Source organism: Myotis myotis, unplaced genomic scaffold, assembly GCF_014108235.1.
Source record: "Myotis myotis isolate mMyoMyo1 unplaced genomic scaffold, mMyoMyo1.p scaffold_m19_p_6, whole genome shotgun sequence".
Taxonomy (NCBI): domain Eukaryota; kingdom Metazoa; phylum Chordata; class Mammalia; order Chiroptera; family Vespertilionidae; genus Myotis; species Myotis myotis.
In genome coordinates, this window is record NW_023416368.1 from 20,252,189 (window position 1) to 20,394,790 (window position 142,602).

The 142,602-nt window shown below is 46.0% G+C and overlaps 5 protein-coding genes across 8 annotated transcripts in view; 3 read left to right on the forward strand and 2 right to left on the reverse strand.

Annotated features, from left to right (window-relative positions):
* The first annotated feature begins 27,946 nt into the window (after positions 1–27,946).
* On the forward strand, positions 27,947–50,127 carry LOC118658386 (proton-coupled amino acid transporter 2-like). Its single transcript, XM_036313876.1, has 10 exons — positions 27,947–28,101; positions 31,273–31,363; positions 32,133–32,221; positions 32,720–32,815; positions 36,343–36,427; positions 39,946–40,164; positions 41,729–41,827; positions 44,407–44,573; positions 47,237–47,406; positions 49,856–50,127. Exons 1-10 carry the CDS (start codon positions 27,947–27,949, stop codon positions 50,125–50,127), a joined length of 1,443 nt encoding a protein of 480 aa, XP_036169769.1.
* Positions 50,128–55,505: 5,378 nt separating this feature from the next.
* Positions 55,506–76,837, forward strand: SLC36A3 (solute carrier family 36 member 3). The gene is made up of 10 exons (XM_036314088.1): positions 55,506–55,642; positions 57,950–58,040; positions 60,669–60,757; positions 63,173–63,268; positions 67,576–67,660; positions 68,571–68,789; positions 69,693–69,791; positions 70,197–70,363; positions 73,199–73,368; positions 76,339–76,837. Exons 1-10 carry the CDS (start codon positions 55,506–55,508, stop codon positions 76,626–76,628), a joined length of 1,443 nt encoding a protein of 480 aa, XP_036169981.1. The 3' UTR covers positions 76,629–76,837.
* Positions 76,838–78,150: 1,313 nt separating this feature from the next.
* On the reverse strand, positions 78,151–87,151 carry GM2A (GM2 ganglioside activator). 2 transcript variants are annotated; one of them, XM_036314087.1, is made up of 4 exons: positions 86,792–87,151; positions 81,041–81,202; positions 79,080–79,262; positions 78,151–78,539 (listed from the first exon to the last, which is right to left on the reverse strand). In XM_036314087.1, the coding sequence occupies exons 1-4, from the start codon at positions 86,879–86,881 to the stop codon at positions 78,387–78,389; spliced, it is 588 nt and encodes a 195-aa protein (XP_036169980.1). In that variant the 5' UTR covers positions 86,882–87,151; the 3' UTR covers positions 78,151–78,386. The 2 variants fall into 2 exon arrangements, with proteins under 2 accessions (XP_036169980.1, XP_036169979.1); XM_036314086.1 differs by having other exon boundaries at positions 78,151–78,730; positions 86,792–87,147.
* Positions 87,152–105,828: 18,677 nt separating this feature from the next.
* Positions 105,829–137,577, forward strand: CCDC69 (coiled-coil domain containing 69). 3 transcript variants are annotated; one of them, XR_004968298.1, is made up of 10 exons: positions 105,831–106,035; positions 120,617–120,686; positions 123,110–123,216; positions 123,717–123,804; positions 131,125–131,198; positions 132,256–132,357; positions 132,834–132,953; positions 134,645–134,742; positions 135,435–135,748; positions 136,558–137,577. XR_004968298.1 is itself a non-coding variant. In XM_036313874.1 (9 exons), exons 1-9 carry the CDS (start codon positions 105,988–105,990, stop codon positions 135,610–135,612), a joined length of 885 nt encoding a protein of 294 aa, XP_036169767.1. In that variant the 5' UTR covers positions 105,831–105,987; the 3' UTR covers positions 135,613–137,577. The 3 variants fall into 3 exon arrangements, 2 of the variants coding, with proteins under 2 accessions (XP_036169768.1, XP_036169767.1); XM_036313874.1 differs by having other exon boundaries at positions 135,435–137,577; XM_036313875.1 differs by lacking the exon at positions 132,834–132,953 and having other exon boundaries at positions 105,829–106,035; positions 135,435–137,577.
* Positions 137,578–137,982: 405 nt separating this feature from the next.
* Positions 137,983–142,602, reverse strand: part of LOC118657865 (platelet-derived growth factor receptor-like protein) — a 13,794-nt gene continuing 9,174 nt past the window's right edge. Inside the window, exons 5-7 of the mRNA XM_036312546.1 lie at positions 141,972–142,265; positions 141,348–141,487; positions 137,983–138,198 (exon numbers count right to left, since the gene is read on the reverse strand). Of these exons, the coding sequence (XP_036168439.1) occupies positions 137,983–138,198; positions 141,348–141,487; positions 141,972–142,265 (650 nt within the window). The remainder of the gene's footprint in view (positions 138,199–141,347; positions 141,488–141,971; positions 142,266–142,602) is intronic.

Consider the following 142,602-nt stretch of genomic DNA (forward strand, 5'->3'; position numbering starts at 1 on the left):
ATCTTTTAAAAAACCATCTGGCCATAATTTTAGAAGTTGACACAAACTCATTTGTAGTTGCTACTGGAAATGGGACTGTGAGGTAAGGCAACGTTATCTTTTTAATATATTTAAAAGTGTTCAGCCGAAACCGGTTTGGCTCAGTGGATAGAGCGTCGGCCTGCGGACTGAAAGGTCCTAGCTTCGATTCTGGTCAAGGGCATGTACCTGGGTTGCGGGCACATCCCCAGTAGATGTGCAGGAGGCAGCTGGTCAATGTTTCTCTCTCATCGATGTTTCTAACTATCTCTCTCCCTTCCTCTCTGTAAAAAATCAATAAAATATATTAAATAAATAAATAAAAGTGTTCAGCAACATTTTTCAATGAATGGCAACATGTCAGTATGTTTGAGGTTTGTGTGTTATCTGTGCTTCTCTTTCCTCCTTTTCCTTCACAGATTTTACTTTTAAAAATTATGAAACTATTGAGCCAAAAAAACTATTTGGAGCAGCTGTAAAATAGACAAATATGAAAATAATGATGCTGAGTGAGAGAAATCAGAGAAAACACATTCCATTTATATAATGTTCTAGAAAACTTAAAATAATCTATGGTGACAAAGAGCACCTCAGTGGTAGTTTGGCAAGGAGATTAGAGTGATTATAAAGGGGCATAACGAAACTTTCCAGGCAAGAAATATGCTCACTATCTTGATTGTGGTGATGGTTTCACAGGTAAATATATATGTTGAAACTTATCCAATTTATACACTTTACATATGTGCAACTTATTATATACAGTGTCCCCCAGAAATGTATACATACTTTACAGCTGATAGCTCAACTGATGTTTCTTTTTTTTCAGATGTAACCCATTGGAATTAATAATTATTCAAATTTTGTATACATTTTTCGGGATAACCTGTATAAATTATATTCAATAGGCTTTTAAAGTATCTAGCAAAATTATATAAGCAATACATGACATATTCTTATTAGAAACATTAGACAATATATAAGTATATTAATAGTGGAAATTCCCCTTCTCCCAAATTCACTCTCCTCTCCAAAGATAAAGTTACTACCATGTGAGTATTGTTCACCAAACCTTCCACTGTGTATTGATGGAAATACCTATATATTGTTTTGCTTAGGACTTGTACTCTTCACTGTCTATACTGTTTAAATTCTTTCATAAACATATATTACTTTACATATGTTTAAAACCTAGTTGACTTTTAAAAAAAATAAATCTACTGCAGTTGGTTCATCTTTCCAAGGAGAGAGAAAAAAAAAATGGAGATCCATGCTCAAATCAAAATGTGAAGGCCAATGAGTTTATCCCATCCTTGGAAGAATCCACCTGATAATTGACTGCTCAGTACCAGGGGTAACTCTTGGAATACTGCTGAGCGGAGTCAATGAATGCACCCTTTACATTTTCCCCAGGCCTCGAATATCACTGATGCTATGGCTCTTCCTAACGTCTTACCCAAAGAAGCCAGATCTTGTGAGAACCACACAGTTAGACTTACTGATGCAAGTGGGAATTTGCCCCCTTTAATTCATTCCTGGGATGCATTGACTATAAATAAGGATTCTTTCATGTATCTGACCATCACACCCTGATTGGAGAGACCCTGGGAAAAAAGTTGCAGCATTTTCAGGTGCTGTTAGGATTCTTACCAGCCTTGTCAGTATGCAGTCCTAATTAGCATTCAATAACATCTTATGGTTCCTCCATAACATGTCCCAAGTACCCAGATCTCCACCTCTGCTCCCATCATTTACTCAGAAATATAAATAAAAATTCCAGTTCAAAATGGATGCATACATAAGCATTTTGACTCTTTTACTCCTGGAAACTATGCAAAAGCAAAAAGGAAAAAACTCTGCAAATTCTATATTCAGCAAAGTCAGGAAATACCAAAATATGTGTTAGGCCAACAGAAGCAGCTGAGATCAGACAGAAGCTGTGAAGGAGAATGAGAAAGAAATCCAGGGAATAGTTATGCGACCCAGTGGGGGCAGATCACAGAAAAGCACCGGTTAAAGACTTCCTGAGGTGAAGAGCTCACCCAGAGTTGCACAGCTCTATCCCTTTTATTTGCAACAGTGGGCGTGGAAGCAGTTCAGCAAGACTAGCAACAAAAGCTCTCCTGAGTCTGGTTTGGATCAGGGAAGCCAAACTAGATGACAGAGGGGGAAATCACACAGACAAACCATATTTACAGGAAGCAGTCCGTTGGTGGCAACAGAGAAGAAAAGACTGGAAATACACATGTTGGTGAAAATGTGGAACAACTGGAAGTTTCATCCATTGATATTGGGAGGATACCAATGATACAACCACTTCGGAAAATTGGCAGGTTTTGTTTTGCTTTTATAAAGTTACACGCATAATTATTCTATGATCCAGCAATTCCACTCCTAGGTATTTACCCAAGAAAAATCAAAACATGTATTCATACCAGGGCCCGGACTAGGATAAGGACCCAGGTGAAAAGCTTAAGGAGGTGCTCACTCTTGGGGTTGTGCAAGTGCAGGATTGGCACTAATATGAACAAGAGAGTGGGTGCCTCCTTAAATTCTGTGACCTGAGCTTCCTAGCTTGCCTCGCCCTAGTCCTGCCTATAATCCACACAAGGAATTGTTCTCAGCAGACAGGTTAATAAAGACAAACTAGCAACCTGGACTTTGGGGTTGACATCGGCGTTGGCAGGGAGGCCAGCTGGGAGGCAGTTGCAGTCCAGAATCCAGGGTAAGATTATGAGACTTACACAAGAGTGATGGCAGTGAAGGTGACAAGAAGGGATCAGTTTCTGAAAATAGATTTATGGTAGATTGGAAAGTTTCAGCCCTGCCCTCCCTTAATCTGGTCACAGCTTCCACCCCACCCCCAGACCCTCCCTTAACTGCTTACTCAGCCAACAGCTTCCTTGCTCTCAGCCTTGGCACAAGACAGGACCAACTCGTAGATCCCCTGAAAGGAGGCAGAAGAATGCACCATTGAATGAGGAATATTCCCAGAACTGGGTCCAGGCACTTCATGCGATCTGGAGCAAACCCACAAAGGCCATCTGTAGGGAAGGCAGGCCTTGGGGTTACCTCACAATGCTAACAAAGGGCCTGGGAGCGCTTTAAAGAGAGAAGGGGCTCCTGTTGCCACTGAAAAAGCCCTGAGCAGGCACCTAGAGGTAAGGGCTGTGGCCAGCTCTGCCGCTTACTAGCAAGTCCTTTTTAATGTGCACTTCAGCTTCTTGCCCATGAAGGAGGCAAGGACTCGGGGGAGGAAGTTCATCTCTCAAATCTTTTAGCACCGAGTCCTTCTTTTTCCCACTTCTGCTACATTCCTGCTTCCGAGGATGACTGGGTGGGTCCTAGGTCAGTCAGAGAATCATTGTAGCTCACACTTTAGAGCAGCGGTTCTCAACCTGTGGGTCGCAACCCCTTTGGGGTTCGAACGACCCTTTCACAGGGGTCACCTAGGACCATCGGAAAACATATGTAATTACATATTGTTTTTGTGATTAATCACTATGCTTTAATTATGTTCAATTTGTAGCAATGAAAATACATCCTGCATATCAGATATTTACATTACGATTCATAACAGTAGCAAAATTACAGTTATGAAGTAGCAACGAAAATAACTTTATGGTTGAGGGTCACCACAACAGGAGGAACTGTATTAAAGGGTCGCGGCATTAGGAAGGTTGAGAACCACTGCTTTAGAGCTTCTTTGAGATGATCTGCTGCAACCCATTCCTTTTACACATGGGAAACTGAGCCTCAGAGAGACAAAGGGTTTTGTTCAAGGTCACACTTGGTAACAAATGTGGGAACCTTTGGGTTCTCCTCTGAGGCCTCCCTTAGACCCCAGTGGTCACAATTTCCCATATGAAGGTACAGAGTGGTACCTGTTTAATATGTAAATAAATTGTGTCTGAGTTTTCAAAAAATATAAGATGCTATTGTGGAAAAAAACATTATAGGCACCATATAAAAAAGATGAGTGATTATATTAGGTTTATATTGCAGTGTAATAAATTGCTACAAACTTAATGGCTTAAAATGGCATGCATTTATTGTCTCCCAGTTCCTGTGGGTTAGGAGTTCAGGCTTGGCTTAACTGGGTCCTCTGCTTCGAGTTGGCCAACTAGTAGATGTGAGATGGACCAATAGGAGTTGACGAGCCACCCAGAGAATGGGATGCATGAAATAGAGATGGAAAGTGCTGCCATTTGGGGTAATGACAAGGTCTAGGCCTAGGGTATGATGGTGGGAATGGGTGACTCAGGTAGGGTGGAGGACAAACTATTTGAAAGCAAAGGTGATCAAGGGTATAAGAGGCTGGAGTACAGATGACTCATTTATGGTGGCTGAAATTATCGTCAATGATCATAGTGAAATGGTGGAGGGAGGGAAAGAGAGACAGGGTGCCAAAGGAGCCAGCATTTTTAGAGAGGAGGGAGTAAAGCAACAAGAAGCAAGGTTCCTAGCCATGTGGTATGAGAGGTATGGGGAAAAGCAGCCCCCTCTTAGAGGCCTGCAGAGGAAGCAGTGGCCTCAGAGGGAACCACATTTAGTCAGACAAGAAGGTGAAGCAATCATGGCCATTCAGGAAGCTTCCCTCTTCCTGGAGGAAAACCTTTGCTGGCCCCCTTCGCAAGAGTAACTGCTTTTGCTATACACATGCAAGCCTCTTTTCATTCTCCTTCGGAGTGATTATCACAGTTGAAATTTTTTACTTATGTTTGGGAAACTCTGAATAACATTCATGGCTTCCAGCCAAGCTCCTGGAGGGCAGGGGCTGCACTGCCTGCCACCAGTGGGTCCCCAGCACCCAGCAGAGTGCCAGCATAAGGCTATTCAATCAGTATTTGTGGCAAGAAGGAAGAGGGGGGAAAAACAGATGGTTAGAGCAACTGTGAGGAGTCTGTGTGGGTGGAGAAGCCCATATTTCCACCCATTCATGTTTTTGGCCATTTATTCTTCTTACCGTCCAGGTGAGGGAGGTAGAACTATATTTTAACTCCTGAGCCATTAGGGCTCAAGCAGCTGCGAGCTGTGTCTTGCAGCTCCTCGTGCCAAAGTCATTTCTGCTCACGTTCCTGCCAAAGCCATGGCCACTCCCAACCCCTCATCCACCCAGTGCATGGAGCTGAAGAGCAAGGTATCTCCCTACCTAGAGCTGGGGCACCTCCATCAGCTACTAGTCCCTGGATGGTGCACCCCACGTAATGCCCCAGACGCCCCCAGGAAGGGCCAGCAACTCCTCCACCTGGGCTTCTGCTGCCTGGGGGAGGCTGATGGGATCTTGTAAATGTCCTTTCCTCCCAAGAGCTCCTAGGCCTGACATCTTGTACTTGGACACTGTTGTAGAAGTTTTTTCCTTCTTCCTTCCAGTAACTCAAGGGGATAAATCTGTGCTCTCCTCAATTCTGGACAAACAGGCAAAGAGAGGTGTAGAGAAGTTGTATTAGTGGCAAAGATAATGCTCCCTGAAGATACTGCTTTGAATCTTAAGTGTAACTCTTTAGGAGTGCATTCATTCCATTACCGAATGCCTGGACATTGTGAGGCCATAGCAATGAACATGAGTCACCGTTATGTCCTGGCCTCCAAGGGTCAGCCTAGAGAGGAAGAGATGTACACATATAACTAAAATTCCATAAGGAACGGCACCAGTGTCAGGTGTTCTAGATGGTTCAGAAGAGGAAGGTGTTCTTCCTAGATGGTGACAACAGGGAAGGCCTGTGTTAGAGGTGGCATCTGAGCTAGTCCTTGGAGAAATGATGTTGCTAGCAAGAACATCCATAGAGTATTTTCTGCCTCCACTCAAGAAGGTAGATCAAAGTTTCACCAGCAAAATCAAAGAATCCAGGTTTCACATTGACCCAGTTCAGTCAAACATTGTAGAAATGAGCACTGGTCTTGGAGTGAGTCAGAATTGAGCTCAAATCCCAGCTCTGTCACTTTCTAGCTATGTAACCTGGGACAAGTTACTGGACCTGTCTTATTTTCCATTTTCTCCTCTGTAAATGGAGATAATAATAGCACCTACCTCTGACATTGTTAAGAATCAGTTGAGCCCAGCTGGTATGGCTCGGTGGTTGAGCATTAACCTATGAACCAGGAGGTCACGGTTTAATTCCCGATTAGGGCACATGCTTGGGTTGTGGGCTGGATCCCCAGTGGGGGACATGTGGGGGGCATGTAGGAGGCAGCTGATCAATGATTCTCTCTCATTTTAATGCTTCTATTCCCCCTCTCTCTTCCTTTCTGAAATCAATAAAAATATTTTTTTTATTTCAAAAAAAGAATCAATTGAGATAATCCATGCAAAGCACTTCAAACAATGCCTAGCATATAATAATTGTTCAGTAAAAGGTCAACTAATTCTAGCATGGAACAATGTAGCTGCTCAGACTGTGAGCAGCCTGAGGTCAATGGCCAGGCCTCATTTACTTCCATATCCTCCCAAACTTAGCACAGAGCCTGGGCACAAGGAGCTCAGTAAGGCTTGCAAAATGAAGAAAGGAGAAATCCTCTTTATCAACCTCTCAAATGCACCAGGGAAGATTGGCGGGGGGGGGGGGGGGGGGGGGGCATGAGTTTGATCAAATCTTGAAGGAGGGGTTCTAAAGAAGGCCAAAGGTCTTTTTAGAAGGTAAACTATCATCTGTCCTTAAATGTTTAAGGGGCCAGTCTGCTTGAGGTTTATAAAATAAATAAGTCTATGAAATATATTTCTGGCATATATTTTTGGGTCGAAAATACTAAGTTTCATACCCAAAACCCTGACTGAGAGAAGGCAGGGATGAATAGGACAAGATGACCTCCACAGCGGTTTATATACCTCTGAACCCAACAAAGTCCAATTTCCTGTGCTCTCTCCCGAAGGTTCAACAAGCCCGTTATGGACTGTGGGGACACTGTCTCTAGAAGTGTTGGAACACTGTCTGTAGTAAGAAAAATTCAAGCATTTTATAGGAGGAAAGGCAATGTTGAACTTAATAGCTTCTGGGTTTTCAGGACAACCTGTGGTTAAGACCCCAGAGAAACACATTCATTCCCAACCCAAATTTACTACTCCCATAGGTGACCTTAGGCAAAGCTCTCCCATCTCTGAGCCATAGGTAAAATAGTGAGAATAAACCCTATTGCTTAGAGTTGTTGAGAGGGTTAAAAGAGGTGTGGGTATTAAGACTCATGCAGGCAGCACTTCTATCCAGCATTTCTCCTCAGATCCTGTGCAGGGCAGGGTCTGAATCTGCTGTTGGCAGCCATGGATTTTTTGTCACAACTTTATCCATTCCACGAGCAGCTTTCCCCTTAAGAGCTCACAAGGCAGCGAAGGGAGGAAATGTTTGTTCTTTACCATTTGTCCCCAGAACACCCCCAAGATAAGGTCAGACCTCCTGTTCTGGAACCCTGAGTACAACTGAATCCAGAGTTGGTGTCAGTGCCAAGGGAACAAGAAAGAACAATGGATCTTGAAGAACCACTATGACATGTCAAACTCAATTCTGCTCCAGCCAGCCAGGGCCTGGAGACACAGCCAGGGGGGTGAGATGGGAGCTGGGCCACCCCTTGCTCCTCCCAACACCCCCTCTTCCCCCAGTAAAAACACCCAGTTTTTGTGGACTACTTTTCTGCTGTGGGACAGTATCATGCAGTCATAGAAATTGAGAGTAGGAAACCGCTGTGGAGGTCATCTTGTCCTATTCATTCCTGCCCTCTCTCAGTCAGGGTTTAGGGTACGAAACTTAGTGTTTTAGACCAAAAAATATATGCCAGAAATATATTTCATAGATTTAGGGGCTTACACAGCCATTAGAAGGGACTCATTAATCCACTTGGCTGATAGCTCCAGGAGAATGAGGCCCTGCCTATCTTATTCACTGATATGGATCCTTGAGCCTTGCACAGCTCCTGACACTCAGTAGCCACTCACTAAATATCTAAAATGAATTAGTGAGTTTTCAGAGCTCTTCAGGGAAATGAGGCACAGTGTTACCCATTATTTCTTCCAGGGCTCCCAACATATATTTTTCTATCCAGCCTTGTGTAGAGAAAGTCCTGTCTTGCTCTCTCCCCAGAATATACCTCTGAACCCAACAAAGTCCAATTTCCTGTGCTCTCTCCCGAAGGTTCAACAAGCCCGTTATGGACTGTGGGGATACAGTGATGCAGCAGAGAAGGCCAGCCCTGCACCTGGCTTCAGGACCACACCCACTAGGAGAGCTACTTTGTTCTCTCTTTGCCTGAAATGAGATAGGATGGTGGGTCCGATTGAAGTCCCAGGGAGGCTGTGTTGATATCTGTCCTGCTGGAAATAAACCCTAATTAATACCAGTATTTTTGGATGTCCTAAGAAAATTGTTAGAAATGCAAGCTCTTCAGCCCCATCCCAGGCCTACTAAATTAGAAACTCCAGGGATACATCTTCATCTGTATTTTAACAAGCTATCCAGATGGTTCTGATGCATATGAAAGTTTGAGAAACACTGTCCTAAAGAAATAACTGTGCATTGTTATGCAATGCAGCTACTAGGAGCAAATTAGTGTGTGGTGTGTTTTTTTTAAAGACATTTCCTGGGCTTAACTAGAGCATTTTCTTTAATCATAAAAGGAAGTTAGCAATGACCAGACTCAGGACTTGCACATGGGCCCAGTTGCACTATCACTGAGTCAGAGCTAGGTGCTTCTAGATCCACCCCCTAGAGTGCAGATGGGGAAAGTAAGTCTTTAAAACGAGCAACTTGCCCAAAGGTACACAGTGAGTCATGACAGGCTGAAAACCACAACTCTGAGTAAAAGTGTTATGTAAATGTGGTGGTCAGCTCCTAGTTATCCTGGGAAAGGATAACTCCTAGTGACTGTGAGTGTAGATTAACTGATTCTGGTGGCTGGAGTTTGGAGCCACCTCTCTCAGTGGTCAGGAGACACTCTGACAGCTGAGCTGTATTGTTTTCTTCACCAGCTATCCCCAAACCCTCCTACCCCAGCCTCACCCCACTGCCCACTAGTCTGTAGTCGTTGGAAGTCAAAATGTTACACAATGGGACTATATTCATACTGCTCTCACGGTGTGAAATAAGTCATTCTCAATTCAACAGATGTCCTTTCCTGGAAAAAATGTACAAGGAGTTCATTTTGATGCCACTTTTTGTTGTTAACTTGGAGTACACTGTAAACACCTTTACTCACCCCTACTGACTCTCTTCATTGTAGACCTGCCTAAACAGAACGAGTATAGGTCCACGGCAAGCTGGGACCAAGCTGTAAGACATGGGTGGTGGAGACCCTCACACTCCAAGCGCTGTAGCAGCCAGGGCCAAGAAGCTAGGAGGTACATGTAAGCAAAAACGGACCCGACTAAGGAGGCCCTAGGCCAGTCTGCAATGGTTCAGGACCCTGAACATCAGGGGATGCCAGCCTGCATGCGGTGACTCAAAAGTCAGATGGATTCTGTACTTTCTAGAAGATCAGTCCATTCACTGAGAAACCCGAGTTCTATTCACTTTTAATTCACTCACCCACTCATTGGACTAGTATCAGTTGAGTACCTACAATGGCACCATGCTAGGTGCTAGGGAGATAGGGGTAAATAAGTATGATCCCCACATTGATGGAGTTTCACAACCTAGAAGTGGAGATGGAAAATAAATAAGAGAAGAAGTAAATGCATAATTATGAATTAGGGTAAGAGCTACAGGGAGACAGGGAAAACCTCTCTGAGGAGGTGAAGTTTAAGCCAAGATCTGTAAGAGTTAACCAGTTGAAGAGGTGTGGGGAGAACTATCTTAATTAAAGAAGGTATCAGCGAAAGGCTGCAAAGTGGAAGAGCTCAGAGTCCTCTGGAGACTGGAGAAGCATAATGAGTTGAAGAGGAGGAGATGTAAAAGGGAAGGATGGAAAGGTAGCAGGACCCAAATCATCGCTTAGAATGTTTTTCCAAGAGCGGAGGAAAGTCCCTTATGGGTTTTAAGCAGAGGAAGGGCATGATCTATAATAATAAAAGCATAATATGCTAATTAGACTGGACAGCCTTCTGGACGAAGCCAAAGCTTCGAGGGAAGCCTGGGTCCTGGGTGCCAGAGGGAAGCCAGTGCTGGCAGCCTGGGGAAGGAAGGCCTACTCTTGCACGAATTTCGTGCATCAGTCCTCTAGTATAAGCAATAATTTTAAAAAGATCACTGGCTGCTATGTGGAACATAGATTAGAGGGTCAAGGGTGGAGGCAGATTCATTCCATGGGGGAAGGGATAGTCATTTCTGAGCAGGGTATTGAGTGTCCAAGTCAAATCAGTTGGAATTTGCAGGCAGACAGAGTCTTCCTTCTCCAAGCAGATGAGATTGGGTAGCAGGTAAAGGGACAGGGAGGCCGAGGCAGGCCCTCTTGACTCCATAAATACCTGGACACAAAGGTTTTGCCTGGAGAGATACCTGGACATAGGTGTAATGAGCCTGCAAGCGTGTTCCTGTCCCTTCTGGGCCTGGAGGAGATCTGAGGCTGCGACGAGGCTTCCTACCTGCAGCTGTGGGTAGCAAAGGCACCCAGGTCAGAGAAACAAGTCAGTAGCCAGTAATACCAGCACATCGGGAGGGCCCATCTTCTCTCTGCCTTCCTTTTTTTTTTTTTTTTTTTAAATAACAAATCATCTTCTCCCAATGCCCAGGTACATGGTGTTCTTCTTCCTGACTGTGGGCCAGCTGGACTTCTGCTGTGCATTTCATATGTTTCTGGCAAATAACTGTGAACAGGTAGGCCAGAGCGTTAGCACAGACATACAAGATGGCAAAGATAGCCCAGCTTGAGCTCGAGCAGCTCCTTCCAAAGCAGCCAAGTTAGCAAAACCCAAATAATCCAACCTTTGCATTGGAACCTCCAGGTCCTCATCTCAGAGCAACGGAGAAAACTGAGCACACCTTTTCCACTTGAGAATCTTCAAGATCTTCCTATTGTTGAACAAGGTACATTCCAAACACCTTACTCTGGCTCAAAAGACTCAGTAGACAGGCCTCCATCTACCCTCCAGCCCAGTGTTCCACTTCTCTTCTGTATGTGTCCTGTGCTCCAACCCATCTGAGCCATCTCCCATTCTCAAAGCTATCCAGTCCTTTCCCACCACTGAGCCTCTACTTCTGCTGTTCTTTCCACACGCGATTTCCTCCCTCCACTCTGTCATCTCCAATGATCCAAATCAGCCCCATCATGAATGCTCATCTTCTTGGGTATTGTTCCCTGATACACACAGTGGAATCACCACCGTGTTTTTCCTTTCTCAAGTCAATACTCAGTTTTCCTTGAGTATTGTTATATGTGCATATTTGCTCTCTATAATTAGCCTGTGAGCTCACTGAGGCTATAAAAGTTTCTCTGCAACTATTAAAGTAACTGCTCAATAAATAGGTGTGTATTTTCAGCAAATAGATCTTCAAACCCTAATGCTGGAAGAAACTCAAGTAGTTTACATATGTACAAATATAATGTCTACTCTAAAAGGTTAACAGCAGTTGCCTCTCTGAAATGAATCTACAGGTGTGTATCTTCATTTTTTAATCTTTATAGTTGACTAGAGGCCCGGTGCATGTATTCGTGCACCGGTGGGGTCCCTCGGCCTGGCTGGCAATCGAGACTGAATGGGCCGGCCGGCGAGGGGGAGGGACCATAGGAAGTTGGCCAGCCAAGGGAGATTGGCTTTGGGAGCGCACTGACCACCAGGAGCAGCTCCTGCATTGAGCATCTGCCCCCTGATGGTCAGTGCACGTCCTAGTAACCAATCGACCGGTTGTTCAGTCAACCGGTCTTAACGGTTACTTAGACTTTATATATAAATAGATTATTTCCCCTTCAGAACACAAAAGCAGCACAGCTCGCTCTTAGAGAAAATCAAACTAATATAGACATTATCAAGTTAAAAGTCCCCATAAATCTCTCTTCCTGCAAAAACATACCACTAAAAGTTATGTGAATAGTTTTTCCATTTTTTCATGTATATGTGAATATGCACATATAAGTTAGTTTCAAACTATGATATTGATCTGCCCTTTCACTTTTTTTCTTGCTTAATGATAAGTCATGGACTTGTTGTCCATGATGTATTTACCAGCTCCTTATTGACAGACATTTAATGAGTTATTTCTATTTTTTTATGTTATTACTATCATAAACTGCTAAAAGGAGAATCTCCAGAGATAATTTTGCTTTCTTTATATTTTCTCTTTGCTCCTTTAGTTTTTCTAAATTTTTAACCATAAATATTTTCTATCATCATAGAACAAAATTTTCATTTAAAAAAAATGAAGTGTCTAGCCATCTTTCTGTCTCTGTTCAGAGTTTCATTAAATGCTCTCTTTCAATTAATGACTTCATTCATTTATTCATTCATTCCACAAATAGAGTCATGTACCGCATAATGACATTTCTGTCAATGATGGACCACAAATACTACAGTGGTCCCAATGGAGCTGAAAAATTCCTACCACTTAGTCACTTCATAGTGCACCACATTACTCACCTGTTTGTGGTGATGTGGTGTAAACAAACCTGCCTGCGGTGGTATAAAAGTATAGTACATACAGGTATGGAAAGTGCATAATACTTGATAATGATAAACAACTCTTACTGGTTTGTATATTTACATATGTGTTATCATTACTTTAGAGTGTACCCGTTCTACTTATAAAATAAAGTTTGCCTCATCTCCTGTTTACATCTCTTGATTGCATAATTTTCTCTTGAGTTTGATTTAATCTTGTGTAGTTTTGTTCCTCATGGTCCCTAAGCATACAAAAGCAACTACAAATGTTGCCAGTTAAAGGCCAAGCTAAGTGCCCTAGCTGGTTTGGCTCAGTGGATAGAGAGTTTTGGCCCGAAGACTAATGGGTTGCAGTTTGATTTCGGTACCTTGGTTGCAGGCTGGATCCCCAGCCCTGGTTGGAGCATGTGCTGAAGGCAACCAATCAATGTCTCTCACATTGATGTTTCTCTCTGTCTCTCCCCCTCCCTTCCACTCTCTCTAAAAATTAATGGAAAAAAGACCCTCGAATGAGAATTAACAAAACGAAATTTTAAAAAGGCCAAGCTATACTTGAACTGGAAATGGAATTAATGTGGTTAAGGATTACAAAGTGGAAAATCTGTGATGGTTACTGCTCACCAGTCAGGCTTGTCCCATTCCACTACAGCTGCAATCTCGAAGAACAAGAACATAGTGACAAAACTTGTTAAAGAATCGGCTTCACTGAAGGCAATGAGACTGACAAAAAGTTGAGGAGGACCTGTATCAGACATTGAGAAACTTCTGATGACCTGAATTGAAGTCCAGACACAGCATAGCCCTTTCTCGGCACCATGACAATCATGGCAAAAGCAAAAAGCTTGTGATGTTGAAAGAAAAGGCTGGGCCCAACTACAGGATTCAATTTACTGCTGGCTGTGGATGATTTAAAAGGTTCAAGAATCATTATTCATTATATAACGTGAAAGTGAATGGTGAGTCTGTGAGTGCTAATGTGAAAGCAGCTCAAGAATTTTTGGAAACTCTAGATTAGCTGACTGGGGAGGAAAACTATTTGCCAGAGCAAATATTCAGGATAGCTGAAACCTCCCTATTCTGGAAATGGATGCCTCCTGAAAGGACTTTCACCCACAAGGAGGCCAAGTCAATGCCAGTGTTCAAGGCTTTTAAGGACAGGAAGACAGTTTTGCTTGGGGGCAATGTTGCAGGCTACACATTGAAACCCTTTGTGGTCTGGCATGATGAGAACCCCAGGACCTTCAAGCATATCACTAAGCACACACTGCCAGTGTCCTACAGGAGCAATAAGAAGTCATGGATGACCCTGCTCCCCTTCCAATATGCCCTTCTGAATTGCTATGCCAGAAACATGGAGAAGTGCTGTTTGGAGAATAATACACCATTTATGATTTTGCTTATTGTTGATCATGCTCCTGAACATCCTCATTTTATTGGTGATCTTTATCCCAATATCAAAGTGGTTTTTCTCCCTCTAAATCAGCGGTTCTCAACCTCTGGGTCGCGACCCCTTTGGCAGTTGAACCACCCTTTCACAGGGGTCGCCTAAGACCATCCTGCATATCAGATATTTACATTACAATTCATAACAGTAGCAACATTACAGTTATGAAGTAGCAATGAGAATAATTTTATGGTTGGGTCACAACATGAGGAACTGTATTTAAAGGGCCAGGAGGTTGAGAACCACTGCACTACCTCTTTGATCTTACTAGGAGTTACAGTAGCTTTTAAGGCCTCCTACCTGAGGAGGACTGATACCCAGACTATTGCTGCACCTGAATGCAATTCTGGAAGGATCACACCTATGACTGCGTGAAGAATCTTGCTTGGGCTTGGGGTGATGTCACCAAGGAGTGTATGAGTGGCATCTGGAAGAAGACACTCAAAAGGCTCCATCACGAATTCAAAGGATTTGCCAAGGATGAGGAGGTTGCAAAAATCAACAAGACAGATGTTGAGATAGCAAACAACTTCAACTTGGGTGTGGATGAAGATGACATTGAGGAGCTCCTGAGGTTGTTCCTAAGGAATTGAGTTATGAGGAGTTGTTAGAGGAATTAGAACAGGACTGTGCAACTGAAGAAGAGGCAAGAGGCAAGGAAACTGCAGGAAGAGAAAAAGAAGAACCCACAAGAAAATTCATGATGAAAGGTTTAGCAGAATCTTTTGCAGACCACATCAAGCTCCTTAAAAAGTTTGATAACATGGACCCCAATGCCAAAAGGTTTTCATCAATAGAGAGGAATGTTCACTGTGCATTATCTGCTTACAAGCAAATCCATAATGAAAGAAGCAAACCACCATGGACATATTTTTGAAAAGAGTGACACCTCCTCAAGAAGAGCCTCAGGCAGGTCCTTCTGGAGGTGTCCCAGAAGGCATTGTTGTCATAGGAGATGATGGCTCCATGCGTGTTATTGCACCTAAAGACCTTCAGTGAGGCAAGATGTGGAGGTGGAAGAGAGTGATATGGATGATCCTGACCCTGTTCAGGCCTATGTTAATATGTGTGTTTATAGCTTAGTTTTTTAACACAAGTTTAAAAAGTAAAATAATAATAATTAATAACAAAATAAAAAACAGTCAATAGAAAAAAGTAACTTATAGAATCTATAAATATAAAAGCCTAAGTGACCAGCTGACTGTTCGACCGTTCAACTATTAGCCGCACTGACCACCGGGGGGCAGATGCTCAACGCACACGCATGGAAACATGGAACAGACTGATGAATCTCAGAGGGAAGGTGGAGGGGGGGGGGAAGGGTGGGAAGAGATTAACCAAAAATTTTATATGCATACTAGAGGCCCGGTGCACAGGTTCATGCACTGGTGGGGTCCCTCAGCCTGGCCTGCGGGGATTGGGCTGAAACTGGCAAGCTGACATCCCCTGAAGGGTCCCAGATTGCAAGAGGGCGCAGGCCAGGCCAAGGGACGCCACCAGTGCACAAATCCATGCACTGTGCCTCTAGTAAAGATATAAAGAAATATTTTGTACAGCTGTACAATGTGTTTGTGTTTTAAGCTAAGTGTTGCTACTAAAGAGCCAAAAAGTTATAAATTTTAAAGTTTATAAAGTAAAAAAGTTGCATAAGATAAAGTTAATTATGATTGAAGAAAATTTTTTTAAATAAATTTAGTATAGCCTGAGTGTTTGTCTGAACCATTATTCGGAGGTGATGTCCCACAGGGCTGGTTCAGAAATGAAGAATCGCAGATCACACAGAGCTGGAACTGGAATAAAAGATGAGCTCATAGAGATTTTCTAGACTACTAAGTCAAACCACAAATAAGGAAATAGGTTTCTTCATCCTGGTGCCAGTACAGTTTATATTCCTATTCCATATTCCAGTGTGTAAGAAAGACACTTTCCCCTCTAGTCCCCTCCCTACCCCACAAGCAGGAGGGATCCAAAATTACAATGCAGCCCTGCACACGTCCATTATGGGGGAAGGTCACCTTCCAGACCTGAAATCAGCAATGGAGCGCCCCCTGGTGGTCTGAGCGCAGAAGCACAACTCCTTTAGGGACACCAGCCTGTATATTTTAACCGTGATTTTCTGTAACATCAATAATCACCGTTAGCATCATCATCACCATCCGTGGACCACAAAACTGCCCAGAGAAAGCCTTTCCTGAGCGTGGAATAGGATACTCAGGTATGGATGGCTGGACTGGAGGCCTTTCAAGTCTTTTCAGTAACTGATATTGTTATAATTCCTATTGATATACAGTATATTTATATTAACGATATAATTCATATTATTAATATACTGATAGTGGTATAATTCCTTATACCTAGAGTGCTATCTTTTAGAGTTTCTTTCCTCTCTCAAGCTTTGTGACGGATGAGATGAGTGAATTTAGAATAATAGACAATGGGATCTCCACATAAATGGGAACCACTGTGTAATTATGGCCCCTCCATTCACAAGTTTTGCGTCTGGAAAACAAGATGCAGGACCCTGCCCAGTTTCCACTCATCCTATGCAGAGGGTTGTTTGTGATCACCACCCTGTACATAAGCCCTGGGACTTGGGGCTACCTTAAGTTTTTGGTGCCACCACCTACACATGCATCATCTGAAACCTCTCTGATGGCTAGTGAGTGAGTTCAGGACTCAGAGTCAGAAGGATGACATGCAGGTGGAGCTGACTTAAGTTTAAGGTCCTAAAGAACAGAAAATCATATTTTAATCTTATGTATAAACAATAAGTATTTTGAAAAAATATAATATGATAACTTAGATTTATTAGTAGTTGTCTGAGTAACTCACACATCATTAAGAAGGAGAAGAAAAAATAGCAAGTATTTATTGAATATTTCCCCTGCACGAAGTGGTTTCCAGACATATCTAATTCGCCCCATCTACCACATAGGAGATAGAGTCCCAGGTCAAGGAATCCTGACATGATCTGGCCACATTCCTTAGCCTCATACACCACCAATTCATATTCCACCTGAGAGGCCCTCTAACCTGGTGATGACTAAGTGTTATGGGAACTCAAAAGGAGAATTAATCCTGACCAGGGAACAGAGAGGCATCACAGAAGCCTCTGAGACTTGAACGATGAGCAGGAATGTGAGGGATTACGACTAGAGGGAAAGAATATTCTTGCCCTAACCGGTTTGGCTCAATGGATAGAGCGTCAGCCTTTGGACTCAAGGGTCCCAGGTTCGATTCTAGTCAAGGGCATGTACCTTGGTTGCAGGCACACCCCCAGTGGGGAGTGTGCAGGAGGCAGCTGATCGATGTTTCTCTCTCATTGATGTTTCTAACTCTCTGTCCGTCTCCCTTCCTCTCTGTAGAAAAATCAACAAAATAATATATATTTTTTTAAAAAAGAATATTCTTGGCAGAGGGAACAGCACATGCAAAAGGCACCAATTGTGAAGGTGTATTGCATGATCGGGGAATGGCTCTGTCTGATATGGTTGCAATGTTGAGCACATGGAGTGGGACTCTTGTGAGGTGAGATGGTGGGAAATTGGACTTGAAATATGATGGGCTTTGAATCCCAGCTCAAGTTTGGAACTCTTTCCTGTAGGCAATGAGATGCCACTAAAGGCTCTTTGAGCATTACATTGGCATAATTACTAATCTTTTCTCTGTGTTATGTCAGCTGGAAAGCATTTTTATTTTTCCTATTTTTTTTTTTAATGAGTCCTATATGATCAGCATGTCATGAGCATAGATTTTCCAAGGCCATCAGATGCAGCCCCTGCCTTTTAGCAGATGCAGAGGATATCCCCATTTTACAGGTAGGCAAAGGAGGTTCAACAAAATAAAGCGACCTAGGTAATTAGTGGTAGAGGCTGAGTTAGGGTTCAGATCTCTTGAAACGCAGGCCAGTTTTTCCAATACACACATCATGCACTCTATGACCTCAAATTCAGTTATGAAAGAGAGAGCATACTATTTTTAAAGTGCAGGCAGTTTCACCCATCACCCACTCTTTTTTTTTTAATTGATTTGAGAGAAAGAGAAAGAGAGGGAGAGAGAGAGAGAGAGAGAGAGAGAGAGAGAGAGAGAAGAGAGAGAGAGAGAGAGAGAGAGAGAGAGAGAGAGAGAGAGAGAGATTTGTTGTTTCGCTTATTTATTCATTCATTGGTTGATTCTTGTGGGACAACACAGACAGGGCTCCCCCAACTCATTGAATAGATGTCCCTGAAGGAGTTGAGATGGGAAACCTGACTCCACCACCTTCTCTGTAGGACTTGGTGCTTTTCACGCCCTTCCTGGAGCGAGGCTCTCATTGCTCTTAAGTGAGATTCTAGTGCCTGGAGATATGTGTATAATTTTCCCTACTATATGGCCTCTAAACACATTCCTGTATTTTAGGGCAAACCCCAATTTCCGTCTTGTGCCCTGGTATGACTGGTCTCCCTGCTGTTCCTCAGCAGGTCCTCGGGAGGCCGCTGATCCTGCAGATGGGTCTAATGTGGAGGCAGTGCTAGGCACCGCTGCACGAATAGGAGGCCCTACCCTACTTAGTTCTCTATAATCTACTGTCATCCTCCCAGGGGCATCTGGCTTGTTACTGGCCACAGTGAGCTGTGTATAAGGTATACAGGGCCCACACAGTGGAGTTCTTGGGCAGTTTCCTCTATTTCCTGTGTCCGTCTGGTAGTTGGTATTGTTTGACCATCACCACTCTCTACAGTTGCAGTAAACTAACAGCTTCCTGGTTGACATTGCTTCTCAGTACTGATTTAATTACTTGTACTCGAAGGCAGACTTCTCCAATAGAGGTTTGTAAAGTCTGGCCTTGCAAGTGGTAAATGCCAGATATGTTCTCTGGGGACTGGGGAAATGAAGACCTCATACTCTCAGAGGGGTGGGAGGTAGAACACCCAATTTACAGAATTAGGGGGACTTTCCTGACCATTATAGTCTGGCCTCTATAGCTGTCTATAGCACTAAGGGGGCGGGGGGGAGGCAGGTAATTCTGAGGATTTCCATGTATTAGGGTCCATTCAGAGCCAGTGTCCATCAAAGCAGTTACCCTCTGTTTATTTCTGGGAGACCAATGACTACTGAGTTCCTATTAAAGTTTCACTATGGCCCTCACCTGAGGATGAACTTGGTCTTCATCCTATACTCCTAGGGAGTGGGAAATCCCAGAGGGCCCCCTATGGCAGTGTTAGTAGGATTATGGAAGACTTTAAAACCTGAACAATAGTTCCATCTGACACTGTTGGCTCCCTTCTGGGCGCCCCTACACTAGACATTCTGCTACTCTGAGAATTTGTTGCACTTCCTCTGTAGATTCTCCTGGTCCCCCATGCCCACAAAGATCTCCCTCATTTGGCCAAGTCTCCCTACATGATAGCATGACCCAATCTGTGAGAGGAGGTGTGCCATGAATTCTGGGGCACCATGCAGTCACTGTTGGAGAGTGGAGTGTATAGTAATCTTATTCATTTTCTCCGATTCTCACTGGTTAGAGAAATACCATCACCCCCTGTGTTCCATGGCCACACTGGCTAAGTGGGTATATGTTACCTGTGCTTTTGCTGAAACATCCATTAGTTCAGCAGATGTGTATTCCCTCATCATTAAAGTCTCTTGCTTGGAAGGTTGTCTTGCCTGTGGAGGTGATCGCTACTGCTGTGCTTTTGCTTTCCTCAGAATCAAAGGTCAGGTGGCATGAGGTATGTCATCTGTCTTACCATCTATTACTGCAGTATCCACTTTCTCACTGTCTTCACTTTCTTATGGGTTCCATTGCTTTGCATCCTAACCTGGCTTAGGCACAAGTGCTATGACCTGAGGTCATGACAGCTTGTAGCCTCCCAGGTATGCAAAGTGACAAGCTTTCTAGTTTATTATCATGTTCCCCAACTCTTATTAGCTAGTCCCAATGCTAGAACATGTGTAAGAGTCTTACATCCTTTTCTAGTTTTAATTCATCCTTCAATTTCCTGACCCTGGCTTCTGCCTCTAGCTGGGTGTCCATGGCCAGCTGAAATGCCCATAAGAGAGGCCAGCCCATAGCTACAGCCGTGCACTTTGCTTCTTGCCACAGTGTGCAATGCATAATTCCTTAAACAAGCGCATGAGACCAGCTGGTGTTTTTAGAGTGTCTCCATACTCTCCCAGCGGCCCACATGCCTCTAAACTCACAGGCACTGCTCCCCACATAGAAGTAGATGGCCAACCCAGGATTTCCACACTGATGTCTCTTTCCCAAGACCCATTTCATAGGTCTCCTGGCTGGCTCACCAATTATTACAATGCACAGACACAGGGAAAAGCCCTCAGACTGAAAATCTACCTTCCTAAGTGAAGGGCAGGGAAAGACTGAAGAAAGAGGCTGTCTATTCCAATCTGGTAATTAGTAGCTTAGTAAGGGAAACTAACAAATGAGTTGTGTCTTGGACTACTGCAAGATGAAATGGGTCCCGGAACCCCTTAGCGGCTGCCAGAGAATGATATAGGGCAACAAGGGAGGAATACTCAACGTGTACGAGTATGTGACTGCTACCAAGTATGGGAAATTGCTTTACATGCTTGACCAGGCCAGGACAACAAAAATGTTTTCCACACCCAGGCTGTACCTGGAGGCAGGGAAGGAGTGTGGTTTGTGTCAGAACACAAGGTGATTAAGATCAAAAGTCTCCCAGGGAGGTCTTTGGGAAACAACCTCCCTTCTGGCCAAGGTCGGTCAATAGTCACAGCATGGAGCAGTCTCTCCTCCACACTCATCTGTAAAATGGGTGAGAGAATAGTGCCTTTCTTATTGCAATATTGTGATTTAGAACAAATGTAATCTTCTGATGGATGCGTAGTCAGACAAGTTATTCATGGCACCACTAGCCCATTATAAGAAATCTATTGTTTGACCATTCAGGTGACCAAAACATTAATTTGGTCTTTGTCAACGATTTTTAACTTCCAGCTTTCAAAACTCTTGGCGTTTCCTAAGGGCTAAGAGTATCTTTTATGTTAATGGGTGACTTTGGGGACACACCTAAGGATGGGAGTTGGTTGTTGGTTGCCAATGGAACCAACCATGTGACTAGAGAAGTGGAACTTTCATCCCCATCCCTGACCTCTGGGGAGGAGAGAGGGGCTGGAGGTTGAATCAATCACTAGTGGCCTATGATTTAATCAATCATGATTATGTAATGAAGCCTTCATAAAAACCCAAGAGGACAGGATCAGGAGAGGGTCTGGAATGGTGAACAGCTGGAGATGCAAGGAGATAACTTGCCCTACGTTTCTCTTCCATCTGACTGTTCCTGAGTTATATCTTTTTGTAATGAACCAGTGATTTAGTAAGTAATATGTTTCTCTGAGTTCTGTGGGCTGGTCTAGCAAATTAATCGAACCCAAGGAGGGGGTTTATGAACCTCTGACTGATAGCCAGTTCGTCAGAAGTACAGGTAACAACCTGGCCTTGTGATTGGCATTCTGAGTTGGAGGATCATTGGAACCTCCAATCTGTAGCTGATTGGGCAGAAACACAGGTAAGAGTCTGCACTTTCCGCTGGCATCGGAAGTGGTGTGGGGGGAGGGTGGGGATGAAGGAGGGGAAAGAGGTACTGGTCTTGTAGGACTTGTTAAGGAGAACCACAGGCCCAAATTGGCATCTCTTGTGCTAAATCCCATGATATCAATCATAGATTTTACAACTGACCTAATTGCTGTTTTACTGTCTCCTAAAAATATAATCTTAATCAACCAGTCTGGAATTTTCTGGTCAACACCAAACAGATAATCTGTCACATGGGCCTCTACATCCCCCATAGAAAGAAACTATAAGCATAAAAACCATTGCCTTTCCCTTCCCCCAAAGGATGTCCTGGTCTAAAATAATCCTTTCTTTTATTTTGCTAATAGCTCTCTTGTCCCCAACGTTCTTTTTATAAAAACCTTAAGTTTTGTACAACCCCTCCAATCACCCTTCTAGTTGCTAGATGAGATGCTGCCCAGTTCATGAATCACTTCATAAATCCAATGAGATCTTCACATTTACTCTGTTGAATTTTATTCTTTAACAGACTAACCCTTAACCTCTGGAATCTGATGCTACCTCTGGGTAGATAGTGTCAGAAATGAGTTGCATTCTTGGACTCACTGCTGGTGTCTGAGAATGTTTGGTCGTGATGGGGGGTGGATTCCCCACCCACCCCACCATCGTGGAATTGGCTCAGGAAATCCAATTTAGTTAGTGTAGTGAAGTGGGATTTGCTGTAACAGTCCTGGCTCACTGAATGATATAGTTTTTGAAGAGAAAGGATAAAAGGGTGAGGATGAGGAACCTTTGATTTCTGGGTGGCCATATGGTCATCCATGATATGAGGCAGCAGCTGTCTACAATCAGTTAGCAAAGGTAAAAGTTACCAATGGGACTCAGAGATGGATCCAACTCTTGAGGATTTGGTTCGCTTGATGAGTAAGGAAATGCAAACTAACAGGAAAAAAGGCAAAATATACAATTCTGTGGTGGTTGTTATCTGTAATAGCCAAAATGACCTTGATGCCAGACCACATTCAGATTGCAGTGGATCTGAAGCTCAGGCATTTGCCTTAAAGCCACCCCGAAGGGGGGGGGGGGGGGGGGGAGTGGAAATACATATATGCAGAGACAACAGAATACCTCTAATATCTCTAGCTACCAAGAAGGTAATCAACATGGAGGAAGGGCAAAAGCAAGAAATTATTGAAGCCAGGTGGTATATTGTGAAGGAATTATTTCATTTTGTGGACCAGGTTTCTGAAGAACCTTTATTTAAATGAATTGTGAGAGTAATCAGTTTGGGGAGCTGTGTGTTTGGTTTTGAATGCTAGAGAGTGGAAAGACATGTTTGGGTTGACTCAGGACTCACAGTTCCCTAAGAAATAATCACAGATGGCTATACATGATCCAGAAAACAGGAGGTTATTCCCGAGGGAACAGCAAGCCTAGTGGACTGGTTAAAAGCCACTGTAAAGGGTTTATCCTGAGAATGGGGACTTCCCAACTCCCCCCTAAATTCCAAGTGGAACATCCCAGAGGAAGCAGCTGATACGCTTCGTTTGCAAGCCATGTGGACTTTATGATAACCGGGATATTCGCCTGCCGAATATACCCATTTCCCAGGTGACGGTAAATGCTGTGGTTAAGGGGACTCCTTTCTCATGGGCAACCCAGCTAACCTCATTGTTGCAGAATAGAAAACAGTTCAGGAAGCCTTATCAAACTTGGTGTCTCAGCTCCCCCTGATGGATTTTACAGATGTTCATAAAAACAGGTTACTTAACAAGAGAGTGGGAAGAGGGGAGAGTTAAGAGACTTCCCAACAAGATGGATAATGCTTAAAGGTTATTAAGAAATAAGGGGAATAAAGAAAATATTGAAAAGGGAGGAACAAATTGGAAACCGAAGAGGGAGAGTCTTAGGACTCGTCCCAGTCGGGCAGAAATCTTTACATGGTTACTGATGAGGTTAAAACACAGGTTTTGATATAGCACTACCTAAGGTTGGGCAGACCAAAGGGAACCCCTGCTGGTAAAGGGCTTCAAATAAGTCTGCTCAATATACCTTAATTTGTAGAAATTTTAAAGCCTTGAGGCAAAAACGGCAATGAGAGACCTGACCAGAAATCACCTGGGGTAGCAGTTAGGCAATTAAAGTAAAGATCTTCAAAAGGGCCCAGGTTCCTTGGCTCAGCCCCTTGCAGGGGACCCAAAGCCTTTTTGCACAGAGTGGGAAAAATCCGGGGGTAGAAAAGAGGCCTCCTTAATATGGAATTCCCATGAACTGTGAAATCCAAACTTGTTCATTAAGTCCTAAGAGAGGCTACAGTTAGGAACGTAAGAGTTGACGGAATGAAGGTGAAAGTTTGTTGAGTTGGTAAGTTTGAAATAGACATTATGTGAAATGGTTGCAGAGCTTTGGTATAGATTTCCTACAGGGTTCTCATGTATAAGGTTCTCGAGATTACAGAATGCAAGAACTTCCATAAGCCCTAGCTCCTCCCAGAGACCCCTCCCCCCCCCAACTGATTTTTTGCTTAAAGTTCCAGTTAGTCTTTATCATAACTGATTGGGGGACACTGCCCCTATCTAGGTATTATAAAAACAAAAGGCCTGTAAATCCATCCTTCGAGCAATATTAGTGGGCCATGCTGATAAGATGGATAGGAGGATAAGGAGCTGGAGTGCTAGTAGGACAGATTCTCTGTGCTATAGCCCTTTATTGGGCATAGACCAGGGTTTATGGCAACAGCCTGGAGTGCCTCCTAGTGACAGCTATTGGGATTTTGGACTAGGGAATTGAGACTCTAATGGGTGGGGACGGCAGTGCCCAGAAGAGTTCCATAGTAATGAGTTATATAAAGCATAGAAGTGGTTTATGCAGGCTCATGCTGCCTGGGGAATGCAAAAAAGGATACTCACGAGCAGGGAGCGTCTTTTTGTCTTTTCCTCAGGACTGACTCTGGAATTGCAGGAGGCGATGCTGGATTCTATCGTCACGTGGGGAGTGTCCTGTAAACAGCTCTCATCATCTAAGCTGGTTGACTTATGGATGGCAGTTCCTGGGTGAATGAGCAACATCCTGTTTGGTAAGCTACTGTATTAAGACCAAGGGATGCAGCCCTGGCCGGGTAGCTCAGTTGGTGTAAGCAACCAAGGTTGCGGATTCCATCTCCAGTCAGGGCACATGCAAGAAGCAACCAAGAGTCCTGGCAGGAAGGTGGGGGGCGTTCAGTTGGTTGAAGCATCATCCCAGGCACCAAAGGATTTCGGGTTTGATTCCTGGTCAGGGCACATACCTAGGTTGTGGATACTATACCCAGTTGGGACACGTACGGGAGGCAACTGATTGGTGTTTCTCTTTCACATTGATGTTCCTCTCTCCCTCTTTGCCTCTGTAGATGCCAAACAGTTTGCAGCCATCCAGTAAATCTTACGTTCCCTAAACCAGGGACACTTAAGAGTAAATGGTTTGTACTTCTCCTCTCCAAACAGAGGGTAAATAACTTTAATCACCCTACTCAGGGAGACAGACAGCAGAAATCCAATTAGGACCATTTGCCAACCATACCCAATGACAGATGAAGTTGAGAATAAACCTAATTTTGGCACATCAGCATAAAACTGATGAATATTCTATTGAGCTCCTCCCCTACAAACTCCCCTAAAACGCCCAGCCTTTAAAACCCCTCAAAACGAAGGTCTGGCACATGCTCTCCCTCCCAGGAGTATGCCTGTGCCTCCCCCCTCCTCTTCCCCACAGGCATGGGTCTCCTAAACTCTAAGGGACCCCATGAGGCTTGCAGCCAGGGCAGCACTGGGCAGTGGCAGCTCATCCCAGGCAAACCCCCTGAGCCTGTCCCCAGGTTCTCTTCACTCTGACTTTCAGTGAGCCAGAGCAGCCCAGCCTAGGCTCATTTCCCCAGCCCTTCCTTGTTTCACTGTCCCCAGCTTTCATAACATCCTCTAAAAATCTCCTGGACTCACGTTGTGAAAATTTTCCTGCACGAAGTCAAGAACCCACACACCGCCGGCCGGCCCTTGACAGGTCCCATTTCCGGTAACATCGTGATTGGCATTCTGAGCTGGTGGAACCTTATTCTATAGCCAGTTGGTCAGAAGCACAGGTAAGAGCCTGGAGTGGGAGGGGAGGCCTTGTAGGACTGAATCCTTAACCTGTAGACTCTGATGCTATCTCTGGAATGTCAGAATAGAGTAAAGCACCTAGAATAGACTCAGTACACTTGAGTTATTATTATCTAAGGGGGGGGGGGGCGGGGGGAGGGGGCGAGTGGTCGGAATCAACCCCAGGCTATAAAGTACTACCTGGGAGAACAAGATGGGTGATGAATTCCCATTTGGGAAGGGCTTTCATTGTTACTAAAGTTGCCAACTTCCAGCCCAAGGGAGCACTTCTGTTCATTTCCCCCACATTACACAACCTCAGGCAAAGCACTTCCCGGCTCTCTGCCTTGGTTCTCTGATTAAAGAGGGGCAACGCTTCCCGTAGAACAGTGGAGCCCAAACTCTAGCCAATATCGGATCCACCTGGAGGACTTGGTAAAACTATAGAGGCCCAGATTCTCCTGCTTCACTGAGTTTGGGTCTCTGTGTGCTCTTCCTCCCCAGTAGATTCTGATACACATCGGCTTTCCAAACTGCCATGAAAGAACAAAGGAAACAAGGCCTCTGTTTAAAGGAACCTGTTTAAAAGGTCACAGGTTTGGTTGGGCACATACCTTGGTTGCAGGCTCAATCCCAGCCTGGGTTGGGGCGCATGCAGGAGGCAACCAATCAACAATGTGTGTGTCTCTCTCTCCCACTCTCCTTTCCACTCTCTCTAAAAATCAATGGAAAAATACCCTCAGGTGAGGATTAATCACAAAAGAAAGCAAGCTCTGTCCAGCTGCCATGACTCAGTGGTTGAGTGTCGACCCATGAATCAGGAGGTCAGGGTTTGATTCCCAATCAGGGCACATGCCCAGGTTGCCGGCTGGATCCCCAATAGGGGGCATGCAAAAGGCAGCCAATTGATGATTCTCTAATCTATTAAAGAGGAGCAACGCTTCTATGGCGTTCATTGACGTTTCTATGTCTCTCTCCCTTCCTCTCTCTGAAATCAATAAAAACATTTTTTTTTTTTTAAGTTCTGGCTAGGGAGTTCAGGATCTGCTGAGAATTAGCTTGAACAAGCTATTCTTTACTTGAGCCTTAGTGTCCACATCTGCAAAAGCAAAATCACAGTGCTGCCCAGAGAAGCAGCCAGGCTTTGTGGAGCCTGAAGCTTACACCATTGGGGAGGAGGTTGGGGTAAAGGTAAGGGGTAGAGAGGGCCTCTTTACGGAAGAGAATACAAAATTACAAATCTGGACCTTGGAAAGGGTCCCATGTAAGGAAGGGAACCAGACAAACCTCTCGGATGCTACCAGTTAGCTGTGAAATATTTAAACAGAGCTGTTGGCCACATGAGATGGTGGCACCGGGAGGGGTATGGTTCCAGTAAAATGCTATAATTTTGAGGGAGGAGAACATTTTGGCCCGCTGGTCCCGGTCCGTTACTGAAGCAGGAATGATGATGACAGGGTGTAACACCAGAGAAACCCCCAGGGTCTTCTTTGTTGGCAGTGTTCTAGTGAGAATGACATGTGTGACCTTAGGCAAATCACACCCTCTCCCGGCCCAGGGCCCAGCGTCCTGCCCAGTGAAATTAGACTGGGGGTTGTACAACCTCTGCCTCTACCCACTTTTCCACAAAGAATTTCTGCTACTCTCTCCCTGGAGCCTCACAGGAGCTAAGACACAGACGTGAGTGAGTGATTACTTTTTTCCCCAACTATTTTCGCAGAAAGGGGAGCTTCCCAAAGGACACCTTACGGCAGCCTGCAGCCCTGCCCCGGGGTGACTGCGGAGGCGGGGAGTGTGGGGGCGTTCTCTCAGAATGCCGGAAATGGCCCACCGGTTAGAAGGCTTGGGGAGTTGGGCTCTGGTCCCTACTCTTTCACTCTCTAGGTTTCTGAACTTAGGCAGGTTCATTTAATTCAGAGCCTGCTTTCATTATTTAATTTATAGGGTTAATTGAGAAAATACAGTATAGGTAAAGCACTTAGAAGAGTATCTATCCCCTAGTGAAGTGCTTAATAAATAATAGTTATTGAAATGATCAATCACTGTTGCCATTATTATTTATTGTTAGGTAAGGGTGGATGACAACTCCCATCCCCAACCCCTCCCTTCTCCTCCTCCTCCTCCCCGTTGGCTTCTCCTCCACTGCTTCTTGGGCCAGGAGCGCTCTCTGGGGGAGGGGGGTGGAGCCTCACTCCAGCTTGGCCAGAGCCTGCTAAGAAGGGACCAGCCACTGAGTCCGGCTTTGCACCTGACTAGACACCTCCCTGCTTGCCTCCTTCAAACGCAGCCCTCCTCACCACCCAGGGCCCTCTCTTTTTGAAGCAGCCATGCCTGGAACAAAGAGTGCCAGGGGTCCCCAGGGAGCTGTTGACCTCAAACTGGACCTCAGGTCACCTCTCAAAAGTGCCAAGAACAAGGACTCCGGTTTCTTGGATGGGCGCCCATCGGAGTTGCCGGTCTTGGAGAAGACCAACGGCATAACGTGAGTGCTCTCTCCTCCCATCCCATGTCCGCCCTCCTGCCTGGAAGCTTGCGTTGGCAAAGACCCCGGGGTCAGGGTGGGCGGGTGGGCTGTCTGACCAGGTTGCAAAAGGGGCAGTTGTAGGCTGCATTGGGCTGAGAGCTTAACAGGGGCAGGAGTGGAGACGGTCACAAAGCCCTTACAGTATGGCGAACTAGCCTCCAACACGTGCAGGTGGGGAAACTGAGGCTCAGTTATCCCAGGCCATCCACTGGATCGTTGGCAGGGTGGGGGCTGGAATCCGGTGCTGGCCCTCAAGTCAGTTTTGCTCCTGGCCCGTTTTGACCATGTTGGGGAGTGGGACAGAATCCCCCACTTCTTGGAGGAGAAGATGACACCTGCCTGCAGCGATGACATCCAAAGCCCAGTTTGTGGAAGAGTCCTGTTTCTCCCACTTCCCTGGGGTGTGATTTGGGAGGGGGTGGGGGAGAGGATCACTCATGAGGCTTTCAAACCTTGACAAGGAGGGGCCTACTGAAGGTTTAGGCTGGAAAGCCAAGCTATGGGGCTCCAGCTCCATAGGCCTCCACCACTCAAGCAGAGCAGCTAGTTCACTTAGAAGAAATGGGTGTGGGGGAGGCGGGAAGGGCACAGTGGTGGACAGCTCTGCTGCTTTAAGAAGGTTTTGACACCATTGGTGTAGTAGAAACAACACCTGCTCCTTGACTTCTCTAAGCCTCGGTTTCCCCGTATGCAAAACAAAGAAATCGGTGGCAGTGTGAATGTAAGGAGGCTGCCTTGGAAATTCAATCTGAAGGGGTGATGGTGAGGGGGCGGGTTGCAAAAGGAGGGAGAAGTTACTATAAGGAGCAGGCAAAGCCCCTTTCCACTGCCCTCTCTGCAGGGCAATGGAGGGATGAGGGATGGACACAATAACCTTGACATCTGTCTTAAAGAAAGAGCCTGAGGGTTCTATTGCCCCCGGGCTAGTTCTGAAGGTTGCTGAGAATGCCTGACACTGAGCATGAGCTCTCTAGACTTGGGGGGGGGGGGGGGGGCGGCGGGGGCAATCCATGCTGAGTGAGGATATTTCTCAATCAGAGGTCCTGAGGGAACCAACTAGCTCTTGTGTCCTGAATTGACAGTGGTTTGGTGGCAATTTCAGCACTTAAGGATCCATGTGAAAACTAGAGGACCCCTCTGGCTTGGAGGGAAGTGGTAAAATTAGTCTGGTGAGCATGGTACCGGTGGGGTCAGCCGACTTGACTTCCAATTCCCACTCAGCTGCTTACCAGCTCGAGCAAGTGACAGAGCTCCGTGGCCCAGCTTCTCCTCTGTGAGGTGACAGCTTGCTCCTCCCGGGAAGGCTGTGCAGGTGAATGGCACATAAAGCCCCCAAGTGCAGTGTCCAGAAGTGTTGGCTGCTGTGAATAGGGTGCCGGTCCAAGGCGACCAAAGGAGTTAGGGCTAAAACCTAGGTTTCCTGCCTTCCAACCCACCGCTTTGCACAAGTCACCACACTGTGTTTTTAAACTGGCTGAATTGCCCAAAGTTAGATCTTGATTTCCTAAGTCCTCTGGTGAGAAATTTCCAAAGTGACCCCTTGACTTTTTTCTAGTTGCAAAACAGGACCTCACTGGAGGGTCACAGGGCACTGTGCTCTGTCAGCGATGCTGACACCCAGAGGGAGAGAGGAAGCCATGCAGAGACTCTCACTCTCTTTCTCCTCCAGTTGTTCTCTTCAACCCTTAACAAATTGATGGGCAGATCTTTAGAAAGCTAGAGAAGTTGGAGATTAACATCAGGTGTGGGTGTTTGAAGCAGTTATTCCAAAATATCCTTCCTCCAAACATTTACAGTGTCGGCAATGTGGACACATCGTCGTCCAAGATGACACAGCTAGTTAAGTAGTAGCCTTGGGTTTTAATCCCTGGTTTGTCCAACCTCAGAGGCCAAGCTCCTTCCAGAATACCTCTGCTACTCATTTTATAAGTCTCCTCTCTGGAAAGCTCTCCTGGGGGGGTGGGGTGGGGGGCGGAGGTTCTAAGATTTCTAAGTTGTGGATGTAAATTCAATACTCACCTTGGTTTAAACCTGGTCCAGGTGCAAAGAGGTACCAAAGTAGGTTGCTGTGTAATTCATCAACAGAAAGGGTACTTCCCTGGAACTTTTATCTCTAGAGGTGTAGATCTTGTCCTCTGGTCTTCAAGAAAGGGCCTTGAAGGGCTCGATCCCCAGTGGAGGGTGTGCAGGAGGCAGCTGATCAATGATTCTCTCTCATCATTGATGTTTATCTTTCTCCCTCTCTGAAATGAATAGGAAGAAAGAAAAGAATGAAAGAAAGAAAGAGAAAAAGAAAGAAAGAGAAAAAGGAAAGAAAGGGAAAGAAAGAGAAAAAGAAAGGGTCTGAGTGTCGGTGTTTGGGTTTGTGTTTGTGTTGGGATGGGAGGAGTCATGCCATTCCTCAGCTTGATGTCCTGGCCTGAGGGGAAGTACCCTTCTGGAGCTCAATCCCCAGATGACCCTGTCCTAACAGACTGCACCTGGGGACCCACATCATCTGACCTATTTATTCAGAAGTCACAATGATTTCTTTGCTGCCTGCCCCTTTCTCCTTTCTCCGCATTCAATCCTGTCTCTGCTACTAGTTTTATGACCTTGGGCTGTTTGCTTCCCACTCTAAACCTCAGTGTCCATGGCTGTGAAGTGGGGGTGCCCCTTTACTCATCTGTCTGGGCCTGTTTCCAGGAAGCAGTCCAGTAGAAGTGGGGTGAAGAATAGGGACTCAGAAGCAGTCCTGAGTTCAAATCCTGGCTCCCCAGTATATCCTCAGACACGTCATTAAAAAGAAACCTCTATCATCAGTTTCCTCATCTGCTTCCTCACCTTGACAAGAGGATTAAATAGGAAAATACATGTAAAACACCCAGCATAATGTCTGTTATATAGTAAGTGTTATAATGGCATAGATTGAATATCAGCTGCTAAAACCAGGACTGTTCTGGACAAACCAGAATGGCTGGTCACTCTCCAGGAGACTCAGAGGTGCCAGGCAAGGCCATGGGGACGGAGAGATGGCCAGGAGCTCACCTGCCCACCTTAACTCAGTGTTGGTATGCTGCAGGGCAGTGTCTGTTGGATCTCCTCACCTCCACACACCCAGACCATCATGTTTTTTTCACTCTCCTTTAGAGCATTCCAGGCCTTGATTCACATGGTGAAATGCAACATGGGCACTGGGATCCTGGGACTACCCCTGGCTGTGAAAAACGCAGGCCTCCTGGTAAGGAGGGCGGCCGTAGGTGGGGCCAATATGACTGGGTTATAGCAGGGAGGTGGGGGGAGAGGCTCTAAGGCAGCGATTCTCAACCTGTGGGTCGCGGCCCCTTTGGCGGTCGAACGACCCTTTCACAGGGGTCGCCAAAGACCATCCTGCATATCAGATATTTACATTACGATTCATAACAGTAGCAACATTACAGTTATGAAGTAGCAACGAAAATAATTTTATGGTTGGGTCACAACATGAGGAACTGTATTTAAAGGGCCAGAAGGTTGAGAACCACTGCAAGGGTTTATAACGGTTTGCAATGAGCAGTCTTTCTGGGAGGCAGCTTGGTCCAGACTTGGAGTCTAGACATCTAATCTGGGTATGAGTTCTGGCTCTGCCACAGACTTTGAGTGGCCTTTGCAAGTTATTTGTCCACTCTCTGGGCCTCAGTTTCCTCCCTTGTAGAACGCAGGGATTGGACTACACCTCTCCAGTTGTGCTTTACAGAGCACTCATTCTCGGGGACACCTCGGAGGCCACTAAAGGTCAGAATCCTGGGTCCCCTATTCCCCATTGTCATTGCTTTCTGTACTTCATTGGAATACTCCATGAGATTATCTTTGAAAGAATAGCTGTTGCTGCTAAAATAGGCTTGCAAACCAGCATTGCTACGAAGTTCGTTGAGTCCTGAATATCTGCACTACCAAATGCCTCCCCGCAGCGTTGTTCACAATTCATTCTCCTCTCTCTTCCCCCGTCCCTTCGCTCCCCCTTTCTTCAGATAGGCCCGCTGAGTTTGCTGGCCATGGGCCTCATCACCTGGCACTGTATGCACATCCTGGTCAGGTGTGCCCAGCGCTTCTGCCACAGGTGAGGAAAGCAGCGCCCTCGTGTCAATTCCTTTGGTACTTGGTTCTCAGGGACATCCTCCACATAATAAGAGTTGATTGCTTCCAACAAGGCCAAGAAAAAGAAAAGCATTGAGGGCAGGGAGGTAAGGTGAGGCTCTGCCATGTGACTCACTAGGTGCTGTCAATCAGGCCATTGTATCTTCTTGACTCACCTGTAAATTGAGTCTAAACAATCCATGCCTAACTCTGCCTCAGAGAATTGTCATGAGGATCCAATGGGATCATGGATATAAAAACTCTGTACCCATACAACGTGTGTATTGTATAGTAACTACTGCCCTTGACAGGTAAAGAAAACAAGCCACCAAGGAAGTACCACCAGGTGGCAAAGTCTGAACTGCCCCAGTGTCCTTTCCACTCCAGCTGGTCCTGCCTTGCTGTGTGTCTCCTGACTTTTCAGTGTATGATCTCAGATTAAATTGCTTCTCAGTAACTGTGTATGCACTTTCTCCTGCAGGCTTAACAAACCCTTTATGGATTATGGGGATACAGTGATGCACGGACTAGAGGCCAGCCCCAATACCTGGCTCCGGGACCACGCTCACTGGGGAAGGTAACTTGTCCTTGCTTTGCTAGAAGTGTGGCCATCAGCCATGCCTTCTTCCCTGGAAAGCTGGCTCTTACAGCACAGAATGTTGGACTCTCCACGTGGAAGGGATTCATTGGCAACCTTCCTGATCCAGCCCCCTCTTTGTATACCTCCATTGACAGGGTGTTCACCCTTTGCTATACAGCTTTAATAGTATCCACTTTTTTATTGATTTTTTTAGAGAGAAAAAGGGAGAAAGAGAAACATGAATTTGCTGTTATAATTATTTATGCTTTCATTGGTTGCTTCTTGTATGTGACCTGACCAGAGATCGAACTCACAACCTTAGTGTATTGGAACGATGCTCTAACCAATTGAGCGGCCTGGCCAGGGCTTCAGTTTTTTTATTAAATCACATTTATCCAGTTGCTACTATGTACCAGGCCCTGGAAATACTGTGAGGAGCAAGATACACAAGGCTTTGCCTCACAGAACTCATAGTCCAGTGGGGAAGAAGACAGGTGTTAAACAGTTTAGGACACAGTTACTTAATAACCACTGGGGTAAGTACAATGAAGGAAAGAAGTAGCTAAGAGATGTGTGTGGGCTTGGGTGGAATTCCTGGGCCAAAACAGTGGTGATGAGTTCTGAAGGAAGTTCTTAAGTGTGAGGAATTACCTGTGGGAAAATGAGCAGGAGCCTAGAGGGCCTTCCAGGAAGAAGGAAAAGCAACATCTGAAGGTTCTGAAGCAGGAAGTGGCAGTTTCAAGGTATAGAAAGACCGGGTAACTTGAGGGCTGAGAGTCAGGGAAATGAAGCTAAAGAAGGATCCAGGGACTGATTTGGCTGTACATTTTAGACATTCTTAAAGGTTTTGTTCTTTTCTTTTTTTAAGCAACCAGGACACCATTGGTTTTAAGAAAGGGAAGTAATTTAAGATTTTGATCAAGGAAGTAATTATATTTGCATTGTTTAAAGGTCTGTCTGGCTTCGGCAAGGAGAATAGATTGCAAAGGAGCAAGAAGTGATTAGTCAAACCCATGAGGACACGATGGTCAAAGTCCAGGCAGCTGGTAGTGATGGCTGGGACCAAGCTGACAGCAGTGGGAATGGAGAAAAATGAATTTGGTCACGATTTGGGTCCTGGGGTTGTGAGAAAAGGAGAAAGTCCAAGTTGACTTAGATTTCTGATGACTTCTGTTCTGGACAGGTTGTGTCTGAGGTGCCTGGGAGATATTCAAGTGGGTAGTTGTATGTATAGGTTTGTACCTATCTTCATGCAGGAGATGCAGAATCAAAGTGATCAGCCCAGAAGCCAGGGAGCAGAAGAGGTCTCTTAGAAAGTTTATAGTGAGAAGAAAAGAGAGAGACAGACCAATAGGTTAATGACCCTTCAGTGAGCTGAAGTGTTCCTCTTGCAGGGCCCACCTTTTAGCTTTCAGGGATAACAGAGAACAAGGCAACACCCTCTGTCCTCTGGTACTCAGGACTAAACTCACCCTTTTGTCTTTGATTTCAGGCCTGTACCCACCCTATAGGTCTACTTTTTTTCTGAGCACCATCTCAATTGTCAAAGTCTAGCTCCCTTGAATTGTGATACCTCAAACCCCAAACTGCAGTACCTGAGGTGTGCCCTGCTCATTTAATGTGGTCTAAAAGCATCACAGGTCTGGCATCTCCCTTGGCCCAAAGCCCATTCATGTATTGAACTAATAAATTCCGCTGTGAGCAGACTAGGAAGGCTGTGGGATGATAACCAGAATTTTCCCAATTGTTTCACCAAGAGGAGGTTTTTGCCTGTCACAACCCCTCAAATCCTTCTGCTCACTGGGCATATAAAGTAGCTTTTCCTGCTCTCTTTTCGAAATCTTGCTTCACAAATCATCTCTCATGTAACTTGAGAACTTTTTTGAACTACGGGCTCCTCCTCTCAACACTTGAATGTGTTCGTGTATCTCCATCTCAAAAATAATAAAATAAGTTAATAGAGTTTCCTGAACCTTACACCATCCTCTAGCCACCATCCTATCTCATATTCAGCATCTGGTTGTTTGACAGATATCTGTTGAACGCCTACAATGTGCCAGGAAGTGCTTCAGGCAGTAGATCGGAAACAATGAGCAAAATGGAGCTCACAGTCTAGCTTCCATAAAGGACAGCCTACCCCCTGACCTCACTTCTGAACACCCCATTCATGCCTCTTTCGTGGGTCACCTGGCCTTTTTTGTCCTTAAATGTCTACAGAAGTTCTTCCCACTAAAATCCTGAAAGACCTCCTTGTTGCACCTTCTTCACCCTAGAGGACCTCTCAGCAGCACTGGGTCCAGTTGGCTATTCTCTTCTTCAAACATTCTCTCTCCTCTCTTGGCGTCTATTAAACTATTTTTGTCCTCGTTTCCTGCCCACCTCTCTGGCCATTCCTTTGCATTTCTTCTGGAATTTTTTGCTTCTATCCTTCCTTTTAATGCTGGTGTTCTCTAAGGGTTGAATGCTGCCTTCTCCTTTTCTCACTTTGCACACTCTTGGTTGCTAATCTGTCTTCTCAAGGCTTTATCTATTATTGACAAATCAATAGTTCCAGACCTTAATACACAGTTGTCTCCTGTAGGAACCTCAAGCTCAGCAATTCAAATACTGAATGTGTCATTTCTTCCCTTTCCCCCTAAAAAACTCCTCTTTCTTCTGAGCATCCCACTTCATTTTGTTGCCCGAGCTAAAAACCCATCATCACCTTCGGCCGTTTCCTTTCCCCAACTGGGTTCTGTAAGTTCTAGCTTCCTAGTATCTCTTAAAATGTTTCAGTGTTCTCATCCTAATGGTCACATCTTTGTCCAGGCTGCTGCCATCTTTCACCTCCATTATTGTAAGAATCTCCTGCCCAACCTTCCCATCCTCAGCTTTGCTCCCTCAGTGTGCTCTCCACATGGCAGCTAGAGAAATGTCTAATCCTTCTGCTGAAATGCTTTCCTCACTTCTTTCTCTCCATCTGCCCTCCGCCTTCTTTCTTCTTTTATCGCTTCCCTTTCACAAGAAACTCTCACTTGGGTATTGGTGTTTCTAAGAAGGCTATCTGCTCTGTAATTTGGGTAAAATGCCCTTTTGACCATGGCCCTTAGAGCCATATTATTTTTGGTCCATCTTGCCCACTAGTCTATAAACCACTAGAGGAAGGGACCATGTGTTATTTTTCTGTGTATTTTCAATGCCCACATAGAAAAAAATTTAAATATTAATAATAGCTAATAAGAACATTGTGCCTACTGCCCTACATTAATTAGTATCAGTTACAAGACATGCCTCAGAGCCAGGTGGGGAGAGGTTCCTGACTGTGAAGAATTTTACCACTTGCTGAGCTGAGAATGTGAGGGTGGTTGAGAGACATATTTATAAAAGAACTATTGTTACCTCACGTCTTACTGCTGCCCCATTGTTGATTGTGGTGGCATGACCAAGGGTGCTGGTACAAGGCCACCAACCCCTGGGGCAAGAAATGGATATGACAAGCCAACTCTTTTAACAAGTGTTCTTTCTCTCTCTCTCCTCTCTTCCAGGCATATGGTGAGCTTCTTCCTTATAGTCACCCAGATGGGCTTCTGCTGTGTGTACATTGTGTTTCTGGCCGATAATTTAAAGCAGGTAGAGTCTTCTAGAGAAGGTGGGAGGGTAAAAGACTTGGAAAAGGAGGATCCTCTACTAGTTGTTCAACAAATGGCTGCTTCTTTTGGGGGTCCTAGTGTCCTCATTAATATAAAAAGAAAGTTAAACTAGATGCTATCAAAAAATCCAGACTTCTCCGAGTTCACTCATCTGCAGATTTCTGGAAGTGGTTACTTTCCCCACAGTACTCCTGGACTTTTCCTTAAGGTTGGTCTCTAAAATTAGACTGGAAGCCCAGCCAGGTGTAGCTCAGCGGTAGGGTGTAGCTCAGCTGACCTAGGAACCAAGAGGTCACCGGTTTGATTCCCCATCAGGGCATATGCCCAGGTTGTGGGCTCGATCCCCAGTGGGGGGTGTGCAGGAGGCAGCCAATCAATGATTCTCTCTCATCATTGATGTTTCTATCTCTCCCTCCCTCTCCCTTTTTCTCTGAAATCAATAAAAAATATATTTAAAAAAATAAATTAAATTAGACTAGAAGAAATCTTGCTTTAGAGCTTAATCATCCTTAACCCCCTCCTAAAATTGATATGGGTCTTTTCCATTAACACCTAATTTTCTTTGGGCCATCTTTATCTACTGTTAGTTCAATCTTTACAGTTCTTGTCCCCAGTAAGTTCTTTTAATCTAAACCAGAAATTTATCTTGAGCAATTTGATCAAAATAATATGAGCAATAACAGAGGCCATCCATAGTCAGTCATTCTTTAGGGGTCTTTTTCTGTTTATGGTAATATCAGAAGTAGAAAAATGTAAAAAATTTAGAAAGGAAAAATATAGTAAGCATTCAAAGTTAGTTTCTATTATGTGTCAGGTACAGTGCTGAACATTTTATATGCTTTCATTTAATTCTCTCTATGACCTTATCTGAATAGGTATTGATGAGAAAACTGGTACTATACACTCTATTAATGTATATAAGGTCACAGAGACACAGTTAAAAAGGTAGGCCTTTTGCCCTGGCTGGTGTGGCTCAGCTGGTTGGAGTGTCATCCTATACACTAGAAGGTGGTGGGTTTGATTCCCAGTCAGGGCACATACCCAAGTTGTAGGTTCAATCCCCAGTCATGGGGCATGTAGGAGGCAACTGATCAATGATTCTCACATCTGTATCTCTCTCTCTCTCTCTCTCTTTCTCTCTCTCTCTCTCTCTTTCTCTCTCAAATCAATAAAAGAAATTGCAGGCCTTTTGATATCCGAGCTCAAGTTCTTAAACGCTATGTTATATTGCTTCTGAAAACAAAGCAAAATTAGTCTAGTGCAACTACTCACAATTATTGTTTTAATTTATTGTTAACTGGTTAGCAATTTGCAATTTCCTTACAGTTTTAAATGTAATTTTTAATAGGTTACTAGTATTTCACACAGATTGACCATGACTTAGTCTTCTATTGTTAGATATTTTGTTTCCCTTTATTTATACTCTATTATATTCCATACAAGTCTTAGTACACCCCTTTATTTCCTTAGTATGTATTTCTTAAAGGATAAAAGAGTTTGTTTTGAAGGCTTTCAAAACACATTGCCAGATTGCTGCTTGGAAATCAATCTGATATCAGCAGAACTTTATTTATCATCTGTCCAGAGACAAGGCAAGCATTGTCTTGAGTTTGCAGGCTCGGTGGAATGTGTTCTAAAGCATATAAAAAGTTAAATATCAATATGATATTTTGGTGCCAGGTCAGGACACTACTAACAACACCCTGAGGTTGGGATACTTAATTGTGAACTACAGGGTAGAAATGTGCGGGGGGAGGGGAAGCTCGTTGGAGCAAGGTAAGGCTCCCTTGGGAGGTGCATCTGAGCAGGGTGTTGAAGAGCACTGGTGGCAGCCAAGGTGGGAGAAAGGAGGAGTGAACACCTGGGGACAGGAACGCAGGGGACTTGCTCAGGAGAGGCAATACAATGGTTGTAGAAGAGCCTTCAAGGCTGAATGGAGCCCATTTATGGAGAGCCTTGAATGCCTGGCCAGTGTTCCAAGTATTCTTCCTACTGTAGTGAAGAATCAGAAAAAAAAACCAAGACAATGATTTATTTCAGTATTCATGATATGCTGTTAAATGAAAAGGACATTTCAAAATAAGAGTGTATGCTATGATCGCAGTCTTGTAAAATAGAAAGGATTCATATTATACATGTCATTGTTGTACTGTATGGAAAATGTGTAGATGCGTATATTCCAAGGCATTACTGCGGCTACCCACAGGTACTGAGGTGATCACTGCTTTACATTTTCTTCTTGCCTAACTCTAGTTTCTAATTGTTCTGCAGTGGATTGTGTGGCTTGCACAGTAAGACATTATCAGTGAAGTAATGCTAATTCTAAATGAGGATGGTACCATCCCTCCCCTGCCCCTGACTTTGCCAGTGGGTGTTTATACTATGTGTAGGAAGGTATTTTTTGTTTGTCTCAATAATCAGGGGATGCTAATCGATTTCATTGGGTGGGATCCAGGGATGCTAAATGTCCTGCAATGAATGGTCCAATCCTCACAAGAAGAGTTCTCTCACTCAAAATGCCAGTATTAGTCTATTTAAGAAACAGTTAAGCGATGATATTTTTGTTTCTTTGTTTGTTTTAAGCAAAAGAAACAGATGCTGGGGAACTCAAGTAAGCAAAAAAATAAGTGTAGTAGAAGAATATTGGCAAACTTCCAAAATGAGAAAGACAGCGAAAAAAATAAAATAAATGGGTCTCAGAAAAGAACAGGAACCAGGGCAGTTAGGGAGATATACATAGAACTGACGTGGTCTCCTCAGGGATTTCTTGTCAGAATTAATTTTTACCCGTTCTTTTTCTGTCCCCGTGTCATTTTGTCATTTTGCTAGTTGTTTAGATTCAGGTTGCAGAGAGAGATGGTGAATGCCCTCACTTGAGTCAAAGGCCTGTCCTTTAGTTCTGCCCTATGATTGTGACCTACAGTTCTCGCAAGTTGTGTCTGGGTGAGAGAGAGTGCACAAAAAAATAAATCAAAATCAGGAGGAATGGATGCTGAGTTTCCAAGAGCTGATAAATAGCCAATATAAATACAGTTATTTTGTATTAATTTTACTTTTTCTTCTTCTTTTTTGTTTGTTTATTAGTCCTCACCTGAGGATATTTTTCCACTGATTTTTTAGAGAGAGTGAAAGGGAAGGAGGGGGAGAGAGAAACATCGATGTGAGAGACACACATATATTGGTTGCCTCCCACACGAGCCCTGACAAGGGCTGAGGATCGCGCCTGCAACTGCGGTACATGGCCTTGACTGGAATTGAACCCGGGACCCCTCCATCTGAGGGCTGATGCTCTATCCAGTGAACCACATCGGCTAGGGCTAGTAATTTTATTAAAGTTATTTGTGCTGCGTCTTTTGCAGAAGTATGGTGCAGAAGATTTACAATAAGAAGTTCCTAAGTTCACCCTAATTCAAGTGAGACATTCCAGCCCTGTGGGAGGGAGTTTGACTGTGGACCAGCTATTGACTCTTCCACTCGCTTTTCCCATTTTTTCCTCAGGTGGTAGAAGTTGTTAATAGCACCTCCAGCAATTGCCATTATAATGAGACGGTGATTCTCACACCCACCATAGACTCTCGACTCTACATGCTCGCCTTCCTGCCCATCCTGATGCTGCTGGTCCTCTTCAGGAACCTCAGGGTCCTGTCCATCTTCTCCATGTTGGCCAACATCAGCATGCTGGTCAGCTTGATCATCACCGCCCAGTACATTGCCAAGGTTAGTGCACACCACACATCTGACTCCTGCCGGGGGCAGAGCCTTTAATCAATAATAGACTGATACCTGACACCAACACTGTGAGGGTAGGTAAGTGTTTACCTCATTATTCAGCCTGGTACCCGCCTCAGTGTAACATGTCTTCCACAAAGATGTCTCTGTGAAATCTCATTTTTCTGGATATCTCCTCTTGCATGTTGCTTCTCCAATCATTGTTTTGTGTCAAATTCTGGCTTAAAAAAATGCTTTGCCAGGAAAGCATCTTAATTGGTGAATGATAGATTATTCCTGTAATGGCTGGAGTAGCAGCAAAAGGCAGAAAGAAAGCAGCATCTTCCTATCTGATTGCATCTGTTTGGTCTTACATACTCTAGGCTACAATTCCAGGCACTCAAAATCACCCCCTCAGGCACTCAAGAGGAAAAAACCCTCATATTTTATCACAGAGATATAGAGTCTTGAAAGGCCAAAAGCCAATCTATCACAATGTAAATTGTAACATCTTTGAAGTTGACTTACACATACTGATTTTCCCTCAATTTCCTACTTTTCTATCCTTTCTAATTTTTATTTTACAATGGACAAGACTGCACAGAAATTTAAATCCCAGAAGCCCCTTATCATACCTAATACCTTTCAGATGTTTTTCTCTTTCAGAAGTCGCAAGGAATTTAGTAATAATAACAAATTAGGCAAATATTTTGGGGTAACTATAAGTGAGTTTTATATTCCTTAAGGCAATATTGATAAATTCCACAAAACTGAATTTTCTAATGAGATAGTTACCTTTGGTTCTTGTTTGGACAATCCCAAAGGTTGCTCAATGAGAGGAATGGTTCTGTAATGATTTTCACATTCTAGGTCACAAGGTACATAACATATTTATTTCATACATTTTCCTCCTCTTCTATTTGTGTTATATGTATTATTGATTTCAGAGAGGAAGGGAGAGGGAGAGAGAGAAACATCAATGAGAGAGAATCATTGATTGGCTGCCTCCTGCATGCCCCCTACTGGGGACCGAGCCCACAAGCTGGACATGTGTGCCCTTGATTGGAATTGAACCCAGGACCCTTCAGTCCGTAAGCTGACACTCTGTCCACTGAGCCAAACCAGCTAGGGCCTCCTCTTCAATTTGTAGCTCATTGAAAAAGAAGAGATTTTTATATTTAACTAATTCCTTTGGGCTCCCTGGACTATCGCTATAACTTAGTAATTGCCAATACCCATAACCACTGTACAAAGTGTTCTTGAGCACTTTAGGCTGGCACTAACCTAGGTGTGCAAGACTTTCTTTTGTTGGATTCTGATAAACCAAACTCCCTTGTGAAATATCGATTCTTCAATACTTTGACAATACCTTGGTATTTCCCACCCCCCTGGCTCTTTGTTCTTGTGCAGTGTTAAAATCAACTTGGATTGTTGCCTACTTCCTTTTGAAGTTTTCTAAATTACTTGACATTTAATTTTTTTAAAAATTCAGGTCTACTTTCAGAATGCCCTCTTAAAAGAACCCAAACATGCTTTGAGGGTTAATGTCTTACCTCATATCTCTTTCCTATAGGATATTCCAGACCCCAGCCAGTTGCCACTGGTAACAAGTTGGAAGACCTACTCTCTCTTCTTCGGAACAGCCATTTTTTCATTTGAAAGCATTGGCTTTGTAAGGTTTGAATCAGGGTGGAATTTCCCTGGTGCTGTGGGTGACCTCCTGAGCGGGTGCTGGGTGCTCTGGGTTTTTGGGTTTCTGTGCACACGGGAGAAAGTAACCTCTGGCTTCAATAGGGTCAGTTGTCACCAGCAGGAGAAAAGCAGGTTACAACAGAGAGGCAGTCAGGAGAGAGATCCATTCTTGTCCCAGTACACCTATGAAACATGTATCTTCATGTCAACATGTGTTTCCTAACCTTTTAAAATCAAGGCAGATGGAGGTGTACCATTTAAATGACAGGATCTGATGAAACGTAAAGGAGTTTTAAACAAGAAAGTACTGTATCCTTACGATGGATTATTACATAGTCTCTACTTCCACACTTGAGGAAGGACAGTGCTGTGTATATAACTTTTTAATTTATATACAATGCAATTCACTTTTGGGGAGTTGGAGGGGAGTTGTACATTTCTGTAAGTTTTGAGAAATGCATGGAATCATAGATACACCACAATTGGGATACAGAACAATTCCCTCACCACAAAAAACTCCCCCACCTCTATTAATCCCTAACAACTACCACCTGTTCACTGTCTCTACTGCCTTATCTTTCCCAGAATATGCAGGGGATCATACAGTATGGAACCCTTTCAGACTGGCTTCTTTCACTTAGCTGCATTTAGGATCAACCATAGTGTTGCATGTGTCAGTAGCTGGTTGCTTTCTATCTCTTGAGCATCCACTGTAGCAGCAACACTACAATTTACCAATTCACCTGTAAAAGGATATTAGGGTTGTGTCTAGGTATTGACAATGATGAGTAATGCTGCTATAAGCATTGCGTCCAGGTTTTGTGGGAACATGTTTTTATTTCTCTCTCTCTAGGAGTAGGCTTGCTAGTTCACAGACAGAATATACTTCAGCCTTGTTTCTGTGGGCCGTGGTTCCTTGGTTCTGGCCTAAGGAAAAGATTATTTTTAGCCGGGAGAACTTATGCAGCTAAAATGCATTACAGAGTGGGAAAGCTCAGGGTGGATTGTCTGCTCTCCACATAACCCCCAGGATGTTTTTCTGAATACCTGCTGCAACTGCGAACCTGCCCCTCACCCAGAAGGAAGTGGAAAGGCACAGCAGTGACCCCTACATAGCACTCCCTTCACGCAGTTCCCATATGCATGGGGCAGGGAGGAGATGCATGTAGGACAAAAAGTCATTAACGATACCAGGGCCTAGATGCTACGTTCCCACTGAGACCACACATACCCAGTGCTGTAGGAGTATAGGCAGAATTGAGTAGAAGCAAGCACTTGGACTTTGGAGGACAACCCCAGTCTGCACCTTGGCTCTGCCACTTGCAAGCTGTGTAACTTGGGGCACGTTACTTCATCTTCAGAGCCTTGTTCTCCTCCCCTGTAAAATTAGCCCTATACAAGTACAAGCTTCATAGAGTTGTGGTCTTCACAGCGTTGGTTCAAAAGACAGAAGTGACCTTTGGGTGCCCAGCAGGCTCAAGAGGCAGACTGGTCTCCAGATGGATGCTCTCAGAGCCAGGGATGCATCCGGGGTGCAAGGATCCTAAGAACATGGTCTGGGGAGAAATGTGCTACTGGGGAACCAGGAAGCTCTGGTCCAGCTGTGCCACCAACCCACCGTGTAACTTGCGTCTCAGCCTCCCCGTCTGTACAGGGAGGGATGAGTACACTGGAATCGGAAGTCTCAGATTCAGATTCCTTTGGAAGGCGGTGTAGTTGAGGAGGCAGGCATATGTCAGTGTGAGTGAAAGAGGGGGGCCTGGTGAATGGGGAAAGAATGTTGTGCCTAAAGACATTCATAGTCATTCAATTTTCTTAAAGGCTATGCTGGCCAAAGAAAATGTATCTGCCCAGATCGGGCTGCCCCAAGGAGCTGAGCTCCTTGGTCCTGGACAACCCGAGGGGACCTCCCAGCTCTGAATGGTCCCGGGTTCATCTTGTGACTTCTTTAATTGTGGTAAAACACACCTAGCACAACTTATCATCTTCACCATTTCAAGCACACAATTTAGTGACATGATAGACATTCACATGATTGTGCAACCATCACAACCATCCATGTCCAGAATTCTTTTCTCTCAAGAAACTGAAACTCTGTACCCATTAAACAATAACTCCTCAATTCCCCTCATCCTCCAGTCCCTGGAAACCATCATTCTACTTCTGATTCCATGAATTTGACTAGTCCAGGTACCTCGTATAAATGGAATCATGCAGTATCTGTCCTTTTGTGTTTGGCTTAGTTTATTTAGCATAATGTCCTCAAGGTTCGTCTATGTTGTGGCACATTCCAGAATCTTCTTCCTTTTTAAGGATGAATAATATTCTATGGTGTATGTATACCACATTTGTTTAACCATTCATCCATCCATGGACACTTTTCTAAAAAGTTTCCACCTTTTACTGTTGTGAATCATGCTGAACAATGGGTGTGCAGATATCTGTTCAGGTTCCTGCTTCCAGCTCCTTTGGGTATATACCCAGAAGTGGGATGCCTTTCTTCTTTGCGTCATGGCCCTCTTTCTCCTGCTGTCTTCTCACACTGTGTTATTTCCGTAGGTTCTGCCCCTGGAAAACAAGATGAAGGATTCCCGCCGCTTCCCAGCTATCCTGTCTTTGGGAATGGCCATCATCACTGCCCTGTACATTGGCTTCGGGGTTCTGGGCTACCTGCAGTTTCAAAACAACATCAAGGCCAGCATAACCCTTAACCTGCCCAACTGCTGGTAACTTTATGGGCCTTCTGGTGGGGGGCGGGGGGGACTCAGGGCCGGGTGAGAACGTATAGGTCACTTCCTCCTCCCTCCCACAGATGGCAAACTGAGGCCTAGAGGGCCTCCCCAGGGAGAAGCAGAGCTGTTGCTGGAGCTCTGGGCTCTGGGTTCTCTGTTCAGGGAGCTCCTCCTTTAACTACAGCCTCTCATGTTGAGTGAGGCCTTGTTAGCTCAGAATGAAGGAGGACATATTTAGGGAGAAAGGAAAGAAGTGAGAATCCTTGGTCACCTAAGGAGAGAAGGGAAAGGTCTAGGGGAGGGCAAGAGGCAGAGAGAGGAGTCGGTGGGTGGCAATACTTTTCATTATATTTGAAACCCTATCCTGTTTGGCTTAGTAGAGAGAGCATTGGCCCACAGATGGAAGGGTCCTGGGTTCGATTCTGGTCAAGGGCACGTGCCTCAATTGCAGGTTCAATCCCCAGGAGGCAACCAATTGATATGTCTCTCTCACGTCGATGTTTCTCTATCTCTCTCCCTCCCTTCCACTCTCTCTAAAAATTAATGAAAAAAAATCCTCAGGTGAGGATTTAAAAAAATTTTAGCAATTATATTTGCGAAGGCTGTATTACCAAGTCTTGCTTGCTACGGCCTGTGGTGCACATCCCCATGTCAGAGTAGCTAAGATGAAAAGTAGTCAAACAAAAACCAATTTGGGAGGACCCACTGTAAAAATGTTTTCTTCAAATGCACTCAGTTCAGGCAACAGTTAGCTGAGCCAGACTTCAACAGAGCCACATTTAAATGGACACACGAAGCCATATTGCATTGTGAGCATTTTCTCCAGGATGCCTTCCTTTTTAAAAAAAAAATATATATATATATATATATATATATATATATATATATATATATATTATTGATTTTTTACAGAGAGGAAGGGAGAGAGATAGTTAGAAACATCAATGAGAGAGAAACATCAATCAGCTGCCTCCTGCACACCCCACACTGGGGATGTGCCCGCAACCAAGGTACATACCCTTGACCGGAATCGAACCTGGGACCCTTCAGTCCACAGGCTGACGCTCTATTCACCGAGCCAAACCAGCTACGGCATGGGTGCCTTCCTTTTTAAGGGGCACTTGGAGGCTTAGTTGGCCTTAAGTGGGGTACCTTTCCCAAGCTGATAAATGTCATTCATCAAGCGTTTACTGCCGGCCAGTTATATGCATATGCCAGTCTAGGCACATGGGGGCATGGAGTATGCTGATGTGAGTAGACTATGAATTTCAGCTTCACTGTCTTCCTTGACTCATAATCCAGTGGGAGTGGGGAAGGGATACATAGTATAATAAGCAATTATAGCACAGAATAGGAAAAGAAGCCTTCTAGAGAAGCAAAGAGGCCTTGTGACTTTCAAGGAAAGAAACTACATTGGAATAGGACAACAGAGAATCTTGTTGTCCAACAAGGCAACTCTGTCCAGACAAGAACAACTCTGGCACTCCTGGGTCCAGGTCCCAGTAATACTGCCTCCTGGTTTGTGGTCATGGATGATTTACTTAACCTCTCTGACCTTTGGTTTCCTCATCTATAAAGCAGAATTGTCATGGGATTGAATTGGGCATGTTAAAAGCATCTGGCATGTAATACCCGCTCAAAAGACGGGAATTTCAAGAAATCAGTGGGGTTTGGGACAGATGGAAATGGAGTAAGTGGTATTCTAGGCATCAGGACTACTGTGAGCAAGAAATGCAGAAATGTGGAAGTTAGCTTTTTAAAGAATGGCCTAAACACAGACTCAGACATACATGTACACACACACAGGTTTATTAAACATGGGAAGATCCATCTATCACATTCGTGGATTAAAGGAAAAATATCATAACTCCATAGGTCAGAAAAGGCTTTAATAAAACTCAACATCCCCCATCACACACTCTCTCTGCTTCTAATCTGATGCCTGCAAATAATCCTACCCCTCCTTTACCCACCCCCCAACCCCACCCCCAGCCCTCACACAGCCCTATTTGTAGACTGCCTCTTCCCCCAAGAATTTGGGATTCTGCAGTTTTCACAACCTACTAGAAGCATTTGTTGAGGAACTGTGCCAAGAGCTTTGGGGGGAATCCAGAGAATTCCTAAGGATTGTCAGAGATCACAGGACCAGAGTCTTTCAGACCCAGGGTTTTTGGCCTTTGCCACTTATCACTTGTCTCTCCCGGGACAAAGTATCCAGACTGAGCCTCTCTTTCCTAAAATCTAAAATTGAGCATCAAGTGATAGTAATTTGTTATATACTAATATATATACCCATGTTATATATATCCATGCTCAGGTGTTATACATACCCGTGCTCAGCTGTTATATACACCCATGCTTAGGTGTTATATATACCCATGACCAGGCGTTATATACTATTATACCCAGGCTAAAGATTCTTTTTATTTAGAGATGACCCTCTCAACTGTTGCTTTTCAAATTCATGATGGATCAGTCTATTTTCACTGCGTGCTCTGCTGTGACTCCCTTTTGGCTTTTAGAAGTTCCCTCCCCATCACTTTTAGACAAGAAAACTGCAGCCAGAGGGACTGTCCTAAGGTCAGAGGTTAATAGTCTGAAGAGGCCGGGTGTCAGAGCCCAGTGGTCATAGAAAACATCACCATTTTGTCCTGCAGGCTGTACCAGTCGGTCAAGCTCCTCTACATCGCCGGCATCCTGTTCTCCTACGCCCTGCAGTTCTACGTCCCTGCAGAAATCATCATCCCCTCCGCCATCTCCCGGGTGTCCAAGCGCTGGGCACTGCTTCTGGACTTGTCCATCCGCTTCACCATGGTCTGCCTGACGTGTGAGTAGAAGGCAGAGAACAATGTTGCTCTTTTCCTGAGGGCTGTCAGAAATCAGCCAGATGATAAAAGATAGTCGTAATAATCGGCACTGATTGAGCACTAAATTGAGCACTAATTTCAAGGACCGGAAAAGGCTTGGCAAGTAGTAATTCATGTAAGCCTCAGGGATAAGCTAATTCTTACATCTACCTAATAAGACAGATTTGATGCTGGGCAGCCTGAGGACGTGGCACAGCTTATCAAACAATAATCATAATAAGAACTGATATTTATTAAGCATCTACTGTGTGCCAGGCACTGTGCTAAGCTCTTTTTTAGTCCATATTTTATAGAATTTTATTCAGTCCTACAGGAACTCTTATGAGGTAGGATTATGAGACACCCTGCTTTTTCAAATGAGAACACCAATGCAGGGAGCGATAAGTATTTGGCCAAGATGTGCCAGAGGTGGGATTTGAACCCAAGTCATCTAAGTCCTGAGCCAGACCCTCCGCCTCTAGGATGGAGGTTGAAAACGACAGTCGGTGAGTCTCCAGAGATGTGTTGTTTGACCCTCACAATGTATAAATGTATAAATCCGGGCAAACATTCAAAATGTGGCAGATTTCACTTACAAATCCAAATTTCTAATAGTTTTGGGGGGAATGATTTACCAACTCTAGGGTCACATTCCCCACTGGCAGTAGTCAACTGGACTTGCCCCCTGGCTGGTCCTTGCTCACTTGTTGGCTTCACTGGCCCCACTCAGCCCCTCACAGCCCTCGCCCTGCTCCAGGCCCCGGGATCCCCTTACCGCATTTCTATGAGTATCTTAGCAGGAACAAAGGATTTGATAGAGATTCCTGCCTTGGGTGTGATAGAGCCAAGCTGCCCCTAAGGCTCCTTTAATTGTGATTCCAAGAATCTCCCTCTTACTTCTTGCTGTACCAGACCAGCCCATTTATTTCTCTGGACACTGATTTTCTTCCTTTGACGTGATCTGTTCCCAATTTATCCTAGGAGGCAGGGACACTACCATTCAGAATCACAGAGACTCCAAAGGGCTGAAGGAATTTGTCCTAAATATAAAAATAACAACTTCTACTAGGGATCAAGCCCATAATCCCAGGCACGTGCCCTGACCGGGAATCGAATTGGAAAACTTTTGGTGCACGGGATGAGGCCCAACCAACTGAGCCACACCGGCCAGGGCTACTTGTTTAAAACTTTAACACCATTTGCAATATGAACCATAATACCTAAAAGGGTAGATATCATCTATCCCCACTTTGTAGATGAGGAAACAAGCAGAGAAAGGGACAGGGACTTACCCAAAGGAGAAGCCAGAATCCTGCCTTCCAGGCCTGTTTTCATTGTTGTCCCACACTCTTCCTCCACAAGAAGCCTGGGGGAGGCTTCTGGTCAGTTTCAGTGAAAATTTTGCATCAAGTAAAATAAAAAATGTAAAAGCACAGGCCTGTAAAACATCCTATGAGGAAAAAATAGAATGTCAAAATCTGTAGCTCTTAGTGTTTCTTTGTCAGATGTTTTCTGACATGTATGTAGAAGACACTTTTAGAGAGAGCCTGCGATCTTATTCCAAGACTCCTCTCTCCTAGAAATAATTTTGCATCCTCATGTCTACAAGAGGTGCTCCTAGTCGTGTTAATTATTAAAATGTTAGCGCTAGGAAGTAAGGCTGCTGCTGTTGTTTTTTATTTTTTCAGTTTTTGTCTGTTTTGTGCATTGATACATCCTAAATAGTTTGGGACAGTTTCCAGCACTGTTACCTAGTGTTACTTATGAAGAGCTTAATCGTTGAATATGCATGGATTCAAAATGTACCTTAGTGGCATAAAAATTATTTTAAGATAAAAACATTTGAACCAATAGAAGCTACAGGGGGAGAAAACAATTATAACTAAGCTTCCTTTGCCAAATTAAGCAGGACCTCCTGAAAAGCAAAGCTGCCATACATTCCCTCTCAGGAAGGTTTTCAGCCAGAAAGAAGACTGGGTAATTACTTAAAATGAGCTTTATCTGAGACTTCACACCTCCCTTGCACCCTTAAAAAATGGGAATATGAACCCCTATCTTTGGCTGTTCCAGGAGCCAATTCACCTGAAGGCTCCCTAGCCCCGAATAAACTTTGTCTTTCCTCCTATTTAATGTGTCTATCATGTGTTAAATTTGCAGGCCCTCGTCACGGAACTGAAGTGGGTAGTTTTTCCTCACAAAAATATGAATCTATAAATTAGAAAAATTATTGGAAGGAAACACACCGAATTTTTAATGTGTAACATCTAGTGAATACGATTGGGGGTATTGTAGGACTTTCAATTTTTTCTGTATGAAACTGGATGTATGAAAAACAACTGGTTTATGTTTTAAGAAAAGGATTTTTAAAACAAACTTTCGCAGCTTGGTTAAACCTGGGATGACCTATCTATCCCGTATCATCTCCCACAGGCATCTTGGCCATCCTCATCCCCCGCCTGGACCTGGTCCTCTCCCTAGTGGGCTCCGTGAGCAGCAGTGCCCTGGCCCTCATCTTCCCGCCCCTCCTGGAGATCACCACCTACTACTCAGAGGGCCTGAGCCCCCTCACCATCGTCAAGGACGCCCTGATCAGCATCCTGGGCTTCGTGGGCTTTGTGGTGGGGACCTACCAGGCCCTGGATGAGCTCATCCAGCCAGGACACCCTGTCACCTTTTCCAACTCCACCATTTTTATTCAGTAAGAATGGCACAAGCTCCTTAACCACCAGCATCTGACTGTTAATGCTATGGAACTCTTTTATATATGCATTATCTTTATTTTGCAAGGACTCACCAACTACAAGGCCTAGGTGGTAAGTAAAACAAATTTTTGTTTATTCCTTTTCTTTCCATCTCTGGCTTTCCACTACAAGGAGAGCTCTCCCATGGAAGGCTCTCCATTCCACCCAACGTTTTGGCCATTCACATGGTGAATCTCACATCTTGAATGGAGCCGTGTAAGAAGCCGCCACGGGGGTACCCAAGTGGCAGCAACTGGCAGGAGGAGGTGTGGCCAGCTAAGGCTGACCCTGATTTGACAGAAAAAGGGTTCCAGCAAGGTGCTCCAGCATCAAGATGAGTTGGGCCAAGAGGCCCATTGTGAACTGAAACTCTCAAACAGAGAAAAGCCATCATATTTGTCAAGGGCTATAAACTTTCTAATAAAGTTTTGGCCCAGTTCAAAGATCCCAACAATGGATGGGAGGCATGGAGATAAATGTGCCAATGGCAGGGGGAAAAGGGATGGACAATGACATTATTTGGCATTATTTACCTTTTAAGTCTTACAACACCTTGACTACCCACTGTGTGCCAAGCATATTCAAGGCTCTTGTAGTAGATTGCAAACATGGCCACAAATTCTTCTTGACAATGTGACTTTTCAGCTCCTCCCATGAATGCAGACAGACAGACAGACAGAGCCAAATACCCACTCCTACCCCTTCATAACCCCTAGTAGAAAAATAGGCAAATGCACTAGCAGGGAATTCATAAGAGAACAAATACAAATGTCCAAATCGTGTAAGATGTTCACCTTCAATAGTAACCAAAGAAATAGGAATTACTGGTAAAGTAACAATGAGTCAATTTTACTTATCACATTTCTAAACATTTTAAAGATTAATAAAAAGTTGGCACTGGCGGAGTGTGGAAAAACTGGCACTCTTTTTTTCTTTTTTTTTTTTGGTGGTAGTGAATTCGGCACAACTTTTCTGGCGGACAATATGAATCAAAATTGAAAGTAAGAACATTATTTGACCCAACAATTCTACTTCTGTGACTTCCTCCTAAGGCAACAATCAAATGTTCAAAGGTATATTTATAAAGCTGCTCATCACTGAAAAATTGGGTATGTCCTGTATATCCAATAGTAAGGGGTTTTTTTGTTGTTGTTTTTGTGGGGTTTTTTGCCCACCGGGCACTTGGCGCCAGAAGTGAGAAGTGAGAGCCCCTCAGGGCTCGCCACCCCCCCTCCACCTCTCGCCCCTCCCTGCCTCAGCGGGTCAGTGAAAAAACAATCAGAGTAGTGGTATTTCACCTGCGGCCCACAAGGCCGGTGGCGTGCCCCCCTCCCCGCCCCTTCGCGGGGACTCATAAGGGGTGCCAGGGGCCTCCCACTTATTCTACACCTCTCATGTCTCTTCACCGTGCCAGACTAGAGTCAAGCTCAGCAGGGTCTTCTTTCCCTGATGATTCCGCCAAGCCCGTTCCCTTGGCTGTGGTTTTGCTGGATAGTAGGTAGGGACAGTGGGAATCTCGTTCATCCAAGTAAGGGTTTTATTAATTAAAATAAGGCACACAAAAAAAAAAAAAAAAAAACTATACAAGGAAGCAACTGGAACTCTCAAAAATTGCTGGTGGGAATGCAAACTGGTACAGCCACTTTGGAAAATAGTTTGGTGGTTTCTTACAGACTTAAAATTACACAAGCAATCCTACTCCAAAATCTTCACCAGATGAATAAAAACACTTGACCACGTAAAGTCCTGTACATGAATGTTTCCAGCAGCTTTATTCATAATCACCAAAAACTGCAAGTAATCTAAATGTCCATCACCGGATGAATGAAGAAGCACATTTTGGTATGTCCATACAATGGAATACTACTCAACCATAAAAAGGATTAAACTGTTGCATTCAACCACATGGATGAACCTCAAAAGCATCATGCTGAGTGAAAGATGCCAGACTTAAAAGCTTACAGGTTATATGATTGTATTTATATAACATTGCCGAAGATGCTAAACCGAATGGATGGATGTTGGAGGAGAAGATTCACTACAAAGGGGCCTGAGGGAACTTTTTGGTGTGATGGAAATGTTATATAGATTGGTGTTAGTTATGAGGCTGTACGCATTTGTCGACACTTGTTGAACTGTATACTTTAAAAGGGTGAGTTTTTCTGGATGTAAGTTATACCTCAATAAACTCCACTTTAAAAATCAAATGTTCTCCAGTCATTAAAATTTATTTCTTCATCTGTTTGGCGAAGTGAAAATATGGATAGCATATATTAAGTGAAAAAGTTGTATTAGCATTTCAAATAAGATAGTTGCACACCCATATTCAGAGCAGCATGATTCTCAATAACCAAAAGGTGGAAGCAACCAAATGTCTGCTGACAGATGAATGGATAAACAAAATGTGGTATATATTACAATGGAATATTACTCAGCCTTAAAAAGGAAGGAAATTCTGGCACATGTCACAACACAGGTAAACCTTGAGGACATTATGCTAAGTGAAATAAGCCAGTCACAAAAAAGACAAATAATGCATCATTCCAGTTTTATGAGGTACATACAGTAGTCAGAGTCATGAAAAAATAAAGTAGGATTGGGGAGGGGGAGGATCCTAGCAGAGAGGGGGGAGGAAAGTTTAATTGGTATAGAGGTTCAGTTTCACAAAATGAAGAGTTCTGGAAATTGGTTGTACATGTTGTGTATGTATTTACCAGTAACACCAGTAACTGCACACTTAAAAATGGTTAAGTTGGCTGCCCGGCCAGTGTGCTCAGTGGTTGACCATCAACCGTGAACCAAGAGGTCACCAGTTCAATTTCCGGCCAGGGCACATACCCAGGTTTTGGGCTTGATCCCCAGTAGGGGCATGCAGGAGGCAACCAATCAATGTTTCTATTGCTCTATCCCTCTCTCTTCCTCTCTCTCTAAAATCAAATTTTAAAAAATGGTTAAGATGGTAAGTTTTATGTGTGTTTTATCACAATTTTTTACAAAGCTGTATTACACATCAAGTTAGTGGTGGGACATGTGCATGAATGAAGCACCTTAGATTGGTCACAGCTGTTCTCTCTGGATGAGGGTGATTCTCACTTTTTGTAGTTTTGCATTTCTTTTGCTTTGTTTTAAAATGAGCATGGCATTTCTTATAGTCTATCACTGTCTCATTGTTTACTTGTTTGTCTTCTTCCTACTTCCTACTAAAGTACAGACTCCTTGAAAGTGTTCATTGCTGAGTCTGTAGCGCCTGCCTAATTCAGAGCAGGCATTCACTGGTGAGCATTAAGCAGTGAATAAATGCATTGGGGAGGGGAAGTTATTTCCAACTTGGGAACTAGCCTTTTGGTCATCAGAGGAGGGGGAGAGCTCATTTGATATTCAGGGGAGGGAATAGGCTCATAGAGTTGATTTCAGAGTGTTACTAAGAGTTGACATGGGGAGCACTTTGGCCCCCCCATAATCCTCATAAGTAATCTTCATAAGTAACCAGACCATCCCAAATAAACATACAGTCAAAGTACAGTGGGCCGGGGTTTGCTATGCAAAGGCATCTTCAAGACTAGACTTTGTTCATGCCGATCCCATCCTTCCTATTACACCAAAAACAGCGCAGTCATCTTTGACCCCTCTCTTTCCTTTATCCCCCACAGTGAGTCCATCAGCACATCCTCTGGGCTTTCGCTTTAAAGTTGTCCAGACTTCAGTCACTTCTCACCGTCTTTAGCTGCCACCTGGTCTACACCCGTTGACCTTGGGTCATTGCAGCAGCCTCTGAGCTTATTGCAACAGCCTCCTAATTATGTCCCTGCTTTTGCTCTCGCCCCCATTCAATCTGCTACCAACAAAATGGCCAGGCAGATCCTGTTAAAACCCAAGTCATGTCCCTTCTCTGCTCAAAGCCCTCAGTAAAAACCAAAGGCTTCCCAGTGGCCTACAGGGTCCTGCCCATCCCAGTCCACCCATTTGTTGTTACTTCCACTTACATTAACTGCATCTCTGGTGTGATCCTGTAATTTATCATTCAAGCCAGGACACTCTTGATAGTGAAAAGAGGCAATGTTAATTATTCATTGTGCCAGAGCAACAAGTACAAACCAGCACAGTCCTGGGCAAGCCAGACATATGTCCCTCTACTCGTCTCCCACCCTTTGTGCACACCGAGCCAGCCACCTGGCCTTATCATTCCTGCAATACCCCAGGCACTCTCCTGCCTCAGGGCCTTTGCACTTATCCTCCACCTGCTTTAAGTTTCTTACCCAAAACACACACAGCGCTTGCTCCCTCACCTCATCAGCCCTTTCCCCAAATGTCACTTCCTCAGTGAGGCCCACTGTCACCACCAGTCTAAAATTGCAAACTTCCCCTCCCCATCCCCGCCGGCACTCTCCATTGCCTTTCCTGCATTATTTTTCTTTCCAGTACGTATTACGAACATATACTCAACATTTTTTTATTATCAGTCTCTTCATTAGCTCATAAGTTCCATGAGGGCAGAAGTTGTAGTACTTGTCTACCCTACTGTTTTCCCAGTGTGGAGAACAGTGCCTAGTATACAAGGGTGGGCAAAAGTAGGTTAATAATAATAAATAATGCAATAATAAATAATACGAGAATAAACTCTGTTTCATGTACTCATAACTGTAAGCCTGCTTTTGCCCACTTCTATATTAATGCTCGATAAGTATTTTTTGAATAATTTTTAAAAATTTACTTGCACTCCTTTTTCAATAGGTGGCAGTCCTCTTGTACAGAAATTCTGAGCAGGTGGCATTGAACTGGGCCATAAAAGTCACGCTTCACCCCCACCCAGAGCAAGGTGGTAGCCAATCTCCCTCTGCTGGACCACACCTGCACCCTGGGGTTCTGCAGCACTTTATTGGCTGGGCAGTCTCCATTGTGAGGTAGTTCTGTTTTCCCCCTTGCCAGGGATAGGGGAGCACTGGGCCTGGCCCCACATCCAGGCCCCGGGACCTCCAGTCCAATGGTGCCTTCTTCCTCCCAGTCACACTGTTCACTTTAGGGCTAAAGTGGGAGGGGCGGAAAGTCCAGGCAAATCCTGGCATGTGGCCAATCAAATGCAAGGGGCACTGAGGGTCCTCCTGAGATGAGACTCTCCTAAGTCCCCCAAAAGCCAGGTGAGGCATAATCAACATCAGCTTCCCCTGCCACCAGGGGCTTCACTGATTCACACGCTCAGGCTCCACCCAGGGCAGGCACCCTCAAGAATTCGGAGCTAGCATCTCAGGCCTGCAGCCCTGGTTTCTCTGGAGAAAAACCCATGGAAGTCTGGTTCAAGGCTGTTACAGGACTTAGCCCTGAGCCACCACCACCTCCCCACCATGTCGAAGACTCCATTGCCTCGAAGGGACGACAGTGAGTCCAACTCCCTGGATGACAGGTCCAAATCAGTCTCCGAGGGTAGCAGTAACACCAGTTCAGAGGGTGTCCATCCTGCTGAGGAAGCCAATAGATTGTCGTAAGTGGCTGCACTGCCCTTCCAGGTCTGAGGTCAAGCGCTGCAGCCTTCGGCTCTGGGCTACGTCTTCCTACTTCTCTCTTCTTTACACACTTATCCCCAGTGTACAGGGGATGAATGGATGGAAGAACCTTCATAATCTGAGAAGGTCGATCCGTGTGGCTCTGGGTATTACACCTGTTGTCCAGTTTTGCAAAGAACCCAGATAGAGTAGCCACCCCCAGGATGAGTTTCTGGGTTCCAGGAACAATTCTGTGCCTTAGGCTGGCTGCTCTTTCTGCCACAGTTTCAAGCTGCTCCCCTCTCTTCCACCTACTAGTCTTCATTTTCTCTCTGTTTCTTCCTCTCTATCCCTGCCTCCCTCCCTCCCAACAACAAACCCATCCAGGAAACAAAAGGTCACATCCTAGCCTCATGTCCCTACTTTTACTGCCATAGACCCGGATATGTGGAAATTTTTCTTAGGACTTTATTGCCAAGCAGACTATTACCTAGTAATCAGATCGCATAATAGCCATGGGCATAATGAGACTATAAATGACAATACCCAGTGTTGATAAGGGTGTCAAGAAATGTCCTCCTCTCTCATGTCCTTTTGGTATCTTTGTAGATGACAATGTTGTAATGTATTGCAGATCCTAATGTATATTTATATAAAACATACAAATACTACTTTGCATTTGCTTTCTTTGAAAATACATACATACACACACAACTGGCAGTAGTGACTGCTCTGGGGAAAGAATTGGGAGGCAGAGAAGGGAGAGATAGGTATGCATGATGATTTTATTGAAACACTGATTATAGTGTTGACAATTCCCGAAACAATAAGAGATCATTTAAATAAAGTATGTACACACACAATAGAGTAAATACAGCCATTACAAATGATGAAGGAAATCTATGGTTGTGAAAAATGTATAGGACATACTATTCATAATGAAAATTAGTTTCGGATATAGTATTATAATGCTTCTCCTTGTGTAAATGGTGTGTGTTTATAAAAGCAAATAAGGATGCCCAGAAGAATGTCAATCAAAATGTTAAAGGTGATTATTCCCATTTGGTGAAATTTTGGTATTTCTTTTTATAACACCAATGAATTATTTTTCAAGAAAAATATAAATATAACTTTTTTTAATTTCCAGAAATTCCTCACATGTTTTACTCTCCAAGGCCCTGATCTATGATGGGATTAGCTAACAGCTTCTCCAAAACCTTGTCTCCCCTTTCCCAGGAGACCTGATTCAAGTGAGACCAGACACCACTCTAGGAAAGAAGTGAGGGGAAGAAGGGAGGAAGTAGGGAAAAAGAGCAAATCTTTTGGAAAAATTCTTATCAAAGAATTGACAAAATATTGTTTAATGTTTTTGCTTTGACATATTTTTCAATAATTCCAGTTATCAAGAAATAAATGTCACCTCTTAGAAGTGAAGGGACAATGGGTGCCCCCATCCTTAGATAAATAGACTTAACTAACCCCTGCCAGACACATAGTAAGCATTCTACATGTTATTAAATGTTATTAAATTTGATCCAATACATAGCATGGAATAAGTTCAAAATGTATACTGGTTGGGTAAATAGATGAAAGGGTGAACAAGAACCAGTAAATACTCCATATATTGGTGGGAGGTTATGTTTTTTCTAGGGAGTGAATTAATCAATGACCTGGCACCAATAATTACTCCATAAATTGAGAAAATTGTTAATTTTTTTCACTGTCTACCTAAATGCTACATCTAGTAGGTCTTCATAAACATTGAATGAATAAATCATGAAAGAAACCATTGGGTGAGTTAATGAATAAACTAGTACTAGGGAGTTATTCAGATGGTAGCAATTGTTAGTAACATTTTCTTTAACGCTTAGTGCATGTTAAATATTCGTTGAGCTCCCCTAGCCAGTGTGGCTCAGTTGGCTGAGCATCGTCCCATGCATCGAAAGGATTGCCAATTTGATTCTTGGTCAGGGCACAGGCCTGCGTTGTGGGCTTGATCAGAGGTAGGAGGCATGCAGGAGGCAGCCAGTCAATGTTTCACTTTCACATTGATGTTTCTCTCTCTGTCTCCCCCCTCTCCCTTCCGCTCTTTCTCTAAAAAAAATCAATTAAAAAACATATTTGTTGAGCTATCTGAACTAGCCCAGCTCTGGATCAGCTCCTGGGACCTAAACCAGAGTCCACTTTATCAGGTTTTGTCCCTCTTCCCCACAGAGGGCGCTGGAGGTGCTGGAAGGAGGCTGAGTTTTGGGCCACCCTTCCCTTCCACTAACATGCCCTCTTGTCTCCCTGCTCTTCCCACACAGGATGATGCAAACCTTGGTCCATTTATTGAAATGCAACATTGGCACCGGGCTCCTGGGTCTTCCCGTGGCCATGAAAAATGCCGGCATCTTGGTAAGAAGAATCTGGTGATGAAAACTAGGTTTACCCATTTTGGGGAATAGGGTGGTGGGTCCCTGAGGCCTTTGCACTGTTTATCAATAGACAGTTTGGGGTACCCTCTGTAAGAGCACATGCGAATGCAGGCATCAATCCACAGGAGCCAACCTGGAGCCCGGAGGTGACAGGACATTATTCTTTTCCCAGTTTTATCTATATTAATAAAAGGGTAATATGCTAATTAGACCAGGAGACCTTCCAGGAGACCTTTTGGACATCTTTCCGGACAAAGCCATGGTGGCGGGGCCGAGGCAGAGGTGGTTAGGGGCAATCAGGCCGGCGGAGGGGGGGTGGTAGTTGAGGGCGAGCAGGCCCATGGGAGGGGGGCACAGTTTGGGGTGAGCAGGCCGGCAGGCAGGTGAGCGGTTAGGAGCCAGCGGTCCTGGATTGCAAGAGGGATGTCCAACTGTCGGTTTAGGTCTGATCCCTGTGGGATATCCCCTGAGGGGTCCCAGATTGGAGAGGGTGCAGGCCGGGCTGAGGAACACCCCTCCCCCCCCCCCGCATGAATTTCATGCACTGGGCCACTAGTTGCGGTATAATTGATATGCAGCTCTGTATAAGTTTAAAGTGTACCACATAATGACTTGACATAGAGATGTTGTGAAATGATTACTACAATCAGTTTAGCTAACATTCATCCTCCTGGTACAAAAAGAAATGTTTTTTCCCTTGAGATGAGAACTTTTAGGATCTACTCTCTTTGCAACTTTCAAATATGCCCCACAGCAGTGTCAACTGCAGCCCTCGTGCTTACATCACACCCCCACTGCCTATCTATCTCATAACCGGAAGTTGGACCACTTCATTCAGTGCCCCCACCACCCTGCCATTATTCCTCAAGACCATCCTCACAGACTGATACATAGTCAACTTTGCCACAGTCCTCCCCATGCCCCAGGACAACCCACCCATTTCCTCGTTCCCATTAGCAACCCAGTCCCTGAAGTTAGTATGAACATGTGGCTTCTGTTTCAGTCCATTTGATCAACTCTGAGAGTGGCTTGGAAGATGAGGATAACATCTTCTCCAGTCCCCCACCCTCCCCGCCACCCACCTCTGTCTCTGCTTAGGCCATTCCCTTCTCCCTCCTCCGTAAAACTTGACTGATTCCTTTTGACATTAATGCCACTGTCACCTTCTGGTTCTCTAGAACTTATACCTATCTCACCTGGAATTCTTACAGCACTTACAAAAGTGAGACACACTTCTTCTTTAATATTTCTATGTTCCTCACTTACCTGAAAGTTCTGAGGGGAGGAACTTTGATTTATCTTAACACCGCTCCACCGTACCCACTGTAGAGACTGGCACACGGGAAGTCCCAATTCATGTATATTGAATTAATGCTAAACAGACGATTTCCATTTAATCGAAGTGAATTTCTCCTCCTATCCAGGCCTGGTAAGTGGCCCCGTGTCTAAAGAAGGCATATTGAGACCCTGGCTTCTGTTATAACTTCCAACCTATGGCAGTTCTGACCCAGAAATGGGACTCTCCCCTTTGGAATTCTCAGGGTTCTAGAATTTCTGAAGAGTATTATTACCCCATTGCCACTGTCTTTGCCAGTGTGGAATTTGCCGTTTAAAATAAATTTTTGTCCTTTTGTCCTTCGATTTTGCTTCCTAATCTCCCACCAGAACCTTTGACCATAATTCACTCAAGAAATATGTATATTGATTAACCATTATGTGCATTCTTAGGGCCTGAGAATATAGAAGTAAATAAGACAGCGTCTCTTCTATAAGGAGGTTGCATTCTAGTGGAATCTAGTGGTACTCTTGATCTCTCATTTGTTTCTTTATGATAGATAATATTATCTCAGGTCACATCTCTAAAGGTATGAGTGTCCAGAACAAAGGAGGTGAGCCAGACCCTCTTTACTCAATGCCCAGTGCACTGCATGGGAGATTATGATTAATAATGAGCCCTGTTTTTTAATCTCTTCCCACATACAAAGAAAAAATGGAAACTATGTGAGAAGATATGTTCATTAGCTTGATTACAGTAATGATTTTCTATGTGTATATCAACTCATCATGTTGTGCACCTTAAATATATACAACTTTTAGTTAAAAATAAAAGAAATATTGACAAATTAGACATGCGAAGGCAGTGACTCTCAACTGGGGACAATTTTTCACACACGTCCCCAAAGATATTGCTAATGTCTAGAGACATTGTTGGTTGTCACAACTAGTTTGGAAAGGGAGCATGCCACAGATACCTGGTGAGTAGAGGCCGAGGAATGCTGCTAAACATCCTAAAACACACAGGACAGCCCACAACCAAGAATCACCTGGCCCACAATGTCACGAGTGCCCGTGGTGACACCTGTGCCAGAGGAAAAGTCCCAAGCCTAGGAAGGCAGTGAGTGCTGCCACTGGAAGTGTCCTGTGGAGGTTGGGCAGCCACTCCATAGTGATGCTAAGAAGGGCATGTCGGCCAGAACATCTGGAGGCATGAGGACACTCGGGCAGGGCTCTCACCCCAGAGGCAGCTTTATCGTCAGAGGCTGGGAGAGGCCGGGTGTGGGAGCCTCGGTGTGTGGCTAACCATCCCCGCCTCTCTCCTGCCCTCCAGGTCGGTCCCCTCAGCCTGCTGGTCATCGGGATCATCACAGTGCACTGCATGGTCATCCTGGTGAACTGCGCCAACCACCTCAGTCACAGGTGAGGGTCCTGCTTCTCTCTCAGCCCGTGCCAGGCCCTGTCTGAGGGTGTGTTCAGTTTCCTTTGACTTAACCCAATTACCTGGTCGTTTCTTCAAGCCACCACCGCCCCTGCTGTTCTAGATTCTACAGAGGCGGTGATAAAGAACTCCACTGGAAACTCCTGGGTTCAGGCCCACCTCTGCTGCTAACCAGCTGGACGATACTGTCAAGCTCCAGCTCCCCCTGAACCTAGAGAGATCACATTGATACAAGATGCAAACATGTCTATAAACCGCCATGTTTATATGAGATACTTAGAGATATGTTTCTTCCTCAACCTCTCCCCACCTCCCATACACGCACTTTGTATGGGTCATTTGTTCCAGATAAACCTTTTAGGGGACAATTTAGTAAAAGTAAAAAAGTTAGCAATGAAATGACTAGTTGCAATTACATCAGTCATTAATACAGCACACATCTGATACTCAGTATTTATATTTTTAAAACTTCAATGCAAAGAAAAGACAAATGCAGTGAAAACAAGTAATGCTGCAAGTTTCCTATTTAAAAACTACCATTCATGGGTGATTGGTAATTCCTTACTTCCCACCGCCTGGTGGCTCTCTATCCATAGCACTGAGCTGTTCCTGAGGTGTGTAAGTGTAAACCAGTCATCAGACACGTGCAGAAAGACTTCCAAAGTCAAAGTTGATGAAACTCCTCTTGAAGCCAATTTATCAAACCCAAATAGGTGTATCTGGAGACTATATCAGTCACACCTAATTTGTGGAGCACTTTCCAGCTCACAAAACACTGTTAAGAGCACTTACTCATTCTGCAATTAAATTTATTGCACAATTACACTGTGGCAGGCACATGGCGAGAGCTTTGCAAGCCTTCTTCTATTTACTCCTTACAGTAAGCTTTTATAGCACCATCATTCCCATTTTACAGATGAGCAAACTGAGACTTAGATCTGCCGTTAGATGCCTTGCTCAGGGTCACAAAGCTAGGGAGTGGCAGAGCTGGTATTCCAAGACCTCTCTGACTCCACTCTAACATTTTGCAAATTTCTTTTTCCCTCAGGCCTACTGGGGCCATTATATCACCGAGTAGTCTTCTAATATCTATGCCATACATGATAGCTTTCCCCTGGGGTTGGTTTGTTTGTTGTTTTTGATTACTTGTTTTTCTTTTTTCTTTTTCCATTTTTCTAATACAGAGGTTACAGACTGATGGCATAAGAGCTGACTATGGCTTTTGGATATGTTTGGGGGGAAATTCCACAGTTTTTGCTTTGTTTTGTTTTAGCCTACATTTAAAAATTCAGAGATTTCACATTTAAAAAAAAGGATCTTCATCTTCTTCTTGCCTGTTAGACAGTCTGGCACCTCTGGGGCTTCACTCATTCAGCTGAAGCCAAGTCCCAGTCAACCCCTTTCAGGACGTGGAGTGAACCAGAGGGTTTGCCACTGTCTCCACTATTCCCCGTTGTCTCATACCAGCCCCTCTCACCACATTACTGATACCGGTTTGGTTCCCAGAGCTTTTGAATTTGTAATCCTCAGACCAATATTTGCCAGTCCTATGCATTGTGACCTCCTTTATATTTGAAATACCAAGCACAGTAATAATAAAAATAGAAGAACCATGCTGCCTTCCCAACAACACGTCTCTGTATCCATCTCTCACTGTCTCCTCCCCCAAACCCAAACTGAGGCCCAGAAATCTAGAGACCTCCTCAAGGTCTCCCAGCTATCAGAGAGGGCATATTGGGATCTTTTCCCCTCCCAGCCACTCCCCTCAGTCCTGCAATTGACATGGGGATCAGGGTCCTCGACAAACTGCTGCTGCTCCCACTTACTCGGGGCGGTTCCTCAGCAGGGCCTTCCCCACCCCGAGGACGGGCCGCCGAGGGAAGAGGGACAAGATAGGCTGGAATGTGGGTGTCACATCCTACAGGGCTGCTGGGCAGGAGCCCGAGTATCATCTTTGCGTGTGATATGGTCCCGGATAGGCCTCCCAAATGTCCCAACACCCTCAGCCGTGGGAAGGAGGGAATGTAAGCCCAGAAACCCAGCCCCTCTCTCCTCCTCCCTCCGCCCCCTGACCGGGCTTGCACACTTCACACCTCCTTTCACATCCTCTCTTCCTGGTTTGCAGACTAATCAACTCACAGCTACTGTTTACTTTTTAAAAATCCACTTAAATAGTAGTGTTTTAAAAAAAAATGCTACAAAAAAAGAGAAGAGGCTGACTCCTGAAAGTTGTTCAAGTATATACTGTTATAAAATATTTCCGTAATAGTGTTGCTAGAAAATAATCTAGAATGCTCCATGTTAACACACAAATGTATAATAATGACTCACTATAGGAGTAAATTGTACTTTTCACAAAAATGTCCTAAGTTATGCATTTCTTGTTCTTTCTCTAGACTGCAAAAGAGTTTTGTGAACTACGGAGAGGCCATGATGTATAGCCTTGAAACCTGCCCAAACGCTTGGCTGAGGACCCACTCGGTGTGGGGAAGGTAATAGTCATAGATGTCATAGCAGTAATAATAATAATAACAACAACAGCACTAATAGTCCTCACCTGATCTTCCTTTATTTCTAGTTACACGGGTTGTAAATGAACATGTCCTTATTACAAAGTGTCAAACAATATGGAGCATCTCCTTGAATAACTCCGTTTGCCGCTCCCACTCTTTACACAAGAAGTAACCACTGCTATCTAGTTAGTCAGTGTTCCTCTAGACTTGTTTTTCTCTGCATGTATGTGGATATCTGTGTGGGAATGGAAATATATATTTTTAAGATTTTTTTACGATTTAAAAAATATTTTTTTATTTTTAAAGATTTTTAGAGAGTGGAAGAAAGAGAGAGAAACATCGATCAGCTGCCTCCTGCACGTCCCCTACTGGGGATCCAGCCCCCAGCCCGGGCATGTGCCCTGATGGAGAATCGAACTGGCAACCTTTCGGTGCACAGGATGACACCCAACCAATCGAGCCACACCAGCCAGGGCTGAAAATATACACTTTGTTTTGTATTATCTTGTACATTAATTAGAATATTTTTTGGAAATCTGCTCTTTCATTTAACAATATGTTTCAAATTTCTTTCCACATGGGGACATAGAAATCTCTCTCATCTTTTTAAAGCTCACGATGTTCCCGGTATGGATGTATACCATAGATTTATCTAATTCTTTTCCTAATAGTGAACATTTAGGTTGTTCCCTTGCTTGATAAAAAGTTTATGGCATACAAAATGCTTTTCTATGTCTTGGCTCCTTGGATCTTCTCAATGACTTTGTGAGGTAGGCCGGGGTTTTTTGTCCTGGGAATATGAAGTAACCAAGGCTCATAAAGACAAAATAACACATCCAAGGACATAGAGATAGTGGTGGAGCAGAAATTCAGTCAAGAACCTGACATTTCAGCCCTGGCCAGTGTGCATCTTCCCATGCACCAAGGGGCTGCCGGTTCGATACCCGGTCAGGACACATGCCCAGGTTTGCAGGCTCGATCCCCGTAGGGGTTGTGCACGAGGCAGCTCATCCATGTTCTGCTCTCACATTGATATTTCTCTCTCTCTCCCTCTACCTTTCTTTCTCTCTAAAAACCAATAAAAAAATCTTAAAAAGGGCCTCACGTTTCATCCTTCCCAGCAGAGCCCCTCAGGAGGTAGTGAGTCAGCACTATGGCTCCCAAGATTCCTGTGGCCACTCCTCACTTGGGACTCTCAGTAGGTCATTGATCTCCTGATTAGGAGTCACACTAATTAGCAGGCTGGTGAAATCTTGGGGCAGCAATAATGGGTGACTCCTAATTGCCCCATCCTTTGTTACCACGGTTTGTCAGTTTCTGATGGCACCATGAGGAAAACCTTTGGGTGGAAAGAGTCCTTAGAGATCACCATAACCATGGCTATTCTAATGGAGGAAAAAATGAAGCCCAGATGGGGCAATAAAGCTGCCCAAGTTGACACAGCAATGCAGTGGCAGAGCAAGAACTGGAATCCAGAACATCTAGCTCCCATCATTCCATTTCTCTGGCGGTCCAGTAACTGAGAAAGAGTTGGGAAAACATTTATAACAATGATTGGTAATTTTTAGTGTGCCAAGGGGTACCTGGGGAGCTTGATTAAAAACTGCTCATTTCAGCCCTGGCTGGTGTGGATCAGTTGGTTGAGCCGTGTCCTGTGCACTGAAAGGTTGCCACTTTAATTCTTGGTCAGGGCACATGCCCGGGTTGCAGGCTCGCTCCCCAGTGGTGGTGTGCGGGAAGCGGCAGATCAGTGTTTTGCTGCTTCACCAATGTTTCTCTCTCTCTCTCTCTCTCTCTCTCTCTCTCTCTCTCTCTCTCTCAAAAAAAAAAAAAAATCAATGACAGATTTAAAAAAAAATTTAAAAAAAAAACAAAAACACAAAACTGCCCATTGCATGTAGGCAATAATCATCAATGGATGTTCAAGCCATTAGCTGAAAGGTATTGGGAAACTTCGTGAAGGAAGAATACACTGACACCACCAGACCCCAGGTACTAATCTTGGCGTCTCATGTTTACACACAGGACAGCCAGGCGTGAGGTATCTTATAAAAGGGCACAGTAGGGAGTACAGAGCGCGCCTCTGAAATATCCTCACTAGAAAGATACATGATGAACCTCAGTCTAATCAAGCTGCTAGATCTAACATCAGTTTACAGGAAACACAGGATAGAGAAACAAGATAACTGACATTATGAAGTCATCAACTAAAATCTAGAAAGTGGGCCATACTATGGGACAAAGTATCTGATAGCTTCAATACTAACCAAAAAATTAAAAGTTGCAAAGAAAAACAAATAAAACAGGTCAAAGGGAATCTAGCAGTTTAAAAAACTTAAGAGACTTAATAACTAAATGCAATGTATAAACTTTTTAGAAACTGTAAAATAGACATTTTTGAGCCAATTAGAGAAATATTATTCATATTCATATGGACTGAATATTAAATAATATTAAGGAATTATTGTTAATTTTGTCTGGGTTGATAATGACACGATGGCTATTTGTTTAAGTCCTTGTCCATTAGGGTTGCATTCTGAGTTAGTGCCACAAGATCTTCAGTTTGCTACAAATATTCCAACAAAAGAAGCATGTGTGTGGCGTAGGGGTGAAGGGATAGATGGAAGAGGAGTGGAAAAAACTTCACTGTTGTTGAAGCTGGTATGGGCACATGAGAATTCATTGAATTATTGTCATTGCTTTTGTATATGTTTGAAAATCTGCCTAGTAAAGACAGAAAAGACTTCTCCATTTTGAAATCTCACATGACATCACCCAGCCTCTGACTCAAAAGCTGATATGAGAGCCAGGAATGCCTAAACCTCAGATGATTCCGATGCAATTGATAGTACAACCCAATTTTGAAAAAGACCGATCTTAACTTTAGAATCTAAGTAGAGGAGTATATTTTTGTTCCCCAAAAATAAATAAATGCATCCTCAAATGGAGACAATTTAAAAATCTAAGAGAGCCCAGCCATTGTTACTCAGTGGTTGAGCATTGACTTATGAACCAGGAGGTCACGGTTTGATTCCCGGTCAGGGCACATGCCTTCGTTGTGGGCTCAATCACCAGCCAGTCGATAATTCTCTCTCATCATTGATGTTTCTATCTCTCTCTCCCTCTCCCTTCCCCCCTTTGAAGTCAATAAAAACATATTTTAAAAATAAAAATAAAAGCATAATGATTATGATGGAGTATAATATATTAAATTTTAAAATAATGGATCGGAGGGAGCATTTGAAATCTTGCTTCCCAGCAATGTCATCAGTTTGGCTCAAAAGTTCAAAAAAATTAATGTGAGTCTATTGTAATTTTTTAAAAAGCGGAGGAAGAATAATGCTAGCTAATAAATTTAGAAGAAATGACAGATAAAATTAGAAAACCACCACCTTGCAACCACTGATGAGATAATTGATTCAGGCAAGGGTCGTTAATGAACGTTAAAACCCTTAGTTTGGGGAGAATCGGATTTTCATGCCATCTCAAAGTTTTACCACCAGATCACAGAGAAGGAAATGCACATTGGAAAAGTCCGGCAGTCACTTCACAGTGTAACCACAGGACAGCATGTGCCTCCCGATATGATGAAAAAACGTACAAAATATCACTTATGTGGTAAGCTTACCAAAGTGCTTATCTGGACCTGATCACGAGGAAACAATTATATAAGTCCACAATGGGGGCATTCAGCACGACAGTTGGCCTGGACTCTTCCCAGAAAAACAAGGTCATGGAAAACAAAAAAGGCGGATTTGGGGCTGTTCCACATGAAAAAAAGACTAAAGAGACATGGCCTTAATGCAATATACAAACCTTGATTAGATTCTGAATTAAAAAAACACACAGCTAATCAAGATATTTTGGAGAGAATTGGGTTATTTAAAAATATGGACTATATGTGTATATTGAAGTTGATTTTCTGGGCATCATAGTCTTAAGAGAGGTCTGCCGAGGTATTTAGAGTTGAAGTGTTCTATCTACAATTGACTTTCAAATGGTTCTGAAAAAGTGTGTGTGTGTGTGTGTGTGTGTGTGTGTGTGTGTGTGAAATACATACATGATGCAGTTAGGGCCAAAAGTTAACAATTGGTATATCTAGTTATATGGATATATGATGTTAATTATTCTGGTCTTTCACCTTTTTCTGTGGACTTGAAAATTTTCAATATAGAAAAGTGGGGAAATATTTGAAATAACAGAAATAATTATTTCAAAAAATAGAAATGAGTGCATTTTTAAAAAATAATTTTCTCCCTCTGTCTGCCTCTTCTTTTCTTTCCCAGGTACACCGTCAGCTTCTTATTAATCGTCACTCAACTGGGCTTCTGCAGTGTGTATTTTATGTTTATGGCAGACAATTTACAACAGGTAAAGAGGCCTCTTCTAGATAGAATGGGAGAAAAGCAGACCTCCTCCTGCTAGGGCTGCATGAGCAAAAGTATACAGTTCAGATCATGGGAGGAGATGGCTTCATTTCTAACCCCTGACGAGACTACTCTTGGGAGTTCTCTCAAGCCTGGGAATCACTCTATTAAAGGATCATAGAGGGGTGTAACCAGGATGGAGAGAGGCTTACAATCATGTCCAATCAGAAATAATTGAGATTTTTTTTTTAGCCTGAAAAGTGTTAGTAAGATTTACTTTAAGTATCTGAGGGTTGTCATATAGAGATGACTAATTAAATGTAAGGTGAACAAACTACAACCTTGCCCTCATTACATTCCTAACAGGCATTACAAATCAATCTTAGCCTTCTCTCTTGACTTCATGGCGTAGAGAGAACATATTTGTGTTTGTGCTCTCAAATAGCCAGAACTATAACAGTCATGTAGATGGACTATTCAAGTAGATAGATGGTGCCCAATATTGAGAGTTTTCTACCTTTCAGAGCTACCTAAGTAGAAGAAAATACCTTTGTGTAGTCAACTCCCAATGTTTGGGTGGGTAAAAGAGAACCATTTCGTAGGGAAGAAGAGGTTGGGCTAGATGACAAAAGGAGATTTTATGATTCTAAGAGTTTTTGGTTGTCACAGTCATGGGCACTACAGTTAGGGTAACCAGATTTGGCAAATAAAAATATATAACACTGAGTTAAATTGGAATTTCAGATAAGCAGCAAATAACTTTTTTTTTTTTACTATGATTATGTCCTATGTAATATTTGGAACAAGTTGTACTAAAAAGTTACTTGTTCATCATCTGAAATAGAAACTTACGTGGGTATCCTTTGTTTAATCTTTACCCCTACCTGTCCTCCCGGCTTTGTGTTCTACGTCAGATAGTGGAAGAAGCCCACGTGACCTCCAACACCTGCCAACCGAGGAAGATGCTGGTGCTGACTCCCATCCTGGACATTCGCTTCTACATGCTGACCATCCTGCCCTTCCTGGTCCTGTTGGTGTTTATCCAGAACCTCAATGTGCTGTCTGTCTTCTCGACTCTGGCCAACATCACCACCCTGGGGAGCATGATTCTGATCTTTGAGTATATCATGCAGGTCTGTGCCTGAAGCCAGAAGCGGGTCAGTGTCTGGGGTTTCTGAGACACCCGGGGGGCATTATTACCTTTATGGGAAGGTCAAGGTAAGGAAGGTGACCCCCTGCTCTGAGCAGCCCCTGCTATGGTGATAGCTGTGAACACTTTTTTTTTTAAGATTTTTTTTGTAAGATTTTTTATTCTTATTGACTTGTAGGAAGAGAGAGGAATCCTTATCTGGGCTGTGCCCCTAACTTGGAGGGTAGCCTCAGGCAATTCCACTCTCCTCCCTGGGTCCCACATTTAAAGATGAGAGGACTCCCAATAGCAAAAAGGTAGAAACAACCCAAATGCCCATCACTGGATGAATGGATAAACAAATACGGTAAATACATATAATGAAATATTATTTAGCCTTAAAATGGAATGAAATTCTGATCTATGGTACAATATGGATCAACCTTAAAGACATGATGCTAAGTGAAGTAAGCCATCACAAAAAGACAAATATGGTCTGATTTCACTTATGAGGTACCTAGAATAGTCAAATTCATAGAGATAGAAAGTAGATTAGGGGTGGCCAGGGGGCCGGATAATGGGGAGTTATTAATGGGTACAGAGTTTCAGTTTGGGATGATGAACAAGTTTTAGAGATGGCTAGTGGTGTTGGTTGCACAACAATGCGAATGTACTTAATGCCACTGAACTGTACACTTGAAAATGGCTAAAATTGTAAATTTTATGCTATGTGTATTTTACCACAGTAAAAATAACTTTTTAAAAGTTGAGAAGGCTGAGCAATTCTAGATACCTCCTGGATGCTCGTAACACGGTCTCTGTTGATGTCAGGGTTGGCCCAGCTTTCTACCAGGCAGTGATCTTTGTGCCACGGCAAAGCCAGTGCCCTCCTTCCCCGTCCTTTCAGGAGATTCCAGATCCCGGCAACCTGCCCTTGATGGCCAGCTGGGAGAACTTCCTACTGTTCTTCGGTACAGCCGTCTTCGCGTTTGAGGGCGTCGGGATGGTAAGATCGATGTGGGCTTTAAGCGAAGGGTCCCCTGTGCTCTCGAGAGAAGCCAGTCATTGTCCCACATGAGCAAATAATAGTATTTATGGAAAGTGAGAATATGATCTTCTCCTGGGGGAAGGGAATGGCAGGACCCATTCTCAGGGCCCCAAATGCCTCGTGCACCACGCTAAGCTTTGAAGACTGAGTGAGGATTCACCATTCAGCCCAGATGGAGGAGGAGGGCAGTCCTGGCAATAGAGAGCATGGAGGGAAGTGAAGGGGGTGTGGCCAGGTGGAGAGGCCCCTTCCTGGCCCCAGGGCCGCCAGGAAAAGGATGTCTGTGCTTGTGGGGAACCAGCTCCTTCACAAGGAGCCACATCTCCTTCTACCTTTTCTTTTACAACTTCCTTTCACCACCAGGTTCTGCCTCTCCAAAACCAGATGAAGCATCCACAGCAGTTTTCTCTTGTTCTGTACTTGGGGATGTCCCTTGTCATCATCCTCTTCATCTGCATGGGGTCGTTTGGCTACATGAAGTTCGGGCCGAAAACCCAGGCCAGCATCACTCTCAACTTGCCCAATTGCTGGTATGTCCCTGCCACCCAGGGTGGGCTCTGAGTCTTAGCAACAGAATGTGGCATTTCCTTGGGTTAATATTAGCGAGAAATAGTAACTGCTAATGTTTGCATTATAATAACAGGTACATTTGACTATCCAGGCACTATGAGTTAGCATCCTTACTTTCAATTCCATTTAATAGGTGAGGAAATTGGTATTTGGAGAGGTAAGTAACTTGCCTGGTGCATATTGTTTGGGAGAAGCTGAAGCTTGAAACTGAATCTGTCTGACTTTATGATTCAAAGGCCTTAAAATAGGAAAGATCAGGAGTGTTTGGAAAACAGAAACAGCAGCGGTAAAAAGTTTAACTCCAGAGTAATAATTCAGGGTCCTGCAGGTGGACAGCTCCTTGGGCCTCTCATTCCTGAAATTGGCCTAGGTTGCCATGGCTATACCCCAGGTTGCAATTTGGTCTGGAGTTCTTACATTCAATCATTCCTTCATTTACACATTCATTCATTCACCTAGGAAACATTTGGGGCTGACACATAGCATTCATCGAGTGTTAGCTATTCTCATTCTGGCAATATGGGGTACATAGTGACTAAGCAGTCAGTAGAGCCATGTACTTAAGAGCACAAGTCCTACCGCTGTGTAATGGGATTTGCATCCTGGTTGTCATATGACCTTGGACAGGCTACCCAATCTCGAAGACCTCATTTCCATCCTCTGTAAAATGAGGGTAATACTAATGCTGAATTGTATCCGTCAAGATAGACTAGGTTATGCTCCAATAATAAACAGCTCTGAAACCTCAATAGCGGAATACACACAAATGCTTACACACATGCTCATGCTGCATGTCCATCATGGGATGGCTGGGGCTCAGCTCTGCACCATCCCCACTCCAGGGTTCAGACTGAAGGAATAGCCCCTCCCTGAAATGTTGCTGTTTGCCGTAACAGAGCGCACCTGAGCCATGCCCTCTCCCATGAAGCTGCTAAAGCATACACCTCTTTTGATAGCATCAGTCACTCCAGGGGGCAGGGAAGTTTAATTCTACCATGTACTTGCAAGAACTGGAAGGATTTGTCGAACAGCCCAGATGACTTCCACGCTCTCTCAGGATTAATCGATTATACACAAAGTGCTTAGAAAAGTATCTGGCACACAGTAGGCACTCACTGAATGTTGGCTATTATCATGGGTATGTGTCCCCACACCCTGGGTCTGTTGGGGTAAGTAGGATGGTGGGCCATTCATTTCCCACAAGGCCACAACTGCAAAATGAGAAACGTATCACCAGCCCCACCCTCCTCACTGCATTGTAGTAATGACTAGATGATAAATGTGGCATTTCTTTGAAAAAATAAGTTGGGACTTATTTTTACACAAGTCATATAGCATCCTCATGGCTGTTCCTATTCTGGGCAATGTGGGCTGCCACTGGCCACCTGGGACAGGGCGTTTTCCTTCGGGGTGGGGGAAGCCTCAATTGGAAAACATGGACATCGGGTGCCATGAGGACTTCACACCTGCTCTAAACCTGGCTGGTCATGAGATTCGCCAGAGCAGCCTGCAAGAAGGGATAAACAAATAACCCTCCCTGATCATGAGACCAACAGCCCAAGAAAAAACGGCCATGATGACACATTCTCAGACAAATCCCAGAAAATGGCTTTTTATATTTTTTAAAAACGCTATGTCTCCCTCATAACAGAAATGCCAATTTTTTACAAGCCCAAAGGCAAAGAGCAGCAGGTGTCCACACACTGTTTGGGCAAGGATGTGGAAACCAGCCCTTCAGTAGGCTAGGACCACACACAGCCACTGTCAACAGCTATCGCAATAGTAAATCTCATATACTTCTACCCACCATTGCTCCTTCTGGAATTGCACACTATAAGTGCAGAGATATATGTACAAGGATAGTCTTGGCAGCATTGTTTACTGGCAGAAAAAAACTAGGAATAATCTAAATATCCATTCACTGGGGACTGGTTAAAAAACTGTAGTATATCCATGCAATTGGAATACCAAGCAGCTGTTAAATAGAAGAGCCAGATCTATGTGTACTGATAGGGAACAATCTCCAAGACATAGTTAATGAGCAAAGACAGAGCTCAGCTCAGTGGTGTGTAGAGGATGCTGCCGTGTGAGTGTGTGTGTGTGTGTGTGTGTGTGTGTGTGTACCTATAGTCTAAATAAGCTTGTATATCTACTGATTTCTGGAAGAGCTACAAGAAAACTGTTTGAGGGATTGTCTGTGGAAAGAGAAACTGGTAAGGGTGGGAGGGAGGTTTTTCACTACAGGGCTTTAGTGCTATGGATTTTACTCTATGCCAATACACCTTTTTAATTTTATTTATTTTATTTTTTTAGTTAATCCTCACCCAAGGATATTTTTCCATTGATTTTTAGAGAGAGTGGAGGGGAGAGGGAGAGACTGAGAGGAACATTGACATGAGAGAGACACATCGATTGGTTGCCTCCCGACAGCCCAACCAGGGGATCGCGCCTACAACGGAGGTATGTGTCCTTGACCAGAATCGAACCTGGGACCCTTCAGTCCACAGGCTGATGCTCTATCCACTGAGCAAAACCAGCTAGGGTGATATACCTTTTTTTAAAACTACAAGAAAAAAGGCACTGATTTCTGAGCCACAGACTTGCTGACTAAGACTCTCCAGGGATGTGCACTTTTAATAAGCTTCCAGGTGGCTCTGATAGATGGCAGGTCCAGCCTGAGTCACTGGAAGGTAGCCAGCTCTGTCACAAACGCCGGCTTCTGAGAGGTGAGCGAGTCCTGCATGGCCCTGCCCAGGAGCCACGTTGCATTTCCCGTCCTCTCTGTGTATCTGCAGGCTGTACCAGTCAGTCAAGCTGATGTACTCCATTGGCATCTTCTTCACCTACGCCCTCCAGTTCCACGTCCCCGCCGAGATCATCATCCCCTTCGTCGTCTCCCAGGTGTCAGAGAGCTGGACACTGTTTGCAGACCTGTCTGTCCGCACAGCCTTGGTCTGTGTGACCTGTGAGTAGGATAAGGGCATTCATTGCCCAAAGCTGTGGCTGGCAGCCACATTGGCATCTACCTCACTATTTACTGGCTCTACCACTTGCCTTCTTTGTGAGCTTCTGCAAGATATTTTAGCTCTCTGAATCTCAACTTTCCACCTGAAAAATGGGCTCAACAGAACGACCACATAGTAAATATTATAGTAATCTCTACCGCCTACACATAGAAGGTATGCATTAGCTGGTTTATGGGAGGAGGAAGTATCATTCATTCGATCACACTCCTGTCTGCCTTCTGTATGCCAGGCGTGGTGCTGATGTTATCTAACACTCATGAAAGCTTAGCAGCACAATAGTAACAACTGAGGAAACTGTGGCTCACACAATTTAAGTAACAGCTCAAATCGTATAGCTGCTACGTGACAGAGCTGGGATTTGAGTGTGGGTTATGTTGCACCAAAGTCTGTGTTTTCCATTGTGCCGTATTCCTGTCTGTCATAAATTAGGGTCAAGTCCCTAATCATAAAGTGTGTTTAACTGTAGGGGAAAACCCCAAGGGTGCTAAGGGTCAGGTCCGGTCATGTGAACCCATTGCTCAGAGCCCTTCCATGGCTCTCTGTGGCCTGATCCCCTTAGGGCCCTCTGTTAAGGGCTTGGAGATCACTCTTTGGGTGCACTCTTTTCTCTCCCTTCCACCCTCCCTCCCTCCCTCCCTTCCCTCATGCTTCTTTCCATTCATTTATTCACTCATTCATTCTACATTAGGTGCTCTAGTCTAGTAGATGTCCGGGAAACATCATGAACATGGGAAGGCATCACTGGAGACAGCTGACCTAATACCATGTCCTGCTTCTTGTACAGACCGAATGAACAGGGATGCCGGGGGTTCTTTCTCAAAGCATGTCCAGAGATTAGAAAAGGTGCCCCAAGAGGAATGGGGAAAGAACCAGGAGAAGTGAGGGTTTGGGTAACTTCTATATCTGTCCTCAACCAACTGTGGAATTGTTGTGAAAGAGAGAGAGCGCAAATTGAGTCTTAAAAGCTCCACGCGTCCGAGTTTAAAGTTGGGGGAATTCCGTCTCAGTTGGGGGTCAGGAGAAACTGTGTAGTGCTTGGAACAGCCCAGCAGAGATGCCATTAGATGTTATACTTTCCTTACTTGGGGTTCTATAAGCAGGAACAGCACCTGCTTGGCTTCAGGTGTTACAGAGTTCCCAGTCTGTTCCAAGACACCGGGAACCTGACAATATATTGTTTTGAGATCCTTCCTAAGGAAAGGTGTCAGTTGAAGAGAAAAACTGAGTGGTTCAGGCCACTCAAGTTCAGGGAAGGCATCACTAGAGACAGCTGACCTAATACCATGTCCTGCTTCTGGTATAGGCTGAATGACCACTGCCCCCTCCTTTATTCATCTGCCAATTGTTACCCTTTATTCATTCAACAATTGTTTGTCGAGCACCCACTCTGTGCTTGACATTGTGCTAGGCACGAGGGACACGATCGTGAGTAAGGAGGAAGACAGGGTTCCTGCCCTCCTGAGGCTTACAGTTGGGTGGGAAATATATGCAGGAACATAATTACAGCAATAAAGATGCTCCATCTGATGGTTAGGGTCATAAGAACAGGATACCCTAAGAGCACATACCCTTAGCTTTGGTCAGTTCAGACCTGAAAGATAAGTAGGAGATAGATGGAATAAAGAGTGTAGGGAGCAGGCTCTGCACAGATCTGAGGCAAATATTGACAGCTGGCCTTTTTGGAGAACTAAAAGCAGTGGGGAGTGATCAAACATGAAGCCAGAGGATTTGCAGGGCCCCAAGGAGAGCAGGCCACTGAGAGCCATGGAAGGACTCTGAGCAATGGGTTGACATGTCCAGACCTGACATTTAGCATCCTTCCGGTCTATGTTGCTTTAGAGCTTCCTTGAACATATCTTCTCTGTCACTGTGAGCTCTCTTGGAGAACAGACACTGACTTTTCTCTGTACCCCGTTAAGAAATTTATTAAACATCTGATGAAGGAATACTGTGACAGGGACCATCCCATTAGAGGACTGATGGATTCCCAACCATGAGAGTCTGTCTGTCTCTCTCATTCTCTGATTATATGTGTTGGAGCAATTTCATAAACACGTGATATTTTCTTCAAGAGCCAGCAAACTAGTGAGGGTGCTTTCCGAACAGGTTTTCCCTAATTTGTTCATAGGACAATCATGTGGTTGTATAAAGTTGAATCACATAGGTTGTATATTTATTCATACCCCTTTAAACATGATCAAAATTGGACTCCCCTAGAAAAATGCATGATATATGTTCATTATATGCATAAAAAATGGAGATTTGAGTATTTATAGGAGAGATGGGGATTGAGCAGCCTAATGCTGTCTTCGTGTTTTATGTTCTTTATTATCCAGATCCTTTTAAGAGTATGAAAACAAGTGGCTGAGATTCTGACAGCAACGAGCTCTCTCTCATTTTTTATATCCTTGCTTCTAGACAGTGCTTATATTATGTAGATTCGTACACATTCACCGTAGATTCAGCGTCCAAGTAAGAGTCAAGCACTTGTTGAGTACCAATGATGCACCAAGTGCCTTCTTATAAATGGGAGGCCCCACCGGAGAGTGGAAAGGGCCTTCGATTGGGCATTTGAATGGATTCTCACCTCAGCTGTGTGACCTCTAGAGCTCTAGATTTCCCCATCTCTACAATGAGTAGGTTATAATAAATAGGTGGTCGAGGGGCCTTTCCAATAAATATTATATGTGAAAAACCCAGTAAGTTAAAACATAAAAGGAAAGTGGTCAAAACAGAGGTGGGAGTCCAGAGCCATGGTGCCTGACCTACTCAAGTCCGCAATGGGCTCCTTCCCCACCTCTCCTGAATGGCTTATCAGACAGGTGGCATTATAAGGCTCCCCAAAATGGTTTCTTTCTGAGCTCCCTTCTTGCAGGAACCTCAGTGACACCATTTCTTTGCCCCTGCAGGTGTCTCAGCCATCATCATCCCCCGCCTGGAGCTGATCATCTCCTTGATGAGCTCCGTGAGCAGCAGTGCCCTGGCCCTCATCATCCCGCCCCTTCTGGAGCTCATCACCTTTTACCCTGAAGACATGAGCTGTGTCACCATTGCAAAGGACATCATGATCAGCATCGTGGGCCTTTTGGGGTGTGTATTTGGGACATACCAAGCCCTCTATGAGTTGATCCACCCCTACAACCATTCCATAGGCAACTCCACAGGTGTCCATGCGCGTCATTACCTATTTTTATTCTAAGAGTTCTCCCTCCTCCCATCCAGAGTTTGACTTCCACTGTGGATATTATATACATTCAGCAAACCCCACCATCTCTTATATTAACTAGTGCCTTCTTTACCTTTCTAAGAGAAATGTAGATTACACAAGTCTGTACAGACCTCTCAGGCTGTGCTATTTTTATCTATCTATCTACTTATTTATTTATTTAAGCTTTGGCTATTTTTGGAGGTCTTTCATACCTCCTAACCAAAACCACATTCAACTATTTGTATTATCAGCCTCGTTTAATGGGACAAGGGATGCCAATTGCCCATGATATCCCTGGAATCAGAGACCACACATACTTGTAAATGCAAAAGCAATTGTTTCCTCTATTGGGCAGCAGCTGCCCTGAAAACAGCGGCTAGAAACATGTATGTTGGGGAAGAGGGTTTTCTACTTAGATATTCTTCTATGTGGAACAGTCCCAGACAGAACAAAATAGAACTTTGCAGTAATTTTACCTAATCATTGGTTCTGCCACTTACTTCCTATGGGATCTTGGCCCAGAATTTAGGGCTGGTCTGTGGCTAAGTTGTCATGCAGGACAGGATGATAGACAAACCCAGGCACCTGACATGAGTCCACCTCTCTTTGTTGGATCCTTGCTCCAGAACAGCTGCTGGTGGGTCCACCTCTTCAGCATCTACTTGCCACATTCACCCTGAAAGCACTCACAGCTCTGAGGGCTGCCTCTACCTCCCCTAGTACTGGTAGGACCTACTTTGGGTCAGAAACTATGGATCTGGCCCTCTGGAGGGAAAACTGGGGCCAGAGGAATTGTCTCAAGGACAAAAGGAGAAAGCATGCATGTTCTTACATTGGAGGTCGCAAATTGGCCACCCTGAGCCAAATTTTCCCTCCGATAAGTCCGTTTGGCCCCTCTGGCCCCTGCACAGTGTTTTAAAAAAAAATAATTGCTTGCCAATATCTAAACATTGTAAGATTCCGTATAAAAGTGTGGATTTCCAGCATCTCTAAGGAAAAAAAAAAAATTGAAAATATCTGGCAAACTGGGCCCACAACATTCTCACATGGCACTAACTGGCTATGTCCAGACAGCAGTGGCCCCTACAAACAGCATGTGCCCTTTCCAACTCACCCAGTCCCCATCATCCCTGATTATATCCCCAACTCCAGACTGGGCACCGGCTGCCTCACATCAATGCATATGGGCTGTTATCAAAAGGAAAAAGGGAAGGCACGTGTCTTTCTTGTGGTCACTCATTTATGCCTTGTACTTGGCCCTGCAGGCACCTGAGGTTGTCAACTATCTTCAATACATAGAGCATTCTTAAATCTCTCTCCCATGAAAGGCCCCCCACCCCACACCCTGCCTCTCCAGGATACACTGTGACCCACTGTTAAATGGGCAAATCTAGAAGACTACTCAAACTAATTGCAGATGTTAATGGAGGAACAGACTGAGTTCTACTAGTTCAGGCCCTTGATTGTCCGAGGGGGTGGAGTAAAATGAAAATTGATAATACTCTCACTCTGCTTTTAAGTTAGTGATAAAAAAAAAAAATTTAATGAGAAAAATCATTCAAGGTATTTCAGGAGAGCAAGACTGGGTTAGTCTGAACTTGGGGTAACAAAACATGTTCATTCTCTTCCTTGACTGTTTGGAAAATAAGTTAAGCTCTTAGAGAGAAAGCCATAGGGGTGAAGAGGAGAACGAAGTGGCCAGCCCAGTAGATGTCCTGAGCTATCAAGAACTGCCAGGATCACCCCATCTTAGGTTAGGGCTGCTTGCCCACACCTAAAATGTAAGTGGCACACAATGACTTTCAGCGAGGGTAGTAGCATCACTGGAGAAAGGGGCTTGAAGGGGGACAGAAAATCAGAATTTGGCTTTGACAAATGCAAGACAGGAGGAGGGACACCTTCCTCACAGGCCTTCATTCTGCTGCAGCTGGTGCCACATTAATGGCCTCTAGAGAGACATCGATCTTGAAACAGCCCAGATGTTTCTTGCCACTGCTTAGGATATTCTGGATGCGGTAGTTTCCAGTACTGAGCCAGCTGGGCAGGTCCAGGTGGGGTATGGTGATAACACTCTTAGGCAGTGAGTATTTGCCCTGTGGAAATGCCAGTGGATCACAGGTCAGTGGGAGCCTACTGATAGAACTCTCTCCTGGAGCCACCGCTAGGTTGCAACCAGGAACTATCCCTCCTCCCATCCTCCTAAGAGCCACAGAAGATTGGAGACGGCCATAGTGCCGTAGAGCACTGAAGGTCACACCGAAGTTTCACAGATGAACAAACTGAGGTTCCCAAAAGATAAGCAATTCAGAATAGATCGCACCAACGTACACCCACCCATAGACATCCAGATCTGCAGGAGAAAGAAGGCAAGGATCCTTCCCTCTAAAACCCAGGCCTTTACTCCAGCCAAGGGGATAACGCTCTCCCTCCCTGAGGACTTACTTCTTTGAAGGGACAGTGGCAGGGAAGCCCATAGGTGTGCAGGGGCTCTGGACAGGGTTCTCCAGGGGGAAGGAAAATGTCAAATACGTTACAGATGTCTTCATAGGTGCAGCTACCGACTTGTTCTACACATGGGACTTTGACCCAGAAGCCAGCCATTTCCTTCTGCACAGTTAAGTCCACCTGGTGAAAAGATTTTGAAAAAAAAGTGACAGTTTCAAGGCAAGCATACTAGTTCCTCTGCCTCTTTAAAAGGTCAGCATTCCATTCCAATCACACGGTTTTTAATTGGTTGGGATCTTTGGAGATATTCCGATCCAGAAACGACAAATGGTGGCACGTGCCCCAATATTATCCTTTCCTGTGCCCATGACAGACAGGAATCATCAAATGTGACTTTGTCCCTTCACTGAACTACACAGTCTTAGAATTCTTTAGGTAGTCAACACCCATACCCATTGGTTGAAGCTAACACTTGAGTTGAAATGCATTTGTCATCTAACTGCTAATTGGCTAACTGTAGCACTGCTTCCTAGACTTTCTCAAAGCAATTACAAAAGGCAAATAAATGTATGAGAGGGCCCTAACCGGTTTGGCTCAGTGGATGGAAAGTCGGCCTGCAGACTCAAGGGTCCCCAGGTTCGATTCCGGTCAGGGGCATGTACCTTGGTTGCGGGCACATACCCAGTGGGGAGTGTGCGGGAGGCAGCTGATCGATGTTTCTCTCTCATCAATGTTTCTAACTCTCTATCCCTCTCCCTTCCTCTCTGTTAAAAATCAATAAAATATATTTTAAAAAAATAATAGATAAATAAATAAATGTATGAGAGGAACTTTAACCTCAGTAGGGATGACATACAAGACTGAAGAGGATTTTTACAAAATGCTCAGTGTCACAAATGTGTGGGGAAAGTCAAATCTGCTATTGCTAGTGAGAGGACAACCAGGTTGAAACACTTAGAGGCACGTTGGCAATATCTATATCAAGAGACTTAAAAAGTCTGTGTCTAGATGATCAGAAAAGTAGGAAAAGGTGCATTTCAAGGATAATTTCTGCAAAGCTCTTTATAATAGCAAAAAATAAAAAACTACTCTGGAAACAAACTAAATATCCAACATTAGATTTAAGTAAATTATGACAGATCTACAACAGTGTATTTCTGCCATTAAAAACGATTAGGTAGATCTATGCCAAATGCCACAGAAAGAGGTATGGACAATAATAGTATGGTGCAAAAAGTAATAATAGCATGTCATATAATCCCACAGCATAAATGTACATATATTTACAAATGCAGAAAAAAATTCTGACAGGATATGTAAGTAGCTAACAATGCCTATCTTGTGAGGAGTTAGATTATAAGAGGACATTTATAAAGAGCATTGGTTATTTTCATATATATCCATTAAATTAATATGTATGTTATATGTGATTATATGGGGGAATATTCCAACATGTTAAAAGTGCTTACCTCTTATCACGAGGTAGAGAAATTTCAGGTGATTTCTTTTATCCCCCTTCACCCCCTATTTCGACCATTTGTGTTTTCTAAAGTTGGCTGTATATCACTTGCTAATCGATGAGCCTGTTTTACAGTTAACAATGACACCATTACCAAAACCAAATTGCCCAACCAGAGCTGTTGGACAACAGCGCATACTGTGCCACCCTGTCCAGGAGGCCGGCGCACTCCCTGCCAGGTGTGAGGAACTGAGCCATCCGTGCCCTCAGTGGGAAGCTGTTGGGGCTGACATCAGATTCCCTCCAATCTCAAACATCATGGCACTGAGAGTCTATGAACCCGAGCACGAGTCTACAAACCAGTGCCTCCTTTGCAGCTCTGGGATGCCAGGCCTCCAGTATCCAGTTCCCTGAGCATTAGTCCCCCAGTGCCCTGTCAGCCGGCCCCTGACACCTTCCCTCCAGCTCCTGAACAATCCCCCCTCCCACCACCACTCACCTTCAGAGGAGAATTGAGGGCAACACTTGTCTGGGTCTCAGCACTCACAGTCACATTCCCAGGCTCTACAATGGGGTTAGGTTCCACATTCAGGCTTTTGATCAGCACAGGGTCCTTCCCGTCGTCACAGTTCTCCCAGGAAAAGCTGCTGATCCGGAATGCCTAGGGACAATCATGGCAGCAAGAAAAGAGAAAAGAAACGTTGACAAAAGGAACTCTCACAGGTCAGAAAAATCAACAGAACAAGCTACTGACGGTGTGACTCTGGGAGAGGTAGGTTGGTGAAATCAAAAACTCAAAAGACATAATTTCCCGAAAGTATGCTAGACTATAAAATAAAGCACAGTATACCTGACCTTGAACTGGTTAAAGCTAGAGGAGGAACTGAAACTCAGTGTTACGGATGCTCAAACACTCAAAACAGAAGAACTAACTATATCTGCCTCTGGTAGGAACCTTCTCTGATCTCCCACCTCCCTGCTCCCCACTCCTCTCTAGCCAGTCTTAGGGTTTCTTTAGAGCAGTGGTTCTCAACCTTCCTAATGCCGCAACCCTTTAATACAGTTCCTCATGTTGTGGTGACCCCCAGCCATAAAATTATTTTCATTGCTACTTCATAACTGTAATTTTGCTACTGTTACGAATCGTAATGTAAATATCTGATATGCAGGATGTATTTTCATTGTTACAAATTGAACATAATTAAAGCATAGTGCTTAATCACAAAAACAATATGTAATTACATATGTGTTTTCCGATGGTCTTAGACGACCCCTGTGAAAGGGTTGTTCGACCCCAAAGGGGTCGCGACCCACAGGTTGAGAACCGCTGCTTTAGAGGGAGGATTTCCCTTTGCAGCCCATGCCCTGGACTTGATTTCCATTACACACCTGCAGTCCTCCAACCCAATCCAGGGCCAGGGACAATAGTAAATACAAAACACAATGGGAAACAAAACATCCAACGCCCCCCCCTCCAAGGGGTATGCAATTAACCCAGGAAGGGAATAGGACACACATGAAAAGATCCCCAGTGAGCCACTTGTTGATAAACAATCCCATTGAATGAATTAAGCTCCCCAGTCCGAACCAGTGCTTTCCTACTCCCCCATCCCATTGCTCATGCCCTGTCTCCATCTGAGTCACCCTCCTCCCCTCTGCTGAGCCACTTCTCTTCTTCCTTCACATCCCCCTGATTCCACTATCTGTCCAACTACACAGGACCACTGACTCCCTACTCCCAGGAACCCTGCTTGTCTGTGATCTTTCAAACTTCCTACACTATGCAGATTCTGCCCACCCACTCACACCTTTCCCAGCCCCCTCTGAGAAATGTACAATATGCCTGCCATGCACATCCCAACTTAAAAGCAAAACCTGCCAGCCCCACCCCCAAGCTGATCCCCATCATCCACACACCCACGGCCGACCGGGCCAAAAAAGAACACCGAGCCCAATCCGGTGATGGATTTTCTCTGATTTGGCATTTGAGATGGAGGCAAAGTCACTCTGTGGACTTTGAGCTTTGCATCATTATTGGGTCATAACTTTGGGATGGGACCAGAACTCTGAGACCCATGACCCACGACTAAGACAAAGGAACAAGAACTGAGGGTCTGAGGAAAAGGGAACAGACAGAGTCACTTACCCCCTTGCCACCCTTACCTAAACAGGCAGTGAAGGGCATGGCTTTAGAGTGAGATGTGGGGTAAATCAAGGCTTTAGTCAACAGACGTGGGTGGAAATCATAGCTCCGCCACCGTATCATATGACTATATAAGCCAGTTTCCTCTTTGGAGCCCCAATTTCCACATCTTTTAAGGGGAGGCATTGATACTTTCCTCTTGGGACTGTGGCAAGGGTGAGAGCGTGTATGTAATGCTCATTACACAATGCCAGGCCCAACGCGTGAACTGGCTCATTAAATGACAGCCATTAGCCATCCCGGCCTCCACTTCTTGCCTCTAGTTCCATGAGATTCCTTATATACCTGGAATAAACACCTTTACTTGAGCTTCTTGGAATGAAACACTGTGCCATGACTAAGAAAGGCAGGACAGGGTCTGATTCGTCCCTGTATTCCCCACAGCCCCTTACACCGTGTAGGAACCAATAAATGCATCCTTCAGCATCCGTGCTGTGTTAATAGTGGTAAACAATCAGAAATGTCCCCGCCCTGTCTTAAGGAGCTTAGTCTAATGTACATAATACTATGATTTCTGAGTGCCATAGGGAAACAAAAGGTAAGGTGGAGAGTAACCAAGGACTTACTACTTAAGCTGGACTCCTGCAGGACAAGGAGTCAGCCGTGTAAGTAGAGAGGAAAAACGCCCAGGCAGAGGGCACATGTGCGAAGGCCGTGTGGTAGCAAGCACCTTAGCACTACAAGAAAGCCAGTGAGCTAGATGCAGTGGGCAAAGGACCCAGAGGAGGTCGAAGGGGTGGCAGGGTCATGTCACGCAGGACCTCGCGGGTCATAATCAGGTGCTGGAAGTTCTGTACGTGCAATGGACCCCGTTGCAGGAGAAGGCCATGCTCCAGGGTATGGTCGGGAACAGCTTGGAGAGGAACAAGGGGGAAGGGGGAGACCAGTTAGGAGGCCGCTGTCAAATGAAAGGGAGCCTGGGATTAAGAGTTGAGCTGGAGGAGGACTAGCCGTTTTCCGGAACTCCTTTCACAGTTCCGTAGGCAGCCTGATTGACACTGAGGACTCATCCCAGGCTGGAGGAAGTGGTCAGAGCCCTGTTGGAGTTGAAAAACCCCTTCCCTCTCCTAAGTGACCCTTCCCCCAGGCCCTCAGAGAGACGTAACAAGATGGTTTCCAGATGCCTGACTAGAGGCTTCTGTGGCAATGAATTCTGCAGCCGAGGCCAGCCTCATCTGAAAAAGGAGGTATGATGGATTAGCAATGCCCACCAAGGGCCAGGCCTGGCACCAGATATTTGCCATCCCAACATGCGGCAACATAGGGCAGAGGGGAAAGGCGCAGCTCTGAAGGCAGAAATGTGGGTACAAACCAGAGACCTGGGTTCAAATCAGATCCGAGCCACTCTCACTAGCTGAGACCATAGCTATTTCCTCACCTACCAAACGGGCATAATTATATCTTCTCACGGGGCTACTGGGAGAGGAGAAGTTTATCTACTGAGGGTATAGATCACAACTGTCAAGCCCATGAAAACACTAGACTGAAAAAGGATCACAGACCAGAGGAGACTGAGGAGCTGTGACAACAAATGCAAATGGCAACTGGACTGAATCCTGAAACACAAAGAGGCCATTCATGGAAAAACTGGTGAAATCCAAATAAAAAGTCTAGTGTTTCATAAAGTAGCAATGTTGGCTTCTCAGTTTTGACAAGTGCACCGCGGTCAATAAGATGTTAACACTCAGGGAAGCTGAGTGAGGAGCCTGTGGGAACTCTGTTCTATCTGTGCAACTTCTCTGCAACTCTGAAATGACTTCCCCCAAAAAAGGTTATTAGGGGGTGGGGGAAAAGCACACAGCTTAACATATTACGGATGCCCAAACACTGACCACTACCCCACAGCCTTCATCTGGCCTGCAATCTCAGGGTCAGGGCTTTGAATCACATGAGCCAGAGAAATTCTGGATGATGGCATATAAGGATCAAAAGTGCCACTTGCTGTGTAATCTTAGCTGAGTCCCCTATGTTTCTCTATGGGCCCGAGTGAGGGAAGTGAACTTTATGATGTCTCAAGGCCTCTCCAAAATGGCCAATCTAAGACCTTCTGGAAGGGCATCCCTAGCCAAGACATATAGAACGGGGATGTAGGGCAAGCTCAAGCCTTAGCCTGAACTCCACCTCATAGCGGTCAGACCTGGAGCCAAGAGAAACATTATCAAGCTACGTTCGTGGACAAACTGAATCCAAATATCCTAGCTCCTTCATTCAACAGGCAAAACAGACTCCTTGCCCCTGTGCCCGGGTGAGGCTGAGTCCAATGGCTTATGTTCCTGTAAGATTTTAGAGCAGCAATTTTCAACTGGTGTGCTGCAAGAGGCAAACTGGTATGCCGCAAGAATTTTTAAAACATGCAATACCTGATGGCTTAGTCAGGGGCACTGACCTCTTTTCCCTTAGATTGTCAAATTAAAAAAATGACAACAGCCTTAACTGGTTTGGCTCAGTGGATAGAGCTTCGGCCTGCGGACTCAAGGGTCCCGGGTTCGATTCCGGTCAAGGGAGTGTACCTTGGTTGCAGGCATATCCCAAGTAGGGGGTGTGCAGGAGGCAGCTGATCGATGTTTCTCTCTCATCAATGTTTCTAACTCTCTATCCCTCTCCCTTCCTCTCTGTAAAAAAAATCAATAAAATATATTTTTTAAAAAAAGACAACAGCCCGGCTGGTATGGCTCAATGGTTGAGTGTCGACCTATAAACCAGATTCGATTCCCAGTCAGGGCACATGCCTGGGTTGTGGGCTCGATCCCCAATGGGGGACATGCAGGAGGCAGCCAATCAGTGATTCTCTCTCATCATTGATGGTTCTATCTCTCTCCCTCTGCCTTCCTCTCTGAAATCAATAAAAACAATGACAACAGTCAATATCACAATAGCCATCTGGTGTGAATGAATCAAAATTAAACCTATTTTTTTTGTCAGATCAGCAAAAAATATATATATGGTGTGCCACAGGATTTTAGTAATTAGTTTATGTGTTCCATGAGCTGAAAATAGCTGTTTTAGAGCAATTCCTTCACCCACAATTCACAAGAAAGGCAGGGTGGCATCATGCCCATTTAACAGATGAAGAGACTAAGGCTCAAGGAGCCCAAAGGCCATGCCCATGGATTAGAAACAAAGATAGAATCAATAACCAAGCCTCCCAGCTCTCTGTCCTATCCTACTTTCCCCTACACTATACCACATGGTTTCTCGCTCTCAGACAAGTATTTCCAAGGTGGCTGGAAGGAGGGGATCTAGGCTGAGCCTCTCTCTTTGCTGCCAGAGATGGTATCTTGCCTGCAGCTATGCAGCAAAAGAGGCCATGAAACTAGGCCTCAGCAGGTCTCAGAATGACAGAACTTCCCTTTCCCCAGGGTCTGGAGCTTGGGGTGAGTAAGAAGGAAAGAGCAAACTTGGAGGTCAGAGCCTCTCCACAGCTCACAACCAGAGCAGGGCTGGATCTTTGTCACCAGAGGAACAAGGCTGGACCTTCTGGCTTGGAGGGCCTCTCAAACCACCCACCCAGCCCCACGGGGGGAAGGTGGGCAGGTAAACAGGCCTGGGACTAAGGGACAGTACCTTAGTCTTCCAGGTCTGCAAATATTCACTCAGACGGCTGGGAAGAGAGCAGAAGAGTACAGAAGTGAATGAGGCTAAACTTTACTTGGGAGCCGAGCAAGGCCTTACAGACCACCCTCACTGTACAGACAGACGGGTAAAGGGATTGAGAACAGGCCTCCCGGAGATGCGCCACTTTGGCATGTTTCCTGCATACATAAGTATGTAGTGAAATTCGGTTATTTTCTCTTGTTCATCTGTCTCATGTCGGTCTGAGTATTAGACCAGCAGACAGAACCTAGGAGGGCAGAGGAGAGCTGTTTCATCTCCCACATAGGGAGACAAACCTTAAGAAAGAAAAGGACCCCAAGTTCCACAGTTAGTGACTTTGGAGGCTCTGCTGCGGAGAAGGAATTCCAGAGACGGGAACAGCTTGCCCCATCTTGCATCCCAACCCGTGGGGCCAGGATAGTGGAAACAGCCCCCTAAAAGAGCGGCACTCACCCGTTTCATGGGAGCCTTTGGGAGGGCCTCAAGGCCAGCGAGAAGCAAGCCCAGGAAGATCAGGAGCGGAGCCCGAATCTGGGACATCATTGCAAAAGGTGGGCTCGCGCGAAGGTAACTACAAGGTCTGGGGCCGCGGCGACGCCTTTAAATGCCAGTCGGCGTTGGTTATGCAAAGCTGTGTATTGTTATGCAAAGCGAAGCGCGGCGACTTCCAGAGGCGCCCCGACCCGTCGGGATCTGGGATTTCAAGGCCTTGAGGAGAGCAGATCTTTCCCTAATATGCACCTCAGAGGTTCCTCCTTGCGCCCCTTGCAGCGGCGTGGGCGTCAAGCCCCGAGTTCGAAGGGGCGAAGGCGGAGTCGGAAGAGGAAAGGGGCGGGGCTGAGTGCGGGATGGGGCGGGGCCGAAGCGCGAGGGAGGGGCGGGGCTGTGGTTTCTGAACCGACGCTGTGCGGGTCTAAGCAGGAAGGACATTTGTTTTTCATCAGACAAGATTTTGTTAACCTACTGCATATTGTAGGTGAGGTTTGCTTTTTAAAGAAGCAATAGGGATATTAACTAGATTGTAAACCCCGCAAGGGATGGGACTATGACTTTTAGTTACTGATGTGTGTACCCAGTGCCTGACACATAATAGACAATCTTTTTTGAAAAAATAAATTATGAATAGAATTTGAAACTTACCCAATCATCTTTTTAAACATTTTTTTTAATTTTGGAATTAATTTTAGATTTACAGAAAAATCGCAAAAAATAGTCCAGCGCTATCTCTGTTTCCCCCATTGTTAACAATAAGATGGAGTATTTTTATAAAGACTAAGAAACTGGCATTAGTACATTATTGTTAACTAAGCTCCAGACTTTACCTGATGTTTTAATATGCTTTTGTTTAAATATGTTTTTATTGACTTTAGAGAGAGAGGAAGGGAGAGGAACAGAGAGATAGAAACATCAATGAGAGAGAGAGACATCTCCTGCAAGGCCTGGAATGGGGATGGAGCCCCAGCCGGGAATAGAACCAGGAACCTCTTAGTTCATGGGTTGACGCTCAACCACTGAGCCACGCCGACTGGGCCTTAATATGCTTTTTAAATTGCACCTCTTTCTCCCAATCTGATAAATCCTTCATTCTCTTGTCCAGCACAACCGCTTCATTATACACAAGTGCAATTTGAGGCCCCATGAAGAAGCGGATTTGCCCAAGTCACACAGCAGAAGTGAAATTAGAACTCACTTCTCCGGAGGCTGATCCCACGGTACTATGAGAGATGTCCATGTGGCTGTGCTCCTTGGTGGACGTGTGGGTGGTGGGTGGGGGAACTGGATGCCAACGCTGGTATCACTGGGGCCTCATTGGGAAATAGGAAGGGACTGCAAGCCTCCTTTCCAGCATCATCCTTTCTCCATCTTTGCACCTGCCAAGGCCTCTCCACCCCATTACCCACTCCCTCCTGGCTCCTAAATACTCCATTCTCTCAGCCTCAGGCACACTCCTTCACACAAGAAGTCAATCATCATGGGCAGTAAATAGTTAACACCTCTTTTACTGCCCAAGCAACTTTGGAGGATCTTTCAATGAGTGAGCGCATTCCTTGGAGATCAGAGTATCTGACATGCCCATCTGAAGGGTTTTGGAGGAGATTCTGGAAGACTACAGACAGTGACTGAAAACCAATGCCATAACTATGGTGGAAGGGAGAGCAAACAGTGGCTTGTTCAGAGATTAAAATAATAATAATAATAACAATAATAATAATAAATAAGAAGAACATGTTTCAGTATTAAGCTCATTCAACAAATATTTATAGATCCAACAGTTGAACAAGATAAAGACCTTGTTCCTACTCCCACATAGACTAGGGTCCATTGAAGAAGAGCAATCAGCAAGTAAAGAAATAAACAAGATATTATCCAAGAGGAATAATACCAGAAGACAAGAAATCAGATTAAACTACTTCAAAGTGCAGTGGTTGCTTTCTTGAGTCCAATAAGAATTCTCTGAGGAGGTGGATTTTGGCCATCCTTGGGAGAAATGAGAAACATTTGGAGTAAGAGCCAATGTGAAATTTAAACATGGTCAAGCCCATCAGGCCATGGTTCCCAGCCGGAGCTGCGCGCTGCAGTCCTCTGGCGAGCTTTTAAAAATCCTGGTGCTCAGTTTACCCTCCACACCAGTTACATCTAAATCTCTGGAGGTGGACACAGCATTGGTTTGGTTTGGTTTGGGTTGGTTTGGTTTGGTTTGGTTTGGTTTGGTTTGGTTTTTTAATCCCAGGTGATTAAAATGCGCAGCCAAGATTGACATCCACCTGGCATACAATAGGTGCACACATACGTAAAAATGACAATTACTAAAACAAGGCCCTTGTCTTTAAAGAACCCACATTCTAGGAGTGATGGGTTGGAAATGTGGAAACTGTTGTCACTCTAATGTTCATCATCATGTGTTTCCTGGAGGACTAACTGGGCCTGGGTCCTGGAATGACGTGGCCCAGAATGACCTAACAGCCACGCTTGTGTGGGGTAGGGGTGAAAATTGTGGGGACCCAGCATGTACTAAAGGCTGTGATTACCACCTCAAATGCATACGAATCAGACAAGTAGGTCAGATGCAGCAGTAACAGACAAACAACTGTGGAGAAGGAACTTTCCTCTACTTCCTAGGTTCTCTTGGCTGGTCTAATGTTCAAATACACATGAGCTGGATTAGCAAGAGAAAATGAATGAATTTTATTACAAACCTATAAGTTTTTCTCTCTTAAGCCGAGACCAGCATGGCTAGAGAGCAGAACGAGTCCTGAGTAGGGGCAACAGTGGATTGAGGAAAAGAAAGAGACAGACACAGAGACAGTAGGGAAAGCTGGAACCAGGTGGGACGCTGCCCTCGGGTGGAGAGACAGTGACCCAGAGCTGGTGCAGCGTGTTTATTATATACAGCATGACACCAGGAAGTTTTACGAGAGTTTAAGACAAAGGAAATTATGTGAAATCATGGTTAAAGATCAAGTTGCAATTCTTCATTCTTGTGGCTTCTTTGTAATTGTCACTCCTGGCTGAGCCCGGATAATTGATAATTGCGTCCGTTCCTGGTGCCTGGCTGAACTTAGATAATGAAACCCACCCCCTGGCACCTGAGCTAAAGGTCAGGTTGACAACATACCTGCCTCTGGCAAGGTATGTTTCCAGGACGTGGCTCTGCCAACGCCACTGGACTCAGCCGACAATCAGCTCATGCTCCTTCCCAGGCGCTCTTTACACAAACCTATGTATGGGAACCCTCCCCTCATCCATGAGAGAGTCTGAGACCCCACATACATGAGAGGTTCTGAGACAGAAAAGGCATATGAGGAAAATACGACATTCTGAGCTAAGGATAGGTCAGGCCCCTGGGTCTTCTGAGGGGAGGAAGGTCATTCACAGGATGCGAAGAGCAGATATTCAGTAATTAGGTGTTTTCCCTGTCCCATACATAGGTCATAAAAAGTTATTTCTGGCGATAATTCTTATTTTGGACAAGGCCCCAAATTTAAATTCTTTAAGGGAAAAGTGAAAGTTTCTCATGAGCCCTAGGGTTTTCATTGTCTTCAGCTCAAACTAACTCACATGCCACAGCGGCACATCTTGGGGAGCCCTGTTCTGAACCCTTTCAAAGCTGACGGTGTAGACATGAGAACACTTGGTTACTGACTGGTCTTGGTGGGATTTCAACCCAAATATAGTCTGGACATCTGGTTTTAAATCTTGCATGTTCTGCCCAGCTAGCTCGATCCATAGAACACAAGACTCTCAAATCTTGGCTATTCTGTTTATTATAGAGTAATTTTTCAAGGGAAAGTGTTAAAATACAAAATTCAGCGGAGTAAATTTGAAGATCTAATGGCCTTATTAACAACTCATGAATTGCACAGCATCCCATCTAGCAACTGGAGGGACTCTGTGGAGTTGTGCAAAACGACAGGTTTTTATTGGAAAAAGGGTCAGGCAAGGAGCCCTTTACAAAAGTAAAGGATTATTTTTTTTAGACCAAGACATCTTCTTCTGGGGGCAAGTGAATGGCCAGGGTTTTTAGGCAGATTGCCTCTTCTTTCTATGGATGGGGAGGGCCCATGTGACAGATTACTGGTTCCAGACAGGAATTTTAAGATATTTCTAGGAAAGGTTGAAACAATGATTAGGTCAGGTACTAAATCTAGGTTTGGTATCATGGTCATTAGCATAAGTGATGCCATTTTGGGTCTGTGGGTTTTCTCTTTAACAGAAGGCAAAATCATAACTCCCATTGATATAAAATGACCATACATTAGAGATTTAATGTAACTCCTTCAGTGAGGGAACCTGTGAAATGTAACAAACTGTGCTAAGAAGAGTCCAAAGAACAAACGCATGTTTAGATCAGGAATACTGAGATAAATGTGCAAATGAAGGCAAAACTGGCCTTTTCCATAATGGGGGAGAGAAGTCAGTTTAACCTCCACAGGTCAAAAATTTACATGTGTAAAGGCAAAAATTACTTTCCATTCTTATGAATTATCTGCAACTTCAGAGGCAATGAAAGGCATAAAGCCCATCACAGAATCCAAATTAGGTATATAGAAGAGTTTGCTCTAGAAAATGAAGAGTTTTCCATGGAAGGTGTTACAAAAGAAAGAAAGAAACAAACAATGGCCAAATGGAGTCACTTTTGCTAAGCCACATCACCAAGCCAAAACTTAACAACTAACCTAATTGCAGTTTCAGGCTCTCTCAGAAGTGAAATTTTAATGATCTGGAATTTCCTGCTCAATACTAGTGAAGTAATCTGCCTGACAAGACCCCCTCGGCCTTCTCCAAAAGGAAGGTATCCTTTCCTGAAATAATCTACTCTTTTAACTTCCTAGTCCCACTCCCTTTCTGCCTATAAAAACCTTCCATTCTGTACAGCCCTTCAGAAGCACCCTTCTAGTTGCTAAATAGGATGCTGCCATATTCATGATTCACTTAATAAAGCCAATTAAATCTTCAAACTCACTCGGTTGAATTTTGTTCTGTAACAAAAGCCCATTTGTTCTTTAAATGGTAATGCTATTTCTGACATTAGACCAATGGTTCTCAACCTTGGCTGCACATTAGAATCACCTGGGCATCTTTTTAAAATCCTGACTTCTGGGCCTCATCCTCCGGAAATTCTGTTTCTTTGTTATGGGGTGGGGCCCCAGAAGTCAGGATTTTAAGAAGATTCCCAAGTGATTCTAATGTGCAGCCAAGGTTGAGAACCACTGCATTAGACAATGCCTTTAACCTCTCTGGAACTCAGTTTTCTCATTTGTGGGAAGATAAGGTCAAACTAGATGATCTCTGAGGTCCCTTTCTTTTGTTTTTGTTTTGAATATTTATTGATTGACTGTAGAGAGAGGAAGGGAGAGAGATAGAGAAAAACATTGACTTGTTGTTCCACTATTTATGCGTTCATTGTTTGCTTCTTCTATGTGTCCTGATGGGGGATCAAGCCCACAGCCTTGGCATATCAAGAAGACACTCAAAACAGCTGAGTATCGGGCCAGGGCTCTTCAAAGTCCCTTTCAACTTTTCGAGTGTGTGTATGTGTATAAAGTGGAAGGAACATTAGACGTGATTTCTTTTTTTTTTTTTTAATATATTTTATTGATTTTTTACAGAGAGGAAGGGAGAGAGATAGAGAGTTAGAAACATCGATGAGAGAGAAACATCGATCAGCTGCCTCCTGCACATCTCCAACTGGGGATATGCCCGCAACCCAGGTACATGCCCTTGACCGGAATCGAACCTGGGACCTTTCAGTCTGCAGGCCGACGCTCTATCCACTGAGCCAAACTGGTTTCAGCTAGACGTGATTTCAATCCCCTCTGATTAACCCATGTTAGAGAGCAAGACACTGGAGCCCAAAGCCACCCAGCAGAGGTAGGACGAGGACCCAGGCTTCTCTGGTCTCCCTGCTCAGGGCCACATCCCAGGGCATGATTGCAGAGCTAACAGGAGCACCACTCCCTTCTCACCTTACTCTTCTGAAACCTGAGAGCACCTGGAGAGGCCTGGAAATGCCCTGGGGAGCAGAGCTGTACTGGTCTGGCAAGACAAACAGGGCTGGGGAAGGTGCCTCAAGAGCAGCCTGCCCCACCAGCCTCAATCTGAGGGCACTGGGCGGGCCCTATACAAGCTTGCATCACTTTAATTCCCAAATATTTTCATCTCATTACAGCCTTTGCCTAGAGCAGTGGTTCTCAACCTTGGCTGCACATTAGAATCACCTGGGAATCTTTTTAAAATCCTGATTTCTGGGCCTCATCCTCCGGAAATTCTGTTTCTTTGTTATGGGGTGGGGCCACAACATTAGTAACAAAGAAACAGAATTTCTGGAGGATGAGGCCCAGAAATCAGGATTTTAAAAAGATTCCCAGGTGATTCTAATGTGCAGCCGAGGTTGAGAACCACTGGCCTAGAGCTTTGATTCTCGGTGCTGGCTACACATTGGAATCACCTGGATGGTTTTAAACAAATAACCTGGGAGTCCAAACCCAGGCTACACCCCTGGGTGGGACAGGGCATCAGCATTTTTTACAAGTCCCCCAGGGGATTCCCAGGTGCAGCCAACAGGAGAATCACTGGTCTAAAGCAGCTTTTACCTAATGCATGCAAACCACATAATCTACAGTGCAGATTATGACTCAGTAGGTGAGGCTGGAGCTCAATAATTTGTAACAAGCTCCCTATGAGGCCAGTGCCGAGGGTCTGAGGACCACAGAGAAGCAAGGGTCTGAACTAGACCCACTTCCTCCACCCTTGCGTGGCTGGTGAGGGACACCTATGGAGACACTGTTTTCTCCCAAGGAAGGTGTCTGGTGAAATAGCAGGAAGGACAAAGCCTCAATGGTTCCCAGGTTCTCACATCTACACCCCATCACCCTTCAAGGGGTTCAGAACGGGCCTCCCGTACTTTGTGCTACTTTGGCATGAGGATTATTTTGAGCTGAAAGCAATTAAAACCCTGCAGGCTCACATAAGCCTTCTCTACCTCTCCTTTAAATAATTTAAATTTGGGGCCTTGGCCATAATAAGAGCTATCGCTGTAAATAACTGTTTATGACCTATCTATAGGACAGGGCAAAAACCCAATTACTAAACATCTGGTTGCTCTTATCATATTGTGAATGACCTTCCTCCCTCCTCTCAGAAGACCCAGGTGCCTGACCTTTTCCTTAGCTCAGAATGTCATATATTCCTTATTTTCCCTTTCTGTCTCTGAACCTCTCCTGTATGTGGGATCCCCATTCATATGCACGTAATTAAGTTTGGTTATTTTTTTTTTCTTGTTAATCTGTCACATGGCAACTTAATTATTAGGTCAGCCAGAAGACTCTAGAAGGAGAGTAAAATTTCTTCCTCCCCCACACTGTACTGTTGAGGTGGGATGGATTCCATTCGTCTGAGGGCCAGTCCAGATGAAACCAGACAAATAATGGGTCCAGGCTGCCTGTCACTACTTGAGTTAATTAAGCAGGGAGTGTTGAATACTATACAAGCGTTTATTCCAATAATGTCAGCAGTATGGGAGAGCAGCAGGTCATCCACAGAAATCTGCTCTAACCCCTCCTACTAGCTGGCTGATCATAGAGGGATAAGGAAGAGAGGCTGCATGCAAGGGTGTGTGTGTGGGGGGGGGGGGGAGTAGGGGAGGGAATGGCTGCAGGGTCTGTGGTCCGTGTATCTCCTGCCAGGATCTTGAAGTCTAATAACAAGGTAGTTGATTTTCAATAATGTTTAAATCCAGCTCTACCAGTTCCTGGGACCTGAGAATGGTCAGCATTTCTGCAGCAAACTCCCAGAGCTGGTCCAGGTCCAGGCACAGCAACCATATCAAAGCTCACACTGTCCTTTGTCTGTTCTCAAAATGCATTTTCTTTTCTGAGCAATGGACACATCCGGGCCCCAAGGTGTCTCTTATCTTTTTGCAGCTCTGTGTGTCTTCTTGCAGCACATCCTCCAGTTTCCCAGGGTTTGTAAGAACACTTCTTATCTGTAGTTAGGAAGGTGGCTAACTATGAAACCACTGTGGCTCTATTCTTATGACATGCCCTTCCCCACGATCGCAGATGCAGCATCTTTGATTCTTTGGAGAGTCTGGCTCCCATGAGCCGCCCTAAAGGAGCTGGGTGACTCCCAGCAGGCTGACCAGAAGAATCCTGTTCTTCTAACAGCTCTGCCTCCTTTTCTTACCCTTCCTCCCTCCCCCTTCCTCCCCTGGCCCTCACCCCTCTGCGGGCCTCCAAAGTGGCTCTTGGGAGTTATTTGAATTCAACAGACCCTGGGCGTGTCTGCTAATATTTTCCCAAACAAAGACAATCCCATTGATGTCTTCGGAGGTCCAGGCGATGCCTAAGAGCGCCTTTATAGTCTGAAGTCTCCCAACAGGGTGGGGTTGAGAGTGAACTTACTCGGATCTTGACCCTTCTTAGGGAGGGCGGCAGCAGCCACCTGTAGTACACTCATTATGCCGACAGGGGGCGGCCGCTACCCAATTCAGACTCAAGTGGCCGGAAAACACTGGCCCCGTGTGGACAGATCGGATTTTCTGAGAAGCTGGGAATCTAGACTTTCATGTGAATTCTTTACATCGTTAAGGATGGACAGCTAATTCGGATCATTATAAAAGGCGGGGGAGCTAACAACAAGCCTGCAGGACAGATGTACCCTAAAGAGTCCCAGTGGGCAAATACTGAAGTTTGATCCCAGAGTGTGGGATTCTGACTTCATTCAAAAATGCCAGAGCTTTCACATCATTATTCCAACGTCCGCATTTGACACGTGGGGAGACTGAGATTCAGGGGCGGGGTGCGGGGGGTGGGGGTACGTCTGCAGGTTTGCTAGGACAAAGTTAAGAGCAGGACCCAGGCGTCCTGACTTCTGTCCAGGTCTTCTTGCAGTAGGAAGCCCTCCCATCAGAACCCTGGGCCCCCAGAAAGCCCTGATTCTGTATCCCCGCGGGCGTGCCCCCGGAGAGCGGGTCCTGCCAAGGGGAGCCCTGGCGGGGCTGGGGAGGTCGCCAGAGCCCAAGGGCGGGCGGGGGGGGGGGGGCGGCGTTTATTTTTAGCTGCCTAGAATGTGCCTCTAAGCCTTATTTAGACATCAGGCGACAGGGTGAGCTTGAGGCAGCGGGGGCGGGGGAGGAGATAGCCCCCTCCCCCTCCTGGGGCTCCTGTTTCAATTGCTCTTCCCTGCCCGCCCCCTTATCATCCTTTCCTAGGGGTTCTGGGGCGGCTCTAAATAGCAGCCCTTGCTGGCGTGGGCGCTGTCCTGCTCTGGCTAGCTTTCTTCCTCCTCCACCTCGGCCCCTTCCTCCCCATTCCCCACAGGCCCGCAGAGAAGTCGAACTCTACGGCCATAGAACGTTCCTGTTTACCTTCTGGGGTCACAGATCTCTTTGAGAAGCTGTAGTACTTCATCATGAGCTCAGGTTGTGGGGTCTGGTGGACTTGGGTTCAAATCCAGCATCTGGCCCTAAGCAGGTCCTTACTGCTCCCCAACCTGAGTTTCCACTGCAGCAGAGTGGAATTAGTAACCTATCCAATCTCCCTCACAGTTCCTGAAGATTGAACGTGAAGACCGTAGCATATCATAATAAATCCTCAATAAATTATGGTGATGGTGGCTAAGGTTATAAACCCTCTACCCAGAAAAAATTTTAATTGCTTATATGCACATGATTGTGAATAATTCAGGAATTTTCTGTAAACTATGAAGTTCGCTGATCCCTATCCAATTTCAGCCCCAACCCAAATCATTCATTCATTCATTCATTCATTCATTCAACAAATCTTTACTAGTGTCTCCATGCCAGGCATTGTGTAAATGGAAGGGTGAGGGTGTGAGGCCAGAGAAATGAATGTATGTGAATTATCCAGGGTCAAGTGCAAATCAATAGCAAGCCAAGAATCAGAATGAAAAAAGATATTTTTTAAGTAATTTTCTTGCCCTGGCCAGTGTGGCTCAGTTGGTTGGGCACCATCCCATTTACCAAAAGGTTGCCAGTTCGATTCTGGTCAGGGCATATGCTCAGTTTGCAGCTCAATCCCTCGTAGGCAGCTGCAGGAAGCAGCCAGTTGATGTTTCTCTCTCTCTCTCTCTCTCTCCCTCTCATTTCCTCTCTCTTAAAAAAAATAAAAGCTTTCTGGATGGTACAATTGGTGTACAAAAACACTGCACGTATTTAATGTATGCAATTCAGTGAGTTTGAACATATGCATACATCCCAGAAATCATCGCCAAAATCAAGCTAATAGGCATACCTATGACTTCCAAAAATCTCGCCCCCGCCCCCCGCCTTGTTTTTTGTTTTTGTTCCTTTGTTTGTTTTTGTGGTAAGAGCACTGAGCATGAGATCCACCCTCTTAACGAACGTCTAAGTGCACAATAGAGTGCTGTTAACGCCAGGCACCATGTTGTGCCACGGATCTCTCGAACCAGCTTTCTGCTCTCGGCTTCCCGGGGCTGCCTATTTTAGAAACCTCATGTAAGCGGAATCAGGCGGTCTCTGTCCTCCTGTGGCTGGTTTATTTCACTCAGCGTAATGTCCTCCATGATCTGCCCGTGGATAGCGGGGCTGTTTCCCCATCTTGGCTATTGTGAATAATGTTGCAATGGACACGGGCATGCGGGCATCTCTTATGACCCTGATGTCAAGTCTTTGGCACATATACCCAGAAGTGGGATTGCTGGGTACGTTGAATTCTTTGCGGAACCTCCATACTGTTTTCCATAGCGCCTGCTCCATTTTACATCCCCAGCAACAGTACTCCAGAATGGGAGTCTCAGGAATCCCCGTCCTGACTCCTTGGAGGAGGTACTTCTGTCTTTGAAAAGGGACCAGATCCCTTCCAGTCGCAATCAAAATGGCTCTGAGCGTCCATGCCCCTCAGCAGACCCTGGCATGCCTTTTCCAATAGGCGCTACCAATGTTAGTCTCTGCTCGCATGCGTCCCCAAATGGGGCACCCACTCCCGGTCAAGCTGGACCCCTGAACCTTGGACCATTTGGAACAGTGGTTCTCAACCTTCTGGCCCTTTAAATACAGTTCCTCCTGTTGTGACCCAACCATAAAATTATTTTCGTTGCTACTTCATAACTGTAATGTTGCTACTGTTATGAATCGTCATGTAAATATCTGATATGCAGGATGGTCTTAGGCGACCCCTGGAAGGGTCGTTCAACTGCCAAAGGGGTCGCGGCCCACAGGTTGAGAACCGCTGATTTGGAAGGTCTTTCCTCGGAAGGATGTGGACCTCGCGTTCCTGAGGGCTTGTGCCCACTGCTTCTTTTTTCCAAGACAGCTTGGGAGACTGATCCTCTTCAAGTGTCCCAGGTCCACAGCGCCTTGGAGAAGGGCAACGGGGTGAACTGGAGATTTGATCTACTCCCCGCCGTGCCCAGCTTCCAAGCCCTGCCTAACGCAGGCCCTCCCCACAGTCCAGGTTCCCAAGACTCCCTCCCCCTGCAGCTGCTTCTTTAAGAAGCGCCACGGGGACTGGTCCTGCTACTGTCCTTGGATCCTGTCCAGGGCCCTGATTTAAAAGGTATTGCAACGTTTTTTAAAAACAAACATGTGTTGTAACCCAAGGCCCCGGTAACCACAACACTGACGGCTGCTAGCTGCCGCCTCCCAGGCTGAGAGGAGAGGAAACTGCTCTCCGCCTACCCCACCTACCCCTGCAGCACCCCGCACTCGGCCTTGCACATGCCCCCGCCGCCGCCGTAGTTACTATATTATATCAGGCTGGGAGCTCAGTGAGGGCAGGGCCTGCGCTGGACCGGGGGGCTGCAGTCCTTCTGGTGCTCCCTCCCTCCCTGCATTCACCCAGCACTCCAGCCACACGAAGCCCCTGGGCCCCCTGAAAAGCCATACCGCACTGGGCATGAGTCTTCTTCCCTTTTTTCTTCTTACATTTTTTTCCTTTATTGTAATTTTAATTGTTTACATGTTGACATTGCAAAATGATCACTACAAGTAAGGTCAGTTGACACACCCATGACCTCACATAATTAAACTTCCCCACTTTCTTGACAAGAGGAACCCATATGTAATCCGCACAGCCCAGCGCAAACATCACCCCCTCGGGGAAGCCTGCTCTTCCCTTTCCTCCCCCAGATCGAATTAGAGATCATTTTTACTTTCATAGTATTTTCCCACAGGCCTTGTTACATCATTTGCCTACCTGGACCACGGGTGATAAAACCTCCAGCAAATATTAAATATTTGGTTTGGCCTGCATAAGTGTGTGTGTGTGTGTGTGTGTGTGTGTGTGAGAGAGAGAGAGAGAGAGAGAGAGAGAGAGAGAGAGAGAGAGATGTTACATTTAAGAAACCCCAATTTCTAGTTTCTCTTGAAAAACTGGAAGGTTGGGCCAGCCTAGGCCTTCATTTCCTTCTAACGCCCATCCACTGCCGCACAGCCACCTGTGCTCCTTTTGAAGGGTATGTGGCTCCCGGTGTGCACCCCAGCCCGTCTTATGCTGGCCCTCTCCTCATTTATGTACCTACCAGCCCTGTAGACACTTAAGTTTTAAGCCCTGAACCTCGATCATATTTCTCATATGTTCTGGGCCCCTCCCGGTGACAAATATTCTACTTCCCTGTCCCATAAACTATTGAGATGTCCCAGAATTCCAGTATGTTGGCAGAGAATAAATGAATGAATCAAGTCAATAAAAAACATAAATGTCATAAATTCCTTTGCTAAATTACGTTTTCCAATTTTTGTCTTGGAAAACACAGCCCCTGTCCTTGCATCCTCTGTGTTTCATTTTAATTAGTTTCATGTGGATAAGACACACCCATCGGAGTGAGCAAGGAAGGTGAGACCAGGGCCGGGAAACACCGGGTTTTCCAAAAGAGAGGGGTTAGGGCAGTTATCTGGTGAAAAGCAGTTGCTTAAATTGTAATTAAATAGCAGGTGACATAGGTGGAAAACTATTTATTTTTCAACTCAAGAATGAGGTAGGCTGCTGGAGCCTGTGATTCCCACTGAGTCAGGATACACAGTAAATATGTTTGGAACTGAATGGAATTGACAACATGATGTTGGGTAGGAAATGCAGAAGGTGCAAACACAGTCCTATGATAAGATATGAGGGGGGTCGTAGGAGGGGACAAGTAGATTATTGATTTAGGTGCAGCCAGACAAGTGAATATCCATCTCTGATCTGAGCCTTAAAAGCCCCCAGCTGGTATTGGAGTCCTGCTCATTCGATTACATTTAAATCACCAAGCTGCTCATCAGAGGACCCTATCCAGAAAGTGACGCTTAGTCCCTAGATGTGCGATGTCTCGGAGGCCAAGGAGCAGTCCCTTGTGCCTCACCTGGAGGGTGCAGGCGGGAGTGGCTCAGACACCAGTCACGCAGACCAGCCAAGGATGCTCCAACACGGAAAACGGGGCTCCCCTGTAGACTCCTGGACTCCACTCTACCCTTTATCTCGGTGCCCATTAAAAAAGTGGCTGTCAGACCTGCGGAGGACAAAAAGGTCAACAGAAAGGTCAAAGCGTAAGTACAGGTCAGACTTCCCTGGGGACGTGTGAAACACTGATCCCCGGGCCCCTCAGCCAGCAGGTTCTGATGCAGCTGGCCTGGGGTGAGGCCCAAGAGTTTGCATTTCTAACAACTTCCCAAGAGATGCCCTGGACCACATGTTGAGAACCACTGCTGTAAAGACATGTCCACTCCTGCTCATTTCTAGTAGCCTCCAGACCCAGCATCTCCTCAAAGAGGTGATGTGCACAGTTTTCCCTAGAGAAAAGCCCTGGGACTTCCGTCTGAACTTCACTGAACAGAGAAAGTGCTCACAAATGGTTATTGTCATGAATCGACGCTTGGTAGAGAGACGTGGTAATGTGAATCTTGCCACCTCTCCCAAGGCAGTCCCAAATCCCAAACCACAGGTCTCCTGGGACAACAGGCAGGGATGGCTTCTTGATCATTAGCATTACTCAGACTCAATCCTCCTTTCAAAGGACTTCCCCATTAATTCAATTCCACACAGTTCCGTGTAATTAATGTAGCGATTTGATTCCCTGCTGGGATGACCCACCACAACCGTTTGACCAATGAGGCTCAAATTTTAGTGTGAACGTTCCGCGGGCTCAGTCCTGCAGGCCCCGATTCAATGGTGGGGAAAGGAGAGAGGGCTCCAGGGAAACTGCTTTAACCAACAATGCCCAGATGATTGGAAGCAAATGACCTGCCCATTCCTTCAGCAACACTGCAGTAGAAGCATAAGGACTCAACGACTTTAGGTTTCCTCTCATTTCCTTCTCTTATGTATGTATCTTCCAAGAGAAAGCTGTCAAAAACATCTCCATCAAGAGGCTGGCAAACTTCAGCAGAGCCTCACTTCCCACCTCCAGAACGGAAGCCGGGGCTACACAAAGCCTTTTTAAGAGAAAACTATTCTTACTCAATTCAATATAACAAATCTAAATTAGTAACTGTGAATTGGTTAGACATTGCATTCACTAGACAGACTCTCAATGGCAGTGGATTAAACAGATTTGTTATTTATTCTAGTATGCAAAAAAGTTAGGAAGTAGTTGATCAAGGCTAGTACAGGGGCTCCATACATTCATCAGAGATAAAGGCACCTCCCATCTTTTTGCCCAGGGTAACAAAATGGCTGCTGGAATCCAGCCATCGTGTCTGTATTCCAAGCAGGAAAAGGGGGGTGTGGAGCAAGGAAAGAGGGATCCCGCTCCAAGCTGAGTCATTCCCCTATTAAAAGATTTCCTGGAAGCTCCAACCAGTGATTTCCCCTTACATGTCACCGGCCGCCCCCACATGCAAGAGGAGCTGTGTAAGTAGCCTGTGAGCCCAGCACATTGCTGTCCCAGAGACTATCAGGGTCCGGTAACTAGGGAAGGGGGTAGAATGAAAGTTGAATAAGGTGACTGCAAATCTCTGCCACCATCTATTAAGTACGGGGTGGGGTGAGGAGGGAGGAGACAGAGCTGTGTAACCTTTAGTCCATTAGGGAGGATACGCAGAGCACATAAACAAGTGTAACTCAGAGGAACGCTGCCAAGTGCGCTAAGAGAACCGTAGAACAGGTGCTGCAAGGCTTTCGGCGGGGGTCATCTGAGCTGCTGTTGGATACACAGGTAGAATTATAACCCACAGAGATGCATGGTGAAGAAAGTCACTCTGGGCAGACAACACGTACCTGGAAATCAACTGGGCTCGATCAGAAGAATCGGAACAGAAGAAGCGTCGGGAGCTAGAAAGACGCCTAGCAACCACTGAGTTGAGAGCTTCTTAACCTGGATCCAGACGCAGCCCCATTGCATGGGCTGCAGGGGGCTCTGAGCTGCCTGAGGTTCCATGCACAACTTTTTACGAATGGGCACATTGTGCTTTTCTAATGGAAGCGGCTTTGGGTAAACCCTATTGTTCTTTTCAATGTTTCGCAAGGGAGCCCACCCCATCCGCAACATTAACCCTTTCCACACAACCTAGCTACAAAACTAATTTTTCATCCCCCGACTCCCCAGCCTCCACATTCTACCGTGACTTGACTCACACTGTTCCTCCTTCTTGTAACTACTCCTCCCTGCTTCTCCTCTTCCCCCTAGATATGGCGAGATAGCTGATGGCTCCTCCTACGCTGGAAGTATTTGATCATAGGCTCCACACACACCTAGAAAGGAAATTAGCAAAGAGATTTGAGCTGCAAGCCACAGAAGGGAAGCATCAAATACCATCCCAACCTGAGATTCTAGGATTCCCTTTGGCATAAATATCCTTTGGTTTTAATATTCCTCCAGGAAGTCCTCCTTTCCCATCCCCATCCATCGTGGTCTCTTTATCTCCTTTTAATACATGCAGAATACAACTCGACATTAGCTTTATAACGTGTTTGCATTGCTTCCCATTTTTTCCTAGGTGTAGGCCTAATGTCAAAAACAAATGAGCAAACAAACAAAAGAAAAAAACAGATTGTAACTAATTCAAGGACAAGAACTTCTTCTCTGGTACATCAGTATACTTTGCCCATAGTTTTCTGGGACATAGGATTTTTGGTGCTAAAAGTGGGGAAATCCTGAGCAAATCAGGATGAGTTATTCACCCAAATTGTCCAAGAAACGGGCACACCTTAGAACCTGCTTGCTGATACCTAACGATGGCACTTTACTGCTTGCCCACCACTATTCTGGGTTCTGGGCTTTCCTCTACTTCGGGGCACAGGTTGTGCTTCCCCATCACTGTGAAGTTGGACATGGCTGTATGGATGACTTGCTTTGGTCAGTGAAATGTGAATGGTCTTCATGGGTGTCACTTCCGAGTGGAAGCATTATAGACGCCACGCACCATTCTCTGTACAGTCTCTTCTCGCACCCTGGCAAGCCCTGGAGCCAGGGTGCTGGGATGGCTGCATCACAGGATGGCGTAGATTTGCTGTAAAACAGAGCCCACTGCCTCCCATGCTGAACATGCAGTGTGAGCAAAACCTAGCTTCACTTGTGTGAAGCCACTGACATTTCTGTTTTCCATTCTTGCAGCAAAACCTAACCTAATCTGACTGGTACATCAAGCGCTGAAAAGCTATTGGCCACATATTCAAACTTAAGTCACTAAAGCAAAAATCTCTAGAGTTGTTTTTTGTGTTGTTTTTTTTTCCTCAGGCAGAACTTTGAAGCACATCATTTAAAAGCCAAGTTCGGCCTGGCTGGTGTGGCTCAGTGGTGGAGTGTCCATCCATGAACCAAGAGGTCACTGGCTTGATTCCCAGTCAGGGCACATTCCCCGGGGTTGCAGGCTTGATCCCCAGTAGGGGACGTGCAGGAGGCAGCTGATCAATGATGTTTCTCTCTATGTTTCTCTCTCTCTATCCTTTCCCCTTTCTCTCTCTCTCTCTAAAAAAATCAATAAAAACATTTTTAAAAAAAGCCAAGGTGTGTGAAAGTGGGAAACCTAGGCCTGGCCTCCCACAAAGCTCAAGAAAGCTGGAGGCAAGACCTCCTGAGAACAAAGGCTCCAGGAACAGAATCTGCCTTCCTAGCTTCCAGCCACCAGCCCAGGGATCCATTGCAATTATTGACATGACAACTCAAGAACAATTTTAAAAGTCCAACTCTTCAATGTTCATATAAGAAACTCTTCAAAGGGGGAAATAAGTGTTTCAGGATGATCTCCCTATGAATTTTTGCCATTTAAAAATACATATTTTTATTGATTTCAGAGAGGAAAGGAGAGATACAAACAGCAATGATGAGAATCATTGATTGGCTGCCTCCTGGAGGCCCCCTACTGGGATCAAGCCTGAAACCCAGGCAGGTGTCCTGACCTGGAATCGAACCATGACACCTCCTGGTTCATAGGTTGACACTCAACCACTGCACCACACCAGCCTGGCCGCATTTTTGCCATTTTTGTTGCTTTTAACAGTCATTATCTATTACTTTGGGATTTCACATACTTGCCCATGACTTGATGGTGAAAAACTAGTCTCAGTCTCATGCATGGATTTAAAATTATATTTTTTAAAACACTTTTTCTTATTATAATACTAATTTTCTTATTACAATAGTAATAAGTATATACTCATTTTTTTAATATAAGAAAATGAAGACTAATTTAAAAAATCTAAAATCTCACCCATCCAGAAGTAGTCACTAATAACACTTTTTAAAATAAGAATGAATTTATTACATTTTATAATATTAAAAACATTCATCTTCATCAGTGTTTTTGCTGATTGCATGACATCCTATTTTTATGGACAGAGCATAATTTATTTAACCAATATTCTTTTCTTGGATGTTTTGGTTGTTTTGGTTTGGGCCTTGTTGGTTTTGATTAAATCATGAGCACTGTTTGGATAAACATTAACTTAAGTAGGCACTCTTTGCTCATTACCCAGTTAGCCCATCTTACAATAGTGGTTCTCAAACTTCAGCATGGGCCAGAATGACCAGGAGGGCTTGTGAAGCTATAGGTGCCGGAGACCCATCCCCAGAGTTTAGGATCTATAGGTCTGGGTGGGGCCTGAGACTGTATTTCTAACAAAGTTTTCTGGTGGTCGGGATGCTGCTGCTTTGGGAACATACTTTGTGAACCACCATCCTATATTCTTCTTCTTCCAAGAACCTATCACCTGTGTCCTTAGTTCCCTTTATGAGGACCTGTTGCACTTGGCCTTGTACTCTGTGGAGGAGGAACTTCTTTTGTGGTCTCATATTCTTTCCCCACTCATGACTGTAAGCCCCTTTCATCAACACCCTTTCCACACGTGGTCTCTGGGCCTGTGTAATTTCCTAATATACACACAGACAGACCTGCACACTGATTCTCAAAGTTAGGTGTCTTTTTCCTGCACTGCTACTCCTAGAAGCCTCAGCTAGTAACAAAGTGGGGGCAGATAAAAAGTATTTGCCCCAGGCATTTTATGTTCCTTATTCCCCCTGTATCTGCTGTCTGCCTCACAAAGTTGTTTTGATGGATAACATCTATCTCAGATCGATAGAGTTGAATATCACAGCTGGAAAGAGCTCTCCACCCAGAAGTGAGGAGGCATTGCAATTAAACGTAATATTGTTATGTATCTGTACGGAAGTGGTTTAAAGCTTAGGTTCTGGAGTTAATACTGGATTAGACCTGGGCTCTGGTACTTACTAGTTATGTGAGTTTAGGCAAATCACTTCACGTCTCTGAGCCTCACCTGTAAAATGGAGGCGATAACACTTCTGCTGCAGAGATGGCAAGAAATAGAAACAATATGTAAAAAGTAGCCAGGATAGAATCAGCCCTCAATAAATGGCAGCTGTTGTATTTAATTAAAAAACTGTTTTGATTTTTTTTCCCCCCTGGCCTTTTCTCTGCTGAGTGCCCGGAAAAGCATCCTTGCTCGTAGGGATCTGTTCCTCCCTGACCAGAGGTTCCTATCGTTTCTAAAGATTCCGGTCACCTGCCTCGAGCGGCGGCGCGGCGGGCCCCGGGGATTTCGCGGAGGCCCGGCTCTTCGGGTATTTACGGCGCGCGGCCGCGCCGCTCGGGCTCAAGTCTGCGCTTTCAGGTTCAGTTTCAGGGTCTCGCCCGCAGCCCTGGCCGGCAGGCGCGCAGCCGGCGGCGGGGCCCGGGCGGCAGGGTCCTCTGGGGGCCCCGGAATTAGGAAGCGGCGTCCGGGAGCCCCCGGAGGAGGATGGGCTGCGGACACAGCCGGCTGAGCTGCTGCAAACCCCCCAAAAAGGTAAGGCGGAGAAGTTTGCCTTCGGGAGCGAAGGGAAGTGCGGAGCCGCTCCGCCGCCGGGGACCCTCGGCGCCGCGGGCTCCCCCCGGCCGGCCCCGGGAGGTGCCAGGCGGAGAACTGCGAGAGGCGGCCCGGAGGGCGGCCGGCCGGGCGGCGCTCTTTCCCCCGGGCCGGGGCTGAGCCGCGCGGGGCAGCGGAGTTTACAGACACGGCCGCCCGGCCTGGGAAGGGCAGGTCATGCCTCTGCCCGAGTGAGGAAACCTCTCGCGCGGCGGCAGGTGCCCTTTCCTTCGGGCCGGGGCTGGTCGCTGTGTGGCCGTGGACAAGTGGCCTGACCTCTCTGGGCCCGCGGCGTTCCCACGGGTCCGAAGCCGAGCGTCGCTAGGGCCGCTGCTCGCGGAGTGGTCCGCGGCTTCGCAGCATCTGCATCACGTGGGACCTGTTAGAAATGCAGAGTCTCGGGCTCTGCCCCGGACTCCTCAAACAGAGCTGGTCTTTTAACAAGATACAAGGTGACTGCATAGGGTTTAAAGTTTGAGAATCGCTGGTCTAGAGCCTCTTTGGGACCCAAAGCGGGCGCTTGTGGGCTGTGCTGAGGTTGGGGGGTAGGGGTTTGGGGGGGCGGGGAGGGGGAGCTGGGAGGGGCTAAGGAGGGTGGAGACCTACCGCCTGCTGCCCTTCCCTCCCTTCCTGTCCCTCCCCCAAGGGGCCTCAGAGCTGGGTTAGGGCCCAGGAGACTCTACTCAGGTTTCTTGCAGTGGGACCAGCTGCCCCTTGGGGTCTGACAAGCCCAGAAGGTTCATAGCCTGGAGCCTGAAGGACAACCTCCTTGGAGGCAGCCTGGAGCGCAGAGAGGAAAGGGAGGACCCCTCAGGTCCTGGCCCTTTTCCCTCCTATTGCCTGCCCCCCAGCCAGTGGGAAGAAGTGGTCCCATAAAGGTGATCATCAGTTCCCTGGAGACCCTGACAGCCCAACCTGTGAGAATATTTAGTCATTTTTCATTGAACTTGAGTCTCTCTCTGTGCCCAAGCATAAGCTTTTCTGCCTGTTGGGTGTTCAGTACTGTCCCCAGCCTGGATGATCCGACTCCCTGCCCTGTGCCTAGTCTAGGAAGATACGTTTTGGTCCCAAGTTCAAGGCCTCCCCAGCTTTCCTTGCTCCCCCTTTACACCCAGGCTCTGACCCAGAAACCCTCATGTCTTCCCTGGCTCCAACAGGGAAACTGAGGCGTGCCTCCATCCGTGGAAGCACAGGGCTTGCTGGCAGGAGTGGTGGGCCCATCAGCCTGAGCCTGGGTTGAGACTTGTCATCGAGCTGGTGATGGGTGGACATCAGTCCTGGCTTTAGATCCTGGCTGTGCCGTCAATATGATGTGTGACCCTAAGAACACCCTTGCCACTCCCTGGACCTCAGATTCCCCCTCGATAAGGAGAAGGAGGGGGATGTGCAGAATGATTCCTAACAGTGGGAGAGTCTGTGTACCTGTGTCAACCTCTCAGCCTGGAAAGCGGGCCAGCGGTGAATTCCATCCACATAGTGGTGGGAGGAGGCTGGGAGGAGCCCTGTGCCGGCCTGGCCTTCCACAAGCTGAAAGAGACCACTGTGAGCGTGGGTCCCATGCCTCCTGGCCCTTCTGAGAGCCGTACCAGCTGTCCCTGTCTGTCCTGAGCACAGCCTGAGCTGGACCCCCCTCCCAAACTGTGAAGGCAAGCACAGACTGTCCAAGGGAGCAAGGGCCTTGGGTGCCACCTGGGCTGAAGCACCCAGTGTACAGATGGAGGTTGAGGTCTGGAGAAGGGAAGGGTCTTGACTGATGTCCCTCAGAGCAACTGAGAGCAGGACCCTGGTACCTAGTCCCCTGGTACCTAGTGTTCTTTGTCTCTACTCTACCCTGTGCTTCTGGTGCCTTCTTAATGATTCCAAAGCCCTTTGGCATAAAAAGCCTCCACTCTGTTGCCCCAGAGCAGCCTGGCATGTCTTCCTTGTCCCTGTGAGGCAGGATTTGTAAATCGATTTTGTTTAAAGTTCATGCCTGTTTCATGTCCATGCCCAGTTTCTCCTCCAGCTGCCAACCCCTGAGCTCCCAAGCCCATCCCACTGGCTATCAGGCCCCTGGGAGAGAGGGGCACTCTGAGGATGGGAGATACAGAAATGAGCTCAGACTAGAGGAGGTCAGGTCACGACAACCATGACTCAACCTGAGTGGCAGTTTACAGAGTACTTTCACATCCTGCTGAGCTCACAAGAGCCCTGGAAGCTAGGCTGAGCTGCAGCGTCCTCCCCACTGTACAGCTGAGGAACCAAGGTCATAGAGCCAGTTGGTGGCAAAGTCATAGAGCCAGTTGGTGGCAAAGCTGCGCAACGGAGCCTGGTTTTCTGCTCGCCGCATCCAGTGCTCATCGCCTGGTGCAGAGCGCAGAGCAGGTGCTACGTAAACATTTGAGTGAGTGAATGGGGGCCAAATAAGAGCCAGGCTAGGGCTCAGCCCAGGGTGCAACAGGAGTAGCTCATCCAGCCTTGGGAGATCTAGGAAGGCTTTTTGGATTGGGTGGGGGATGCCTTGACTGAGTATTGAAGGTTTGGTAGGAGTTACCCAGTTGAGGCGGAGAGAGCAGTCTGAGCAAAGGCTGAGCCAGAGAAAGCTCATGTGATGGGGCTCATGTTGGAGAGGGGAGCTGGCATGTAGCAAGGAATGAGGCCAGAGCTTTCAGTGGGGCCCACCCTGGCTAGGGACCAGGGCTTGACCACTGGGACTTCTCAAAGTCTTTCCAGGTTCAAGGTTCTGAGAGTTTGCTGAGTTCTGTTATCGTGCCTGGTGGTCTCAGCTGACCAGCTGTTCTGGACTCCATTGAAAGGCTAAGTCACGGGGTCCCCCATCCACCCTGACTGGCATGATGTCTGAATTCCCCAGTCCTCAAGACTTCTGCTCTGGCCACAGCTCCACAGCCCTGAGCAGGGTGACAGGACCTGGCTCAGCACTGCTCCCAGAGCTGGGCCTCGAGGAGCAGGGTCTCAGGGGCTCAGTCATTCAGTAACTCTTTGTGATCACGTCCAGGTAACAGGCCAGGTGAGACCGAGGGAGAGATGCAGAAGTGAGTGACATAGGAAGAGCCTGCATGGGCATCTATCTATCTATCTATCTATCTATCTATCTATCTATATAAAAGCCTAATATGCAGTGTCCCCCTCAGGAGTTCCACCAACTGGGAGTTCAATCGCTTGCAATGATGTTTGCTGACCACCAGGGGCAGCGCATAACGAAGAGAGGCCCCAGCCAGCAGCAGGCAGCCACTAGGGACCCTACCTGTGCACGAATTTCGTGCACTGGGCCTCTAGTAAATAATAATGAAACTCAACCAAAGACACTAGGGGAGGGGTTTTAGAACTAGATTCATGTATCCAGTTATTAACTTAGCGTATGAGGCTCTAGACTAGGTGCTGCTTCAGTCCTGACTCCATCCCAGATCCATTAAGTCAACGGTTCTCAACCTGTGGGGGTCGAACGACCCTTTCACAGGGGTCGCCTAAGACCATCGGAAAACACATGTATAATTACATATTGTTTTTGTGATTAATCACTATGCTTTAATTATGTTCAATTTGTAACAATGAAATTGGGGGACACCACAACATGAGGAACTGTATTAAAGGGCCGCGGCATTAGGGAGGTTGAGAACCACTGCATTAAGTGGTCATGGAAGGGACTTGGCTTCTCTATGCCTCAGTTTACTCATCTGTAAGATATTAGCTCCTGCGTCATAGGCTTGTTCTAAAAATTAGGTGAAAGAATGTGTAGAATAGAGTCTCTGATGCACTGACTGGCAAGTGGTACGCCCTTGATAAGAGGCAATTGTGGGTAATGCCCTAAGGGAAACATAGTTATACTTTAAGCACATCACTGCCTAGATTGTACCCAAGGAAAGCAAGTGGGATGTGGGAGCCAGGAGGACATTAACGTCCTTGAGTGGCTGTTGGGGTTGGGAGCATGGAGCCTGGAGGCTGGCCTCTGCCTTCGAACCTCTGAAGTACAGTCAGGGAGCAAGAGGACTAGCTTTGTTCTCTGTTGTTCCAGAAGGTAGAATTGTGGCCAGTGAGGGGAAGCGAAAGGAAGCCACATTCTACTTCTCATGAGGAGGAAGGGTAGTGAGTTCCCCATCTCTAGAGGAGTTCAAGAAGAGGTCAGATGATATTTTGGCAAGGATAGAAGAGGGGATACAAACCTAGGACTAGCAAATATTTAGGATTCCACTTAAGAAATCTAATTATTCTGTTTATTACAGTGTTTGAGGAAGAATTTCAAAATTTGGAAAAGTACAAAGAAACTTAAAAGTCATTTCTAATCCCATCATTAAGAACTAGCCTCTGTGTACATTTCAGTGTCATTCTCTCTGCTGTTTTTCCTGCTGTATAATATACATGAGTGTGGCTATTTTAAATGGTTGTATTCTGGTTACTTAACATTTTGCTGGGGCGTTCTCCCATGTTAAATAGTTCATGGAGACATGATTTTTTTTTTTTCAATCCTCACCCAAGGATATGTTTTTATTGATTTGAGAGAAAGAGAGAGATGTGAGAAACGTCGATTGGCTGCCTCCTATATGCACCCCAACCGGGGATCGAACCCACAACCTGGGTGTGTTCCCTGATCGGGAATCGAACCCACAACCTTTCGGTGCATTGGACGATGCCCAACCAACTGAGCCACACTGGCCAGGGCTGGAGACATGATTTTTAATGGCCACCCAGTAATCTATGGATGTCCTGTGACTTTTTTAACCAGTGGACACTTGGGTGTTTACATTATTCATGAGCATCCTTGCATTTCATCCTAACCCCAGGCCACTGTGGCTCTGTGTTCAGAGGGGAGTGGAGGGGACAAAGGAAGGCCTCCTGAGGGAGGTGGCATCTTGGCTGGGTTTTGAGGTGGGTGGACTAGACTTTGTGCTAGGGTGAGTGGGGCACATGAGAGGCAGGGCCCTGCTTCACAGGGGCCGGGCACATCTGGCTTGTTAATTCCGTGTGCCAAGGTGGGACACTGAAGGGCTATGAAAGGAAGCTGCCTTTCCTGGACACTGAGCCCTCTGCCCCAGACATCGCGGGACATTGGTACATATGTGGCCTCTGAGTGGTTTTTGCCCAACCTGGAAACCACCATCCCCCCCACACATCATCCCAGCTAAACCCAACACAGGCTTCCATACACATGCACTGAAACCTGGTGAGGTCAGACCAGATTTCTGTACTCTCTGGCCTAAAGCCCATTAGAAAACGTTTTAATCATCCTTGCCTTGGAGGCGCACTCTCTGGTATCACCTTTTCTGCACATATACATGTTTTTAATTCTGTTCTTTTCCCTTGTAGTTGAATTTCCAGGCAGCTAGCATAGGTCCCTGATCACCTGATAGGCCCCAGCCACCTAAGGACTTCATCTTCCTCTCAATTGGGTCTTGCATTTGGGGCCCATGCTTCACATCAGCACTTGTGTTGTAAAAAGGGCAGAAACGATAAAACTTGAAATCAGTTGCTAAGAAGCAGACAAGTGTAGACGGTGATACCCGGGTAGGAGGGGCTGCCACCTGCTCTGGCATGTTCCTAGGTCGGCTACTGAACAAAAGTCTGGAACCTCCCTGGGAAAGGAGCCTCAAGGGGTCGGTATAACATTCATAAACAGTCATGTTCAAAAAAACCAGCTTGGGAAAAGTAGGAGACCCGCCCCCCTCAACCCCACCCCCACCCCATAAAAGGAAGAGTCTAGCAGACTACCGGAGTCCTGGCTCTGACATCTTGGGGTGCACTTGGGTTTCCACCCCTCCTCTTAGCGTCCTCCACCCTCAGAGCACTGGGAGCCTTGGGGGGGGGGGGGTGGGAGCAGGACTGGCAGGGGAGGGGAGCTCCTGAGCACTGGGAACCTGGGGGGTGGGGGGTGGGAGCAGGACTGGCAGGGGAGGGGAGCTCCTGAGCACTGGGAACCTGGGGGGTGGGGGGTGGGAGCAGGACTGGCAGGGGAGGGGAGCTCCTGAGCACTGGGAACCTGGGGGGTGGGGGGTGGGAGCAGGACTGGCAGGGGAGGGGAGCTCCGGAGCACTGGGAACCGGGGGGTGGGGGGAGAGCAGGACTGGCAGGGGAGGGGAGCTCCTGAGCACTGGGAACCTGGGGGGAGGGGAGGGAGAGCAGGACTGGCAGGGGAGGGGAGCTCCTGAGCACTGGGAACCTGGGGGGGGGGGGGGGAGGGAGAGCAGGACTGGCAGGGGAGGGGAACTCCTGAGCACTGGGAACCTGGGGTGAGGGGGGGAGCAGGACTGGCAGGGGAGGGGAGGGGAGCTCCCGTGAGCTCACGCACTGCACGTGAAGGAGCAAAGAAGAGAAGGAGTGAGAGAAAATCCATCCATCTTCACCGTAGATAGATCTAAATCTGTCCATTACCTGAAGACCCATCCTATTTCTCTCGGCAAGTGAATTTTAATCCCTAAAAATCATTTATCTTGTGTCACTTTATTGTCAAATCCGAGTCTTCCAGAACATCTAGGGCGAATGCTACACAATACATAAAACATCCGTCCCCACCCATGCTCCCCCCCTCCATAGGGATGTACAAACTGACCTACTTTCAGTACTTCTTCCCCCAGAGATGGAGTTCTTTTTCACTGAGTGTCTATGAGCCTGCAGACCTCCTGACTGTTTCTCCACTGCCCATGCTACCCAACCCCCTGGTCCCTCCTGAAGGAAACAGCCCCGACATCGGAAACGCTATCTGTGCTGGGTTGAATAGTGTCCCTGCAAACCTCATGTACACCCGGAACCTATAAATAGGACCTTATTTGAAATAGTGTTTTGTGGATATAATCCAGTTAAGATGAGGTCATACTGGATTACTGTGGGCCCGGATCCAGTGACTGGTGTCCTTATAAGAGCAGGGAAATTTGCACACGGACGCTCAGGGAGAAGGCCATGTGATGATAGAAGCAGAGATCGGAGAGATGCACCTACAAGCCGAGGAACACCAGGATGGCTGGCAGCCACCAGGAGCTGGGCGGGAGGCCTGGGACAGACTCTCCTGCAGAAACCCCAGGAGGACCGACCCAACAGATACCTTGATTTTGGACTTCTAGCCTCCAGAACCATGAGAGAATACATTTCTGTTGTTTTAAGTTACCAACTTTGTGGTGATTTATATATAAATTACTCCAGGAAAGTTATCTATCCTAAGGTTAATTACTCCCCACCCTCTCACACTCCACCCCCACCTGCCACCAGTCAAAATGGCACCAGAACCCCAGGCCTCCCCTTTGGATCCATGGTTTGGCAGAGGAGTAGGGAGCATTGCAGACAAGGAGGTGCTGGGACGATGCTCAGATGCTTTTGGACACCAGCTGCAGCACCTGCAGAGGAAAGCACTCGACTGGGAGTCAAGAGTGGGTCCTACTTCTGCGTTTTTCACTAATTTGCGTGTGAACAGTCACATTTCTCAACAGCCCTGAACACTTAGGCCCTGCATTTCCTCCACCCGAGGCCCTGGAGGGGGCCCCTGGGGCCTCCACCCCACCTCCTTCCTGCTTCCACCCTCAGCCAATGCGCTCTGACTGTGGTTGTTCAGATCCTGAAACCAATGGGGCTGGGGCCCCACCCACGCTGAGTCCAGACACCGGAAAGGCAGCTCTGATACTGCAGAGGGGTGTGACCTGAGCCCCTTGAGGCTCAGAATCACCAGTCCCCTAAACATTGAGCTATTTGGATCCGTCTGTATGTGCACTAAGGAAGCGGAAGGGACTCCAGGCCCCGCCTTGAATCTGGATTCTCATTAAGGCTCTGCCCCCTGCTTTGTGGCCTCTGACTAGTTATTGCCCATCCCACCTCTGGGCCTCAGTTTTTCCATCTGGAAATAGGAGCGGGGATTGGAGTAAACTCTCCAGGGGCCCCTCCAACCCTGTCCTCTGGGTCAAGATGGGGAAGCCAGGGCTGTGGTTTAGGGGGACAGAGGCGCCAGGTGAATCCTTAAGGTGCCTTTGATGACTAAATTCTCTAAGCTAAGCAGAAATACTGAGGGCATAAATGAAAGCACTCGATCACAAATACACAAAGCCTTAAGGCCCACAAAAAGGATGGGGTGATGGTCCCTGAAGTCAGGTTAGACCAGTCAGTGTCTCCAGCAGAGGCCGAGCCATCCTCAGAATACGCTGGGCTCCCATCCTGGTGGGATTCTCGCCGTAAGGAAGAGCCAGGCAGCTTCTATCCCGGTGGCTTCTGTCTTACTCATTCTTTTTTCTTTTCTTTTTTTAAATACGATTTTATTGATTTTTAGAGAGAGGGGAAGGGAGGGATAGAGAGACAGAAACATCAATCAGAGAGGAACATCATCGATTGACTGCCTCCCACATACCCTTCACTGGGGATCAAGCCCACAACCTGGACATGTGCCCTGACCGGGAATGGAACCGGTGACCAACCACTGAGCACACTGGCCAGGCTGCCTTACTCATTCTTGCCAGTGAGGCCCAGAATTTTAGGGAAGTGGAGGAGTCTAACCCTGAGGCTTTAGCACACTCCAAGTACTGCAGGCTGAACAATACTGGACAGAGCCCTCTGAGGCTCTGTTGACGCTGGTGGTTTTACGCACCATCCGCACTAGCTAAACACTTCGTGCTTACCAGAGGCCTATAGTTGCTGAATATCGGGGCTACCTTATGGAATCATAGACTGTTGGAGCTGAGGGTTCTCTGAGTTCACTCCGTTCCACCTGCAAAAGGAAGTCTGCCTCTTTTATGCTACCAGCGATGGAGAGCTCACTACCACCCCCCTGCCCCACCCTCCAGGAAGGCAGCCTACCTCTGTGTGGATAGTTCTGAAATCCTTCTTCAGGTTGAACTGAAACTTCTTGAAACGTCTAGTCCTTGGCCACAGCCCTGCCCTCTGAGGCTGTGGACCGCATGCCAGCAGTTCCTGCGTTCTGCAGATTTGAAGAGAGTGGCAGGTTTTTCTGACTGCTCAGGAGGCTGGCCCACTGCGTTCTGTTAACAGTCCCTCCTGTAATTTGGTTTGGGGGTCTCCTTCCACATCCTGTCGGTTCCTTTTGGACACATTCATTTCTTGATTTACCCTCCAAAATGCAAACATATTCTAGGGGGTCTCACCAACTGAACTTGTCTGGCTTCTGCTGGGGCACTGTCCTCCCATTGTACCCCGACTCTGTCTGCTTTGGGCGGCCGTGTCCTACTCAGACCAGGTTTGCTTGAGGTTGAACCCAGAGCAGGGCTCTAATCTGCATGACGACGAGGACCTGGATCCAGAACTGTGTGTGTTACCCAGAGATAGGCGTCCTGTTTCCAGCCTTCTTAGTTGAAGGGCTGCCCGGGAGTTCAGAAGGACTGAGAACATCTGTTCCCAACTCTGACCCATCACAGATGGAGAAACTAAGGTCCAAACAGGGAAAGGGGCTGCCTTAAAGCCACACAGTAAAGCTGGAACCCCGGTCTCCCAGCCTCTCCCCTAGTCCTGGCTTCTCCCCTCCCCTCTCCCGAGTTTCCATTGACTGGGGAAGCTGCTGTCCCTCTTCCAGAGCTCAACCCAGATGTCCCACCCAGGTCCCAGGCCTCCCCCTCACCCCCTGGCTGTGCTTTTGGACAGGAAATTGTCGTGTCTCCCTCCCTGCTCCTGTCCTCTCGCACTGCAGGGCGAACTCTGCTCCATGACCTCCAAGGAGGAAGCGGCCAGGGTCCAACCTGGGGATTTTCCATGAGTGGCTGCTTATCAATTCCTACTCAGTACTGGGCAATGTGTCCCCAGGTTTTTATGAGCATCAGAGTCACCTAGAGATTGTCGATTGGAGCCTCCCAGCACACACCACTCTCAGGTTCTGTAGGCCTAAAACTGGGCCTGGGGAGTATGTTAAGCCACACTCCATGTGGTTCTAACACAGCAGGCCCGGAGGCCACATTCCTACAAATACTGCTCTGGGCATCGTAATGGGGCAGATCCTTAGTAGATTTCACAAATGGTCCCTGTCCTCAAAGAACCCCTTGAACTAGCAGGAGAAACACAAGTGATCAGGTAGGCCCTCACATGTCTGAGTAGGCCCTGGAGATTAGATAACTCAGGCCTGGGGAGAGGAAGGAGAAATGATAGATGAGCTGGGCCTGGAGGTCTGAGAAATTGTTGGCTGTGCAGGCATACCTCATTGTATTGTGCTGCACTATATTACGCTTCACAGGCGTTGCATTTTTTTTTTACAAATTGAAGGCAAGACCCTCCCCCAGCAAAAAGATTACAACTCACTTGATTGCGGTGGTCTGGGACCAAACCCTCAATATTTCCGAGGTATGTCATGCTGAGGTTATCTTGAGCACCTTGGGATGCATGTGGTGGGGTACAATAGGTTGTTTTGGTTTGGTTTTGGCCGAGAAGATTTGCCAAAAAAAAGAGTGATACTATTCCATGTTGGCAAGGTTGCAGTGAAGCTGGCCTTGTGTGCGAATTAATTGGTAGAACCTTGCTGGAGGGTAGAGCCAGTACTTTTAGGTGTGTAAAAAAATGTTAGCTGAAGCATAATTTGGAAATTGAAAAATGGAAACAATCTAAATACTCTTCAGTAGTTGATTGATTAAATGATTAAGTCCATCCATAGAGATGTAATACTTGGGTCATTAACACTAATATTTTTTACAGAGTATTTAATGCCATGTAGTAAATGCTCATAATATATTTGAAAAATTAATATGTAAGGAAATGATGTAATATTCTAATAATGAATACATGTATGTATATTGCTATTACTATATTTGAAAAATGTTTACAAATATTTAAATATTAAGAAAATGGGCTCCAAAATATATGAAGTCAAAAACAAAAATAAACAAATAACCCAATTAAAAAATGGGCAGAGGATCTAAATAGATGGCTTTCCAAAGAAGACATACAGATGGCCAACAAGCATGAAAAGATGGTTAGCATCACTAATTATCAGGGAATGCCAATCAAAACCACAGTGAGATATCACCTCACACCTGTTAGAATGGCTGTGACCAACAGAGAAGACATGACAAGTGTTGGAGAGGCTGTGGAGAAAAGAGAACTCTGCTACACTGTTGGTAGAACTGTAGACTGGGGCAGCTACTATGGAAAACAATGTGGAGAGTCCTTAAAAATTGAAGATAGAACTACAAAATGATCCAGCTGTTCCACTTCTGAGTGTTTATCCAAAGAATACAAAATACTAATTCAGAAAGGTATCTGTACCCTTATGTTCATTGCAGCATTATTTAAAACTGCCAAGATATGGAAACAACCCAAGTTTCCATTGATGGATGAATGGATAAAAAAAGATTGGGCACATATATAGAATGGAATGCTACCTGTCCACACACACACACACACAAAAAGAGGAAATCTTGCCATTTGCAACAATATGGATGGACCTTGAGGGTATTATGCTAAGTGAAATAAGTCAGAGAAAGAAAAGTACTGTCTAATGTTACTTATATGTGGAATCTATAAAACAAATCAAATGAATAAACAGAGCAAAATAAAAACCTCAGAGGTAAAGAGGACAGATGGGTGGTTACCTGAGGTAAAGGGGTGGGGAAGGGCAAAGTGGGGGAAGGGGGTCAGTTGTGTGGCGATGGGTGGAAACTAGATTTATGGTGGTGGGAGTGACCACTTTGTAGTGTGTACAAATATCCAATTTTAATGTGCACACCTGAACTGATACAATGCTCTCTACCAAGTTTACCTCAGTTAAAGAAATGGGGTGGAGGAGGATGGCAGACTGAGGAGTGACCGTGACAAGCTCTGAATGTCATTGTAAGGAGTGATCCTGGGGTGGTTTTGTCAGGATCTGGGGACTCGGGTGCAGGCCACATCCCCCCTGTGGTCCGGAAGCCACTAGTGAAGGAGAGTTGTGCCCCTCCCTCTGGTTGTTCTTTGGGAGAAGACAGTTTTTCATGAGCTTTATGATCTGATTTCAGGCAACCCGAGGCCCACGGCAGCCTCAGCGAGCTACCAAAGCACTATGGGGTCTCTGCTCCTGCCATCATTTCAAACATAACATAATAAACGTATGCAATGTGTGAGCTCTTTGAATGTGCCAGGTGTTAGAGGTGCATTATCTCATCCAATCCTTAAAACAACCTCCGGAGGAAACCAGGGCTTGGGGAGGTCATAAATCACTCAGTGTTGGATTTAGGATTTGAATCCAGATCTGGGCGACCCAGAGTTCGTGATCACGCTGCTCCAGTCTCTAGTGTTCTGAGTGCCACGGGGGAAATGAAGACCTCCTCACCTCCCCTTCCCAAAGGAGGAAAGGGATTTGTCCAAGTTCATGGCAGAGCCATGACAGGAGTTCAGGAATTCTCACTCCCATGGGAACGTTGCCCAGATGAATGTAACCAGTGGTGGCAACAGGGATGAGACAACCATTTGCGTTTATCTCCCTCCTTCCTCCAGCCCAGGGTGGAGAGGCTGGCTCCTGTCACTTCCCCAGATTCCTGTGTTGACAGCTTCCCTGGCTTGTGCCTGGCCCAGGCATCTCCCCCTCCTCTGGGAAGGGAGGGCTGAGTCTTCACAGGGTGGATGGAGGACTCCGTTGTCAGGCACACCCAGCCACTGAGCAGATTTGGGGCACCAGGGCCTGGGGGAGGCACCCTGCCTCCCTCAGTTTGCTAGGGGGTCATACTGTGCCAAGAGCAGAATGTTCTGGAATCTAGAAGCCTACCCTTCACTTATCTTCCCTCCCCAACCAGAAGTATGCTTTCTAACAGCATTCAGTGGTTCTTGAGTTCACGAAATTGTTAATAATTTTTATTCTAATAATTACATGTAAACATCTGTTAACGTTTTTCTTTTATAGTGATAATTCACAATTGAACATTTTCATAGCCTTTTCATGGGCTGACTTATTTTTTTTTTTTAACTTTTTTTTTTTTTTTTAATATATTTTATTGATTTTTTACAGAGAGGAAGGGAGAGGGATAGAGAGTTAGAAACATCGATCAGCTGCCTCCTGCACATCTCCTACTGGGGATGTGCCCGCAACCCAGGTATATGCCCTTGACCGGAATCGAACCTGGGACCCTTCAGTCCGCAGGCCGACGCTCTATCCACTGAGCCAAACCGGTTCCGGCAGGCTGACTTATTTTTTAAAATGTTTCTCAAAATGGGGTCTAGAATATCTTTTTTTTTTTTTTTAAGAATATTTTGAGAAGTGTACAAAAGGATTTACATTATTTTGCTTTGGTTCTGGTTCAGGGGTCAGTGCCAGATAGTAGTGACCAAATATTCACCTATCTGAGGTGAAATGAGAATATTAAAGGTGTGAGTGTGTGTAACCTTGAATAAAGATGTCATTCCCTTTTCCTGGAAGAACTGGTTTTGAGCTTTTCCTACTATATTTTTCAAGGTTAAAATGTTCTCTATTTTATGAAGTGAGCGGTAGTCTGCAAATAATTTTTTCAGCCCTTTTGCTTATCAATCCATAAAAACTCTCCTATTAAACATATTACTCATTTGCCCTGGCTAGGTGGCTCAGTTGGTTGGAGCATCATCTGGTACACCAAAAGTCTGCAGGTTCGATTCCTGGTCAGGGCACATACCTAGGTTGTGAGTTTGATCCCAGGTTGGGGCACATATGGGAGGCAACTGATTGATGTTTCTCTCTCATATTGATGTTCCTCTCCCCGCCCCCCTCCCCTTCAACTTCCCTCCTTTCCTCCCTCCCTCTGTACCTTCATCTCTAAACATATCCTCAGGTGAGAGTCTTAAAAAAATTACTCACTTGTGAAAACTGAACATCTGGAAGCCACTGGCACTGTGATCTAGAAAGCCCTTTGCATCCATCGGTTCTCGTTTGATCAGATTCAGCCAACGCTGGCCAAGGCTGGTTAAATCGCCCATTCGGTTTGGCTCAAATACTTGACTGCCCATTATACCCTAATCCACCTTGATGAAGTCCTAGCCTGCCTTCTCCTCTTTAAACTGGGACATGCCTGTTTCCCAGGGTTGCTCTAAAGATTAGCTAATTAGTGTGGACAGCAGAGTGCCCAGTGCATCCCAATTACAGTGTCTCACCCCGTCTGGCAAGGTGAGCACTTCCGCCTCCTTCGGGTTGAGGAAACAGCCCCTTCCAGCAGAGATAAACATGGCAAAGCCACGGCTTGGACTTCCGATGCTCTGCCCCCAACACCACAGAACTTTAAGGGGATCTTGGCTGGAAGTGGTGCCAGCCACAGGCCCTGAGGAGAAAGGGGAATTGTCACTGAACTAGAAGCTGGGAAGTGTTAGGGCACCTGAAGGTCATGACTGGGGTGAGGGTAAAAGCGGAAAGTCTGGCCAATCCCGGGAGAAGGAAGAAGAGGCCTTGGTTTGTGGCAGGAGTCCAACCACAGGGAGGCTGTTCCGGGCCATGCAGGAAAATCCTGCTCTGGGGACCCCTTCCGCGCGGAGGGAGTGCGGCGCTGGGGTGGGGAGGAGGCGGCCTGAGTGGTCCCCCGCAGCGGAAGTCCTGTCTGGCTTTGGAAGAATGCTACTGTGGCAGCCATCCTCACATCGACTCCCACCCTCCACCTCCACCTCATTGTTGTGCCATTTCTTCCAGAGACGCCAAGAACCAGATCAGCCACCCAGACCGGAGCCCCAGGAACTAGGTCCCCTCAATGGGGACACAGGTGAGTAGCCTGCTCCATAAACGCCTTCCCTGACATCCATGAGGTTTCCTACTTTATAATTAACAAAGGTGACATAGCTATCTAATTATCTCAGGAGATTTTTAGATAGGTGGCATTAATAGGAGTATCGTGTCTAAAATCAGGGAGGTGATAGTCCTGACCTGTGCTTTCCTATTCTGGGCTGGTGACACCACACCTGAGTTTATTTCTGTAAAGTACATTTTTCAGAGGAATCCAGAAAAATTGGAAGGAGCGCAATGAAGGAAGAATGGCTTATGAGGGATCGGAAAACCGGGTCCTGTAAGGAGCAGTTAAAGGGACAGAGGATGTTTTACCTGGAAAGAAGGTGTCGCAATAAAACACAGTTCTCTCCAAGTGTTTGAAGTGCCCTCAATGGAGAAGAAAAATAAGCCTTGTACAGTGTGACCCGGAGGTCAGAACTAGGGCCTCAAGGTAACAGGAACAGGCAGGCAGGATTCAGTTCAATCTCAAAGGATGGTTTTGTGTGGTGGTTGGCTTAAAACCATCAGAGCCGCCTAGTAATAGAAGAGTTCTCCATCTCTGAAAGTGTTTAATTACAGCCTGGAGGCTGTCAGCGATATTGTAGATGAGGTTCAAGTACCAAATAAACAATTGAACCAGAAATCAGAGTTTCCCTCGCCTGGCTGTGCATGAGAATTGCCTGGGGAAACTTCAAAGATACAGGTCCTGGGGCCCCGTCACCGACCAGTGAAATCAGAATCCCCAGGAGTGGGGCTGGAGAGCCTGCACTGTTAGTGATGATATATTTTTGAGTAAGCTTCTCCGCAGCTGGGGCCAGTCTGCTCCTGGTCTTGGGAACTAACATTGAGGACCCTGAGCCGAGTGATCTGTGAGCGTGTGAGACTCTCTGACCTTGTGTGGGGCTCTCTGACCTTGACCACTGTGACTGCCAGAACTCAGCCCTGACTCGCTTCCTCTGCCCCGATAGACTGATCACAGTGTTGGCTTCTGGCTTAGCAGCCCCGATCCCCACATTTCTGGTCATACCCTAGCCAGGCCCAGCCTATGGAGGTCTGTGATCATAATACGAACATGAGTAATAATGCGAACAACACTAGTGTTTGCCTCTAATGCTTGTCAGGAGCCCCGAGGAACAGTTGGAGGCCATTTAGTGAACAATAGAGAACACTGCGCACTTCCAAATGCTCGGAACCACACTTACTGCTTTTCTTTATTTAATTTTTTTTCTACTTATTGATTTGAGAGAGAGAAAGAGAAAAACATTGACTTGTTGCTCCACGTATTTATGCCCTCATTGGTTGATTCTTGTATGTACCCTGACGGGGGATCGAATCTGCAACCTTGGTGTATCCTGTGATGCTCTAACCAACTGAGCTACCTGGCCATGGCACACACTTACTGCTTTTCGTGCATAACCAGGTGAATGAGGTGGCGGTGGAATCAGATTGTGTTGATTCATCGCCCTTCTCCCTGATTGTGAAATGGGAGCTCTTGGGCCAATTGCCTAACTCTTCTGTCCCTCTGTCTCCTCACCTGTGAAATGGGAATCATCATGGTGCCCACCATTGGGTGGTTGTGCGGATTAAGTAACACCTGTGAGGCATTTGGAACAGAACTGGGCATGATTCCGGGCACCCTGACCTCTTGGTATTCCTTTCCTGCTGTTATTATTTCTGTTGCCATTGTTTTCTACTTGAATCATTTCAATAGCCCCATGAGGAATGTGTTATTATTGTCCTGATTTCACATGTTGAGTAACTGAGGCACAGAGGGGATGGGCCACTGCCGCGGGTCCTACCCAGAGCCTGTGAAGACTGTTTGGAGTTTCCCTAAGCAAGGGCTAGACTTCCTGTTTGCGGCTCCTTCCTGCTCAGGCAGCTCCTCACGCTCCAGCTGGGGAAATGCTAAAGGTGAGGGTCAGACACTCCCAGGCCCAGGCAGGTGAAGCGCAGTGGGAAGAGGTGGGGACTGTGGGAACAGCAGAGCCCCCTCCTGGACGAGGGTGGCGGCTGCTCCTCGCCCCAGCTCCTGCTCAACACAACCACACACACCGCCAGTTCTTTGGCTTCTGCAAAAAAGCTGAAAATCTGTAGTAACAGCTGCCCAGTCATTAAATATCAGCAACTATTTTTTTTTTAACTTGGATATTGGGTAGGGTGCTTGGGTTGAGTCTATCCTGTGAGTTACCAGCTGTGCTGTGGATCCTAGGGACCAACATGAGGCCACTGGCTCCTGTACTGAGGAGGCCTGCAAAGCCCAGGAGGCTGGGCTGCCTCTGGAGGTTGACCCCCAGCTGAAACCATTCCTGCGAGGAGATCAGGGTTCTCACCCCCCAGCTCCAGCCTCCCACATGCTCTGTCGCTGTGATGACCCCACTTCCACTCCGTGGGGCTTCATTTATTTTGCTTTTTCACCTGTAGCCACAACTGTCCAGCTCTGTGCATCTGAGGAGGCTGAGCAGCACCGGAAGGAAATTGCCAGACTTCTCCAGCAGCACGAAGAGGACAAGAAGAAATGGGCACAGCAGGTAAGTCCCGGCCACTCACTCTCTTTTCCTCCTGTCCTGCTAGCCTTGCAAAATCCAAGAGTGAGCACCGACTTTCGGCTTTATTGTTGAGGTAAGTATCTCTTACACCTTTTTCCAAGAAGGGAGTCCTTTATCAGTTTAACTGCTTGCATACATTTCATTATATTCATTATATGCAAAGAAAGGTGCAGAATCACTAACACAGTAGAAGGGCTTCCTACCTCGAGTGGGCATCAGGATTAGAAGACTCCTACATCCCTTTCCACCTAGATAATTCTCGGGGATCCCCCTCTAAGCCCTAAAGAAGGCAGTCAGTCATTCCTGCTATGTCTGGGTTTCTTGTGCCCTCTCTGAGCACGTTTCCATCACTCTGATGAGGGGGTGGATTCTGATCACCTAACTCCATGAAGCACCAGGGGGCAGTGGGTGGGTAAGTAGGCTCTGCTGAACCTGAACCTGAACCTGCTCAGTCTCATCCCGCTTGGCACCCCCACCCCCAGGTGGAGAAGGAGAGGGAGCTAGAGCTTCAAGAGAAACTGGCCGAGCAGCGGAGAGTTCTGGAAGGCGAGCATGAGGCATCCCTGCAAGGTAAGGATGGAGCTGTGCCCTAGGGAGGGTGTGGGCGGGCCTCCTTCTGGCCCCATCTGCCAACTTCACAGGGGGCCTCCCACTGGCCCCTCCTCCTGCCTCTGCTTCACCAGCAGTTGGCAGCCGCAGGACTGCAGTCTGTCGGCTCCTTGACTGGCCCCGTGGGTCATCGCTTTTAAAGTCTGACATCATGCTGTGTTTCACCTTAGTTGGGAGGTGTGTGTGTGTTTGGGGGGGGGGGGTTCTTTTCCATTTTAAAGGCTATTCATGTTCCTTAAAGGACATTTGGAAAACCTAGACATGTATGAGAATGTTTCATATTTCTTCCGCACAGTAATGACAGTGCTTACAATTTCTGGTTAGATTGATCATTTCTTTCAAATAGCTTCCTTTCCTCTTATATCACCAAATGTGGTCCTCATAGAAAATCTATAATCTATAGATTAAACAAAAAGATCTTAGAGCATGGTGGTTAGGATCTCAGACTCCATAGCTATCGGCCCTGGGTTTGAATTCTAGCTCTACCACTTAGCAGTTGTGTAACCTTGAAAAAGTTAGTTAGCTTTGTTCACAGGGTATTTAATTTAATTTTTAGGTAAATAGATAGAATTTAGAATAGGGCCTGATATTTTGCAAGATATTTAATAAATAATTATTAGCATTATTATTTTATTATTGAGAAGATTAAAATTGTGTGCAGTTCCACCCAGAACTGGTCAGTTACCCCTTCGATATAGATCCCCTTCATTTTGGGGGTATATGTAGGCTATGCATCTACACACTCACACATACTTTGGGGGGAGGAGATAAATTGTTGTTGTTGCTGTTTTACTTTGAATTGTATTAACAACTTATTAAACTTCTGCAACATAAGTTTTAGTAACAACATAGCATTCCAGTGTGTACCCCTGTTCATTTAACTGGGCCCCTTTGGATAGGCATTTAGATCATTTCAAACGTTTGCCATTTTTTACAATAATAATGATACACGTGTGAACCCCATTTTGTAAAATCTTGGCCACATTCAACACCACTGTCCATCACCATCACCACTATCCAGTTCCAGAACACTCTCATCACCCAAAAAGTAAACCCCATACTCACCCAGTAGTCACTCCACATACCCCCTCCCCAACTCCCAGCCCTGGCAACCACCCATCCGCTATCTGCTGGCTTTGTCTATTCTGGACACTCACATAAATGGAAGCGTACAACCTGTGGCTTCCCTCACCCAGCATATTTCCAAGCCTCATCCAGACTGCAGCATGCATTTGCACTCCATTCCGTTGTTGTTGCTGCTGTTGCTTTGCCCATTTTACAAATTACTCCATACGTTTTCATGGCTGAATAATATTTTGTTATTATTGGCATGGATACACCACACTTGGTTGCCATTCACTGGTTGATGAACACATGGGCTACCTCCACTCTTGGGCTACCGTGAACAGTGCCACTAGAACCAGCACCTGCTTGAACACCTGCTTTCAGTTCCCCTGCGCGTACACCCAGGAGTAGAATTGCTGGGTCATGTGGTAATTTTATGCTTACATTTTTTTAATATATTTTATTAATTTTTTACAGAGAGGAAGGGAGAGAGATAGTTAGAAACATCGATCAGCTGCCTCCTGCACACCCCCTACTGGGTATGTGCCCACAACCCAGGTACATGCCCCTGACCGGAATCGAACCTGGGACCTTTCAGTCCACAGGCCGACGCTCTATCCACTGAGCCAAACCGGTTACGGCTTATGCTTACATTTTTAAGAAACCACCAGCTGTTTTCCACAGTGGCTGCACCATTTTACGTTCCCCCCAGCAATGCACAAGGGTTCCAGTTGCACCACATCCTTGCCAACGCTTGTTATTTTCTGTTGTTGATACTATTATTATTAATATTATTGCCATTCTATTGGGTACAAAGTGTTTTCTCATCGTGGTTTTGATTTGCATTTCCCTAATGACTAATTTTGCTGAGCATCATTTCATGCACTTGTTGGCCATTTGTACATTGTCTTTGAACAAGTTTACATATACTATTTTTGATGCTATTGAAATTGACCTAGAAAATGTTATGCCAGCTTTCCCTTTAATCATCAGTATTTGCATGACCTTTCCCCAGAATTATTTATCTCTTAAAAACACCGTGATGATTACTTATAGGTAATATTTTGTACCCTGTTCTTTTCACTTTAACGTTCTATTAAACATGTATCCATGTAATTATGCTGTCACTAAACTGTTTATGAAGGCTAGACAATTGCATACATGGTTTTCCTTAAGTTCCCATGAGTCTAGACATCTAGATTTTAACTACTATGAAGAACACTGCGCTGAACGTCTTTTGCATAAAGATTTGCACACACTTCACGTGATGTCCTCAGATGCCAGAAATGGAATAACTAGAACAGAGGTCTGAACAATTTTAAGAATCTTGAAACATTGCAACATTAGCACAAAATGTTTTGAAGTGGAATTGAGGTCCTCGCCCTGGGAATTGGAAGAGTTGCGTTTTAATACTAATACACCCCGTGAAACACCTCGTGAAGCTGGGCCTGTCTCTTGACCTCAGTACACTTTTTGTGATCTAAAATCTACCTTACATCTCGGTTCACTCCCCAAATATTTAACATCTACCTTCCCTGCCTCACAAGGCTATTGTGGGAAAACAACTGTTCTCCAAACCTTGCTTTGATGTGATTTTTAGCGTTATAAATATATTGACAAGAAAAATGTCCTATTATAAAACCCCAGAGGAGAAGGGACTGTCTGTCTAAAGTTCTTCTCATCAGTCAGAATTCTTTCCTAGTTATTAAATTTCTTGGCACATATTAAGTGCTACATAAACATGTATTAAATGAATGCACAGCTTGGGGGGAATATATGGGCTTTGTTTGGGGGAAGGTGTACAGGTAACTGGGAGAGGATAGTGGTAGTTTTCCACATTTGATGACTTTTTTTGTCTTTTATTTTCTATTTTTGTTTTTATTTTTTAAAACAAAATTGACTATTTGGGGATACAATTTCATAAATTCTAGCACATATATAGATTCATGTAACCATCACCATAATCTGGTATAAAACAGTTCCATCACCCCAAAAATATTCTCTCAGGCTGCCCTTTTGTACTCATATCCTCCCTTACCCCCCACTGATCTTTTCTTCCGCTAAACAAAATAATACAATAACATTTTTATAATACAATACCATTCATCCTTATGCCTTTGAGATTCATCCAAGTTGTTGCATGCATCATTAGTGTATTCATTTTCATCTCTGAGTTGTATTGCATTGTTCACTCATTCACTTGTGGGACATTTGGTTGTTTCCAATTTGAGGCGATTATGAATACATCCCTTCTAAACATGTGGGCACAGGTTTTTGTGTGGACGTAAGTTTCCATTTCTCTTGGGTAAATCCATAGGAGTTGGATTGAGAGGTCACATAATAAATGTAGGTGTAGCTTTATGAGAAATGGCTAAACTGTGGCCCCAAGTGACCATCATTTCATTCCAACAGCAATGTATGAGTCCTACTATTCTTTCTTGTCAATATTTTTCACTGTAGCTATTCTAATAGGTGTGCAGTGATATTTCTTTGTGGGTTAAATTTACATTTCAATATGACTAATGCTATGGAACACCTTTTCTTGTGCTTGCTTGCTGTCTATATATCCTCTGTTCAAATCTCTTTTCACATACTTTGCCCATTTTAATTAGCTTGCTTGCTTTTTTTAAAATATATTTTATTGATTTTTTACAGAGAGGAAGGGAGAGGGATAGAGAGTTAGAAACATCGATGAGAGAGAAACATCGATCAGCTGCCTCCTGCACACCCCGTACTGGGGATGTGCCCGCAACCAAGGTACATGCTCTTGACTGGAATCGAACCTGGGACCCTTAAGTCCTCAGGCCGATGCTCTATCCACTGAGCCAAACCAGTTACGGCAGCTTGCTTGTTCTTACTGTTGAGTTTTGAGAGGTCTTTATATTTTTGGATATGAGTCCTTTGTATTTGCAAATATATTCTTCTAGACCAGCGGTTCTCAACCTGTGGGTCACGACCCCTTTGGCAGTCGAATGACCCTTTCACAGGGGTCGCCTAAGGCCATCCTGCATATCAGATATTTACATTACGATTCATAACAGTAAAAACATTACAGTTATGAAGTAGCAACGAAAATAATTTTATGGTGGGGTCACAACATGAGGAACTGTATTTAAAGGGCCAGAAGGTTGAGAACCACTGTTCTAGACTGTGGGTTTGTTTGTTTTTTGTTTTGTTTTTCCATTCTCTTAACAGCAAAACTTTTCGTTTTGATAAATTCCAATATATTATTTTCTATTTTATTGATTACTAGAGGCCTGGTGCACAGATTCATGCACCAGTGGGGTCCCTCAGCCTGGCCTGTGGGGATCAGGTTGAAACTGGCTCTCCAGCATCCCCTGAGGGGTCCTGGATTGTGAGAGGGTGCAGGCCAGGCCAAGGGACCCCACTGGTACACGATCGGGGTGGGGAGGAACCACAGGAGGGCTCCAGGGCATGTCTGGCCTATCTTGCCCAGTCCTGACCAGCTAGACCCCAGCTAACTTACTGGTTGGAGTGTCTGCCCCCTGGTGGTCAATGTGCATTATAGCGACTGATTGAACTATCGGAGGGACAATTACCATATTAGGCTTTTATATATATTTAGATGCTTTTGGTATCATTTTAAAAACTCTTCGCTGAACCCCAAGTAACAAAGGTCTTCTATGTTGTCTTCCAGAAGTTTTATAGATTTAAGTTTTACATTTAGATCCATGTTACCTATTGTCTTTTTTACTATATCTTTCTGTGTTTGTGTGTGTGTGTGTGTGTGTGTGTATATAATCATTGCTCTAAGAATTACAGTAAATGTAACAGTCTATTTAAATTAATATTTTACCACTTCAATCTTATCATCATATACATCCCTCTAATCTCTCCCCTTTTTCGTGTACTTGTCTGCTGTCTTACATCGACATACATTGAATAACCCATCAGACAATGTTATAATTTTTGCTTTTAACCATCAATAATGTTTTAAAGAGCTCAGGGAAGAAGAATAGCCTATTATATTTACCCAGGTATTCACTAGTTCTGTTGCTCTTTCTATATTCCTGAAGTTCCAGGTTTCTCTCTGGCGTTATTTGCCTTCTGTCTGAATAATTAATTTCCTTGAGCAATTCTTTTAACGCAAGTCTGCTGGTGATGAATTGTTTTCTGCACTACACTCTTCTCTTTTTGAGACTAATGACACAAATATTAGACATTTTGAGATTATCCTAAAGGTCCCCAAGGCTCTGTTCAGTTTTTCTAATATTTTCTCTCTGTTGTTCAGATTGGATAATTTCTACTGATTAACTTCAGCTTCATTAGCTCTTTCTCATGTCATCTCTATTTTTCTATTGAGCCCACTCAGTGAGTTTGTATTTCATTTATTGTATTTTTCAGTTCTAAAATTTCCTTTTAGTTCTTCTTTATATGTTCTGTTTATTTGCTAAGAATTCCTATTTTCCATTCTTTCTAAGAGTGCTCACCCTGACTTCATGGAGCTTTTATAATGTCTGCCTTAAGTCTCTGGTAATGATTCTGTGGTGCCTCAGTGTTGGCATCTGTTGGATTTCTTTTCTGGCAAGTTGAGATTTTCTTTTCTTTTTTAAAAATATTTTTTTATTGACTTCAAAGAGGAAGGGAGAGGAAGAGAGAAACATCAATGATGAGAGAGAATCGTTGATTGGCTGCCTCCTGCATGCCCCCTACTAGGGATCAAGCCTGCAACCCAGGTGTGTGCACTTCATCAAATTCAAACCCAGGACCCTTCAGTCCACAGGCCAACACTCTATCCACTGAGACAAACAGGCTAGGGCAATTATCTTGCTACTTTGTATGCTAAGTATTTTGGATTGTGTGCTGAGCCATTTTGGATTCAATATGCTGAGCAATTTTGTATTGTTATCTTTTTGAATATTTGAGCACAAGAGATTCTGGATCTTGTTTAAATCTACTGATTCAGTGGTACTTCAGATTCTGGTCTTCTTGCCCAGTCGGCCTGCAACCATTTACTTTTCAGCGTCTAGAAACAGCAGCTTCATTTATTCTGTTCAGGTTTTATAGTCACATTCAGCTTCCCCCTTCTTACCTGGAACCATAACCTGTACTGATGGGCAAATTAATTAGGCAAATTAGACCCATGATTTTTAAAAAAATTAAGCCGTAACCAGTTTGGCTCAGTGGATAGAGCGTCGGCCTGCGGACTCAGGGGTCCCAGGTTCGATTCTGGTCAAGGGCATGTACCTTGGTTGCAGGCACATCCCCAGTGGGGGGTGTGCAGGAGGCAGCTGATCAATGCTTCTCTCTCATCAATGTTTCTAACTCTCTATCGCTCTCCCTTCCTCTCTGTAAAAAATCAATAAAATACATTTTAAAAATTAATAATAATTAAAAAATTAAGCCTGTAATTTTCCAGTTTTGACCGCCCTATCACATTTCTATTACTGAACATTCCCTTCTCTGTGTCACTGCCCACTCTGACAGACCCTTCTGTCCCTGGGCCTTTGGCTGTATTAAACTTTCCTGTCCTCTCTGTCCTCTTTCCCATCCATTGATTGGTCATTTCTGTGCTGTCTTCTTTCCATTGAGACATGGTTGGAATTTTCCAGAAGGTACTTTGTAGAGGAGGTGGGATGAAAAATATTACTCTATTGATTTGGGGAATGAATAAATCCAGCTCTGCACAGCACTGTGCAGCCTGCAAAGTCCTTGCATGTCCTGGCCTCGTTGTCAGGCTTATTACCTCGTTTCACAGTCGAGGTAAAAGGACTTCTAGATATTTTAAGTGACCTCAAAGGTCCTCAGTTTTGAAGAAGCAGGATCAGGACCAGGTGGACTTCAAGGCCCCACATCTACTGTACTTACCATAGATTTGTGCCGTGGTTTAACGAGTCATACCTCAGTGATTTCATGATTGGCTAACCCAGCTTACAAAACATCGGCCCCACGCATTTTCCACGCATGCTGTGGACCGAGATGAGCAGCTTGACAAGACTTTTGGATCTTAGCCTCAGTGACGCGTGGGTGGCACCCATAATCTGGTAGGGTTCATGGTTCCTCGCAGGACATAATTTATTGCCGTTTCCATGAGCTTTTATGGATATCTACCTTATTTCTGACACAGCCCCACGCCCGTGAGATAGGAGGATGGATAAGAGCATCCCCACCCTGTTGGCCTCCGTGGGCCTGCCAGAAGGCTTTGGGGTGGCATGTCTGGGTGTCTGAGCTCACAGAGGTCTCCTTTCCCTACAGCCCTCCGGGCCTCACAGGAGCAAGAGAAGGAAGCCCTTACCCACTCCTTCCAGGAGGCCAAGGCGGCCCTGCAGGTAAGAGGGGCGGGGCCATGTCAGTCTCTGTGAGAGGAGGGGAGGAGCAGCACGGAGCCCCAAACAGCCAAAGTTGGTGGCCTCTACCTGGGCCTGAGGGACAGACTTGATTGCCTTCCATGTATCCAGGCCTTGATAGGACAGCCAAGCTTGAGATTAGGATTGGCCTATTTTTTCCAAGGACTGTTGGGAGGATCTTGGCGACGTCATGGGCTGCTGCCACAGTGTGATGTGATGAGACTAGTGAGTGGACGGATGACTGGGACCTGTGGAAGCAGGAAAGAAGGCATCCGACCCAGTCTGGCTGGTCAGGGATTTCCTAAAGGGAGTGGGATCAAAACCAGGGCCTGAAGTATAGATTGGAATTCTTCAGAAGAAGGGTAGGAAAGGTGCCTTTTGCAGAAAAAAACAAAAACAAAAACCAGTATGTTTTAAGGCATGGAGGAGCGGGGGCCATGTGGAATACCTGTGGGACTGGAAGAAGCCCAAGATGCCTGGGGTGTAGCATGGAGTGGGAGAGAGAACTGGGGCTGGAGAGGGAGGCAAGGGCCAAACGCAGGGGAGCCTGTGCATCAGATTAAGGGGTGCATTCTGTCCTAAAGGTAATGGGCAAGGTGTAGGTGGAGGAAATCCCTGGCAGGGAAAGCTGTGGAGACAAGGATGCACCTTGCAGCTGGAGGAGTGATGTGATATTTGGCTGCAGGAGGTGGTGTGTAGCAGGAGCCGTGGAGATGAGCCGGGGAGAGTGTATTGAGCTTGGATTGGAGGTACTGTGAATGCCAAGCTAACACCGGCCTTGAGTACCAGGACATTGTGCTCAGGGTAGGACCTCCTCAGTGGAGTGTGCAGTTCCCACGGCTCTGGAGGGGCAGTAAAGGCTTTAGGACACGAGGCGGGGCTGGTGTGTTTCAAGCAGTGGTTGAAGTGGTCTGCGCCTGCCTCGTTGGGTGTGGTAGAGCAGACAGGCTGAGGAACCCAAATGGATCCCTCTCTGGGAGGTGGAGAAGCCACCTACTGCCTCTGTGAGCCAGGCTTTGATCATCCGCTCCTGCTCCAGGAGACCATCGATGGACTGAGCTCCCAGCTGGAGGCCTTCCAGGCCAAGATGAAGAGGGTGGAGGAGTCCATCCTGAGCCGAGACTATAAGAAGCACATCCAGGTGGGTGGCAGGACACCTGGGGCCTTTCCTTCTGGAATCTCCAGGAAGGTCGAGGTCTGGGCCACAGGAAAGGCCAAGCCCTCTTCAAGGACAGGGGTCAGACTTGACATTCTTCTCTTCACCAGGGACCGGAAGAAACAGGGTTCCCCTGTGACTGGGGCAGGGGAAGCAAGGCTCAGAGAGACGTATATGGGTTAGTAAAATGCTCAGGCTCTGGATTCAGGGAGAATGAGGTGCAAACAGCAAACCGACCACTTAGCACAGCAACTTAACCTGTCTGAGCCACGGTTTCCTCATCTGTGATGTCTCAGGGATGTTATTGGGATAGAATGAGCATGTTAAGCACTTACCATGGGCCAAGAAAGGGAGGAGACTTCTGTAAGTCAGACCATGAGTTGGAGGCAGAACGGGGAGGAGGGAGACAGCGCATGCCCTCTGCCTGCTGGTCTGATGAAGCCACTCATGTCCCTGCCTAGGATTACGGGAGCCCCAGTCAGTTCTGGGAGCAGGAGCTGGAGAGCTTGCACTTCGTCATTGAGATGAAGAATGAGCGTATTCATGAGCTAGACAAGCGGCTGATCCTCATGGAAACAGTGGTACGTGGAGGAAGTGGGGGCGAGGGTGTCAGGGGGGACGCAGCCTCAGGCCTCTGCTTTCTGAGCATTTCCTCAGTGGAGTGTGCAGAGGGTGGGACCCCCCCTCAGTGGACTGTGAGAGGGTAGGACCTCCTCAGTGAGGTGCAGAGGGTGACCTCATCATTACAGTGAGTGTGCAGAGGGTAGGACCTCCTCAGTGAGTGTGCAGAGGGTAGGACCTCAGGGAGTGTGCAGAGGGTAGGACCTCCTCAGTGGAGTGTGAGAGGGTGGGACCTCCTCTGGAGTGTCGAGGGTGGAGTGGCAGAGGGTAGGACTCCTCAGGAGTGCAGATCCTCCTCAGTGAGTGTGCAGAGGGTGGGACCTCCTCAGTGAGTGTGCAGAGGGTAGGACCTCCTCAGTGAGTGTGCAGAGGGTAGGACCTCCTCAGTGGAGTGTGCAGAGGGTAGGACCTCCTCAGTGGAGTGTGCAGAGGGTAGGACCTCCTCAGTGAGTGTGCAGAGGGTAGGACCTCCTCAGTGAGTGTGCAGAGGGTGGAACCCTCATGAGGGTGCAAGGGTAGACCTCTCAGTGGAGTGTGCAGAGGGTAGGACCTCCTCAGTGAGTGTGCAGAAGGGTGAACCTCCTCAGTGAGTGTGCAGAGGGTGGGACCCCCTCAGTGGAGTGTGCAGAGGGTAGGACCTCCTCAGTGAGTGTGCAGAGGGTAGAACCTCCTCAGTGAGTGTGCAGAGGGTGGGACCCCCCTCAGTGGAGTGTGTAGAGGGTAGGACCCCCTCAGTGGCGTGTGCAGAGGGTGGGACCCCCCTCAGTGGAGTGTGCAGAGGGTAGGACCCCCTCAGTGGCGTGTGCAGAGGGTGGGACCCCCCCTCAATGGAGTGTGCAGAGGGTGGGACCCCCCCTCAATGGAGTGCGCAGAGGGTGGGACCCCCCTCAGTGAGTGTGCAAAGGGTAGGACCCCCCTCAGTGAGTGTGCAAAGGGTAGGACCCCCCTCAGTGAGTGTGCAGAGGGTGGGACCCCCTCAGTGGCGTGTGCAGAGGGTAGGACCCCGCTCAGTGAGTGTGCAAAGGGTAGGACCCCCCTCAGTGAGTGTGCAGAGGGTGGGACCCGGATGAGGTCCCCACCAGCTTTGACCTGCCTCCCATGTTGAGACTGCTCTGTGGCCAGTCTGGGTCAAGCAGTGGCTCCTTGTCATCTGGGTCCTACTCTGTCTGCAGGAGAAGGGAGGCTTGGAAACCGGGGGTTGGATCTGCATGACAGTACGTGGCTCTGGAAGAAGTCTCCCTGGCCTGTGCGTGCCACAACCTATATTTTAACCAGACATTTAATCTCAAATGTTCCCTAGACATGTTGTCCAACCATTTTATGGCGTCGCAGAACAGGCACACTTCATTTCATTTCTATATAGTCTATCCCCTGATTTTTGGAGAACCAAGAACATCCTTTTTCTTCTGAAATGATGGAGTTACTAGGTGGTGGTGGCTGAGTCCTTTTGTAACGTTCTCATGTGGCCAAATGAAAAACGGGCAGCCCCCTGTGCACGCCTTAGCTTTATTTTTTTTAAAGGCATCTTCTTGCTCCATGAACTGTAACGTTTGGTCTAGAGTGAGTCAGCGTTCTTAGGGCCCACAGATCAGAGGGAGGCGACGGCACACATTGTTCGGTAGCCATCTGAGCTCGCTCTGATTTGTTACAGAAAGAAAAAAACCTGATGCTGGAGGAGAAGATCACCACCCTCCAGCAGGAGAACGAGGACCTCCACGTCCGAGGCCGCAACCATGCGGTTGTGTCCAGGTAGCTGTTCCCCGGCCTCCACTCCTCTCCCCTTGTTGCCAAAACCTCCAGTGGCGAGTCTCAGAGAAGCCCAGGGGATGGGCTGACAGGTGGGCCCAGGCCTATCGGGGAATGTGGCTCCTCCTTCCTTGGGAGCCAGTATCCCTGGGGACCAACTCTGCCTGGAAACCTAAATCAAAGGCCCTGATTAGTATCCGTTTGTCCCCATCCTGGCTGAGTGGGCTTCATGGGAAGCCCAACCTGAGACTAGCTCAGGAGGCCCAAAGAATGAATGAATGTACGTGAATGAATCAGATCTAAGAGCTTAGTAAATCAGAGCTGATATCATGTCAGACATAATTTGATGAATACGTATCATCTATCCTCCTCATTACTCTAAGAGCTGGGTCCCATTATTCTCATTCCCATTTTACAAATGAGGGAACTGAAATTTGACAAGAGTAAATAACTTGTCCAAGGAGACACAGCTAAGGGTTGGGGTAGATTTGAACCCAGAGCTGTCTGCCTGTGAGGGCCACGCTCCTTGGTCAACAGATCAAGTAACCTCTCGCATGCGAGGGGGCCTGATGGGGCGGGGGGGACCCTGGGACAAGCGGTGACCCGTCTATGGAAGAGGTCCTAGAGGAATGGGTTGGTCTCTGCCGCCACTGGAGACCCTGAGGGGCAACCCGGGCCTCTGTCTGCACCCACAGGCAGCTCTCAGAGGACCTGCTGCTCGCCCACAAGGCCCTGGAGAAGGAGTCGCAGCTGAGGCGACAGCTGCAGCAGGAGAAGGAGGAGCTGCTGTACCGAGTCCTCGGGGCTGACGCCTCCCCCGCCTTCCCTCTGGCCTCCGTCACGCCCACTGAGGTCTCCTTCCTGGCCACATAGGCTCAGGGCCTGGCCACCATGCCGCCTGTGTCACCGCTCCTTTTTCAGGACCTTCCGAGGAGACGGCAGGAGCCTCTCGTTCTGTCCCCAGGAGGGACGAGGGCAGGAGAGAGATGGGAGCCAGGGTGTGTGCCCGGTGAGCCGCGGGGCTTGGGCCACGTAGACTCACCCACGGGGCGTTAGAGGCCCCAGGAAGCCTTCCCTCAAGTTGGCCCAGGGAACAAGCAAGAGGAGCCCTTCCGGCCCTCCCCCCCTTTCTCTGTTCAAATCAGGGAGTTTTGAGGCTTTTCCCAGGGGAAGCCTGTGCCGCTTTGAGCATCGGACAAAGAGGACACAACCTCCCGGTCTTAACTTGTGAGCTTTGCTGCCAGCTCATCAACCTACCCCTAGATGTCCGCACTTCTGCTCTGGCCTTCTCTCAGCCTCAGTTTACCGCTCCTCTAAAACGGATGGGGGAACTGAGCAAATGACTCTTACGTCACGACAGTGTCCCGTTCTAGGATTGTCTGAAGGTCAGATAGGGACTTCGGGACAGGGGAGGAAGTGGGCCAAACCCTACGATTCACCTGGGAAAGGGAGCATCTGGGAGGGGGTCAATGGAGGCCCTTAGGCTGGCAGTGCCAGGGGCCACCCAGCCAAGGCAGGGTCTGGGCAGGGCATCAGACATGCCACTGCTCCTGCTCCCAGAGTCTGGTCAACCCAGGGCGTATGGCCAGAGCTCCTCCTTGACCAGGCAAAGCTCACTCCTCAGCCCTCCGGGTCCTCAGTCTCAGTGCCATGAGGGCACGGGGCCCACCTGGTGCATCTGAATCACTCCACAGCCAATGCTGGAACCTCCTCTCTGTCCAGATGAGGAAACCCAGGTGGGGAGTGGGGCTCACGGAGCCAGGACAGGGGCCTCATCTACCATTCAGGTCTCATCGTGTGCTTTTTTTTTCTCCCCAGGCTCTGGGAAGATCAAATCTGTGACAGTCTTTCTCCTCCTTCCTCTCTCTGGCCCCCACCCACTCCAGTCTCTCTTTTACTCCTGCTCGCACCTTAACTCCTTCTACCACCCCTGACCCCAGGCCCCTAGCACCTGGCCCTCCGCTTCCCCACCAGTGCAAAGGGGTGGCTGGAGCAACTCACCCAGGCAGGCCAGTCTGGCCCTCCTATCTGTGGATTTAAGATTCTTCTCAGGAAGCTTCCGGTCAGCAGGAGGCTATAATAACAACCTTCCTTGCTTAGAGCATTTTAATTAAATGCTTTCCGATACACCTCCCACTCTGATCTGCATAAAATATTGAAGCAGGTTCTTACCTCTCTTCAACATCAAAGCAGACAGATCACAGGAGCCTGAGAGCCTTGCCTGAGGCCCCCAGCGCCAGCCCCCAGCCCTGGGCCAGCTCGTAGGAAAAGTTAGTCCACTAGAACTAAGGTTTCCCTCCATCGTCCCAGCTGCCTTCTTCATTCATTTCTAGTTCGGGGGGTTCTGCAGGGCTAGGGGAGTCCAGCGGTGGGCAGATGGGTTATCCAGGAGCCTTGGGGCAGCTCTGGAGTGACTTACACGCGGACTTCTTCACGTAACTTTCCCCAAAGCCTGTCTGGGATACACTAGTTCATTGGACACAACCAAGAAAAGAAGTAGTGGCCAAGTAATTTGAGCAACTCTAGGTTCAATCCGATGAAGCAGATCTGCCAGCTGCAGGCCTTCTCAGAACCTTTAATATGCTAACAGACATTTCAGAGTCCCAGGGAAGAAGCAAAGCGTTTCCTAAACTTCTCTGACTGCGTTCAGAGCGCTTCCAGCCGCAGAATGCCCTTTGGAAAGCCTGTTTCCATGGGCGGGGCGGGGCTGGAAAGGGGGCAGGTTGTGGGGAGCAGGGTTTCCCTGTGTAGCCTGTGGTGCCTGAAGGAGATAAACTGTGGTCTTAGCCTCACCCTGGGGCAGACAAGCTATGGAAACCAAATAGAAACACAATAGTATTCTCTTGGCCTCTGTGTTTTCCTGGGAGCGGGAAGAGGTGGATCCTGCTGATGACCTCTGCCAGGAGCAGGCATCTGTGAGGAATAATCCTGGGGCCTGGGTGGCTCAGCAGGGTCTAGGCTTCCTCCCAGGGTGCTGGTGCCCCCCTGGCCCTGGCTTTGCCCAGCCCTGCACCTGGGGTTGGAATGGAGCTGGCTTTCAGAGCAGGTCAGGGCAGGGCATGAGGCAGTGAGCGTGAAGTGAGGGGTGAAAGTAGAGATGGGAGAGTGTAAGGGGTGAAGGCCAAGGTTCTTTCTTCCCAAGGGGGGGCACCTCCTTGGCATAAAAAACACTGAAGTTCACACAATTACCTACCCCTGCTTCTGCCCACTGCTCATACGCAGATGCCTGCAGTCAGGGAGGGACTAGGAAGGGGCAGGGGAGACTGGAGGGCTCCGGGTCACATGGACACGGGTGGTGGCCATCCCAGTGCCCTGAAGGTTGGTGGCCCGGCAGGTGTAGACGCCAGCGTCCCCAGCCCGGGCCTCTTCCACATACAGGGTGCTCCCTGCCTCCTGCTGAGCCTGGCCCTCCCTGTGGACCACGTCAGCCCGCTCACTGACGTAGGGGGGTCGGCCCATCTGTAGGAAAGAGATAACCATCTGTCAGTTTCTCCCAGTGCCATCTCTCACTCAGGCCCCAGCAGGTAAGAGGTATCACATATCCTTCTGGGGAAGGGGTAGTGACTTGCCCAAGACCACAGCTCAGTGTCAGAGCCCCCGAAAGGCCAGGTTCTTTGTGGAAAATGTGAAGCTTGTCAAGTCCCTGGAGTGCAGCTAGGGCCTCCTCCCCCCTCACGGATACTCAGGAGGTAACAGGCGGAGCAGCACCTCTCTGGGTGGGTGGGCAGCTCTCTGGTTCTGCAGGGATGTCAATGGCTACTCCCTCCCCGAAGAGGGGAAGTGGGGACTCATTATCAAAATTGCCTGGGAAACACTGAGTCAAGCCAAGTTAAACTGGGGAGATGCAGACCACTGTGTCTGTCATGTGTGCAGGTGGGTTTTGAATCTCCAAAGTGGGTGATGGTTATAAGAGGCAGTGTTCTCCTAAGAACACTCCTTTTCAAGGAGAAAATGTTTGGGGAGATGCTGGCAGAGGGAAACCATGGTCTCCCAACCATCTGCATGTCCTTTTTCTCTTATTGGGTCTCAGCTTGCACTTTTGACAAGTGGGAGAATGACACCCCGCCCCGCCCCTCCCTTCCACCCCACCCCCCCTACACACACTATATCTATGTCCTAAAACCTCTGGGGACAGGGCTCACTCACCTTCATCACATTTTTTTCTGGGTCCAGCCCTCCCTCCAAGTCAAATCCCAGCTCTTCCAGGAAGCCCTTTTAAATGTTCCTAAAGTGACATCTCCATCATGGCAGAGTGACAAGACTCCTTTGTTTCTCCCCTTGAATTTACAACAAGTTGGATATGTGTAACTCAGAGGATCCCTAGCTCAACACACAAACAGCCTGAAAGATCCACGCATTGGGGCATCTGAAGGTGGGTGCATTGGAATGAGAAGGGGAGAGGGAACAGGGAAGGACAGGGATGGTGGCAACAGATGTGGTTTGCTGCCTACTGCAACTCCAGCAAGCAAGGTCCTGGTGAAAAAGTGGAGCTGCAGCCCTCACAGTAGGGCCTGGAGTGTAAGAGGGGCAGATGTGAGATCATGAACTTGCCTTTCTGCCCCACTCATCTCAGCAGAGCCTAGTAGAGGCCGTGAGAAGCCTCCAAAACCACAGCAGGGTCAGTGGCCACTAGTGTGTGTGTTTGGGGGGAGGTGGGGGGGAGGGGAGTGGCTCTGGGAGCTCATGAAAGCCTTTCTCCACCACCCACCACATCCCCCCACCACAATGGTCATGTCATGTAACGGAGGCGAACTGGTCACAGAGGGGAATCCCAGTGGGTTTGCAGCGTTTTCCTCAACCTTAATGATGCTACTCCACCACTAGCCCAGAGGTGCTAATGGTGCAGGTAAGAGAACACAAAAACTTGTGCTATACCACCATCTACTGGGAAACAAAAGAAAGTACCTACCTATTACGTGCTGAAGTGAGAGCAGAACAGTATCTAAACAAGCGTTCACCGCCTCAGATGTGCAGACAGAGAAGCAATCCATCAAACACCATGAACAACCAAGGTAACATGCACAGAAAGAAAATGAAAAGTCTCCAAATTCAAAGTCATGGAAGACTGTGACTTAAATGACAGAATTCAAGATTGTAGTGACAAGGAAACTCGATGGTGTACAAGAAAACTCAGAAAGGCAGTTGTATGAGCTCAGGAATAAAATTAATAAAAAGGAGTACTTTACCAAATAGATTGAAACTACAAAAAAGAACCAAACAGAAATTCTGGAGTTGAGTAAATAAATGAGATGAGGAATGTATTAGAGAGCATTGGAAATAGAGCAGACCAGATGGAAGAGAGAATTAGTAAGCGTGAAGATAGAATCTAGGAATAACCCAGGAGGAAGAAGAGAGGGTTTTTGTTTTTTTTTAATGAAAGCACCCTACAAGAACTGATCACATTAGGAAGAGCAACCTAGGGATAATACGTGTAATAGAAGAAAGGAAGCCTGTTCAATGAAATAATTGATGAGAACTTCCCAACCTATGGAAAGAACTAGAATTTAAAATTGAGGGAGCTAATTGAACATATAATTATACCAACACAAAAAGATCTTCTCTAAGACATCCTATATTTAAGCTGTCAAAAATTAGTGACAAAAGGCAGCCAGGGAAACTATAATAATGAAATCGTAATATGCTAATTAGACCAGACGTCCTTTTGGATGAAGCCGGGGCTGTGAGGGAAGCCTGGGTCCCGGGTGTCAGAAGGAAGCCGGTGCCAGCAGCTGGGGGAAGGAAGGCATACTCTTGCACGAATTTTGTGCATCAGGCCTCTAGTAAGACTATAACCTACAATGGAAACCCCATTTGATTATCATCCAATTTTATCAAGAGAAGCATTACAAGACAGGAGGGAAAGGAAGGAAATATTGAAAATAGTGAAAGATGGGAACCATCAGCCAAGGATTTTATCCTTTAGATATGAAGGAGAAATTAAAGCTTTCCCAGGCAAAGAAATGTTGAAAGGAGCCCCTCTATCAGAAACAAAAACACAAAAGTATACAAAACAGACAGAAGCAAGACACTGCTCGACTCCCATTTTTAAGTGATTTGGGCTGGTTGGGCCTCAGCTTAAATGTCACCTCAGAGAAGACATCCTGACCGCTCTATCTTAAATACGCCTGGTCACCTTCCCATTTCATCCTTGATGTAGCTCCTACTGTTCTCCAGATGATGACGTTTGTTCACAGCCCCTTCCCGTTTAAACTGTGAGCTCGCAGAGAGCAGAAGCCCTCTCTTATTGGCTCATCATCATAGTTACAGTACCCAGTACAGTGTCTGGCTTGTGGTGGGTGCTCAATAATTATTGTTGGATAAATTAACAAAGGAGCACATTATACATTTTTATACATTAATCTGAGAAGTAGCTCTATTTGACAGATGAGGACACTGAGGCCCAGAAAAGGGAAGTGACTTGCCCAAGGTCACTCAAATTAGTAGTGTCAGAGTTGGGACTGGGATCCCTGTTCATCAGATTCCTAGTCAAGCAGGGGTTCCACTCTGCTGTGATCGTTCCTGGCCCTCATCCTAACCCTTCACTCCCACACTCCTGCCCCAACACACCACCACCATCACATACACACATATTTTCATCCTCTGCTTACCTTCTGCCCCGGATATTCCCAACGGAAGTCCACAGCAATCGCTGGCTCACTCAGAACCGTGCAGGTCACACTGAAGTTCTCTCCCAGAAGGACCGATGTTGTTGAAGCTTGGATGGTGGGTTTGGGGGACGATGATGGGTCTGCCATGGAGAAGATGGGAGAAATGGGGACAAACATGTTGAATTGATTGTTGCAATGATTGAATGGATGGGTGAAATGGTTAAATTGATAGAGGATGAATGGTTGAGGTGGTTGAGTTGATAGAGGATGTGTGAAGGCTGTAATGAATTGATAGAGGATGAGTAGATGATGGAACAGTTAATCTGATGGACAATGGGTGAATGGAATGGTTGATTGAAGGGAGGATGGATAAATGGAATAATGTGACTTGATTAAGAATAAGTGGGTGGACAGAAAGGCTGAACGGATGCAGCCTTTAGCTGATTGCCTGGCTATTTCTGGACAAGATGGTTGAATACACAGAGTGTTGTGAAAAGGTGGTTGGTGGTTTAGAGCTAATCCACAGATTCCAAACCTGAGGTTCCCAAAGGAGGCATCCCTCCCATATCCTCCCCTGCCATGCCCTGCTCTGCCCTGCCCACCCAGAGACCTAGGCTCACGCACAGTTGATGTAGATCAGCATGTACTTGGTAGAGATTTGTCTCATGCCTCGTAGGCTGGCCAAGCAGAAGAGGGAGCCAGCCAAGGAAGCTCGGGGCCGGTGGATGGTGAAACCCTTCTTCACATCAAAGGAGATGTCGGTCCCATCCACTGGGACCTCCTCTGGGGGGAACTCTCGATGCAGCGTCACCTGGGCCAGGGGGTTGGTCACCTGGCAGGGAAGCAGGGCTGGTTGATGACTGCGTAACTGTACCACCTCATAATAATTCTCTGTGGGGACAAAGAGTTCTTCTGGGTCTGGGAAGGAAGGAGGGAGAGAGAAGAATGAGCTTAGGACAGATGTATTGTTTCCTGATGCTCTACCGTCACTCAGGAGCATAAGTCTCTTGAGAGGATTTGAAATCCCACTTTCCCTGCCCTTCTCTATTCTCCATGTTCTTTCCTCACTGGTAAGATGTTCTGGACTGGGAGCTGAAGACCAGCCTGCTGGTTCAAGCTTTTGTCATTAGCTGGCTGTGCATCTTAAATCCCTCTCTGGTCTTTAGTGTTTTCATTTGTTCAATGTGGGGTTTAGATGGCTTGGTCTCTAAGGGTCCTGAACTTGAAGTTGAGGTTTCTGGTTGGATTCCCAGCC

Coding starts and splice junctions, on each gene's coding strand:
- GM2A (XM_036314086.1), bottom strand. CDS start 86,881: ATGATGTCCCAGATTCGGGCTCCGCTCCTGATCTTCCTGGGCTTGCTT. Junction 81,203..86,791: donor CAAAGGCTCCCATGAAACGG/GTGAGTGCCGCT, acceptor GATTGTCCCTAG/GCATTCCGGATCAGCAGCTT. Junction 79,263..81,040: donor CCCTCAATTCTCCTCTGAAG/GTGAGTGGTGGT, acceptor TCTTTTCACCAG/GTGGACTTAACTGTGCAGAA.
- LOC118658386 (XM_036313876.1), top strand. CDS start 27,947: ATGCCTGGAACAAAGAGTGCCAGGGGTCCCCAGGGAGCTGTTGACCTC. Junction 36,428..39,945: donor TGGCCGATAATTTAAAGCAG/GTAGAGTCTTCT, acceptor TTTTTTCCTCAG/GTGGTAGAAGTTGTTAATAG. Junction 41,828..44,406: donor CATTTGAAAGCATTGGCTTT/GTAAGGTTTGAA, acceptor TTATTTCCGTAG/GTTCTGCCCCTGGAAAACAA.
- CCDC69 (XM_036313874.1), top strand. CDS start 105,988: ATGGGCTGCGGACACAGCCGGCTGAGCTGCTGCAAACCCCCCAAAAAG. Junction 106,036..120,616: donor GCTGCAAACCCCCCAAAAAG/GTAAGGCGGAGA, acceptor CATTTCTTCCAG/AGACGCCAAGAACCAGATCA. Junction 132,358..132,833: donor ACTATAAGAAGCACATCCAG/GTGGGTGGCAGG, acceptor GTCCCTGCCTAG/GATTACGGGAGCCCCAGTCA.
- SLC36A3 (XM_036314088.1), top strand. CDS start 55,506: ATGTCGAAGACTCCATTGCCTCGAAGGGACGACAGTGAGTCCAACTCC. Junction 60,758..63,172: donor GCCAACCACCTCAGTCACAG/GTGAGGGTCCTG, acceptor TTCTTTCTCTAG/ACTGCAAAAGAGTTTTGTGA. Junction 73,369..76,338: donor AGCCTTGGTCTGTGTGACCT/GTGAGTAGGATA, acceptor TTGCCCCTGCAG/GTGTCTCAGCCATCATCATC.